The following is a 144,179-nucleotide window of genomic DNA, read 5'->3' as shown; positions in this document are numbered from 1 at the left end:
TTCAATCCCTTGTCAGGGACCTAGATCCTGCATGGCATGCCACAACTAAGAGTTCGCATGCCCCAACTAAGAAAGTCCGCATGCTGCAACTAAAGATCTCGCATGCTGCAGCTAAGACCCTATGCAGCCAAAATAAAAATAAATAAATAATAAATAAATAAATAAAATGGGTATAATTTAAATATCAGTTAGATATATACACACTACTATATATAAAATAGATAATCAACAAGGACCTACTGTATAGCACAGGGAACTCTACTTAATATTCTGTAATAACCTATATGAAAAGAAATCTGAAAAAGAATAGATATATGTATATGTATAACTGAATAACTTTGCTGTACACCTGAAACTAACACAACATTGTAAATCAACTATACTTAAATATAAAATAAAAAAATTTTTTAAAGTAAAGAAAAATGTCAGTTAGATCTTCCCAAGTCTTAAAATATAAACTAATTACACAGCTTAGACAAATCATAAAACTTCCCAAGATTTCTGCCACCAAAGAGTTTACCCTCTCTAACTCTTGTGCTGCATCTTCAGATGCTGTCCTTATTCCTCTCCAAGTCTCTCTCGGTGCAAAGTTCAGACCTTTTAACAATTTCCACAAGAAATCCACTTACTCCAGATGTTTCATGAGCTGGGTAGAATTTTTTAAAGATTTGGAGAGTGGGTCACATGGAAGAATCATATTATATATGGCAGAGCCTTATGCCAACTCCCTGGCTCTTTCCTTTCTACCTTCTTATCTCCCCTCATGACAGCCCCCTCAGAAATAAGAAAATTCCTTCCCTTGTCGTCCAGAAGGAAGCTTCACTTCGGCAGATGTAGCGGAACACGAAGCAGTGAACACGAAGGGAGGAGATGCGTGTGTCCTGATTTCAGGGCCACTGACATCATTTACTCTCTCCGGGCCTCCACTTCCTTGTCCATGAAATAGGGCAAGAATTCCTCGATCACAGGGGCGGCATGAGCACTAAAGATCTCCTATGTCAAAATACTTACCGTGGGCTTCCCTGGTGGCGCAGTGGTTGAGAATCCGCCTTCCAATGCAGGGGACACAGGTTCGAGCCCTGGTCTGGGAAGATCCCACATGCCGCGGAGGAACTAGGCCCGTGAGCCACAACTACTGAGCCTGCGCGTCTGGAGCCTGTGCTCCGCAACAAGAGAGGCCGCGACAGTGAGAGGCCCGCGCACCGCGATGAAGAGTGGCCCCCGCTTGCTGCTACTAGAGAAAGCCCTTGCACAGAAACGAAGACCCAACACAGCCAAAAATAAAATTAATAAATTAAAAAAAAAACACAAAACAAAACTTACCGAGTGCCTCGTACCTGGTGGGTTGCTCGTTATTAAGCCATTGTTTCTGGGCTCCAGTTTTCCCCTCCTCCTCACTCTACTTTCTGATACTGGGGCTGAGCCCCTGCAAATGACACTTTTCCTTTGCCAGCTCTCTCCTTGTTAGGCTCTGCCTATCAGGGATGCCATAGGGAACTTGAGGGTTGGAGGAGGGAGTGGAGACTTTCTCCTTTGTTTGCTTCCGGCTCCTATCAGCGTTGCCCCAGCAACACTCTTCACCCTCCAGCAGCTGCTGCTTCCAGCAGCACAGGTGGTTCTAGTTTGCTGCCCTTCCACACTCTTAGAACCAACCTCAATGTGACCGCTCGGAAAGACAGCATTAGCCACCAGCACCTCCTCCTCAGGAGTCAGAATCCCAGCTCTGAGGGGCCTCTTCTCCGGGCTCCAAGGTCATAGCACCAGTTCCATCGGAGCACACCCTCTCCCTCAAGGGCCGAGTCCCAGCTCTGCAGGCCCCTTCTGCAAACTTCTAAGTTTGTAATCCCAACATCTTCCCTTTGTTCCCTCGTCCTTAGGGGAGGCAGCTGCCTCCTGCAGCTACGACCTTCATGATACCTCAGTTTCCCCTTTTTGCCTGTGTAGTTCTCTTCTATCTGGGAAGCAGTTCTCTTTATATTAAATTCTCTCCACTGAAATAATGGCATGGTTTCTAGCTTCTGACAGGATCCTGTCTGATATGAAAAATATGTAAAAGATACTAGTTTCCTTCCAAAAAATAAAATCTATCTTCTAAATACCAAGTTTTGCCACCAATAAGGAGATTCAAAAGGGCATGCCTATGGCTTTTGAAAACAATTTCCAAAGAAAATTTTCCAAGCTATTTTGGGCTCTGACAGCATTGTTGGAATAATCCTGAGCATTTGGAATAAGGAGTCAAAACATGTTTCTAGGGAAAGAAATGCAGAGTTAGACGTAACTCCCACGGCAGAGCCGATGCACCATCTAGAGAGATGCCACCTGTGTAGACACCAGTGTAGATAAGGACGGGAAAGAGGGGAGGGAGACAGGGAAGAGCCCCATGAAACAGGTACAGGATGTCACCTTTCCAGTAGTGAAACAGGTCTTGAACCAAAGTTGAGATGGGATTTAAAGGAACTTGAAAATGGCAGTTTAGTTAGTGGGGCTTGAAAAATTTGATTTAAGTTAGTGGTGCTTAAAAAGTCTGAGTTGACCATGCCTTAATAAGAAGTTGTACTTTGAAGGTGCTGGCCATGACTTATATGGCAACTGGAATGGAACTGAAAATAGTATTTTGTATGTATTTAATTAGTAAAGACAAATGGAAAGCCATAGCCCTCAGTGTGGGTGACCTTGCTCTCAAACAGGCACCTGCACAGAGTTGGTGCCGTGTATATAAGGCCAGATAATAATAGCTAGAAAGGGTCATAGTGATATGCATCTCCAGTGACCCAGTCATTCCATCACTAAAAATTAATCCTAAGGAAGTAAGTCAAAAGAATTTTAAAAAATCTATTTTGTGAAGATATTCATTGAAGTGTTATATACGAGTGAAAAATAACATCATATAATTAGTAAATAAAAGGAAAATAATTTTAAATGTATTTATATTCACTGGAGGAACTATTAAGTTACAACAATTGTGAAGAACATGTAAAAACACATGAAAGATTCTTGCGGTGTGATAGTAATTGGAATAAAATGAGGATATAAAGTGTAGAGGAGATTATAGAAAAGAGTTCAAGAAAGAAGTTTCAGAAACGTTACCCTTTGTTACCGTAGGGATGAGTATATGGAACACTCCGGGAGTCTTGTACCAGGCGTAATGCCAACAAAAGATGGTTGAGGCAAGTTAGACAGGATGGAGAAGCCATATATGAACCGTTGAATCCACAGTGTGGATTCTGTATAGGCTGGAATAGACCACTTGATCCTAAAATAAAGAACCATCTTAATAATCTTCAGGAACAGTCTGTGTGTTTGACTAAAGACAATTTTGTTACAGACTGCAATCCCTCCCTTCTGTCATAAAGCAGCAGAATTTTAATGTTCCACTGAGGTCTTTCTCTCCTTGGGTCAGCACTGAAGGTGGTTTGGCTCAAGGAGAAGAAGGAAGGAGAGAGAACAAAGAGTGGAATCTGAGCCAGACAGAAAAGGCTTCTGTGGAGGATTGAGTATATCTCAAGTTGGGAAGGAAGTGATAGACCTCGGAGTTCAACAGCTGGTCAGATGGAAAAAGCTGTAACAATTGACCGACCAATTAGTTAAAGAGACAATTGGCTGAAGGTGGTGAGTTAAGCACCAAGTCTGGCCTCTGACCAAAGGGATTTTTCCAGGGCTTGTGTTTGACCTTCCAGGTCAAATCTGGACCTTCTGGGGGGCCTTTGCTTGTTGTAGGAAGGCATGGAGGACTGATTTCCTGTGAGCCTTAGAGACCTCCCAGAGTTCTAAAAGCTATATGGAGTTGGGCTGCCACATAAGGCACAGAAGTATTACTCCAAATAGAAGAGGGGATGAAGTGATGGTTACCAAGTATGGGGAGGACTCCAGTTTTCCTGGTGATATTTGCTATAACTGCAGAAAATCTATGAGGGTCAATTTGTTGATTGAGATTATCTATCAGCCTTTAGAGATGGAGAATAACCAGAGTTGGAAGTTCCCATAGGAATAGGCTGGCTTTGTTGCTTGCTGAGGGATGGAGAAGATGAAGAAACACACCTGAGTGAGGGACCTGCCATCTCATGACAAAACACTCATTTGTCCAGCAAGTATCTTCTGAGCCCCTGTTCTACAGGAGGCCCACGTTCCATTAAGGGAAATAAAAACAGAGACAATTCCAATAGAGGGTAACTGTTTTTTATAATCGAATTATCATGGCTTCAGAAAGAAAAGAATGGTTAAGTTTTTTAGGAGGGATCTGGGGGGAAGATTTCTAGAAGAGATGCCATCTGAGCTAAGTTTATAAATAAAAGTAAACATTTTCAACTTGAACTGTATTGGAGAGAATAAAAGGGAGTTTTGTGTAGCTGGAATGTTTAATATGACAGAGAAGGACAGGAAATGATGTCAGAGATGTGGTCCTGGCCAAGGTCATGATGGGTCTTAAATGCAAACCTAAGGAATTTGACTTTATCTAGATATTGAGAAACACTGAATAGTTTTAAGCACAGTAAAGAGGTGATTAGACTTGCATTTTAGAAAAAGGACTCTGTTGTCTGTTTGGGGGATGGAATAGAGTGGGACAAGTCTAGAGGCAGGGAAAGTAAGCAGGGGATTCTTCTAAGAGTCAAGGCAAAAGATAATAAGCACTTGAATTAAGACAGTGGCCACGTCAAGGGCAACCTTGCCTTTCCCCCTGCCCTTCTTCCCCCTGATACAGATGATGCACACTTTCCTCCCAACTCTAGCAGTCACCCCAGAATCAGACAGCTGTCTGCCTGCTCTAGGCTTGCTGCCAGTGGTCTGGCCCTGGCTCAGAGGATGGATGCCAGCACGTGGAGGGGTCATGTGATGGGACAAAGAAGAGCAGGCTTGGGAGTCAGAGGAGGAATTCAGATACCATTGCCACTCTGTTACAGACTGAATTGTGTTTCCCCTCTTGCCAAATTCATATGTTCAAGCCCTAACCCCCAATGTGACTCTGTTTGGAGCTAGGACCCATAGGGAGGTAATTAAGGTTAAATGAAGTCATAACAGTGGGGCCCTAATCCGATAAGATTGGTGACCTTATAAGAAGAGGAAGAGACACTAGAGATCTTTTCCTCTCCCCATGTGAGCCCTGTGAGGGCTCAGAAAGAAGGTGGCCATCTGCAAGCGAGGAAGAGAGGGCTCACCAGACACCAACACTGCTGGCACCTTACTCTTGGACTTCCAGCCTCCAGAACTGTGAGGAAATAAATTTCTGTTGTTTAAGACATGGTAGAGTGGTAGAATATGCCACCCCAAAATATACTACTTTGGCATAAGGATTATTTTGAGCTGAAGGCAGTCGACAATAAGCAGATACAAGAAAAGAGCTCTGTGTTTCCCCTATTTGCCTAAAAATAGGACATAAATTTCCTCCCTATTCTACCAGGAAGGACAAAAGTGAATCATCAGAGACAACTTTAATCCCTTACCAGCCTAGAGATGGCACCAGAGGAATCTACATAAGCAAACTTCACTAACTAGCCTTTATGTACCATTAGTTCCCTCTGTATTTGCCTTCCCACAATTTCTTGCTCCTAGAGACTCAAGGTTCTTTTCCTTTGTCTTGTGATCTCTCTAAAAATGTATTTTTCCTTTGCTAAAATGGTATGTAAGCCTATATTCTAACCCACCCTTTGAGTTACTGATCTCTGACTGCTCCCATATGTAAATGTGACAAACTTCTGCTTTTCTCTTGTTAATCTGTCTTTTGTCAGCCCAGTTCAAGCAGTCCCCAGGCACAGAACCTAAGAGGGTTGTAGGAAAAAGACTTTTTCCTCACCTATACCACCCAGTCTCTGATGCACTGCTGTGGCAGCCTGAGGTCATACACACCCTTCGCAGCTAAGTCTCTTAAACAAATCATTTAAGCTGACTGAGCCTCAGCTTCCTTATCTCTAAAATGAAAATGGTAAATTGATACTAATCTTAACTTTATAGGACTCGTGAGGGTGAAATGAGTTGTACGATTAGCAAATGAAGTTATTTGAAAGCTCTTTGTAAATTGTGCACTAACATAAAATAATAAATATTCCTTCCATGAGTGCCCTAGATTGATAAAAGATTAAAATATTTTCAATCATAGCACTAATTTAATTATTGTATTGAACCATAATATCTGTCTCCTGGATATATTTAAATGTGTATCATTAGCCAATAATCAAAAGCTAATTGATCACAGATGTGTAAAGGGCTTTCCATTCAAATTCAAGGATGGTAACCAACGCCAATAAAACCATTTGGGGAATTCCTATGGTTTCTTTTAAGAAAGCACAGAATTCCAAATATATGAAGTACTCCAAATACAGCCTATGTAAGAGATTTCTTGAAATGTTTAACACCTGTAGACACATTCTGAAACAGGAGTCTTCAACATTCATTTTGTTTTACTAATATTTTTGTTACATGGAAATTGTCTATTAATAAGCATGGACAGAAAGATAATCACACAGAAAGTATATTTGTAATTTACATAAATATTCCTTTTATCTTAGGGTCTTAAGAGTGTTTTTCAACATTTTTTCATTATTGCCCCTAAGTAGCCTTTTAGACACTTTTTCCCTAATATCCCCAATGAAATTGTAATACCACCAATATTTTGTATATATGTATACTATTTATATGTATGTGCTTTATACGTAAAGCATATAACCAAGCACCCATTTTCACTCCCTTGGGGTGATATTGCCCCTGTCAAGAATGCATGGCCTTAAGATGATTCATACAATAAAACATCTAATTGGTCTTCACAATAAAGCTGGTGGAAAATGCATTCAATGTGAGACATGAACCCATTTCTCAAAGGGCATACCTGGACATAAGAAAGCAAACATGGCTGGAGGGGCCTGGTTTGAAGCCAAGCTGTAGTTACCCCCGGAGCTGCATATGACTAGCCTTAGAGGGAACTGTCTACTGAGAACCTGTTTGCATGAGGAGGCCAGGAGACTTCTGGAAAAGAGCACATGTTTGGTTTAGAGACAGTGAGCCAGTGGGAGAGGTGAACAGAGGCCTGAGCCCAGCATGGGGTCTGCCTTAGCTTGCCCATCATCCCAATGGGCTCATGTTGAATCCTAAAGCAAAGGAGCTGTAACATAAAAGAAATAAAAACTGAAATATCCTACATGCCCTCCCTCCCACCTCCCCCAGTCCCCATGGCATGCTGGGCAGCAAGGCACCTGCATCAGCAGTGCAGGGACTGCGTGCGTACAACTGGTGGGAGGGCTCTCACGGCTGCTGCAGGTGACTTGTAACTATTGTCATCATGCCAGTCTCAGCTCGCTTCTGCTCGTGGCCTGGGAGCCCTGGATCACACCCATATTACAATGGATGTTGATATGCCCGCCCAATAGCATTCAACATCTCAGCATATCATTCAAGGCTCTTCATGAGAGAGGTTGAGCCTCTTTTGGGCTCTGGTGTTGAAGTCAGTTAGACTCAGGTTTGATTAGGCAACTTCCCCAAGAAAAGCAGCAGAACTGAATTCAAATCCACGTCTTCTGATTCGTAGTTCCTTGTTATTCTATGATATCATGTTTTCTGTCTTTGATACTGCAGCAGACTTGAGGGTTGAGGAATAGTAGAGTCAACCTGTTTTAGGAAGACCTTTGAGGGGAGAATGGAGATATTCTGTGCTCATAGGATTGGTGTTAGGGAGTGAAAAGGTGGTAGCAGCGATTGTCCTTCTACATATCTAGAGGGTTGCCATCCTTTCCACAGATGAGGGGCCTGAAGCCTCCTCTGACCTCTACTGATCTGTATTCTCATCCTTCCCAACCCCAGTCCTACACACACACACACACACACACACACACACACACACACACACACACACACAATTCAGGTAAAATCCAAGAAAGAAAACACCTTTGAGCAAACATCAGTCATCAACTAGAATAAAGCTGAACTCACTTCCCAGCACAGGCATTAAGGGACCTGCTTCAATGAAAAGATCAGGCTTGTGATGAACCCAATGGCAGCTCCAAAAAAAACAGCCAACCTATTTTCTTATTTTGGGAACGATGGATAATAACTTTTGAGCTTCCCAAAGAATAAGAAAAACTGAATTTAAAGTAATCTCAATCTACATATTTTGGTAAAATAACTAAGTTCATTTATATTTGCTTTTTGTTGTGATGATCCTTTAACTCATCTTAGATTGTCGCATGCTTTGTCCTTTCCCACGGGTAGCATCCCCACGACCAGAATCTGCCTCCACTTGGTAGCAGCAATTAATTAAAAATTGACTTAAGCTCAGTGGCCAGTGAACTCAGCCTCAGTCCCACCAAGACCAAGGAAAGAAACACACTTAGGATAAGAAGCTTCTGACTGTAAAATAGAAAGCATATTTCTTAACAAATGTCACAAAATAATGACCCAAGGGATAGAGCGCTTGTGCAAAGCTTGTGCTTGGGGACTTTGTAAGAAATGCTGACATCTCTGTAATGCCAGCTTAGGAATCAAAGCCCAGCAGTATTTCCTCCTGGAACAATTATCTACTTTCTATGTATGTTTAGGAGACAATTAAGAAAGAGCAGCAGAAGATACTGTTCCCAGGACCCTCAAAGGGTGAGCTGTGTAAACCGACATTTCAAGGTGGGAGAAATGCCCAGGTCAAGAAAAGGCTTATCTGGAGAGTGTGCCAGATGGGACCCCATCCCCGGTAGGTATGGACTGGTTTAGATATCCCTCTCCAAGAGAGTAGAAGTTTCTGTTTGCCCCCCTGGGCACCAGGATTGTGACTCTACATAGAGATTGTGTTGCTCTCCTAAATGACCCTTTTTATCAGTCATTGATTCAACAAGCGTTTATTGGATGTCTACTCTCTGCCAGGTACTGAGATAATAATGGTCCAGCTAACATAGTTAGTAAGTCCAAGGCCTTGTGCCAACCACCTTACATGCATTACCCAGTTAATCCTCAGGATAATGCTAATTGGTTGCTATTTTCCCTATTTTACAGTTGAAGTCCCTGAAGCCTGGTGAGTCTATGTAATTTGCTCAAGGTCACAGTGATAGTGGCAGAGAGGGGATTCGAACCCACGCACCTGATTGGAGAGCCCATGTCCTTAACCACTTTGCTAGAATGAGAACAACCACTTGGGACTATTAAGGATACAAATTTACTAAGGCATGATTGTTCCCCATTCCCCCTGCTCCTTGCCAGGGAGCTCAGAGTCCCATCAGGAAGAGTCAAGGCAATAATATTTCAATACTGTCAGGTAAGAGCTATTGTAGTATGTATGTAGTATGTATGTTGTTCAAGATACACATGTGACACCAAATGCACAAGTAACAAAAGAAAAAAAACTATCAACTGGACTTCATCAAAAATAAACTTTTGTGCTTCAAAAGACATCATCAAGAAAGTGAAAAGACAATCCATAGAATGGGAAAATTTTTTTGCAAATTATATATCTGTGACATACCTAGAATATGTTGATAACTCTTTATATTAAGAGTTCAAATAACACAATGATAAAAGTGATATATCAAATAAGAAGACAAATAACCCTATCAAAAAGTGTGCAAAGGAACCAAATAGACATTTCTCCAAAGAAGATGTGTAACTGACTGAATAAACACATGAAATGATGCTTACCATCATTAGCCATCAAGGAAATGTAATCAAAACTGCAGTGAGATACACCTTCACACCCACTAGGATGGCTACAACAAAAAAGATAACAAGAGATGGTGAGGATGTAGATAAATCAGAGCCCTCATATACCGCTACTTGGAACGTAAAATGACGCAGCTGCTTTAGAAAAACTGTTTGACAGTTTCTTCAAAGGTTAAACACAGAGTTACCACCTGACCCAATTTTTGGATACACAAAAACTTGTACAGAGCATCTAAACATTCATATTCATATGTTACCATTTAAGTAGCCAAAAGGTGGAAACAATGCAAATGTCCATCAAATATTGGATAAAACATGTTTATCCATAAAATAGAATACTGTTTGGCAATAAAAATAAATGAAGTACTGATATGTGCTACAATATGGATGAAGTTTGATTACACATATTGTATTATCCCATTTATACCCATATCCAGAAGAGGCAAATCCATAAAGACAGAAAGTAGAATAGTGATTGCTAAAGTTAGAGACTGTTGGAGGAAATGGAGAGTGACTGAGAATCAGCACAGCGTTTCCTTTGTGGGCAATAAAAATGTTCTAAAATTAATTGTAGTGATGATTGCACAGCTCTGCAAATATACTAAAAACCATTGAATTACATACTTTAAATGGGTGAGTCGTATGGTATGTGAATTATATCTCAATCAAGCAGTTTTTTTAAAAAGATACACTGGTAACAAACAGAATGAAGCAATCAGCTGGGGTGATTGAAGCAAATGAAGCAAAACGTGCTGGGGTGCCGGGTGCCATGCTGGGTGAGCGGCGATACAGAAGTGAATTGAGGGGGGTGTTTCAAGATGGCAGAGGAGTAAGATGTGGAGATCACCTTTCTCCCCACAAATACATCAAAAATACATCTACACGTGGAACAACTCCTACAGAACACCTACTGAACGCTGGCAGAAGACCTCAGACTTCCCAAAAGGCAAGGAACTCCCCATGTACCTGGGTAGGGCAAAAGGAAAAAGAAAAAACAGACACAAAAGAATAGGGATGGGACCTGCACCTCTGGGAGGGAGCTGTGAAGGAGGAAAACTTTCCACACACTGGGAAGCCTCTTCACTGGTGGAGACGGGGGCGGGGGGTGGCAGCGGGGAAGCTTCAGAGCCACGGAGGAGAGCGCAGCAACAGGGGCACAGAGGGCAATGCAGAGAGATTCCCGCACAGAGGATCGGTGCCGACCAGCACTCACCATCAGCCTGAGAGACTTGTCTGCTCACCCGCCAGGGCAGGCGGGGGCTGGGAGCTGAGGCTTGGGCTTCGGAGGTCAGATCCCAGGGAGAGGACTGGGGTTGGCTGCGTGAACACAGCCTGAAGGGGGCTAGTGCGCCACAGCTAGCCGTGAGGGAGTCCAGGAAAAAGTCTGGACCTGCCTAAGAGGCAAGAGACCATTGTTTCAGGGTGAGCCAGGAGAGGGGATTCAGAGCACTGCCTAAATGAGCTCCAGAGATGGGCACGATCTGCGGCTATCAGCACAGACCCCAGAGACGGGCATGAAACGCTAAGGCTGCTAAGGCAGCCACCAAGAAGCCTATGTGCAAGCACAGGTCACTATCCACACCTCCCCTCCCAGGAGCTGGTGCAGCCTGCCACTGCCGTGATCCAGGGACAACCTCCCCGGGAGAACACATGGTGCACCCCAGACTGTTGCAACGTGATGGTGGCCTCTGCCGCTGCAGGCTCGCCCCGCATTCCATACCCCTCCCTCTCCCAGGCCTGAGTGAACCAGAGACCCCTAATCAGCTGCTACTTTAAACCTGTCCTGTCTGGGCAGGGAACAGATGCCCTCAGGCGACCTACATGTAGAGGCGGGGCCAAATCCAAAGTTGAACCCCAGGAGCTGTGCGAACAAAGAAGAGAAAGGGAAATCTCTCCCAGCAGCCTCAGGAGCAGTGGATTAAATCTCCACAGTCAACTTGATGTACCCTGCATCTCTGGAATACCTGAATAGACAACGAATCATCCCAAAATTGAGGCGGTGGACTTTAGGAGCAACGGTAGGCTTGGTGTTTGCTGTCTGCGACTGACTTGTTTCTGATTTCTATGTTTATCTTAGTATAGTCTTTAGCGCTTGATAACATTGGTGGATTTGTTTATTGGTTTGGTTGCACTCTTCTTTTTTTATTACTTAAAAAAATTTTTTTTTAATAATTATTTTTAAATTTTAATTATTTTATTTTATTACTTATTTATTTTTTCTTTCTTTTTTTCCTCCCTCTTCTTCTGAGTGGTGTGGCTGACAGGGTCTTGGTGCTCCGGCTGGGTGTCAGGCCTGAGCCTCTGAGGTGGGAAAACCAAGTTCAGGACATTGGACCACCAGAGACCTCCCGGCCCCACATAATATCAATTGGTGGGAGCTCTCCCAGAGATCTCCATCTCAATGCTAAGACCCAGCTCCACTCAACGGCCCACAAGCTCCAGGGCTGGACACCCCATGCCAAAAAACTAACAAGACAGGAACACAACCCCACCCATTAGCAGAGAGGCTGCCGAAAATCATACTAAGTTCACAGACACCCCAAAACACACCACCAGACACGATTCTGCTCATCAGAAAGACAAGATCCAGCCCCACCCACCAGTACACAGGCACCAGTCCCCTCCATCAGGAAGCCTACACAAGCCCCTGAATCAACCTTACCCACAGGGGGCAGACACCAAAAACAACAGGAACTATGAACCTGTAGCCCACGAACAGGAGACCCCAAACACAGTAAGTTAAGCAAAATGTGACGACAGAGAGATAAGCAGCAGATGAAGGAGTAAGGTAAAAACCCACCAGACCAAACAAATGAACAGGAATTGGGCATATACCTGAAAAAGAATTCAGAGTAATGATAGTAAAGATGATGCAAAGCCTTGGAAATAGAATGGAGAAAATACAACAAACGTTTAACAAGGACCTCGAAGAACTAAAGAGCAAACAAACAATGATGAACGACACAATAAATGAAATTAAAAATTCTCTAGAAGGAATCAATAGCAGAATAACTGAGGCAGAAGAACAGATAAGTGATCTGGAAGATAAAATAGTGGAAATAACTACTGCAGAACAGAATAAAGAAAAAAGAATGAAAAGAATTGAGGACAGTCTCAGAGACCTCTGGGACAACATTAAACACACCAGCATTCAAATTATAGGAGTCCCAGAAGAATTAGAGAAAAAGAGAGAGTCTGAGAAAATATTTGAAGAGATTATAGTTGAAAACTTCCTTAACATGGGAAAGGAAATAGTCAGTCAACTCCAGGAAGCACAGAGAGTCCCAGGCAGGAAAAACCCAAGGAGAAACACGCCGAGACACATAGTAATCAAATTGGCAAAAATTAATGACAAAGAAAAATTATTAAAAGCAACAAGGGAAAAATGACACATAACATACAAGGGAACCCTCATAAGGTGAACAGCTGATTTCTCAGCAGAAACAGCAAGGCAGAGAGAGTGGCAGGACATATTTAAAGTGATGAAAGGGAAAAACCTACAACCAACATTACTCTACCCAGCAAGGATCTCATTCAGATTTGATGAAGAAATCAAAAGCCTTAAAGACAAGCAAAGGCTAAGAGAATTCAGCACCACCAAACTAGCTCTACAACAAATGCTAAAGGAACTTCTCTAAGTGGGAGACACAAGAGAAGAAAAGGACCTAAAAAAACAAGCGCAAAACAATTAAGAAAATGGTAACAGGAACACACATATCGATAATTACCTTAAATGTGAATGGATTAAATGCTCCAACCAAAAGACACAGGCTGGCTGAATGGATACAAAAGCAAGACCTGTATATATGCTGTCTACAAGAGACCCACTTCAGACCTAGGGACACATACAGACTGAAAGTGAGGAGATGGAAAAAGATATTCCAGGCAAATGGAAATCAAAAGAAAGCTGGAGTAGCAATTCTCATATCAGACAAAATGGACTTTAAAATAAAGACTATTACAAGAGACAAAGAAGGACACTACATAATGATCAAGGGATCAATCCAAGAAGAAGATATAACAATTGTAAATATTTATGCACACAACATAGGAGCACCTCAATACATAAGACAAATACTAACAGCCATAAAAGAGGAAATCAACAGTGACACAATCATAGTAGGGGACTTTAACACCCCGCTTTCACCAGTGGACATACCATCCAAAATGAAAATAAATAGGGAAACACAAGCTTTAAATGACACATTAAACAAGAAGGATTTAATTGATATTTATAGGACATTCCATTCAAAAACAACAGAATACACTTTCTTCTCAAGTGCTCATGGAACATTTTCCAGGGTAGATCATATCTTGGGACACAAATCAAGCCTTAGAAATTAAAGAAAATTGAAATCGTATCAAATATCTTTTCGACCACAATGCTATGAGGCTAGATATCAGTTACAGGAAAAAAACTGTAAAAAATACAAACACATGGAGGCTAAACAATACACCACTAAATAACCAAGAGATCACTGAAGAAATCAAAGAGGAAATCAAAAAATACCTAGAAACAAATGACAATGAAAACCTGATGACCCAAAACCTATGGGATGCAGCAAAAGCAGTTTTAAGAGGGAAGTTTACAGCAATACAATCCTACCTCAAGAAACAAGAAAAATCTCAAATAAACAACCTAACCTTTCACCTAAAGCAATTAGAGAAAGAAGAACAAAAAACCAGCAAAGTTAGCAGAAGGAAAGAAATCATAAAGATCAGATCAGAAATAAATGAAGAACAAATGCAGGAAACAATAGCAAAGATCAATAAAACTAAAAGCTGGTTCTTTGAGAAGATAAACAAAATTGATAAACCACTAGCCAGACTCATCAAGAAAAAAAGGGAGAAGACTCAAATCAACAGAATTAGAAATGAAAAAGGAGAAGTAACAGCTGACACTGCAGAAATACAAAGAATCTTGAGGGATTACTACAAGCAACTATATGCCAATAAAATGGACAACCTGGAAGAAATGGACAAATTCTTAGAAAAGCTCAGCCTTCCAAGACTGAACCAGGAAGAAATAGAAAATATAAACAGACCAATCACAAGCACTGAAATTGAAACTGTGATTAAAAAACTTCCAACAAACAAAAGCCCAGGACCAGATGGCTTCACAGGCGAATTCTATCAAACATTTAGAGAAGAGCTAACACCTATCCTTCTCAAACTCTTCCAAAATATAGCAGATGGAGGAACACTCCCAAACTCATTCTACAAGGCCACCATACCAAAACCAGACAAAGATGTCCCCAAAAAAGAAAACTACAGACCAATATCACTGATGAACATAGATGCAAAAATCCTCAACAAAATACTAGCAAACAGAATCCAACAGCACATTAAAAGGATCATACACCATGATCAAGTGGGGTTTATCCCAGGAATGCAAGGGTTCTTCAATATATGCAAATCAATCAATGCAATACACTATATTAACAAACTGAAAGATAAAAAACATATGATAATCTCAATAGATGCAGAAAAAGCTTTTGACAAAATTCAATACCCATTTATGATAAAACCTCTCCAGAAAGTAGGCATAGAGGGAACTTACCTAAACATAATAAAGGCCATATATGACAAACCCACAGCAAACATCATTCTCAATGGTAAAAAACTGAAACCATTAAAACCATTTAAACCATTTCGTCTAAAATCAGGAACAAGACAAGGATGCCCACTCTCACCACTATTATTCAACATAGTTATAGAAGTTATAGCCACAGCAATCAGAGAAGAAAAAGAAATAAAAGGAATCCAAATCGGAAAAGAAGAAGTAACATTATCACTGTTTGCAGATGACATAATACTATATATAGAGAATCCTAAAGATGCTACCAGAAAACTAATAGAGCTAATCAATGAATTTGGTAAAGTAGCAGGATATAAAATTAATGCACAGAAATTTCTTGCATTCCTATACACTAATGATGAAAAATCTGAAAGAGAAATTAAGGGAACACTCCTATTTACCATTGCAAATAAAAGAATAAAATACCTAGGAATAAACCTACCTAAGGAGACAAAAGACCTGAATGCAGAAAACTACAAGACACTGATGAAAGAAATCAAAGATGACACAAACAGATGGAGAGATATACCATGTTCTTGGATTGGAAGAATCAACATTGTGAAAATGACTATACTACCCAAAGAAATCTACAGATTCAGTGCAATCCCTATCAAACTACCACTGGCATTTTTCACAGAACTAGAACAAAAAATTTCACAATTTGTATGGAAACACGAAAGGCCCCAAATAGCCAAAGCAATCTTGAGAAAGAAAAACAGAGCTGGAGGAATCAGCCGCCCTGACTTCAGACTGTACTACAAAGCTACAGTAATCAAGACAGTATGGTACTGGCACAAAAACAGAAATATAGATCAATGGAACAGGATAGAAAGCCCAGAGATAAACCCACACACATATGCTCACCTTATCTTTATAGAGGAGGCAAGAATATACAATGGAGAAAAGACAGCCTCTTCAATAAGTGGTGCTGGGAAAATTGGACAGCTACATGAAAAAGAATGAAATTAGAACACTCCCTGACACCATACACAAAAATAAACTCAAAATGGATTAAAGGCCTAAATGTAACGCCAGACACTATGAAACTCTTAGAGGAAAACATAGGCAGAACACTGTATGACATAAATCACAGCAAGATCTTTTTTGACCCAGCTCCTAGAGAAATGGAAATAAAAACAAAAATAAACAAATGGGACCTAATGAAACTTAAAAGCTTTTGCACAGCAAAGGAAACCTTAAACAAGACGAAAAGACAACCCTCAGAATGGGAAAAAAAATTTGCAAATGAAGCAACAGACAAAGGATTAATCTCCAAAATATACAAACAGCTCATGTAGCTCAATATCAAAAAAAAAACAACCCAATCAAAAAATGGGCAGAAGACCTAAACAGACATCTCTCCAAAGAAGACATGCAGATGGCCAAGAGGCATATGAAAAGATGCTCAACATCACTAATTATTAGAGAAATGCAAGTCAAAACTACAATGAGGTATCATCTCACATCAGTCAGAATGGCCATCATCAAAAAATCTACAAACAATAAATGTTGGAAAGGGTGTGGAGAAAAGGGAACCCTCTTGCACTCTTGGTGGGAATGTAAATTGATACAACCACTATGGAGAACAGTATGGAGGTTCCTTAAAAAACTAAAAGTAGATCTACCATACAGCCCAGCAATCCCACTACTGGGCATATACCCTGAGAAAACCATAATTCAAAAAGAGTCATGTACCACAATGTTCATTGCAACTCTATTTACAATAGCCAGGACATGGAAGCAACCTAAGTGTCCATCGACAGATGAATGGATAAAGAAGAAGTGGCACATATATACAATGAAATATTACTCAGCCATAAAAAGAAACAAAATTGAGTCATTTGTAGTGAGGTGGATGGACCTAGAGTCTGTCATACAGAGTGAAGTAAGTCAGAAAGAGAAAAACAAATACCGTATGCTAACACATATATATGGAATCTAAAAATAAGGTTCTGAATAACCTAGGGGCAGGACAGGAATAAAGATGCAGATATAGAGAATGGACTTGAGGACACGAGGAGGGGGCAGGGTAAGCTGGGACAAAGTGAGAGAGTGGCATGGACATATATGAACTACCAAATGTAAAATAGATAGCTAGTGGGAAGCAGCTGCATTGCAAGGGGAGATCAGCTCAGTGCTTTGTGACCACCTACAGGGGTGGGATAGGGAGGATGAGAGGCAGATGCAAGAGGGAGGGGATATGGGGATATATGTATACATATAGCTGATTCACTTTGTTATACAGCAGAAACTAGCACACCATTGTAAAGCAATTATACACCAATAAAGATGTTAAAAAAAAATGTTGAAATCCTCACCCCCAAGAATGCAATCATACTTGGAAATAGGGTCATTGTAGATGTAATTAGTTAAGGTAAGGTCATACTGGAGAAGAGCAGACCCCCTAATCCAACATGACTGGCATCCTCATAAAAAGAACGCCACGTGAAGATGAAGGCAGATATTGGGGTACTGTGTCTACAAGCCAAGGAACATCAAAGAAGAGGCATGGGGCTTCCCTGGTGGCGCAGTGGTTGAGAATCTGCCTGCCAATGCAGGGGACATGGGTTCGAGCCCTGGTCTGGGAAGATCCCACATGCCACGGAGCAACTGGCCCCATGAGCCACAATTGCTGAGCCTGCGCGTCTGGAGCCTGTGCTCCGCAACAAGAGAGGCCGCGATAGTGAGAGGCCCACGCACCGCGATGAAGAGTGGCCCCCACTTGCCACAACTAGAGAAAGCCCTCGCACAGAAACGAAGACCCAACACAGCCATAAATAAATAAATAAATAAATAAAATTTTAAAAAAAAATTAAGAAAAAAAAAAAAAAGAAGAGGCATGGAACAGGATTCTTTCTCATACCCTCAGAAGGAACCAACCCTGCCAACACCGTGATCTCAGACTTCTAGCCTCCAGAACTGTGAGAGAATAAATTTCTGTTGTCTTAGCCACCCAGTGTGTGGTATTTTGTTATGGCAACCCTAGAAAACTGATACATCATCCAAGCACAGTTTATGGGAGACGATGCCTTGGCCAATGGGCTTTGCACATCCTGGACCACGAGGCGCAAGCATCATTTAGTCCCTATATGTGTCCCTTAGTTCTGTTTCCAGGCTTACCAAGTTATAGATAATTATGATACTCACCCCCTCCCCATCCCAGGGAAAAGATTTTTCAGTACAAGTATGCCAGCCCATTGCCTCTCAGGGCCTGAGCTCTCCTGAACACTGACAAGGGAGAATCTCTGTCTCAGAGCAGAGAGCCAGACCCAGCTGGCCTCACCTTAGGCTGGTGGTTTCCCAAGTATGCACAGAGTGTGCGAGGCAAGGGATGAACAAGATCTTCCATTGGGGGTGAAGGAAGGATATATTAGACATTATTTAGAATTTCTTTTAAATTAGAAATAAAGTTTAATGGTATTTAATGCCTGATTCGACAAGAAAACCCGTAAATAACTCATGAATAAATATTCATGTGTTGTGGATGTGTGCTTCAAAACAGTTGCAGTGATAGGACTTGGTGGTCACTGCCTTACACATGGCCTTAGATAATATCACTGCCGTTTTTCTGATTCATAAATCATAAAAGACCTTAAGTGTCAGGCCAAGGGATGTGGTTTCTATCCTGTGGGCTGTGAAAGCCCTCGGAAGGTTTTAAGTGGGAAATACACAGTAGCAATTCTGGGGGGAGGTTAACGGCACAATAATTAGTGTGGATTCTGGAACCAGCTGAATAATTTACTAGCTGTAATACTTGCTACCAGTTTAACCTTGGGCAAGTTATTTAGCCTCTTTAAGTCTCTGTTTCCACATCTGTAAAATGAGGATAATAAGAGTAACCACCTCTTTTTTTATATATATAAATTTATTTATTTTATTTATTTATTTTTGGCTGTGTTGGGTCTTTGTTGCTGTGCGTGGGCTTCTCTCCATTGCAGTGCACTGGCTTCTAATTGTGGTGGCTTCTCTTTGCAGAGCACGGGCTCTAGGCGCTCAGGCTTCAGTAGTTGTGGCACACAGGCTCAGTAGCTGTAGCTTGTGGGCTCTAGAGCGCAGGCTCAGTAGTTGTGGTGCACAGGCTTAGTTGCTCTGTGGCATGTGGGATTTTCCCAGACCAGGGATCAAACCCATGTCCCCTGCATTGGCAGGTGGATTCTTAACCACTGCGCCACCAGGGAAGCCCAAGAGCAACCACCTCTTGATGTTGTAGTAAGGACTGCGAGAAAAAGAACATTCAGAGCACCTCCTGCAGGGCAACTGGCACACGGCAGCCATCAATAGTGGTATGATTCTATTTTAGGATATCACTCTCTTACATCTCAATGTAAGATTCAGACCTCAAGTCACTATGTTCTAGAACTAGCTCTTCGAATAGAGGTGGAAGCTGCCTAAAAAGCAATATTTGACGATCCGTCCTGGTTTACTCAGTCCTGGGCATAATGGCTTTGAAGGCCTCTGATACCATGCAAAGGCATACCTGGAAGGTGTAAGCCATTATACGCATCATTTGTGCACAAGATTTAAATCCAGGTCACCACAGGCCAGTGTACCAAGCTGTCATTATTCTAATGTGGTAGGCTCTAAAACTAGTTTCTCCTGAAGTGCTTTATATTTTTTACTTCCAAATCGTTTTACTTGCCAGTTTAACATCACAGTCTTGCGGCTGTACCTGCCCCTACCACGAATCAGCATTAATTGCATTTGGAAATCCAAAAGAAAAATGACAGGTGGTGTTATGTTCTTAGCCACTCGGACTCTAACTGGTTTTAAAATTGCATTCCTCTCCCCCTTGGAAAATCCAAGTCATTTTCTCAGTTTAAGAAAGAGTATTTGCAGGTGCTGGATTTGTTCTTGTAGCTCCAAAACTGAGGGGTCCTCTGGCAGAATACATTCAAGAGCACCATCTCCTGGCCAAAGTTTAAAATGAAAAGAAAATGCAAGAATAAGCAGGTGCCTAAATGGTCTTGTGCCTTTAATCAGCAGCTTAACTACTTAACCATGAGAATGAGCTTCCCCGGGCTAATGAGAGTCGCCCAATTTGCAGAAACTGGGTGTTTATTTTTGTAGCACAATTTTCCAGCTGCCTGCATCCTGTGTCCTTTACAGTGTGTGGCATCTGCTTATGCTGTGTTGTTGGTGTATATAGTTTTGTTTAAAGGCTCCTCCTGGATGCTGAGAGGCAGAGCACAAGTTAGGTCACCCAGGTTTGAAAATTGGATTCAGGGATCCAGAAAACTTCCTGGGTTCAGACTATCAGGACCCAGGAATCAGATTCAAGTCTCTTTATATTTCTTTTTTTTTTTTTAATTAATTATTATTTATTTAGTTTATTTATTTTTGGCTGTGTTGGGTCTTCGTTTCTGTGCGAGAGCTTTCTCTAGTTGCGGCAAGCGGGGGCCACTCTTCATCGCGGTGCACGGGCCTCTCACTGTCGCAGCCTCTCTTGTTGCGGAGCACAGGCTCCAGATGCGCAGGCTCAGTAGTTGTGGCTCACGGGCCCAGTTGCTCCGTGGCATGTGGGATCTTCCCAGACCAGGGCTCGAACCCGTGTCCCCTGCATCAGCAGGCAGACTCTCAACCACTGCGCCACCAGGGAAGCCCCTCTTTATATTTCAATACTAGACCAAAAAAAAAAAAGTGATAAGACAGGTTGAACTTTGATGATACTGTATAAAAGCAAGGAAAATCAATGAGAACTGAAGCAATGTGGTCCAGGCTCAGCACATCTAGAGCTATCTATCATTTTGCTCTTTTAAAAAGTGCAAGTGTTTCTGCAATAACGAGATATATGTGTTCCTGTGGGAGACGACAAAAAGACACTTTCTGCAAATTGCAAACTAAAAATAATAAGACTTATGGGGGAAAGAGGATTGAGGCAGACAGTTTAAAACCTACACGACTTTGCAACTAGAACACTAACAAAAGCAATAAAAATCTTAATTTTAAAATATCAGCAGAGTTTAAAAAGAATGCTCAGCACTTAATAAATAAAACATTTTGCAGAAAACAAAGGACTTTGCCTTAAAAAGAAAAAAAAGAAAGAGAAGGTAATTTGATAGCAGGCAGTGTGGGAGAAGCGTAGTCTTCTGAGTCTCGGAAATAAGGGAACGATGCGCAGGATGGGGGCGCACTGAGCAGGAAGCACTCCTAGACCGAGGTGATGGCTCAGCTAAGGCGACAGGGAGACATGAGGCAGGGAGGATCATGCACCACCCCGCCTCCCTCCTCAGCTTGCTGCCGTCAGCCGTGGTCCTAAACTTTGCCTTCATCTTCTGACAGGCTAGGAGCATCTCCTATGAACCAGCACAACTTCCACGTTTCACTGACACCATGCCACCATTTATCAACTATATTTGAGCTAATTTATGTTACAATCACTCACAAACGCACAAGTGTTAGAGCAAACAGACTGAACGTGGGATGCGTCCCTGGAACACATCTGACAATAACCCCTGCTGAAAGGACGGATCTGTCAGCCCTCCTTCTTCCTCTGGCCTCTCTCCCTACAAACTCAGTGTTGCATTCACAAGTGTCTCACCTCCTGCTAGCGAGGCGCCATCAAGGCTCTGGGCTCCCAGGCTTCAATTATGTCTGAGGCGCTAACAGGTAGTTAACAATACAGTATATATTTGACAAGTTTATTTTGGTTACTAGTGAGGGAACCTAAACTCAAACTATCTGAAGAAAAGGATTACATTTTGGTAACCTAATCAAAAGTTCAGTTGTAGATATGGCTTCAGGCTCAGCTGTAGTCAGGGGCTAAAATTTGGTCCCTGTCTCTCTCACCTGCACTCTCCCCATTTTCCACTTTCCTTGGTGATAGTGTCCTTCTTTTCCAGACCCTCTCCCGCTGATGGCACCTGGATCTTCCAGATTTATAATATTCATAGCTAGCAATGCCAGAGGAAAGAGAGCTTCTCTTTCCCAATAATTTTTGCAAAAATAATAATAGTAACAACAACAACAAACAAACAAACAGAAACGGTCTCATTGGTGCGGCTTGATGCACTACTGCCCAACCTTGCCCTAGTCCAGCAGGGATGATCAGAGGATCAGGTTATGGGCTGACCCTTGGATTCAGGGGTTGAGTCGGCCCCAGCCAAACCACCTGTACTTGGAGAGGGAGCAGTGTTCAAATGAGAGACAGGTCCAGTGCATGGAAAGGAGGAACAGATCAACGCAGATACCCATCACCCACAGTGGTCCAACCCAGGCACCCATCTAGTAGCTTGTGAGGTTTGGGGCATCTGGTTTCTGATGAACATGATATCTTAGACCAACTATTTATCTTGGATTTAAACAAAGGAACAGAAAAAGATGGATCCGGCCTGCTTGAATATTTTGTTTGGCTCAATAGTGCTGTTCTTTTGTTTTTGTGATTGGCTGCCAACATTTAGAACTTGCAAAATTTAGGGCTTCTCTTAAACTGGAGCCACACTGTGCCCATTTTCCCACATGGAGACATAGGCTCCATTGAATAGGGGCTGCCTCTTTATTGAGGCAACCTCTCCTGTTCACAGAAGACCCCACTCCTCCTCCGTCCTCCCCCAGTTCACTTATTTTGTTATCCACCTGGCCCCTGGTGGCATTTGAATTTGCAATCTGCCAAGTGAGTTTAGCTCTGGCCACCCAGCCTCTCCAGTGGCAGTTGAGTTCTCTAGTCAGGAAGGGCTGGGTCAGGTGCCCTCTGTCTTCCTCTGCTGTCCTGTCCTCATAGTGTTTCAAACGTGCCTGAAACTGAGTCATTGGTCAGGTGCTCTATTACTAGGACTTGCTGCCTTACCATTACACCTTCTAAAGTTAATGAGCAGGCAATTTACTGAGATATTTATTCTAGCTTATTTCCCCAGCTGAAGGCAAGTGAAAAGGTAAATTTTCCCTCCCTTATTCCTGGAAGAACAGACAAGCATTTGTGTCCAAAAGATCTAAGTGACCTTTGCCTTGTGGGAGAATAACAGGCTTTTATTTTCAAGGACCTAGTCACCTAGAACCTAGAGCTGGATTGTTCCAGAGAAGAAAGTATCCCAAGGGTTGAAGAGAGAGAAAACTCGCAAACAAGAAGAGAATTACACTCTTTAAGACTCAGGCTAGAGGGAAGAAGCTGGGATCATAAATGACCATGACCTTCACCTCACTTAATATCCCCAGGATGAGCAGGACTCAGTAATATTAGGATTCCTTCTATTGCAAATGACAGAAGACACAGCCAAACAGGCTTAAAGAGGAGAAAAAAGATGAGGTTGGGTAATTTATTTGTTTGTTACTAAAAAGTGCATGGGTAACTAACTTCAGGTGTGGGTTGATCCAGGATCTAAAATATATCACGAGGACTGTTTCTATTCATCTCTCAACATTGTATTTCCCTCTCTCTGTTGACTTCATTGTCAAGATCCATGTAATGTTCCCCCAACTGGCTTCTCAACAGAATATATGTCAATTACTGAGCCAATTACTAAAGCCATGAGACATAGTATTCTAATTGGCCAGTCACATATTTCTTCCCTGAAACTGTGAGAATTGGGTACTATAACTGGAAGAAGTCAGGTATGGATGCTGAGTAGCAAAAAACTACTAGAGGCTCCAAACAGAGATGGTTAAGAACACTGGGCACAAGGAACCAGGGCTTAGGTAGGAATCTTGGCAAAGATCTCTGTGTTTGGGCTTGTTATAACATACACTGAATCTGCTGCTTCTGAATGGATCCAACGAGACATGACCAAGAAGTAGCAAGAGCTGCACCCACCTGCAAAAGCCTTCTTTTGGGAATACCCCATAAGCCCCCAGGGCTCTTGCATAATTGCTGGATAGGAAAGGCGTGCACATAGGCATGCACGTGTGCACACACATGCACACACACAGAGGCACAGACTTCGCTTTTCTCATTAATTCTGGCAGATAAGGGACTAAGCCAAATCTATTTGATTTGGACTGTGATGTTTCTAACACTTAAATAGCCCTAGTGGATTGTTTTCATCATATAAACATTGTCTCCAATCTACTGTCTTTTTCCTGTGGTCTCTGAGCAATTACAACTGTGTTCCACTCCACTCTCCTCTTCTTTCATTGTCTCTAAGTCAACTCTTTCCAGGGCTCTTTCACCACCCAGTGCCACATTTCACTGCCCACACCTGTCTTGTTCTGTTGGCATTAAAGCTGTGTACTCTATGCAGTTCTGGCTTACCTACAAGCTAATCCTAAACTATACAGTCGAAGGAGATACTTACATCCCTTCAAAATGCTTCTTCATTTATGTTAGAAAGAATTGGCCAGAGGACAGACAGCTGTGCATGACAGAACTGTGTATTAAACCACCTGCACCCCTAGCAGGGGCAGCACGGTTTGCAGGCACCAACCTGCATCGAGGAGTAGAAAAGCATGAATGGACTCAGCCTGAGCACAGGTATGTAGAAATACCTGGGGTGAGGGGCTTTGGAACCACCTGGAACTCCTTTGTGAGCAGATGGGACTCACAGCACTCAAGACGTGGGATTCTATGTTAATTCAGTGTATTTTACACTCTCAGGCAGGTGAAGCCAGGGGGGTTTAAAGTTACATAGGTGAGGTTAGCAGTGGCCAGCAAATGTATGGCCTCTGTGATCCTCCAGCCACCCCTTTCCCCCTTTACAATAAAAGCCCCTCTAGCCCAGATTCTGCTGTCTTTGTGTTTCATTAAGAACCCTCATCATTCATTTCACCGTATTGCCATTGTAGTCCAGCTCTTCTACGTTATACTATGTATAAAGTGAACATATGGTCTCTGTTGCCTGGCAACGAGAAAAAGCTGATGTATGAGGCTAAGTGAATAAGCAGAGATGATACTCATTCATTCATTCAACAAATATTTAGCCTAATATGTGCCAGGCATTGTGTTGGTTCCAAACCAAATTGTATATTTACCTTAAAACAAACCTAATAGTAGAACTGGCACATCTAGAAGATGCATTTTTCCTTCTGTATTATGCTTTTTACCTTCTGTATGAGATTTTACTATTGGAAGAACTAGTATTTACCATTAACATTAAAACACACACACACACACACCCCCCAAAACCTTAGCAACTTCTGCCTAAACATCATAACACCCCGCATACCTTCCTGCTTTCAAATGTCATTCACTCTTTTTTTTTTTCAAATGTCATTCACTCTTAAAATCATGGTTGGATAAGCTGTCCCTCCAGTGAGTAATTACTGAGTGTGATCTGGGTCCAGACATATGCTAAAAAAAAGCAGTGTAAAAATAACTCTGTCCCAGGAGAGCTTATACCCCAGTTGGAAGGACGAGACATATACCTAAAATAACAACATTCCCCTAAAAGGGACACTCAGTAGGACTACCTTCCTGGCCCCCTTGTGCAGGGATGAGGCCTTGTGACTAGCTTGGTGTCACTTTCAGGACAAACATTTAATTGTCCTTGCAAGACTCTCAGATTCTCTTTCCCTCTGGCACAATGACCGGTACCACTTGAGTTACGGCAGCTCCATCATTGTGGGTCTCTGAGTGTCTGCCATGAGCAGAGCCCTCTGCCAACCTGTGATGAATACGAATTGGGAATGAGAAATAAACCTGTTTTTGTTTGAAGCCATCATGTGTTGGAGGTTGTTTATTACCACAGCATAACCTGGGTTATTCTGACTGAAACACTAAAGTGACGAAATGGTCAAACTTCTAGAGCACTTTAGAGCACAAGGAAGGACATTAAAGAACTGCAACTAGCAAATGCAGTGATTCTTTTTCAAAGAGTGTTCCGAAACTACAGGCTGCCAAGCTTGGTGTTGACTCTCTACAAGAGTCTGGAAGGAGTAAGTACTGTGAAGAGATTGGTCTGTGAGCACTTAGGAAAAAAGCAGAGACCATAAGGAGGCAATGTGATTTAAAGACAATCACAACCAACTAATTTTCATTTGCTTTGCAGACAGACTTTATATCAGTCTGGGTCTTGGCAGGTAACAGTGTACACATATTAGGATGGTTTAAAAGAGAGTCTTATAAAGGGACTATACACAAAGATGAGCAGGATGTAGGAAAACCACAGGGAATAGTACAGTACCCTGGGCTAGAACAGTGGGGATGTTACCACCCAAGCCTGAAGGAGTGAGAGTTAGAGGGCAAACCTGGAAGCAGAGTGACTGCCTACAGGGCCACACCACTTGGCCAGCTCAAGTAATCTTGAATTAAGGGACCTGGAGAATAAATATCCCAACTCGTCCTTCTCTTTCCCTTCAACTTCTTGCCTCCATTGGCCAACCCCAACTGGAAATCCAACCAGAGGTCAAAGGAGCCATTGATGCAGTCCAGTGAAGTCAGCCTCCTGGGCACAGAACAGGCTGGAGAAGGGTGGAGTGCAGATCTGGAGGGGCAAATAGAAGATATCCAGCTGAGGAATATTAGGGAAATTAAATATACATAACGTATCTGGACTTGAATGAGGTATTTGACAAAGGTTGTTGGGAATTTCTTAAAGAAGCAATATTGGTCACACCCTCTTCTGTGTGCCCACAGCTCTGTGCACGTGTACCCCAGAGTGGATAGTGGTAACTGTAGTTTTATCTTCTCAGCATGCTTCCCCAGCTCACTTCTGGCAATAGCACCCTCATTCCCAAGGAAACTTACCCCCAGTCCTTGTGTTTTGGATGTGGTCAATTACCACATCTTGTCTATGCCTAATCCCCAACTCCAAAGGGTAGACACCTGAGTCAGTCAAACCAGAATCTTAAGAACATGCCGGCTGACACTAGCAAGAAAGATGCTATCTTACCTTCAGGTTACAGTGCTAGAAAGCTGCAAATTTGGAGCAACGGACAGCCATCTTCCATAGCTTGGCAGGCGACATCATTTACAGTAAGAAAGTTTGTGATCATCACACAAAGAGAAGCAGAAAAAAAAAATCTAAGATTAAAAAAAGACATACTATTGTCTGAGTTTCTGGATTAAACTGTTCCTGAGGTAAGTCACCACTAAATTTCTCACTTATATGATCTACTCCATTACCATTTCCACTTTTGCTAGTTTGAGCTGGATTTCTTTTGCTTACATCAGAGATCTCTGATTAATCTGCCTGTATCACAAAGCTTCCAACTTAACCTGTGTTATCAATAGTTATTTATTAAAATACATTTTAACCCAAATAATAAAGGCTAGTATGTGATAATAGCAACTACTACTGTGGAGTGTTCCCTAAATGTTCATGGGGTGAATGATCATCACCAAAGTAAAAAAGCCTTGTCGAAAGACAGGGCAGGACCCAGCTGAGGCTACGTAGTCCTGTGTCCCTCTCTAGGAATCTCAGTTCCTGCTTGCCCTACCTCCCCATATAACGTCTGCCACTGCTGGAGAAGCCACAGAAGGAAAAGAAGGTAATGGTCAGTTTCTTCCCTCTTCCTTGTTCCACTGCCTTCCACTTGTTCAAGCTGCCATGTTGGGCCTTCTTTCAGGTCACATATGGGAAGAGCAGGAGATCTGAGGAAAAGGGCAAGGTCCTCCATAGATAACGTTTTAACACAGGTTTGGGACACTCTGGGTGGGAGGTATCAACATCCTGGCTCCTTCTCCCATGGAGGACTTCTGTGAGTTTCTCAAAAACTCCCTTCAGTGGGGCTCTCTCACTGCACCATCCTCAGCTGTAAGTGACACAAACTCTGGCTGGCTGCTCACACCTGGCCCCTCCATCCCTGCTCCTTTGGTGCATTCCATGCAGCCTTTCTGTCCTGGCATGAGGTCCTCTGGGCTGGCTCCTTCAAGGTGACTAATGTCCCATGGAGAACATGCCCCTTTGCCCTGCCGTAAGCACGGCTCACCTTATTCACTCTGCAGCCCTCTCTCCCTCCTCTGACATCAGGGTCAACCCCAGCCAGGCTCATTCCTTGGCTTCTCCCGGCACTAGTCAGGCATTAGCTTCTGTACTGCATAGAAGCTTCCCTTACTTGGTTCAAATTGGAGAAAGGGAACAGCCCTCCTCTCCTCCATTAGTAAGGGAATGAAATCACACAGAACTCCAACAACTCTTTTCAAAGACATTCTCACTCCCCAGTTCTCTTCCTCCAATCCCCTAGCTCCTCTTACAAATGGTCTAGACATTGATAGTGGTGGGCTAAGACTCACAAGCTGGCTTGCAGACTTCCAGTGAGCAAGGTCTTTCTGGATGGTGAAATTCCTTTCTTCAGAACCACACCACCCAACATGGCAGCTGCTAGCCTTGTATGACTATTGAGCACTTGAAGTATGGTTGGTCCAAAGTGGGATGAACTATGTCACCAAGACACCAGTTTTCAAAGACTTAGTATGAATAAAAGATTGTAAAATATCTCATTAATATTTTTACATTAATTAGATGTCGAAATAATATTTTTGGTGTATTGCATGAATTTACCATCTCATTAAAATTGATTTCACCACTTTGTCCTTTTTTAAAACGTGGCTACTGGAAATTTTTAATTACATATACAGCTCACGTTATATTTCTATTGGATAGCGCTGCTTTAAAATGCATGGGCACATGGCTTTAGGGCCTGGTCCAAACTCTGAGATAGGAAAAGTCCCATTCAAGAGGCTGTTATGTGATGTTTGCAAATCCCTAGACCGCTGCCTGGCACATATTAAGCGCTCAGTAATTAGGACAGAGGAGAGAATGGAGGTGGAAGAAGAGATGTTATTTTTATAGTAGTAGCTGGTGTTGTTAATGATATTAATCTCCCTTTACTTATCTGAAAAATAAGAATAATAATTTAAGCTCTGCCGACTTCCCAAGGTTGCAATGCGCTTTGCGTGAAATAGTGTGTATGAAATAAAAGCTCTTTAAACTGTAAACAGCTGCATAAACAGTGGTTGCCACAGTGATAATAATCATGATGGTTGCTGTAATATCCTGGCTTATGCCAGGAGCGCCTCCGTAACTGGGCCTCAGGAGCCCAGGCTGGGGTTGGGCTGGCCGCGGGCCCAGCCGCTCTTTCCATTGCATCAAAGCGAGCGCTGGGTCGCCGCCAGGTGGCAGTGGAAGCCCAGCTGCGGTCCCGCCGGGTCTCCTGGAGCGCGCCCCGCCCTGCCTGGGAAGACGCGGCGCTACTCCGAGGCACCCAGGGTGAAGCACCTTTTGCATCTCGAGCTTGATGGTGGGCACTGTGAGGACTACAAAAAAAGCTTCTAAGATGTGGTCCAGGCTTCAGGGGCTGCAGGTTAACGAAGGAAATCGACCTCCAAACAACCCGTCCAATAGTGGAGATCCCAGCAGGGTCAGAGGGAAGGACTGACTGTAGCTGTGACTTGGCCTGCAGGGGAATTAGGAGGAGCTTCCAGAGATGTGACATTTGAGCTTGGTTCTCATGAAGGAGGGCTTCTCTAGGTGGAGAAGTGGGGGTGGGAGGGACATTCCAGGCCGAGGCTCAGGCAAGTGCAAAGAGCACCTGGTGCATTTGGAAAAGGGGGAGGGCATTTGGAAATGAATGGTAAAGAGGTGGGTGCTACGGACATTTAGTGAGTGGAGGCCAGTGAAGTCAAATGTCCTGAACCATGCAGGACAGTCCTGTATTATGAAGACATGTCCTGCCTGAAACGGCAGTAGCAGCCCCATTGAGAAACTGAGAGTCTGGGTGGGGAAGGAAAGCTTGACTGTGAGATGTAAGTGAAAAGATAAATTAGGGCCAAATCGTAAACGGCCTCATGGCTAGATGATGGGCTTTGGGCCCTCCTGCAGGTGACACAGAGCCACTGAATTCCTTCTCGTCTGCAGGGAACGGCTCCCACCATTTCTAAAAGCCAGCAGGCATCCCTGCAGGCCTCTGTGGGGAGGTGCTGTGATGGATGTGCTCACACGGTGCCCAGGTATGCTCCCTAGGCTACCCCCCTCCCCCACGGCTCTTGCCCAGATTCCCAGTCGTCCTGTTCCTGGCCCCAGAATGATGCCGTCCTCCCTTTGAAACTCCAGACTAAGTGTGGATACAAACAGGCAATTAAAAAACATTTGCCAAATTGAATTCACTTCCAAGACCTGGTACACCAGTTCAGTGAAAGTAAACCCTTGTTCCATGTTGCTCGTGTATATTTCAGTTGGCTAAAGTGGCACCACTGGATTGTCAGAATATTTGCTCTGAGCCTGTACAAGGGCTTTCATCCCAGGAGGAGGCCAGAGAACTTGCTCTGCCAGCTCTCCTGTAATGATGGTAAGAGCTAGCATTTATTAAGCAAGCTACTCTGAGTCAGGCGTTGTCCCAGTACGTTACATAAAATGGTCACAGTTCATTGTCACAGTGACTCATTTTGCACTCAGGTTAGAAAACTGAGGCTAGGAGAAGTAAATGAGTTGCCTAAGGTGCCCAAGTGGAGAACCAGGCCTTGAACCCAGAGCTTTCTGACTCTAAAGGCCTTTGCCCTTTCCCCTACACTGGCCTGTTCCTCTCAGTCACAAGGGAATGGTGGTTTCTTGAAAGGGAGGAAAGGGCCCAAAGCCAGGTAACCCCCAGGCTGTGAAGACAGGCATGCTCTTTCAGCCGCCTGGCAGGACAGGTCTGCAGAGCACTACAGTGGGTTCCGTGCACGATGGTGCGAGGGCTCCATGCCCACTACTGTCCAGGCCCTCGCTCAGCTCAGAATAGGGCCAGGAGAGCTGCGGAGTGGAAGCAGGAAGGGGAGTAGAGCTTGGGCAGGGTGTTCTCTTCCAGGGCTGCCCAAAGTTGCCTCAGCCAGTTCCTCGCTTTGGGCTGGCGCCTTGGCTGCACAGGGATGTACTGATCTAGCCACCTTTACACAGGGAAGAGGAGCCAGAGCCTGTGGAGGCAGCACCTCATGGAAGCACTCCTCTCTCCCCAGGGCACCATAAAGGCCCACAGCTCACTGTCCCCAGAGCCAATGCACAAGCCAGATCCACCACTGGGTGTTTTTCTTTGCATCCTCCTGGGTGAGGGTCAAGTCTCTCACTGTCAGAGGGCTATTATCCTGCCTGAAAAAACAAGAGAAAATTGCTATTGGGACTGGCCTGGGCAGGGCTGCTATGGCCTCCTTAAATCCCTTGGATTTGGGGCAAGGAATCAATAGAATAGTCTTTTCATCCATCCATCCAACCATCCATCCATTTATCATCTGCTATGTCCAGGCACTGTGCTTAGCCTCAGGGAGTGAAAAAGGAATAAGAATAGTCCAGTCCTTAGATTTTGGGGGTCCAGTATGGGGAGACTGAAAATATAAACTCAATGTTCCCAGTCCTCAGCAGCTTATGAATACAGATGGGGGCTCATGCATTCAAATAACTCACTCAGAGACTTTAATTCCCTACAAAGAGTCCCTGAAATATTTCCTGAAGTTTCCAAGGAGTGTTTGACCTATAATCATGAATCAACCCATCAGTTTAACCAACACTTAACCCCTACCCTATAGGTTGCCCTGGTTCTCTCTTGTCAATGTCCTGTGTCCTCACAGCTGCACAAGGGAGCCTTTCCACACCCAGAAATGACAGTGCCCTTTCCAGGAAAGCCATGGCTACTCCAACAGAGCCGCCACAAGACCATAAAATCTTCTATGCAAAGCAGAGGAAGGTCTTGCTTACTTTGGGTGGACTTGAGCTCCACTCCCAACCCTTTGTCCAGGAGCCCACGTGGAAGTCACGACCTGTGCAACCATACAAGGTAGGGCTGGGTGCCAAGGATGCTCCCCAAACCTCTAGGCCTCAGGGTGCCAGACTGATACTGGTCCATGCTGAGGAGAGAACAGCCTCTCCTTACATTTGCATCGTACTTCGTCACCTGGGGGCCAACTAATGCTGCCAGAGCCCAGAGCTGCACAAGGTTTATGACTCACCTTCACCAGGACTCACGTTTCAAGGGGCTTGGCAGAGAATAAATGCCTCTCTGCACAGCCCCAAATGTTCTCCTATCTCCCATCTTTCTCTCAGTCATCCAATTGTCCAATCTCACACTCAGTACTTCCCCCTAAACTACCCTCATGCATATCAGCTCTTGCCAATAGAATCCAAGGGCTGTCCAGTCCACCAATTCTGACTCCCATTCTAGGCTCACTTAGAACACTCTTTTGCATAAGTAACTACAGTGCAATGGTGACACAAGCTATCATAGGTGCAAGCTCAGAGAAGGGGCATGTAAATCAGATGTGTGTCTTGGAGAAGGAACACCAGAATTGAGTGTTAAATAAGGAGTAGGGAAAGTGAAAGGGGAAATATAAGGAGAACAGATTCCAGACAGGAAGAACAGCATGAACAAAGTTACAGAGGCATCAGCTTGTTGTTGCTGGAGTGTAAAATGCAAGGCATGGAGGGAGAAGGGAAGCTGGAGGAGTCGACAGGAGCCAGATCAGAGATGGTTTTATAGACTTCATTGAGGAGATTGTACTTTAAGGGAGCCATTGAAGGTGTCTAGCAGAGGAGTGAGATGATCAGCTGTGTGCTTTGGGAGATTGTTCTGATTACACACAATGAGTTTCAGGAGCGTCAGAGAGGAGGCGGTGACTCTACTAGGGGGCTATTGGAGTGACTGGAGTAAGAGGAGATAAGGACCAGAGTAGAGCAGTGGTAATGGAGGAGAGGGAGGAAGAGGGGGAGGAGGAGGGAGGGGGGGCGGGGGACTGAGGCAAGTGCACCAGTAGAGGAGCAAGGATGACTCCCAGGTGCTTGGCTTGGGCAACCACATGTACTGAGTGACCAGGACAGATAACACAGGAGACATGACTAAGATAACACAGGAGAAGGGAGAACTGGAAGGTGGGAAGATGACCAGCTCCTTTTTGAAAATGTCTATGTATGTCTATCCTCAAGGGGTGACAGGTGGTCTCTGGAAATGTGGATCTGAAACTCAGGAGAGGTATCTGAGCTGAGGATACAGACTTGGAATCACTAGAGGGGAACTCATGCTTGTGGATGGGTCACTGCCAGGGAGCACTTGAAGGAGAGAAGAGTACCAAAGACAGAGCTTGTGTAAAGAGAAGGGGAAAAAAAGGAAAGCAATGTCAATAAAGGAGACTGGGGACACCCAGGATACATCTGTGTTAGGGAAAGCCAAGGGAGGGGAGAGATCAAGGAGAATGGAGTGGCCAACCGTGCCAACTGGTACAGCAAGGGCAAAGGAGATAAGGACTTGCGGACAAGGATCCGTTGGATGTGACTAGCCTGAGCACAGCCTGCTGAAGTGTGGGTGGCAGGGAGGGAGCCGAGATAGAAAAGCAAGAAAGAACTGCTCTTTCAAGATTGGAAGTGACAGGAGAGAAACAAGAAGGCAGTAGTGTGAAAAGGAGCCAGTGGAGAGTCTCTGCCTCTTGATGGGGTACATCTGAGCAGGTGGCTAGGGAAGAGGAAAGGAAGCAGGGGGAGCGAGAGGTTAGAAAGAATCATGGAGAGGTAAGTGTCCTGGAACAGTCAAGGCAGGAAGGGCACCTGAGGACAGGGGTGGGCCTGGCCTTGACCTGAGACCCAGGGAAGGGCGGCAGCGCTGAGCAGTGAGTCTGTAAGTGGAAGGGTTTATGCCTGAAGGTCTGTGATTTGGGGGAAAGGAGTCTGGACTGATGTGGGAACTTGCAGAGAGTGAAGAGAGCACTAAATGACCACAACAGGAAGTGGGCAAAGCAGCCCACCAGGGATGCTCAGAAGAGTCGTGCTTTGTTTGTATTTTCCCCTGCAGCCTAGGTGCAAGAGAATTTGCCCCAGCAGAAAACAACAGCTTGAGCATTCGTGCTAATCCTTTCTTTTTTCTTTGGCTTTTCTCCAAAAGGCAAGTATCTTGCGAAACCTTCAGCTGTCTTTTTCTTGCCATAGATGCAGCATGTGCCAGGGCTTTGTGCGAAGGCCTAAATTGCCCAGAAATAATATTACTGCTGAAGTTTCTAAAAGGCCTCCCTCAGGCCTTCAGGTCCGCTTCCCTAGGCCCCGGTCAGGCAACGCCTATTGGAATATTGGCTGCAGGGCTCCAGACCTTCCGAAGGCCGTTTTTCCTCACAGCCTGACTGGATCTGCTTGGGTGAGAAGGTGACGTAAGCAGGTATGTTTTGGATATGAGAGCTGTGTCTCTGCAGCAGGCAGAGGATATATTTCCAGGTTGAAGAATACTGTAGGAGAGTTTTGAGCTTGCTTCAAGCTCCCCAAACAGCAGAGGCCTGAGAAACGATGGCTGCAGCCCTAGGTACACCCAGGGCATCTTCCTCCGCCTCCCCTCTGTTGGCTGAAGTCCTCAGCAGAGGGCCATCATCAGCCAAGTGAGGCTGGTGCCCATTTCAGGGCTGGTCTTCCTGTTTCTCATTCACCGTGACTTTCTCTCTTTGAAGTTCAGCCTCCTCCTAGGTCAGCCCTGGGTCAGGGAGAAGGCAGCAGGAGCACGAAGGAGAGGGTAAGGGACCACCAAGTAAGCTCGTCTGAGAAAGAACATTTAGAAACAGGACCCTCAACCCCAGAAGGAAGCTGACCTTCTGCCTCCACTGTCTGAATCTGTGCCCCTCCCAGCTGTCACAGTCACTATTGGTGCCCCTCACCCCACTCCACTCCTACGTCCACCCAGCCTGTTTCCTCCCCCCTCATTTCTGGATTCACTACACTTTCTTCAGTTCCTCAAAGCTCAGCTGCACCCTGTGCCCAGACACCTCAGGGCTCGGGCCCAGCAGGATTGCCACAGAGCCCAGGGCCTATTTCTCCTGTGCCACCCCAGGCACCCCGGCCCCAGGCCTGACCCTTTTATGGCAGCTATTGCCAGCCCAGCCCTGTCATGGCCTCATGGCTGCTACTTTCCCATGTGGGCTGACCTCTCAGTGCCTCCCATTTGCCTTGACACTGGCTTCTGGGCCCAGAAGCAGTGGGACAACTGACTAGCTGAGGCCCTCCTGCTGTGCATCCAATCATCTGCCCGGGTCACACTGAGGGCTGCTGTGCTCTCTGTGATGTCACCCCCACTGACTCTGGGTTCCTTGAGGACAGAGAAGGTGTCATAGCCACAATTACCTTCCCAACACATGTCTAAGAATCTGGCACAGGGAACATTTGTGGGTGGACCCGTGGAAAGACAGACAGATGGGTGGATAAATGGATCAATGCCCGCTGCAGTCCCTGCCATGACTTTACCCCAGTGAGGCTCCATGACAGTCCAGTTCTCACTACTTCCTGGTATTTCAAAGGATGAGTCCAGTTGGCTCCAGAATTTCTATTTAGAAGGAGCTTAGGAGTAGCAATCAGGTTGGGAAGATTGGCAAGGGGATTTGTCTTAAAGTTGCATTTCCATAGCAAGCACTTTTTTTGTGTGGTAGACATGGAGGTTTACCACCACAGTCCCCTTCGAGGGAGGACTTGCTGCTCAGCTGCAGGAAGCATGGTCAGCAGACAGCCTTTGATGTCAGCTCCTACAGGGTCTGCCTCAGCTGAAGAGTTGCCATGTCCAAAATCATGCCCTCACCGGGGCAGCCCCTATCTGGTGACTGAGGGAGGTGGGGTATCTAGGCTTAGCCATTTTGGCTTGATGCAAGACATCTAACAGGCAATGCTGACTCCTGGGCTCCCTGCTGGAGGGCTGAGGCTCTATCAGCCTCCAACACAGTTTGATTTCCACCTCTACCAATTTCACAGGTGTTAATCCCTAACAAACAGCTTGATCCCAGAACCCCAACCCAGAGTCTGTTCCCCAAAACCCAAACTGCCACATTTTTTAAAATTTAAAGATAAATACAAGTATCAATATTTTCTAAACTTCTTGTATTCAAGCTTTTCATACATTTGAGAAAAATCATCCCTACTGAAGAATACTAAGTGGTGGTTCCAGGGTGTTAGTGGAGATGATGGAGAAGCTGAAGGTCCTCCAGTCCTCCCTTTTCACCACACTGACATCTGGTAGAGCTTTCTGGTTTGGAAGCCCTGTGTGTACAGACAAACTCAGCAAGGAGTATGTCAGGGACAGGGAGCTGGGTGCCCCAGGTGGATCTAGGGGGAGAAAGGGAGCTGCAGATTTCTTCCTGGATATCAGCCACCTCCCTAATCAGATGGCCAGAAACAGTAGCAAGATCACCTGCTTCTCTCTCAGGAGGGACTTCCAGAGCCTTGGGGAGCCCAGGATTGAGGGTGGTCTTCCTAGGAGGAGGAAACACAGAGCAGAGTCTGGAGCTGCTCAGGTGCCTGGAAATTGAGAGTCAGGATATCAGAGAGGAGGGAGCTGCACAGGGAAGGAGCTCCTGCAACTGCGTATGAACCCCCTTGGGTCTCTGACCAAATACTAACCTGTAGATGCACAGAGCAAGATACCACAGGTCTGTCAGAAAGGAATTATCCATTGGGGTCGGTATAAGCTAAATGAGGATTCTGAAGGTTGCACAGTGCTGAGATATTGGTGTTCCAACTAGCCAGAATAAAGTGACACCCCAGGCATTCAGTGGAGAGCTCAGAAGGGCCATATCTTAGAAGTAGGTTTGCCTTAGAATAAGGGCTACTCTAGTCCCACCCTAATAAAGCCTAAAACCAAGTCCCAGTTGGATCAAACTGATGTGCCAATACATTAACTACCTAAAAGAACAAAAAAACAACACTCTTTGCGGAAAGAAAACAAATCCAGACTGTCAATAATGTAATATCCACATGGCTCAGCAAGCAATAACAATCATTAGACCTGGAAAGGAGCAAGAAAATGCAACCCATAACCAGGAGTAGCAACAACAAAAACAAAATGGTCCAAAGAAACAGACTCTGAGAGGACACTGGAATTAACAGCCAAGGACTTTAAAACAGCTATTATAAATATATTCAAGATTAAAAAAAAAAAAAAAAACCAGAGGTAAGGCATCTCAGCAGAGAAATGGAAACTACTAAAAAAAAAAAAGAACAGAATGGAAATTCTAGAACTAAAAATTATATTTAAAATGAAATTTTGGGATTTCCCTGGCAGTCCAGTGGTTAAGACTCTGCGCTTCCACTGCAGGGGGCGCAGGTTTGATCCGTGGTCAGGGAACTAAGATTCTACTTGCTGTGCAGCATGGCCAAGAAGAAAAAACAAAAAACAAAGGACAAAACAAAACAAAACAAAAATTTACTGGTTGGGCTTAACAGCAAGTTGGACACTACAAAACAAAAATCAGTATATTTGAAAACAGGTGAAGAGAAACTATCCAAACTGAAACACAGAAAGAAAAAGGATTGAAAAACACAGCCTCAGTGACTTATGAGATACTCTCAAGCAGTCTAATATATGTATATATGGAGCCTCAGAGGGAAAGAAAGATCAGCACAGAAAAGATTTTCAAGAAATAATGGCCAACATTTTCTAAATTTGATAAAAACTGTAAACCCACAGATCCCAGAAGAAGCTCAATAAAACACAAGCAGCATAAACATTAAAAAAAAAACTAAACTAAAAATCCATCATAGTCAAATTGCTAAAAGAAAATAAAACTAAAGCACCCAGAGGAAAAAAGGCACATTACATATGGGGGCCAATGATAAGAATAATCACTGACTGCTCATGAGAAGCAATGGAGATCAAAAGACAACAGAATGGAGACGTTCAAGACGGCAGAAGAGTAACACGTGGAGATCACCTCCTTCCCCACAAATATATCAGAAATACATCTACATGTGGAACAACTCCTACAGAACACCTACTGAATGCTGGCAGAAGACCTCAGACTTCCAAAAAGGCAGGAAGCTCTCCATGTACCTGGGTAGGGCAAAAGAAAAAAGAAAAAACAGAGACAAAAGAATAGGGACAGGACCTGCACCAGTGGGAGGGAGCTGTGAAGCAGGAAAAGTTTCCACACACTAGAAAGCCCCTTCACTGGTGGAGACGGGGGCGGGGGGGGGGTGGTGAGGGGGAAGCTTTGGAGCCACGGAGGAGAGTGCAGCAACAGGGCTGCAGAGGGCAAAGTGGAGAGATTGCCGCACAGAGGATCAGTGCCAACCAGCACTCACCAGCCCGAGAGGCTTGTCTGCTCACCCACAGGGGCTGGGAGCTGAGGCTCTGGCTTCGGAGGTCAGATCCCAGGGAGAGGACTGGGGTTGGCTGCGTTAACACAGCCTGAAGGGGGCTAGTGCACCACAGCTAGCCGGGAGGGAGTCCAGGAAAAAGTTTGGACCTGCCTAAGAGGCCAGAGACCATTGTTTCGGGGTGTGCAAGGAGAGGGGATTCAGAGCACCACCTAAGCAAGCTCCAGAGATGGGCGCGAGTCTCGGCTATCAGCGCGGACCCCAGAGACCGGCATGAAACGCTAAGGCTGCTGCTGCAGCCACCAAGAAGCCTGTGTGCAAGCACAGGTCACTATCCACACCTCCTTTCCTGGGAGCCTGTGCAGCCCGCCACTGCCAGGGTCCTGTGATCCAGGGACAACTTCCCCAGGAGAACACACGGCGCACCTCAGGCTGTTGCAATGTCACGCAGGCCTCTGCCACCACAGGCTCACCCCTCATTCCGTGCCCCTCCCTCCCCCTGGCCTGAGTGAACCAGAGCCCCCTAATCAGCTGCTACTTTAACCCCATCCTGTCTGAGCAAAGAAGAGACGCCCTCAGGTGACCTACATGCAGAGGCAGGGCTAAATCCAAAGCTGAACCCCAGGAGCTGTGCGAACAAAGAAGAGAAAAGGAAATCTCTCCCAGCAGCCTCAGGAGCAGCGGATTAAATCTCCACAATGAACTTGATGTACCCTGCATCTGTGGAATACCTGAATAGACAACGAATCATCCCAAACTTAGGCGGTGGACTCTGGGAGCAACGATATATATATATATTTTTTCCTTTTTCTCTTTTTGTGAGTGTGTATGTGTATGCTTCTTTGTGTGATTTTGTCTGTATAGCTTTGCTTTTACCATTTGTCCTAGGGTTCTGTCTGTCCGTTTTTTGTTTTTGTTTTTGTATTTTGTTGTTGTTGTTTTTAGTATAGTTTTTACTGCTTGTTAACACTGGTGAATTTGTTTTTTGGTTTGGTTGCTCTCTTCTTTCTTTTCTTTTTCTATTACTTTTTAACTTTTAATAATTATTTTTTATTTTAACAACTTTATTTTTTCTTTCTTTCTTTCTTTTTTTCTCTCTTTTATTCTGAGCCATGTGGATGACAGGGTCTTGGTGCTCCGGCCAGGTGTCAGGCCTGTGCCTCTGAGGTGGGAGAGCCGAGTTCAGGACATTGGTCCACCAGAGACCTCCCAGCTCCATGTAATATCAAACGGTGAAAATCTCCCAGAGATATCCCTCTCAACGCCAAGACCCAGCTCCACTCAACGACCAGCAAGCTACAGTGCTGGACACCCTATGCCAAACAACTAGCAAGACAGGAACACTACCCCACCCACTAGCAGAAAAGCAGCCTAAAATCATACTAAGGTCACAGACACCCCAAAACACACCACTGGACACAGACCTGCCCACCAGAAAGACACGATGCAGCCTCATCCACCAGAACACAGGCACTAGTCCCCTCCACCACGAAGCCTACCCAACCCACTGAACCAACCTTAGCCATTGGTGGCAGACACCAAAAAAAATAGGAACTACGAACCTGCAGCCTGTGAAAAGGATACCCCAAACACAGTAAGTTACACAAAATGAGAAGACAGAGAAACACACAGCAGATGAAGGAGCAAGGTAAAAACGAACCAGACCAAACAAATGAAGAGGAAATAGGCAGTCTACCTGAAAAAGAATTCAGAGTAATGAGAGTAAAGATTATGCAAAATCTTGGAAATAGAATGGAGAAAATACAAGAAACGTTTATCAAGGACCTAGAAGAACTAAAGAGAAAAAAAACAATGATGAACGACACAATAAATGAAATTAAAAATTCTCTAGAGGGAATCAATAGCAGAATAACTGAGGCAGAAGAACGGATAAGTGACCTGGAAGATAAAATAGTGGATATAACTACTGCAGAGCAGAATAAAGAAAAAAGAATGAAAAGAATTGAGGACAGTCTCAGAGACTACTGGTACAAGATTAAACGCACCAACATTCGATTTATAGGAGTCCCAGAAGAAGAGAAAAAGAAAGTGACTGAGAAAATATTTGAAGAGATTATAGTTGAAAACTTCCCTAATATGGAAAAGGAAATAGTCAATCAAGTCCAGGAAGCGCAGAGAGTCCCATACAGGATAAAACCAAGGAGAAACATGCCAAGACACATATTAATTAAACTATCAAAAATTAAATACAAAGAAAAAATATTAAAAGCAGCAAGGGAAAAACAACAAATAACATACAAGGGAATCCCCATAAGGTTAACAGCTGATCTTTCAGCAGAAACTCTGCAAACCAGAAGGGAGTGGCAGGACATATTTAGAGCAATGAAAGGGGAAAACCTACAATCAAGATTACTCTACCCAGCAAGGATATCATTCAGATTCGAGGGAGAAATTAAAATTTTACAGACAAGCAAAAGCTAAGAGAATTCAGCACCACCAAACCAGCTTTACAACAAATGGTAAAGCAACTTCTCTAGGCAGGAAACACAAGAGAAGGAAAAGACCTACAATAGCAAACCCAAAACAATTAAGAAAATGGTAATAGAAACATACATATCGATAATTACCTTAAATGTAAATGGATTAAATGCTCTAACCAAAAGACATAGACTGGCTTAATGGATACAAAAACAAGACCCGTATACATGCTGTCTACAAGAGACCCACTTCAGACCTAGGGACACATACAGACCGAAAGTGAGGGGATGGAAAAAGATATTCCATGGAAATGGAAATCAAAAGAGAGCTGGAGTAGCAATTCTCATATCAGCCAAAATAGACTTTAAAATAAAGACTATTACAAGAGACAAAGAAGGACACTACATAATGACCCAGGGATCAATCCAAGAAGAAGGTATAACAATTGTATATATTTATGCACCCAACATAGGAGCACCTCAATACATAAGGCAAATGCTAAGAGCCATAAAAGGGGAAATCAACAGTAACACAATCATAGTAGGGGACTTTAACACCTCACTTTCACGAATGGACAGATTATCCAGAATGAAAATAAATAAGGAAACACAAGCTTTAAATGATACATTAAACAAGATGGACTTAACTGATATTTATAGGACATTCCATCCAAAAACAACAGAATATACTTTCTTCTCAAGTGCTCATGGATCATTCTCCAGGATAGATCATATCTTGGGTCACAAATCAAGCCTTGGTAAATTTAAGAAAATTGAAATCGTATCAAGTATCTTTTCCGACCACAACGCTATGAGACTAGATATCGATTACAGGAAAAAAATCTGTAAAAAATACAAACACATGGAGGCTAAACTATACACTACTAAATAACCAAGAGATCACTGAAGAAATCAAAGAGGAAATCAACAAATACCGAGAAACAAATGACAATGAAAACACGACGACCCAAAACTTATGGGATGCAGCAAAAGCAGTTCTAAGAGGGAAGTTTATAGCAATACAATCCTACCTCAAGAAACAAGAAAAATCTCAAATAAACAACCTAACTTTTCACCTAAAGCAATTAGAGAAAGAAGAACAAAAAACCCCCAAATTTAGCAGACGAAAAGAAATCATAAAGATCAGATCAGAAATAAATGAAATGAAGGAAACAACAGCAAAGATCAATAAAACTAAAAGCTGGTTCTTTGAGAAGATAAACAAAATTGATAAACCATTAGCCAGATTCATCAAGAAAAAAAGGGAGAAGACTCAAATCAACAGAATTAGAAATGAAAAAGGAGAAGTAACAACTGACACTGCAGAAATACAAACGATCATGAGAGATTACTACAAGCAACTCTATGCCAATAAAATGAACAACCTGGAAGAAATGGACAAATTCTTAGAAAACCACAACCTTCTGAGACTGAACCAGGAAGAAACAGAAAATATAAACAGACGAATCACAAGCACTGAAACTGAAACTGTGATTAAAAATCTTCCAACAAACAAAAGCCCAGGACCAGATGGCTTCACAGGTGAAGTCACCAAACATTTAGAGAAGAGCTAACACCTATCCTTGTCAAACTCTTCCAAAATATAGCAGAGGGAGTAACACTCCCAAACTCATTCTACAAGGCCACCATCACCCTGATTCCAAAACCAGACAAAGATGTCACAAAGAAAGAAAACTACAGGCCAATATCACTGATGAACATAGATGTAAAAATCCTCAACAAAATACTAGCAAACAGAATCCAACAGCACATTAAAAGGATCATACACCATGATCAATGGGGGTTTATCCCAGGAATGCAAGGATTCTTCAACATACACAAATCAGTCAATGTGATACACCATATTAACAAATTGAAGAAGAAAAACAATATGATCATCTCAATAGATGCAGAAAAAGCTTTCAACAAAATTCAACACCAATTTGATAAAAACCCACCAGAAAGTAGGCATAGAGGGAACTTATCTCAACATAATACAGGCCATATATGACAAACCCACAGCCAACATCGTCCTCAATGGTGAAAAACTGAAACCATTTCCACTAAGATCAGGAACAAGACAAGGTTGCCCACTCTCACCACTATTATTCAACATAGTTGTGGAAGTTTTAGCCACAGCAATCAAAGAAGAAAAAGAAATAAAAGGAATCCAAATTGGAAAAGAAGAAGTAAAGCTGTCACTGTTTGCAGATGACATGATACTATACATAGAGAATCCTAAAGATGCTACCAGAAAACTACTAGAGCTAATCAATGAATCTGGTAAAGTAGCAGGATACAAAATTAATGCACAGAAATCTCTTGCATTCCTATACACTAATGATGAAAAATATGAATGAGAAATTAAGGAAACACTCCCATTTACCACTGCAACAAAAAGAATAAAATACCTAGGAATAAACATACCTAAGGAGACAAAAGACCTGTATGCAGAAAACTATAAGACACTGATGAAAGAAATTAAAGATGATACAAATAGATGGAGAGATATACTATGTTCTTGGATTGGAAGAATCAACATTGTGAAAATGCCTATACTACCCAAAGCAATCTACAGATTCAATGCAATCCCTATCAAACTACCACTGGCATTTTTCACAGAACTAGAACAAAAAATTTCACAATGTGTATGGAAACACAAAAGACCCTGAATAGCCAAAGCAATCCTGAGAAAGAAAAATGGAGCAGGAGGAATCTGGCTCCCTGACTTCAGACTATACTACAAAGCTACAGTAATCAAGACAGTCTGGTACTGGCACAAAAACAGAAATATAGACCAATGGAACAGGACAGAAAGCCCAGAGATAAACCCACGCACATATGGTCACATTATTTTTGATAAAGGAAGCAAGAATATACAATGGAGAAAAGACAGCCTCTTCAATCAGTGGTGCTGGGAAAACTGGACAGCTACATGTAAAGGAATGAAATTAAAACACTCCCTAACACCATACAGGAAAATAAACTCCAAATGGATTAAAGACCTAAATGTAAGGCCAGACACTATAAAACTCTTAGAGGAAAACATAGGCAGAACACCTCTATGACATAAATCACAGCAAGATCCTTGTTGACCCATCTCCTAGAGAAAGGGAAATAAAAATAAACAAATGGGACCTAATGAAACTTAAAAGCTTTTGCACAGCAAAGGAAACCATACAGAAGACGAAAAGACAATCCTCAGAATGGCAGAAAATATTTGCAAATGAAGCAACGGACAAAGGATTAATCTCCAAAATTTACAAGCAGCTCAAGCAGCTCAATATCAAAAAAACAAACAGCCCAATCCAAAAATGGGCAGAAGACCTAAATAGACATTTCCCCAAAGAATATATACAGATTGCCAACAAACACATGAAAGAATGCTCAACATCATTAATCATTGAAGAAATGCAAATCAAAACTGCAATGAGGTTAATACCTCACAGCAGTCAGAATGGCCATGATCAAACAATCTACAAAAAATAAATGCTGGAGAAAGTGTGGAGAAAAGGGAACCCTCTTGCACTCTTGGTGGGAATGTAAATTGATACAGCCACTATGAAGAACAGTATGTAGTTTCCTTAAAAAACTAAAAATAGAACTACCATACCATCCAGCAATCCCACTACTGGGCATATACCCTGAGAAAACCACAATTCTAAAAGAGTCATGTACCAAAATGTTCATTGCAGCTCTATTTACAATAGCCAGGACATGGAAGCGACCTAAGTGCCCATCGACAGATGAATGGATAAAGAAGAAGTGGCACATATATACAATGGAATATTACTCAGCCATAAAAAAAAATGAAATGGAGGTATTTGTAATGAGGTGGATGGAGTTAGAGTCTGTTGTACAGAGTGAAGTAAGTCAGAAAGAGAAAAACAAATACTGTAAGCTAACACATATATATAGAATCTAAAAAAAAAAAAAATGGTTACGAAGAACCTAGGGGCAGGACAGGAATCAAGACGCAGACCTACTAGAGAATGGACTTGAGGACACGGGGAGGGGGCAGGGTAAGCTGGGACAAAGTGAGAGAGTGTCATGGACATATATATACTACCAAATGTAAAATAGATAGCTAGTGGGAAGCAGCCGCATAGCACAGGGAGATCAGCTCGGTGCTTTGTGACCACCTAGAGGGGTGGGATAGGCAGGGTGGGAGGGAGACACAAGAGGGAGGAGATATGGGGATGTATGTATATGTATAGCTGATTCACTGTGTTATAAAGCAGAAACTAACACACCACTGTAAAGCAATTATACTCCAATAAAGATGTTTAAAAAAAAAAAAGACAACAGAATGATATATTTAAAGTGCTAAAGAAAAAAATTGTCAACCTAGAATTCTTTTTCCAGAGAAAATATCCTATAAAATGAAGATGAAATATAGACATTTCCAGACAAAGGCAGAAGAATTCATCACCAGCAGACCTACACACACAAGGTATGTTAATGCTTTCAGGCCAAAGGGAAATGGCACCAGATGGAAATATGATCTACATGAAGAAATGAAGAACTCCAGAAATGTTAAATACTTTTTCTTAAAAGTACTTTAGAAAATACAAAGTCTTGTTTTCATTACAAGAAAAACAGCTGACTGTTTAAAGCAAAAGTATTAACAATTTATTACAGTTTATAACATTTGGAAAAGTAAAAAAAAAAAAAGAAATAGAAAAATGTTTGGTAACAGTATCATGAAGAATGGGAAGGGGGTAATTGGAAATATACTGTTGTTAACGTTCTTATATGTTAAGTGGTGTAACATTAATTCCAAGTAGACTGTGATAAGTAGAGATATTGGCAAGCCAAACTCAGTAGTGTATACAAAAGACACTATACCAAAACTAAATTGGGTTTAACCCTAGAAAAGTCAGGTTGTTTTATAATTTAAAGTGGAATAATTCCCTCTATGCAAATTAAAGGAGAAAAAAATAATCATAATGTTTTTCCTATTCTAGAATTGTCCTTTTCCATCCTGACAAGCTAACTGTGCAACTTTCAACCAGGCCACATAGAGATGCTTAAGTTTGACAAAAGATGGCAGATATATTGCACACATGCCATGTTTCTGTCTTCTGCACCCATGGCAGACATCACTAAATGATCATGCCTCGCATTCTCTTCTGCTGAGCCTCTCTTGGGTCTCAAATTTTTTCTCGATACAGATATTAGTTATCAACTGACTGGCAATAATGCCTAAGATAAAGTCCGTTTATGATCTCTGGTTTGGACCAGAAGAATGAAATGTGGAATGGAGTTTTATCAGAACTCTGGGATCACTAAGGATGATAGGTTAGAAGACTAATCTTATTATTATGAATAATAACTGTAATGATTATGATGACAGTAATAATGAATCAATGCTATCAACTGCCTATCTCCAGATTTCTTATATAAGAAAAATTAGTAGCAATCTGGTTTTGGATATTTGCCATTGAAAGCATTCTTGATACAGACTTGATGCCTAAATTGAAACGTGAAAGATGGGTGAGAGCAGACAAAATTTTGCAGGTAGAGGCACGTCGTGATCAAGACAAGACAGAGATTAGAACTTTGGTAGAAGAGCAAGTGGTTGAGGCATGAGGAACAGGAAAAAATGTAGGAGATGAGAACGTTCAGATCGTAATGAGCTTTAGAAATCTGTGTTATGAAGTACAAACTTTATCCTGGGTACAGTGTCCAAATGGGAAGTCACTTAGGGGTTTTAAGTATGGAAACCAACATGACAGAACTGTGATTTAGAAAGATCATTCAGTTGTTGAAGGGAGCATGCTTTGGAGAGGAACCAGACTAGAGGCATGGAAATCAGTTAGGAAAATGTCATCATGATCCAGGTAAGAGAGATGTTGGTCTCTGGACCACAGCGGTAGCAATGAAAATGGAAGGAAGTTAACATATCCCCAATGTTAAGGGAATAGAATGGCAAAGATCTGGTGACTAATGCAAAATTTAGTATAAAGAGAGGGAAGAGCAAAGAATGATTCCCATTTTTAGTTTACCTGGGTGGATGATGGGGTCCATCTGATGGGACAGAGGAGGAGAGTTTGGGGGACAGGGAGAAAAATATAAGAGATAATTTCCATTTTTGGACAAACTTGAACAGTCTCTTCCAGAGCTGAGTTCATCTTAAGGAACGGATGAAGGGCTCTTTATTGAGGTACTACAACTGTGACTCCACCGTCTGACAAACAACAGAACAATGTGTGTGTGTGTGTCTGCGCACGCGCACGCCTTTTTGGGAATGGGATGTATAGATAGGCGAAGACAGACTAGGTAGAAAGAGTGGGGGTTTTTTTGTTTTTTGTTTTCAGGCAAAGAATTTGCCTTCTAGATGTTGGTGGGCGGACCAAATTTGCGAATTAGCAATCGGTTCCACAGTGATATAATACATATGGAAGAGCAAGGATGATTCCCATGTAATGATGGTGTGCCCATATCAGGGACTGACAAAGAAGTAGTAGCCAACTTGAAAAAGTGAGAAAGGCAGTGAACATTTTTTCAGGACCAGTCAGTAGGCTTTATTCCACCACATTTGGGGTCCTGAACTGTGTTAGTGGAAGGTACCAGCATTGCTAAGATGTAGATGAGGAACTGTATCCAAACCGGACAGGAAACAGATGGCACACTGAGAAAAGTAACAGAGGTCAAGGAAGGGACTACAGAAGTATGAGCAGGGTTAAGGCAACAACGAGGAATGGTGAAGCACAGGGACTAGCAACAGTGGGGAGCTGCAGGCCAGGGGAGGAGACGATGGCTGGAACTCTGAGAAATGTGGAGCTGTAGGAGGGAGGCCACCCTGCAGCAGCAATGGCATTTGGTAGAGGAATGCAACCACTGCCAAACCAGAGCTCAGAGGGAATGGCTGAGGGGCAAACAGCCCTGTCCTTTCTCTCCTCTTCTCCTCTACTCCTGTCAGTGCCTCTCACGGGCTGAATCCAACTGGAAGCCAGAAGGCAAGGGAACCCAAATGTGTCATCCACAGAGGTCAGCTTGATGTGGCAAAGAGCAGCGTGGAGAAGACAGTGGGTCTGCAGGGGCAAAGAAGAACATTCAGCAGAGGAACTTCCTTCTTGAGGGAAAAGGGTGGGGGTGGGGGGCCTCTAAAGTGAGGACTGTGAATCAGAATTAGAAACTTAAATGAAATAACCAGCAAGTTCTAACCAAGGAAAAAAGGTAAAAAGTAACTAGACTTATCTTGGGAAAAAAAAAATTGAAGCCCAGGGTGGGGTGGGGGGAAGAGGGGAATCTGACAACTGGATGTGGAAACACTATACATTCTCCTTTGAAAATGAGAAAGAGTGAGAAAGCTGTACAGAATGCCTGGCGAAGCAGAGAACCAAATCTAGAGCTAAGAATCTGTGATTTAACAGTATACAAATACACGTACCCTGCAATTTCTAGTTGGAAGTGAAAACTTCCGGAAGATTTTTGATTCTGAGGAAGAAGCCTTGTTCAAAAAGGAAGATTTTAAATGTGTATGTGTGAGGGTGGGATGATTTCCAGAATTTGCTTCTGGATAGTTCAAGGCTTTTCCTAATTACAGGCCTCCTATCAGGACTGAGGACTACAGAGCTAATGGAATGCGAAATGCTCCAGCAGCCAAGTTATATAAACAATTAGAAAAAATTGACAGTTTGCAGTTCAAGTTTGTTTTATCTCTTTTAAATAAAAGCAAGAGGAGGGAAACTCCCCAAAGAATTCTTGGAACACAAATGAGGCCCAGGTCATGTGCTATAATCTCTCTACCTCAGCAAGAAGACAAACTATTGGGTTGACTCCAGATCATTAGGGCAGATAAAGAGGGCCAGTTGTCTCAACATGTGGCTAATAGGAAGTCTGTGGGAATGGATGATTTGGGAACTGGCTACCTTTAAAGAATTCTTCTGCCCGCGGGTGAAGTGACTAAGTGGGACTTCTGTTCCCATATGAGGAAACTTTGAAGGATCATTTTATCCAGTGGGCAAGTCCTGTTCATTGCAGAAAAGCCACAGTGGAGAACGGTGCTCAATTAAAGTGATAATAACATTAACACTGTAAGGTCTAAAGAGAACTGATTTCTTATACTTTTATTCAAAATGTTCAAAATTCGTATTCCTTAATGATTAAAAAAAGTGGTATCAGGGACTTTCCTGACGGTCCAGTGGTTGAGACTTCACCTTCCAATGCAGGGGGTGCGGGTTTGATCCCTGGTTGGGGACTAGGATCCCACAGGCCTCGGGGCCAAGAAACCAAAAACATAAAAGCAAGGGCAATATTGTGACAAATTCAATAAAGACTTTAAAAAATGAGGACTTCCCTGGTGGCACTGTGGTTAAGAATCCGCCTGCCAAAGAAGGGGACACAGGTTTGATCCCTGGTCGGGGAAGATCCCACATGCCACGGGGCAACTAAGCCCATGTGCCACAACTACTGAGCCTGCGCTCTAGAGCCCATGAGCCACAACTTCTGAGCCCACGTGCCACAACTACTGAGCCCGCACGCCTAGAGCCTGTGCTCCGCAACAAGAGAAGCCACTGCAATGAGAAGCCCGCACACAACGAAAAGTAGCCCCCGCTCGCCGCAACTAGAGAAAGCCCGCGCACAGCAACGAAGACCCAACACAGCCAAAAATAAATAAATAAATAAATTTATATTTTTTAAAACAGACTTTAAAAAATGGCCCACATTAAAAAAATCTTTTAAAAATAGTGATATCAGAAATGGGGAAATCATAGTATAAAATTGGAGAATATAAATTGCGTTGCATTAGTATAACTAATTCCATAATTATTCCATAGTTTTATTCCTTAGGCATTTTTGGTGATTTTGAAGAAACAGTTACTGAACACTTACTATGTAACACACACTTTATATTCATTATATCATTTAATCCTTACAACCACGTTCCTGGGCAGGTATTTTACAAAAGTGGAAACTGAGTCTGAGAGGTTAAATGACTCATTCATAGTCACACAGCTGATAAGTGGCAGTTGATTCATGCCTAGTCTTACAGCAAAACTAATGCTTTTTCTACTATACAATTCTGCTTCTCTGTCCTTACGGAAGTTTTGTTGTAATAGTTTTTTTTTAAATTTTAGAAGTGACTATGTACTTGTGCTCCAGTTACCATGGAACAGTATGTTAGAAAAGTAGACATGGAGTATTCATTTACAAGAACAATTAGAATATCTGTGAGAATCCCTTTCGACACTAATCTTTAACTGCTTAGTTATTTTTATTATTATTATTATTAACATGGCTGTGCCACGTGGCTTGCGGGATCTTACTTCCCTGACCAGGGATTGAACCCAGGCCACGGTAGTGAAAGCACTGAGTCTTAACCACTGGACCGCCAGGGAATTCCGCTTAGTTATTTTTTAAAACAGCAAATCCTTCATGTGTGCAGACCTTATAGGAATTAAGCCTCCTAGAAGGAATATTAGTCCAATTCCCTGCAAGAAGAATGTCAGTAATCCTGGAAGACTCACTGCAGCTGGAAAGGGAGTTTTCAGATGGGAAATGCGGAAGACAAGAGCAGAGACAGAACTGTCAAGAACTATGTGACAAAAGGCAGAGTAGCAATGGGACCAGAGTGGGTAAACAAGCAGTAGTGACTCTCAAACAGATGAGGCTAGGTTTTACTACATTACCTGGGCTTTGTGAAGAAGTTCCAGAGCTGGAGTTTTAAAATGCCTCAAAGTCAACGTTTTCCCCTTGCATTTTTTCTGTGTTAAGAAAAAAAAGGTTTCTTTTCAGACAAAAGGGATTCCTCCTAGGATGCCCAACCTAGGGGATGGTTCTGTATGTCTTTTTGAGATTATGCTAATAAGTGTGCCTAGTGCCAAGGAGGATCTCGGGATACTCCAGGATCCCAGTACTGACATTTCTTGAAGAATTTGTCCTTATGCTCTGTGATGACCTAGAATTTTATGGTCTGTTAAGCAGAGTATTGATGTATATGGATACAATATGCTTGCAGGTAAAGTGCATCTGACAATTCGAGAAGTAGGAGGGTGCTCGTAACACGGTATAAGTTTGAACAATACTGAAATTATACAATGAGGAAATTGAGGGTTGAAGTGATGTCAGAGCAGGGCGGGCATTTCATATAGTGTACTGATCATTACCTCTTGTGTCAAAGGGAAAAAATTCAAAAATTGGCCTAGGCCTGCAAGATCATTCTGGTATACTGGGGAAGAAGGCAGATGATATAGCCAGGTCAAAAATGTGCCATCAGGCCATTCTACTGTGCTGCCAGATGTTACATGCACAGTCGACCCTTCCAGTGGCTTTCGCACCACTGAGCTAAGCAGATTCATAAAGCTTATCCAGAGATTTTCTAATCTAAAGCACACACGACTAGGAATCATCACACACCAGGAATCAAGTTGCCCTTCAATCTAGACAACTAGATTTCTTTGGATAAGTGTCTTCATAAAGAAAAACTCTAGAAGTAGTACAGACAGCAGAACTAGTACTTTATGATCTACTAAGAATTCAGAAGATTGTATTTAGCATGACTTTACATTAGTGGCTAGCAAAGAGCCAATCAATGCTTATCGAATAAAAGACTTAGTAAAGTTTGCCAATTGTGGAGTTCCTAACTTGGAGCATTTGCATTGTCTTTTGTTAGCATCTCTAGGTGAGGGAAAAAAATGAAATTATTGGTGTCAACTTTTATACTCCTTTTGGCAAATTCTTCTTGATTGTAAAATTTTGTATTATACAGGAAAAGGAAGCTTAACAATTCTGGGGCTGATAGAAGGAAGGACAAACTTCATATTATCAATTAAGCTGAGACATTTATTGAGTAACTTCTATGTGCCAGGTTCCTTAAAGAAACAGGCCCTGCCCTATGGGAGAGCTCACAAGCGTATGAAGGAAACAAAGTAAACAGGTATTTTCAATCTCATGGGGTTAGATCCTGTTTTCATATAGCTTAAGGCAAACCCCCTAATCATTTCAGATTTTCTCAAGTAAAAATTCTAAAATTAGCAATACTTTCAACTGCTTGCATGCTTTGGTAATTATGCGAGGTTCCCATGACACAGGCTCTAGAACCCAGTTTTAAGGACAGAAACACCTTCTCAATCTACGAAGAGTTGAGCACTCTCTGTGACAGCTGACTCTCCATAAACTCACAATTAATTGATATATAATATGAGCATTATAATGGGAATCACAATGGGAAAGTAAGCTAGTTGGAGGACTGTGGTAACTTGGCTGCACAGAAAGGACATACACTCATGGTTAGTACCAGATAAAGACTGAGTAAGAAACTAGTAAGCACAGAAATGAATATACTTACCGAGTTTACCAAAAACATAATAAAGACCTGGACAATTTCAAAGGCTATCATAGCATAGTAGGTTGTTGTTCTCTAACCATGAGACAAAAATGCCATCTCAAGATCTGGAGTTAAAAACCCAGAATGAATGGACTTTTTTTTTTTTTTTAAGTCTTTTGTTATTTTTTCCAGATTCCACACACCCTCATTTGTTACTGTAAAATAAAAACTTTTGCTTTAGTTTACAAAAAACTCAGGCTCATTGCAGAAAACGTAGAAAATATAAGGGTCAAAAAGCTAGACCACCCATAATTATCACATAAGGCTAACTTCTTGAACATTTTGGCATTATTCCTGTGAGGCCAGACCATTTCCTATGTATTACTATGTGTTTTGTGTCATGTTTTATATATTGATTTTTAGTTTCAAGTGGGACTTTCCAGACCTTGTTCCAGGTCCTAGGAATGCACTCTACTTGGATCTTGCTGGTATCTCACGAAGACTGACTACTCAGACCAGCAGTTCTCCAACTTCAGCGTGCATAACAATCACTTGGAGGCCGTGTCAGAACAGGCTGCTGGGCCCCACCCAGTTTCTGATTCAGTAAGTCTGGGTGGGATCTGAAACTTGCATTTCTATTGAGTTCCCAGGTGATGCAAATGCTGATGCTGCTGGTCTGGGATCATACTTTGAGAATCACAGAAAACTGAAAAACAGAGAGACCAGCTGTTTAAACACTGGTGTGGCTTGTATTCTCAAAAATACTTAGTGTCACTATTTAAGTAGAATTTTTTCTCTTAAGTTGATTTCATTCAGGAAATAAGTGTAATAGGTCAGTTCACTGAAGTCCAAAATCTATTCATATTTAATAGAAATTGGTGTGCTTTGGCTAGGAGGACATTCTGAGTGTTTTTGACCACAGCCATTCCACATTCCATAGTGAATTCTGAGCATATAAAGGCCCTCAGTTGGCCCCCAATTGCCTCCCCAGCCTCATCTTCCCTTAGTCATCCTCCCCTTTGGCACCAAAATATTTCCTCATGGCTCCCCACACTTCCCTCTACACATGCCCTTCTCTGTACCTGAAACGCTTCCCTTTCCCACCATTCTTCCAATCAGACTTAAAACCACAATTCAAATACTGTATGTCTGTATGAGCTCTTCCCTGAAACACTAAGCAGTAATCACTCCTTTGTGCTTTTAGTATTTTGTTCTTTTCTTTATATGTTATATTAAAACTATGTTTACTTACCTATGTTAAGTCATACAACCCTAAAGGGTAGGTAGTGTGTCATACTCCGATCTGAACCACTGACAAGTTTAGAGTGTGTTGAGTGATACAGACAGATAAACAGATAATTGCAATATATAAAACACAGTGCCTAACCCAACAGCATATAAGAGAACCTCCCTAAATGGTCCAGAAGCACGTGTTCCTATAGTGAAAGACAGTATAGTGTGATGGACAAGTGTAGCAGGCTTTTGAGCTGGACTTACCTGAGTTCAAACCTTGGCTCTGCCACTAGCAGTGTAACATGGATAAATTACTAATGTTACACACCTTAGTTACCACACCTATAAAACATGGGTAACAGAGGTGCCCTTCTCAAAGGGTTGCTGTAAGGCACAAATGGGTTAATACATGTAAAATGCTTAGAGTAGTGCCTGGCACATAGTGAGTGCTCAACAAGTGTTCACTAATGTTATTTCTACAGTGTAAAAGGTGCGAGCTGGTTTTCCTCTCAACAACCAGAAATCAACAACCCAGTTCGGAAAAATGACAAACCTGTGAAAGATGTAACATAAAGCAGAGAAGTAGGTATTATATGTCAAAAAATTAAGTACTGATGAAATAAATATATATTCTCCTGGGATGACTATTTTAAATAAAATCCATTCATCTGTATGTTTAGGTTCAGGTGTGTTTGTTAAAAAATAAAACAAAAAAAGCAGCTCTAATAATAGGTAGAGTCATATGAGATTATCTTTGTAGTTCAAAGACCATCAAGTATTAGCATTTTTACGTGTTTCAACCTAACACTTTCTAGTTAAACTTTGCTCTCAAAAACTGAAGATAAGCTTTCCACAGATATATGTGAGAGAGAAAGAAAGAGAGAAAGAGAAAGAGAATTAGGTTTTCTGTATAACAGCAGAAAATAAAGGAATTCTGCCTCCAAAGCATCTTTGGAGGACACCTAATTCAACCCCATAAAAAAACAAAGTCAAATGTCTAGGAGAGAATCTCAAAGTAAATATTTTGAAGAGAATAATGAGGTATGCTTATATATTTTAATGAATTCAGAAAAATCTTCACTGCCTCTCCTCATCTTTTTTTAAAATTTCTTGGCCGCACCACGCAGCATGTGGGATCTTAGTTCCCTGACCAGGGATCGAACCCACACCCCCTGCATCCCTGCATTGGAAGTGCGGAGTCTTAACCACTGGACTGCCAAGGAAGTCCCTTCCTCTCTTCATCTTGTATAAAAGTATAGGTATTGTTATGTGATCTGTGACAAAGGAAGGGAGGGAGGGAGGGAGGGAGGGAAAGAAAGGGAGAAAGAAAACGACAATTATAGCCTTATTTGCCCACCATAAAGATATTAAACTCATATTTATCACTTTACATTTTTCTATATAAATGTATTTTTATAGCAATCAACTTGCAAAGGAGCACGTCAAACTTAATGTTACTCAAATTTTTCTTTAATAAAGAAAAATCAAAGGAATAATTTAACAAATATGCTCAAATGACAAATGATTTGTTTAGGAATCTTAACGGTAGCAGAGATGTACGCTAAGAGAGTACCATCATAAAAAAAAAGGCATTCATTCATTCTATGACTTGAAAATGTCTCAAGATAAAAATACTAATTCAGTAAGAAAATATTTCATATTTCTTTTATCACAGAGACTGTAAATTTAATTAACTCATTTCTATATCAAGTTATGCAGTATACCTTCCTTTCTCTAGCTTCTCATGCAAAAGATTAGGGAGTTTTTCTCAAAATAGAGCAAGTCAGTGCTAATATTTTCAAGTCACAGCTTGGAGTCAGCCTAGAAGAGCTTGGCTAGGAAGGACATTTATATTCACCTGTACCCCAGCCTGATATCAGCTCTCTCCTTTTTTAGTTACCCTCTATTACTAATGAATGATTCCTTATACTTACTCAATAGACAAATTACAACAAATGTATTTATAAATTAATATAATATCATTCAAGGTGGAGGAGAGGAGCTGGAGCCTAATGACACCCTGGCACTGTTTTTAGAAAAACCACCTCATTCCAGCTAATAAATAAAAATAATACTTTAACAAAAAGTATTCATCCTGCCTATATGCTTCCCCTAAAATGCTGTGTAAGAGACTTAGAATTCAATAAAATTAGGATATAAAAAGTAATGAGTACACCTTTAAAAAGGTAAGAAGTATAAATGAGAACTGTTTCCTGTAATCCTAACCACATTACCTCATGAGTAATTTTCAGGACAATTATTGTAAAAATACAATAAATACTATAATGGAAATATAGGGATTCATTTATTACTTTTTGGTTTACAAACAAAGGCACCCAATAATGCTTCTATTTATTTCTTATAAAAGACTATCGATTTACATTTAAAACAAAAAGCAAAAAACCCTGAAACAGTTCCTACAGACAAGCACAAAAAAGGGAGAGAAGATTTTTCCTCCCTGCTTCCAAGCTTTATTACGCAGATTCAGAAAATATTTATTTTATACCATCCTTAAGTCAAAGAATGTATTGCCATGCTTCTCTGTGTTGAGTTTTTGAACATATTAACGTTGCCAAGTCAAGTTTAAATATAGTTATAATGACTTCACGACTGACAAATGCATATGCCAGAATTATAAGAATCAAGGGTGAATAGGGGGAAAAAACCCAATGTTTAAAAAACAGCTTTATCAAATGAGTTAAATGAAATATTAGATTTATTTAACAGGCTATCCTGTTAAAATCTGAGTTTGTGTGTAAAACACAATCAGAAAGAAGTAAAAACCATGTCTAGCAAATGACATAAATACAAATGATTTCCAAAATCTTTGTTTGAGTTAAGCTTAAAGTCAAGTTGGTGAGGATTAACAACCTATATACTTTTTAAACTAATTTTAGAACTTTTAAGTTCCAAAATGACATATTAATTTATTCATTAGCTTTCTTTTGACAAAAGAATTCTAAACACACAAAATTAATGCAGTGGCCTCAGCACCCTCCCAGTTATCATTTCTTTAAGTTAGATTACAGGAACAATGACAGAGTTCAGAGACATACACCCTCCATGTACTTCACACGCCTGCTGAAGTTGTACCTGATTCTTTTGCAAGACACAAAGACAATTCATCTGGTTCTAAGTATATTCAGCAGATGTGTAAAAATCATACAAAGGTTAGCATGTTTTCAACACATTATGGAAATATATTTGGAGAGATGGAGTACTCAATGTATAGGACATCTATAGTTAACTTTGTGGGCCACTTCAAATCAAAGGCATCATCATTTATTCCATTTTTTAGACACTGCCATGGTCTCTCACACCTTACACAAGGTATGGTCCTAGACCAGAGACTTTAGTATCATTGCAAAGAATACATATGTATTTATATTTATATACATATTTCTTTTAAAATAATGTTTTAAAAGGTTTACTACAGAAAATCTGGCTTCAACATGGAAGCATTTTCCTTTTCAAGATTATACACCTGCATGGAAGAAGGTGGTTTCCTTTACATTTAGTTTTTTCACAATAACAAAATAAACTTCTTATACATTGCATTTAAATTGATGAAGAAAATTAAGATGTAAAGTTCTATGTAACTTTTTGTATTGTGAACTGACTTCATTAAACATATTCAAGATACATTGTTAATGATTTAAATATAGTACAACTTGATCAGCTAAATTAGAACATGTTATGCTGATATGTTAAAGCAAATGTGTTATAACAGTAAGGAGAGTTACCTACTATTAAGATTTAAAGGGAATTATAATGTATCATTAAAATATACATCGATTTTCTTGCTATTACTTGTTTCTATAATGAATTCCTTTCTAAAAGCTAAAACCACATGCAGAAAAAAATAAATGATATTTTTAAACTCATTCAACAGTTTGCTACTTTATGTGGTATGTAAATAAAGTTCTTTAATTTTATACACATTATTTTATGTATTATTTAGTTTTTCTGGAAGAAATTCAGCTCTCAAGGTCAAAAATTAGTATGTGTTTACACACATATGAAAACATTTTCTTAATGCTATGACTACCTGCAAATACATTCCTCCATAGTAATGTACTTTTAGTTTTCATTGGAAAGACAGTATAAGCCTTTTAAAGTCCTATTAATAAAATTTAAAAAGGGCAGAGAGCACAAGTATGGTGAATTCCTCCCTGCACCCACACCTGCTTGTCGAAGTCTCAAGTAATCATCCAGCTTCAAAATATGAACAAAATGTCACAGAACTGATTTTCATTTGGTCATAATGTGGTCAAGAAAAATGTATTCCTATTCTTTTTGATACTAACAGTCTTACTGAATTTTCATTTTCCTTCTAAAAACACATAGCATATGTTGACATGGATTCTCAAACTCATTTAGATCCAGTAGGGCCTCTATAATAATATATAGCCTTCTGATTATGAAAGCAACTGACTGCTTATAGAAAAATGATATGCATCAGACCTCTAATCAGAGAAAGAAAAATAAGAACGTGTCTCTCATGTCTGAGACCATTCAATAACTTACAGGATGAGGTGAAAATAGTTTGGCTGTAATTTTAACAAAACTAAAACCCACTTGAACTGATGAAAAAAATCAAACACTAAAGAATCAAATATCTACCACTTAGCTAGTATTCCTGTCCAAATAAATGCTTTCCACTGCACTAAATATTATAATTAGAAAATCACTGTATGTTAAGGCATATTTTAATTAATATGTTCCAGAATTGCACAGTTATACTGGTCAGTGTTCCTATTTCCCCACTCCTACCCTCACCCAACCCCTTTTCCCCAGGGATCAAAATGTTAAGTCATGGTTTTGGTGGCTATTATAGATTTGAGTTGGCATACCACAGTGTGTTCACTAGGTTTTTATGAGCATACGTTAAAATGTTACATAAAATGTACCATAATTTACTCCACACTCTGAGTTAAGATGGTTTAATGTCTTGACAAAAGGTGAAATGACTTAAGTACATTTTACATTTTGTGCATTTAGACCACCATATGCACAGATGTTCTAATGCTAAATTCTTGTCTTCAGTATCTCATAGTGCTGGATGCTCGGAAGTAAGACAGAAACTTGTAACACAGACTAACCACAAAGTACCAGATGTTTCTTGCCATTTGTGATCTTGCGATAAAAATGCGCCAAATCAGGATCACGAGGATAGTATTGAAACCATAACGTATGTTCCTCAACCTGAAAAGCAAATCAAGAAATGTACTGGATACTATTTTCTAGAATAGAATATTGTTGGATAGCAGATAATTCATGCTCAGTTTTAATCTAATCAAAGTTCAAATCCATACTAAGCTGCAACTTATTTAAAAACTAACTAGAAGGGACTTCCCTGGTGGTACAGTGGTTAAGAATCCACCTGCCAATGCAGGGGACATGGGTTCAAGCCCTGGTCCGGGAAGATCCCACATGCCGCAGAGCAACTAAGCCCATGCGCCACAACTACTGAGCCTGCGCTCTATAGACCCCGTGAGCCACAACTACTGAGCCTGTGTGCCACAACTACTGAAGCCCGTGTGCCTAGAGCCAGTGCTCCGCAGCAAGAGAAGCCACTGCAATGAGAAGCCTGCGCACCGCAATGAAGAGTAGCCCCCACTCTCCACAACTAGAGAAAGCCCGCTCGCAGCAACTAAGAACCAACGCAGCCAAAAGTAAATAAATAAATCTATTTAAAAAAAAAAAAAAAAAACTAACCAGAAGTCCTTAAATTAGAAAGTTAGCAAACATCAAACAAACCTGACTGTGCACATTCTGGACAAGAGTCCATCAAACAATGCATTACCTCTATTAACAATGAATAACACAAAGTTTTTTTATAACAGTACATTTGGGATGCAAATTTATTTAACAAGTATTATTTAGCATCCTTCCACATGCCCTATACTGTGCTAGTCAGCAAGTACATTAGTAGGTAAAACAGACATATCCCTTGTACTTCAGAGCTTCCTATCTAATCTAAAAAGGTAGATAGATTCATCATATACATCATCCTACAGACAAAATAAACATTTTTTGGACATCTTTAGCTGCTTACAAGTTGTCAGACAAGTGAATTTACTCCTTCAGTCCCAGGATCAAAAGCCAACTGGACAAGTCCTCATTCATGAATGAAACATGGCACTTGCTCTATATAGGAAGACCCTCCCATTCTCAAAGAGCAACATGCTCATTATCTTGCTCATGTTTCAAAACATTTTTGATGTTTTTTAATGGTGTTAGAAAGGAATATAAATCCTTTACATATGCAATACTGTTACATAAATTCCATTAACTTCAACAGGCAGTGAAAGATATAGGACTACAGTTGATCCTTGAACAACATGGGGGTTAGGGCATCGACCCTCCAACAATCCAAGTATAACTTCACAGTCAGCCCTTCTTACCCGTGTTTCTGCATCAGTGAATTGAACCAACTTCACATTGTGTAGTAATATAGTATGTATTTATAGAAAAAATCTACATGTATCAATAAATGGACCCACGCAGTTCAAACCCATGTTGTTCAAGGGTTAACCGTACAACACACGAACAATGGGTGTAGACAAAAGAGCTTTGAATTAGGAGTCAAAGATCAGTATTCTAGTTTGACCTGCCACTTAATACAATATGACCTTGCCAAACACAACTTTCCTAAGTCTCCATTTCCTCATCTATACAACTAGCTGCCCTATAAATTCTCAAAGAGTTGAAAGCACAAGAATAATAATAATGTGAAACTTTTGAAAACTGTTATAAAACTTGTATTAAAAAATTACTATGAATAAAAGAGATAACTTTTAAAACTAACTGCATCTCTGAATAATGGATTAATAGTGATTTTTCCTTTTCTATTTTCTGAGGTTTTTTTTTAACAATTAGTATGTATTACTTTTACAAGAGACTAAGGGAATAATTACAACTATTTTATAAACAAGGAAAAAAGTTCTATAGTGAATAATGTATTATTATACCTCTTTTCCTCTTCTAAAGAGGTATTTAAATAGGGTAAAAGAAACGTTACATTACCTCCAGTTTAAAATATATTTTTATTTTCTCCTAATATCTTTACTTTTTCACTAGCAATAAGGGAAGATAAAAGTGATATTTAAAACTAAATTCCACCTGACTTTATTACTAATGGACAGTATAAGCTGATGAAAACAGTAAGGTTCAACAATCATAGGCTAAATTAATACTACCATAGTTACAGCCCAAAGGCAACCACTTTTCTTAAATATTGATACAATATATTATTAGCAGTGTCTCAATTTATCAGCTTAGAAAAAACTGTAATATTTCATAAGGAAGACAAGATGAAATCAAACCCATATAAAACGTACTTGTTCAGATGTTTTCTAGCTGCAGGGAGGCCAGACATTTCTTCATTCAATACGTATTTCTTAGTTCCCATACAGTAGTTCTCTATATATTCTGCCCAATGTAACTGTCGTACATCAATATTAAAAGTCTACATAAACAAAAAAATTATTGGTTACTTTCTCAGATAATTTTTTTCACAACCAGTCAAAAATTCACACTTTTTCTAAAGGCTAATTCCACATGACATGATTACAAAACATTTACTGTATTAGTTTTTTAAATGTTACTGCTATTCACAAAAAAGTTCTTATTCCTATTTCATATCGTCCATTAAACAAAGACACATTTGAGAAGATAATCTGAAAACTCATGTCAGCTTTTAAAGAGTACATGAAGAAAGAAGCCTGCACCATTAAAAATAAATAAATAAACCGACAAAATCCCATTGTCCAAATAGACCTAAGTATTCCTTTTATACATGTATCAATACACCTATTTCCAGTTTCCTTCTGTCTATACTATCTCTTCTTTTTGAACATCCTGCATACCACACAGATTAATTTTCCTAGAGAAACAGCATTGACATCAAGAGATAGAATATGTTACAAAAGCTGGCTTAGGAGTTTAGACAACTATAAGTAGGCCATCTGATGAAAAGGGTAGATAAATCTGGAAAAGAAAGCCTTACAAAAATGCTATTTCATGACAAAATAAGAGGGCTATACACTACTCAGTGCTCCTCCACACACAATCAGGTAATTTTTTTGGTGTAACAGATTATTCACAATTTAATTTACCATCATTTCTGAAAATAGCAAGTTCTAGACCAAAAATAAAAAAGCTACCATAAATAAATCACTAAAGTACCAGTGCACTGAAATGGAGACTTGACTTAAGATATGAGATATTATGAGAAGGTCATACATATGTGCAACTGGATTCCCATAGGAAGAGTGAAAAAGCATAGAATAGAAGCAGTATCTGAAAAGACAATGGCTGGAAATTTTCCAAAAATGGTGAGACACCAAGCCAAAGACTCAAAACACACATATACCACATATACACACATATATCTATGCATATCAGAGTAAAACTGCTGAAAGTCAAGGAAAAAATTTTTTTAAAAACCAGAGAAGGCACTGTGGATTACCTCCAAAGAAACATTAGTCTGACCAACTGACTTCTGAAAAGGAGCAATGGAAGCCGAAAGACTATGCGAAGATGTCTTCCAAGTGCTCAAAGAAAGCTGCTAACATAGAATTCTATACCAGTATAAATATCTTTGAAAAATAAAAATATTCCCAGAAGAATAAAAACTGATACAAGCTGACATCAACAGAAGACACACACTAGAAGAAGTATACTAATGGGTACTCTTTAGGCAGAATGAAAATGCTTCCAGATTGAAGTCTGGAATCATTAGAGGAGGATGGAGGAAGAAATAAGAGCAGTAAAAGGACAATTATGCCAGTAAATCTATATGAATACTAACTGACTAGACTACAATAGGAATGATTGTAAGGCACATAACATAAATATAGAATTAAAAAACATAACAACATAGCAGATAGGTGTTACCCTTTGCATTATCCAAGAAAAGGTAGAAGTATCAATATTATATTAGACCTTGCTAAATTAAGAAAGGATAGTAAAGCAGCCGCAAATTAGACTGGCTTTTCAACACCAAGAAAATAAGACAAATATAAAAAGAAAGTTGTCTTTAATGTGTTGAAATCATGTAACATAATCACAAACTGAGAATTCACTACCAACATACCTACTACACAATCATATTCTTGTATTCTGGATATATTTCAAGCAGAAAAAAAATGACCCTAAAGAGAAGATCTGATAGCAAAGACACTAATAAATATATAGTTAAATCTAAGTAAAACTGAACAAAATAATCATTTCTAATTATGAGGTTTAAGTAGAGAACTAAAGTAACATATAACCATATAAGTTAATGAGGATGGTAATCAGAGCTGAAACATTTTATGGTCCTAAATATCATTAAGGAAGAGGCTATAGAAATTACTCAATTTAGACTTTGTTAAGTATGCATGTTCAAATATCTAAGGTAACCTTAAAAAGAGAATACAGAGTTTTAGTTTCAAATTAACAAAGAGCAAAATGTGGAATGGCAAAAAGTAAAAGAGTATACAAAAACAATTTCTGAGAGGTTTTCCTTAAAACTTAAAGAAAACAGAGTGTTTGGGGGGAAAATGCATAAAGAAGTCAAAATTCTCTTTGAATCTGACATTAAAGAGAAAAAGAGAATCAACATGTCAATCATGCTTTGAAAATATCTCTGCTACTCTCATACTTACATTATAAATTCTAGGATAAAGCAACTTTATCACCACCAATTATGACTGAAGCTTTAATGGGAGACTATAAATAGATCAACTTTCTTATTGTATAATAGTTGGGGAAAATACTCAATTATTTCTCGGGTTGCTAATTAGCATACTCTAATTAGTATGCTACTTGTTTTCTAATATAAAACAGAAAATACTTGCCTTTTTATCTTCCGGGTTTAGTTGATTCATTAACATATTGACATTGTCAGTATTCCAAACCCAAGAATTACTTGTGAAATATTCAAGAAACACCATAGCTTTGTGAAGACGAGTTATTGTCTTCATCATCCTGTATTATAAGAAAAATTGAGATTCATAATTTGCATAGATAGGGAAAAATCTCATCACCACCCAGGGTACCAGTTTCTATTTTGAGACATTAACAATAAAATTGTAACACGTAATTCAATAAGTGTACCAAACCACCAGGAAATAAGAATATTTCTGCATCTTAGAAGAACATTTTATAAATCCAAAATGAATTTAATACAGCAGCAGTAAGTTTAAGCAGCAGTAATTGAATTTAAGCAGCAGTAAATGGAATTTAATACTGCCTAAAGAGAGTTCTGCTGATATATGAAATTAATTTTCAAAGGAAATACAATACTTCAAGGTCAAATTTTCTACACACAATACTAAGCAAATAAATGGATTCAATTAGTATTCCTTTCCTTTTTGTTCCTTAAGCCACATTTTAGTTCAGCTGCATTTTACTAAGATTATCTGTGAATTCATAACATACTGTTCCATTATAATCTCAACTCTTCAGCATCATGGAAGCAAAGTATACAGAAATATTCATTTGCCATTTAGTCAACTCTCTCTATATATTTTAAATAACTTTCTCTTGAACACTAACGGGTACCGTGATTGTCTGGACGTGCCATGAAATCAATGACTCATGTTGACAGCTTTCTGAAATAGATATTCAAGAGATTCACTCACCTTCCCAAGTCCCCAATATCCATCCTTATGGAAATAAGGGAGTTCGATATTTTTTTGTTTCTTTTTAGAAGGGTGAAGGGCTTTAATCTCTAAATTTGTCATTTTATATATCATGGCTCACTATAAGTCATTGATATCATAACATTAACCAGAAAAGCAACATCTATACAATAATAATTACCTATGCTAAGTAGAGAAACGGAAGAAAGAACTTTTTGAAACAAAACACACACCAAAAATTCCTAACCTCTGGTAAACAGAAAAATTACGTGTGAAGTAATGCTTAAAAAGAATTCTATTTATAGTCCCACAGTAAGGATTAGCATTATATGCAGTTTAGAAGTCCCAAAATTAGGGGCTTCAGAAATGGGGGAAATAGGAGAAAATTAGAACATTAGAAATGGGGGGGAAATCAAAACAGTAACATTAGCTAAGAAATTCTGATGACATATTCAATACATTTAGAAAGAAACCCTAAATCCAGAATACTGAAAGAAAATGAGGCAATATGGACTATGTTAAGAAAAACTGTACTTCATGCAAGGAAGCAATTCCAAAATAAAACCTCCATTAAGCACAAAAAGAATTATTTAGCATCAAAGGCTAAATTTGGACAGGAATAGTTCAAATAGATAGAAAGCACTTGAAGGGAAAAAAAACAAGACATGCTGCTTTTAGAAAAGAGATTAGGCAATTTTTTTCTAAAACACAACATAAAGATTTAACGGATTTGTAATTAATACCCACTATCACAGCCAGTATAGTACACTTGAATCACACATATACACACATTTGGTTAATGTGATTTTCCAACACACATCTTACTAAAAAGTTTTTCTTCCTAACTCCTTTTTCACTGACAATTCTCACCTAGTCTTATTTTCAGATTCATTCAAGTGACAGAATTACCCTAAAACCAATCACTGATTCAGCCATAATTACAATAAAAAATTGGAGGGGGAGAAGGAAATTTGAAAGGTCATATATGTGTGAAGTTCACAGAATACTTATCAAGCAATAAAACTCTGGATTGAATACTGTGGGGGATAAAAAGAAACTTAAAACTTTGCACCATCAATCTTTGGTTAAACATGCTGTAAGAGCAGATGCCTGGGACTACACTGCCATGTATGTTCTGAGTATTTATTCTTTATTACAGCAACCTGTAAAAACTAATCACAATCTTTTAGAGGAGGGCAAGATCTTAATGGTCATCTAGTCCAGGGTTGCTCAACCTCCGCACTATAGACATTTTAGGGCAGATAATGCTTTGTGGTAGGGGCTGTCCCGTGCACTGTAAGATGCTCGGCAGCATCCCTGGTCTCTACCCACTAGAGGCTAGTAGCACCCATCCCCCAGTTGTGATAACGAAAAACATCTCCAAAAATTGTCCGATGTCCCTTGAGGGAGGCAAAATTGTCCTCTACTGAGAATCACAAAGATAAAAAATATCAGATTCAGAGAAGTTAAGCTGGAGAAAGTTAAGCTAAATAATCAAAAAAAACAAGACAATGGAAACATTTTTTTTAAATACCATTTTTTTAAAATATTTTATTTTATTTATTTATTTATGGCTGTGTTGGGTCTTCGTTTCTGTGCGAGGGCTTTCTCTAGCTGTGGCAAGTGGGGGCCACTCTTCATCGCGGTGCGTGGGCCTCTCACTATCGCGGCCTCTCTTGTTGCGGAGCACAGGCTCCAGACGCGCAGACTCAGTAATTGTGGCTCATGGGCCTATTTGCTCCGCGGCATGTGGGATCTTCCCAGACCAGGGCTCGAACCCGTGTCCCCTGCATTGGCAGGCAGATTCTCAACCACTGCGCCACCAGGGAAGCCCTTAAATACCATTTTAAGAGTGATGAAATATCTACTACATTTCAAGAGCTAGAGTAAATAATTTATACTGCTTCTACATGTGATAATATCATGCATCCTAGTCCCCAGTGACTATTAACCAGGAATCCATATGATGTATATACTTTTTAAATTATGTCAAGATATACAGTAAGTCAGATTTTTGTCTAGCTGGTACTCAGAATAATGTAAATGAGTAAACTGGACACCACGAATGACATGACTGACATTAGTTTAATGCAGAAGCAGGCATTATATTAAGGCCCCAATATAAGGTATAGAGGCCAGTACCTTGCTCAGTAAATATCTGAACAAATTAAATAATATAAATTACATATTTATATTTGTAAATATGTAATTTATATTATATATAAATATAATCTATTTATATTTAACATTTATAATATTGCCTAAATAAAAAACCTTTATGTCTCTTGTTGCTTTTACAGTATAGGTTCCCAAAGCATTCCTGCTTTGATACTTAGGAAGCCTTGTACAGGACAAACCTCAGGTAAGAAGATTCTTTATTTGATGTTTCCTATTTGTAGCAAATTTTAATTTCCAAAGGTGGCTCCAAATATTATCTCCCATCTTACATGTTCACCTTAATTATCGCCCCATTAAGAGGTGAAGGTAACTTATACAAAAAGAATGAGGTGGAAGTGACACTGTGTGACTTCCATGGGGAGCTAAGAAAAAGTGATGTAGCTTTCTGCCTTGCTCACTGGAATACTCACCCTTGAAGCCTTCAGAGGTCATGTATGCTGTCCAACTCTCCCTGAGGCTGCCAGGCTGTGAGGAAGCCCAAATTAGTCCATGTGTAGAGACCACATTGAGAGGCTCTGAGACTATACGAAGAGAGAAAGATGCCTGGCCACCCAGCTGCTCTGTACCCTTTCTCTCCTTTACCACTCCTACAGTGTACCTGCTCCAGCCCCTATGACTGCAACCACTTGAAAGATCCTGAGAAAAAACCACCCCAACAAAGGTTTCTAGAATTTCTGACCCACAGAAATCATGAGCAATAAATGAAATCATTACTGTTTTAAGATACTAAGTTTGATGTCAATTAGATCTCAATTTTTTAAGAAAAGAAAGATACTAAATTTGAAAGATTTGCTATGCAGCACAAATAATGGGAACTGAAAGATTTGTTATGCAGTACAAATAATGGGAACAGATATCAGTACTGGGAGTGAGGGACTGCTATAATAAAAATCTAAAACATGCAGTACTGACTTTAGGATTAGGGGGCAGACAGAAACTGGAAGGCCCTTGAAACCACTGGTAAAACCTGGAAGGACCAAGAATGTTAGTGGAAAAAATAAAAGGGCTCTAAGGAAACTGTTGGTGAGAGTTTCAAGGTAAGTGAGGAAAATAATGTTGGAAGTTAAAAGAACAAAACTGTCACCCGTGGTCACACGGAAAATAGAAAATGTATCTAATAAACTCGATGATCTAACTAAGATTTCCTCAAAGAGGACAAAGATGATCTTAAAAAATGAACTATCTGTTTGGGTGCAATTTGGAAGGAATGTAAAATTCCAGCCAGGAATTCTTTAAGAAACATCTTCTGGGGATAGATCAAATCCAGAATGTAAACATAAGATTCTTTGTTAGGACCTCAGAAAGATTTAAGGTAGTATACTTCATAGAACCTTTCAGACAAACAAAAGTTTCACTCTAGATGTTAAAGACATGTCTTACATAAGCACTATTGTTTAAGAGGCAGGATGTAAGAGTCTAAGGATCTAAGATCCAAGGGTGCTATCCCACAGCAACCTCATAAGGAACCCAAGATAGAGAAAGGTATGTCTCAAAAAGATATGTGGACTTTCGTCTAACGGAGTGGATTGTTTTTAAATAGATACATGGGAAACCCACACAGTTTTAAAAGGAATCCTATGAGTTTACACTTAAAAGGACAGAGACAGTACCAAATGAAAAGAGGCCTATGGATCAAGGGCCAGCAAACCAGAGCTTAGGGGCCAAATCCACCTGTTTTGTAAATAAAGTCTGATTGGAACACAGTCACGCTTATTCATTTACATATTGCCTAAGGCTGAAGAATTGAGTAGTTACAAGGTGGAAGCTACATTTAACAGCAGAGTTAAGTAGTTACAACAGAATCCATATGGCTCACAAAGACTAAAATATTTACTATATGGCCCTTTACAGAAAGTTTGCCAATCCCTGCCCTGAAGATTCCCAACTTTTTACAGGCAGGAAGTAGTGTACAAAGGCTATTTAGTTGCAAACACAGGCCATTTTTTATGGGAAAAGAAGGATGACTCAGAGGGGAGAGCCAAAAGCCTCAGAAAACCACCAGAGAGTGGGAATGAGCCCTAACTAAGAAACCATCAAATGGGACCCTGCTGGAATGCAGAACTGTTATGGACCAGTGATTGCTGCGTGCCTCTCTTTTTCTCTCTTTCGAATAAGACTGTCTAAAGTATTTCCTATGCTTGTCTCACTATTATATGTTGGGTGGATGGGCAGCAGGTAACCTGTCACTTTAGTTCACAGGTTTTCAGATTAATACTTGAGGAACTATACCTGAAAAAACACTCCTAAAGAGCTTCATCCACAATTTACCAGATTTCGCTGACCACACTGGCTTCAAGCTGATGTCAGAGACGTTTTGGGGGGAAAAGGCAAGAGTATTTTCCATGCGGGAGGAATATGAATTGTTTGCATCAGAAGCCTGACTATAGCAGACTGCACTTTCCAAAAATGGCTGCAACAATACCTTTCATCTCACCCGTTCATTTACAAGATGATCTTGACTATTCTCTATATCCCTTCTTCTTCAATCTTGGAGGATCTGTGACTCGCCTGTGACTAAAAGAATGAGGTGGAAGTAGTGCTGCATGATTTCCTCAGGTAGGTCAGAAAATGCACATAGCTTCCACCTTGCCTGCTGAAGCACTTTTCCTTGAAGCCTTCAGTTGCCACGTACGTAGTCCAATTCCCCTAAGGTTACCACTGGTCCTTGCAAAAAGACTCTATGAAGAGATCCTGACACAATATGAAGAGACAGTGATACCAGCTGTTCCACTGCACGCCCCCCTTTCAGCTCCATCTGACCACAATCACATGAAAGACCTCTAAGACAAAGTTGCCCAGTGGATTCCTTCCTGAATTCCAGATCCTGAAAGAAATAAAATGACTACTGCTGTTTTAAGCCACTAAGTTTGAGATGATTTGTTATGTAGCAACATCTACTATAAATTATTTAATAATTGGCTCTTCATTCATTTTTTAAGTTTACTAAGCCCCACTTTCTGTGTAAGGCACTGTGATGTATTTAACTTATTTTACTTTTTTGACCTAGTTTTGATCGTTCTGCTCTAATTTGCAACAACTTTATTAATATCAAGACGGCATCACTGCCATCACTCACAAATTTACATCTGCTTTTTAGCCACGAAAGAATGTTGCCAATGACAAATACTGCACTTTGTAGATCATTCTAGGAAGACTTGAAGATAGTTTTAATATATTTTGGATCTTCTTTCCACTGAGTATTTCTTTACCTATTCTAAAGTTGTTCAACACCTCTCTTGTATTTCAATATTTAACATACAGGGTTAGAAACATAATGGACAACTGAATCCACAGAAAATTCCCTACATGTAACTCAGATCCTGATACACTATAACTGGAAGATACCTCACTTTTATTTTTTTAAGTTGATGGAAGTTCTGGAATCAGCATCTTCTTTACACATAAATACTCAAATCCTGAACTCTCTAATCAAAGGCTCCACTATAATGCCAATGTAGTTAAAAAAATAAATATTTTTATAGTACATTTCACTATAATTGTGGTAAAGACAGTAGGATTACTTATTTAAGTTTGTGGGGTTTCAATAAAAAAGAAAAGAAAGAAAGGCCATAACAACTATAATAGAAAGTTTTCCATTTGTTAACTTTTGTTTTAAATTCTCAACCTGAAAAATTAGTCAGAAACGGTAATTACCATATTATAAGCTGAATAGGAAGCTTAGATAGCTCAAGCAGTTAATTTTCTAGAAGCATCCTAGGTTTTTTCATATAAAACTGCACAATCCACTTAAAGCAAAACATTTAACCCTTAATCCCCTATAAAACTCACCTCCAAGTTTTTAACGGGGAGAGAAGGGCTCAATTTCAGCTTATAATAACAATGACAACCTTGACGCTGGACATTTCCTATATTATGGGATTCTGGAGGATCAATGGCCCAATAAGATGAGATCCACAGTTAGTCTCCCCACATATCCTTAATTTCTAAGAAATGTCCTAGCATCCTGACTGTGATTGTGATTAATCAGGTTAGTAATTCTAAAGGTAAAGCTCATGCTAGCGACTTTTTGTCTCTCCAGCAAGCTTCCACCACCTTACCAATACATAGTGTATTTACTGCTATTCTTCTTACCACGGTTTCTGACCTGTCAACCTGAGTGCAAGATCGAGCAATAATGCAGGTACTGTATGTCTGACACCCTTCCAATAATGAAGCAATAAGTTGTTGGAATACAACTTAATATTGGGGCGCCTGAATACTTGGTTTAAAGGATTCATCTTGAAGGAATGATTTAGATAATATCCTGTAGGAAAAATAAGCGTCAAAGCATGTTGAATGTTATTTGTTATTCAGAAAAAATACCTGAAGTTAGACCTAGAATTCAGCACATGACAATAATTTATCATCCAAACTTTAGAACAGAGTGAATTATAACACCACCTTTGCTTTTCTGACAAATTCTTAAATTCAAGAGTCTTCTCATTCACAAAAGGCCATTAAGCCTTATCATAAGCATAAACAAATACAGAGTTAATATGCATTTTAGAGTAAGCATGGGTTGCTTAACAGTCAGAGGAACAGATAAGACAGAGCTAGTCACCATTACCTTGGGCTTCTTCCAGTCATCCTGAGGTAGATATCATACAGGAATGCTGGGGCCTTATGGCTTACAGCAATCCAGTAATGATATAAAAGGTGATTGGAGGTTAGATTTACATTGGGCCGTCTGAAGGCCTGTTCGAGAGGATTCCTCTTGAAAGTGGAAATTACATGGTATTCTGAGGAAGAAAAGTTGTGTAACAGCTTTGATAATAACCATGTAATGAAGTTTTGAAAAAAAAAAAAGAAAAACACATGTTTTTACAAAGCAAAATATTTTACCAAAGATGTAAGAGTTTGCTCATTTAAAAAACAAACTTTTCTATTTTCTATAGTAGCTAAGAGAATATGGGTATTAGACTGCTGAACTCAAATGGTTTTAGAACTGCCACTATTTATGAATTTTTATTAGATGAATGAATTTTTGCTAAAATTCACTCTTAAAAATCCTTTTAATGTTTTATCTATATCAGTTTACAATGTCACTTTCTATATTTCATCTCTCACGATAGCTTCTTTCTTTCTGTTCCTCTTTCCAGATTCTTATTACTGTACTTACTTAAAAAAGAAAAGGGAAATCATCATCCTTTGCTTGTGAATAAGTTGCTCAAATTAACATATATCAACAAGCTTAAAACAACCCCAAATTAAGTTCTGTTGTAATTTATTTAGGTTATGCAATATCAAAATAATCTATTATCATGTATGTTAATACTTCAATGGAAATGTATACTGGAATATTCACTAAAAGAAAGCTCAACTTGATTTTTGCTAAACTTCATAACACAATGAAAGACTACAAAAAACCTAACTCATTAAAGTGTTTTAAAATTCTTAAAAGAATACAAATAATTATCATAAAATTAAAAGCACCCTAGATTTTTTTTTCTTATATGCTCTAATAGTCAATCTTTCAATTGAAATAAAAATGCCATAAAAAACCCTAGGATGAAAGACAAAGATTTACTTTAAAATCAAATTGCTCCACAAGGGTAACAAAAATTGTTCAATTAGAGGTAAAATAAGACCTAGTACTAAATCAACACTGTAAATACATTTTACTTTAAATTTGAAAACATAAACCAACAACTTAAAAATGATTCAATTTAAGTAGGCCTTTAAGTTATACTATTCCTATTCTAAAACAAGTAACATAGCATACACACTACCTGCTATGAATCTGTGAATTTAAACAGATTAATAAATGTAATAGAAAATATTCTGGCAACATGTATTCTACTTGCCAATTCCTTCAGTTATTACTCTTAGGATAACTAGCTATCTCCTACAACATACCAACTCTTGTAGTTGGAAGTGATACTGCCTGTGAACAGGGAACATCAGGATTGAGAGTACCCACGAGGGAGGAAAAAAGCATTATTTCCATACCACGAGTATTTATCGGCGTTGCTGCAGATGGCAGCAGAGAAACAGTAAGGGTCAGACGAGGGTGGGATGAGGAGGGAATATACAGCAGGATATTTTAAAATTTATGAAACATTATTAAGGACCAAAAGGCAGTACTAGTAGATGTTCTAACATGGCAATTAAAATAAGGATAAATTGGTAACTGGTGGCTCTAATGCCTCATGGGTTATTCTAACGTAAAAACTCAGTGAACATTTTAAGTTCTTTAAAATTTATTCTAACATTCAAAAACACAGGTAAAATCATACCAACTTCACCCCAGTGGAAAGGATTAGTGCTGCCTGTTGTACAATTATACACCATGATGTTTCTTGGTCTGCAAAGACAAAGATCAAAGCAATGAAACATAAAAAGAGGCTAAACTTAACCAATCTAAATCTTACATGATACTTAAGTAGGAAGAAATGAGGATGATGGGTGCCTTTTCTACAGTGAATATTTAAAATATTATCTTTAAAGGATTAATTTTTGTGTCTGAACGACTATTTATACTACCCTTTTTCCCTATCCTACCAAAAAATTATTTATAAGAAATAATATAGACTTCATATTTTCTTCTTTGTATTAGCAGGAGTGTCTGTTTTTCATGCGAGGAAAAAGAACAACAAACAACCTCAGCTCTTCCTATCTCCTTCCCATTTTCAGAGGCTCTAGCTGAAAAAAATTATGAATTGAGTTCCCTTTCACCAGAAACAATATATTCATATAATCATATCCCTCCTTTTTAAGATATAAAATACTGACTTCAAAAATAAGGGCAGTTTATTATTTAGAAAAAAAGTTATTGAGAAGCTTAGGTGTTTAGGTTTAGGTGTTACCTGTAAATGCTACTACTCCCTTTTAAAAGGAGGCCCATGAGTTGATTAAAGTGCTCTAGTGTGCATGTTTGATATATGTAAGCCATTCTCTGTGAATTTTAGCTCTTTATATATGCCAAGTTTATACCAAGTTCTAGTTTGGATTAAAAAAAAAAATCATGTTTTGTGTTTTTTTTTTTTAAGTTTCTAATGACCTTGTCCATCCTGTGGGTAGTACACAAGAATTTATGTTAATTCTTAATAAATGCTGATGGAACCACTTCATCGCCTACTTAAACCAACTCTTGCAGTTGAAAGTGATAATGCCTATATAATATTGGTATGGGTTAATAAAACTGATAAATATCAGTTATGAGGGATTATTTAACATTAGTTTTCCCATCTCAGTTACTATATATTTAACAAGCGACATTGTCATCTCATATACCTATTAACTCCGGAATACCAGGCTGCCGCAAGACTCATGTTGACAACTACATCTACAGGAACAAGATCTGCAAGGGCATTGTTGGAGGCACGCATTGTTCGAAGAATTCCTTTCCCTGCCTTTGTTGAAATTAAAAACAACACCTTAAGAAATATAAGCCAAAGCACATATACACAATATACAGATACACAGAAAACAGAAAAAAGTACAGAATAGTCAATAAAACAAAAGGCTTACTTACCGCAATAAAGAGACCACTTGGTCCATTAAAGTTATCAATCCATCCCTAATACCAAAAATTAAAAAAAGGGAGGGAGCTTAGAAATATTATGAAACTAGAGATTTATCATTTGAAATCTACAACTCCACATATATACTTGGTAGTTTTCTTCTAAAAACTAAAAAACAGACTAGATTCAGGCCAGAATATTTCTCCCCATCTTAAATAGAAGCAGTCTTCCTCTGAGATTGCAAATGACTAAGTAAAATCGTTTTCAAAGGGCTACCTACTCTTCCATTAACTCTCTGCAAAGAGAATTTTTAAGTTTATATCTGTCAAATATTTTAGCTAAATGGTGACTGTTTAAATTTGATTTTGTGCTATTTACTAAGGCAGTAGCCTGAGATTGAGGGAAATGGTAAATCCTCCTCAAAATTACTGAATAAAACAGAAGAAAACAGAATAATGCCAAAGCAACAGAAGAGATACTATCATTTACTACCATTACAGAGACCTAAGTTTTTCCTAAATCAATTTATCTCTTATGTTTTCTCTTATTTCAGGGATTCACAAATACCGTAATGCCTTGCTTTTCTACAGCAGATCACAGAAATCTCTTATCTTCCTTAGCTTGTAATCTATACAGGGAGGAGTCAACCTCTTGGAAGGCCTGCCTCTTTTTGGTACTAAAAAGCAAATGAAATAAAATAAGATCTGAATATTCTCATCTCTATTTCCTTCACCTCTGCAAGGGAAACTAATCTGCAAATAATTTTAAAAGCCAACAAATGTTGACGTGTCAGAGTCCAATCCCTCATCAATCATGAAGAAAACTCATGGTCTCCTTTGACTCCAGACAACACCATAGCCTTCGATTTAATTTTCAATTAACATTTTAAAAACTGATCTGCATATCTATACATACAGTATTACATTAGAAATAAAAGTACCAATAAGAGTGTCTCTTTCTACAAACGGAAACAACTTTGCCATAGTAAGCCATGTTCAGTAAACAAAACTGCTCATAAAAAATTGCCAACTCTTTTTGTACAGAATTATGCCTTAAAATTCCCAATTCCAATTATTTACAAAGATTTCTAACAACTTACTGGAAAAGGTTCTTTCCAACTGGCACCAACAATTGATGGCCTTACAATCGCCACATTTAGCTTTGCTCCTTCTTGTTGTACAACATATTCTGCCAATGCTTTTGTGTATATGTATGTATTAGGTCTGTCTCCTATCAATTTTGGTGTGATATCATTTACTAGGCCATCATCCATCCACCTGGTAAACAAAGAAATTGCATGCAAAAATATTTTCGGATGTTTTACTATAAAATGAAAAACCACTTTGCATATTTCAAACATATCTGTTGCTCTGACTCAAGTGATTTGACAACAACTTTTACTAAAAAAATGGAAATTAGCTTTACTTTCATTAAATATCAACCAGAACTCCATATCTCTTATATCCAGTTTCTATATCCACAAAGGTCTGAAAAACAAGAGTTCTTTCATAAATCATATGGTAGGTAGCAAAAGTGAATCAGAACTGATTTATGGTCTTTTTTTTTTTTTTTTTAAATCATTTAGTTGTAAGTATTCATATACTTCATATGTGTTTGATGAGGGGTGCTACCCCGAATCCAGTTGAAGTTATTTCATATTACACAATACATAGATTATATTTCCTTTCTAAAGTCTAAATAAATTCCAAAATACATCTGGCCCCAAGGGTTTCAGATTAGGAATTATAGATTTGTATATAATCACCATAACAGCATAACATGTAAATTATATACATTTTAAATGAACATACATTTACAATCAACATAAAATGTCTAGTAATCTAAATATTTAAGGTGAAGCACTAAAACTTGTTATGCTCTCACTAGCAACACTAACAAATACTGGGGTAAATGATAAAAATAAATTCAACCACGCTATAAAAATTCAATTAGCAACCTACTATGAAGTCACAAAATTCTTCCAATTCTCTCAGTGTCTCTGAAGAAAAGTTCTACTATGATAATCTGTAAGAGGAGGGTGATACGCTAGGTGATCTCTATAGTCTTTTCCAGTCTAAATTTCTAATTCCAATACATTATGTACTTGTTTTCAGATAGTTTTTCTTCCTGTCTATAATACAACGCATACTTGTATGCATACTAAGTATTCTATCAGTGCACAAATGATACCCATACCAACTGATAAGGATGCATAAAATGGAGACTATCAAGATAAACTTTCTTCTGTATGTGGAAGTACTTTTTGCGTGTAGAAGGAAAAAAACACTAACAAAATTGAAGGGAGGTTGCTACTCAACTTAGGAAAAATTCCATAGTGGAGATGAACTTTGAAAAATGGAAGAGAGAGTTGCTATATTAAAAAAAAAACAAAACTGGCTAAACCGAGGAAAGACTTTAGAGTCAGTAAGCCTCATCACTGGAGTGAGTTTACAGAGCCAATCTATGAGTTATCCTAAAATTATCTGTTGGCCAGTTGGTCAGATTTCTTTGTAAGCAAAGAAAGGAAATAATAGAACTAGAAGGTTATAGGCTCTTTCTCAGCAACTTCGATGTCTGGATATACAAACTGCTAATAAGAGAAAAAGTACAAAGATTTATTAACTTCCACACCCAGCTTTTCCCAGAGATATTAAACACTTCTGCCTACTGACCTGAGGAAAATGAGGTAGATATTTGGGACCATCTAAGAAACGAATTAGAAAACAGAAACCAGGGAATTACCATAAGAATGTCTCAGTAAGCTCCCATACTTATTAGTTTTCTTACAAATCTGTCCACTTCCTCATATTTCCAGGAAAGCCTTAAAGAAATGGACTTATGTGTTTATTTTAGAAGAAAACTTGGAGAAGGAGCTATCAACATTCTGTAGCACCCTTGGGAAGAAAAGAATTCGACTGAGAAAACAGGGGATGGTAACTGAAGAGCTGAACGTGAATAGGATTCCTTGGAAGAAAAGAGACCTAAGAGCAAACAGAATAAAGGAGGAAAAAGCTCACAGGAATATTATATGAGGATTAACAAATATGTGAAGATATGGATACTGGAATTTTCTATAATTATCGTCTATAAAAGAAAAGACCCTTTATTTATTCTTGCTCTGATCCTGTTTGTTTGTTTCACTCGATGAGAAAGTACAGGCTGAAGCAAATGAAATCTTGGCCATGCTTATTTGTATCCATCAAATGCAAACATTTCTCAAGTAATCATTGATGACAGGATCCTAGTCCTCAGAAAGATGATAAACAACAACACTAGGAGTATCAATTAAAGGACCATGACTCCTCCGATTCCCTAATAATTCAAGGCCCCTCTGTAGATATACAGTTGACACTTGAAAAACATGGGGTCGGGGCGTTGACCCCTGCGCAGTCAAAAATCCACATATAACTCTACAGTCAGCCCTCTGTATCATGGTTCTGCATCAAAAGATTCAACCAACTGCAGATTGTGTAGTGCTAGAGTACTTATTTATTGAAAAAAATCTGCGTATAAGTGAACCCACATAGTTCAAACCCATGTTGTTCAAGGGTCAACTGTACTCTATTGGGCAAAATAAAAGGATAATCTTTTAATAAACTAGAACTTGCTATTGAATAGGCAGTCATTAGTCTCCACGGATATCAGGCACTTCTTAGCAGCTAAGATTGATTCCTTGGAAAATGGAGACTCTAATACCATGGATGAGTTGTTCAGAGGCTTTCCTCCAACCATCACACCTGGTCAAAACTGAAAGCTCTACACTGACTTTACACATTGACTTTACGGAGAGTCATTTAGGTACAAATCTATACAATAAAAAGAACATAGTAGATACATAATAATTCGTTGAATAAGGAAGAGATAAATGTATACATAAGTGTGGGTGGAGATTTAGAGAGAAAGAGAGAGAAACTGAAACAGACCAAGAGATACATGTAAATAGATAAACTTGGATCCAAAGTTTGGGGTCAAAGCTAATGTATATAAATTTCAAACAAACGTACTCTAAAGAATCAATCAGCTTCTTGGGATCCACAGGGGGTGGATAGACTACTTCATCAATATGCTTTCGATTGCAGTAGGCATATGCCGTTGATACATGCATGAACACTTCCAGATTCTTCATCTGTTGTGCAAGTAGAATAAGCTGTCGTGTAGCAATCACATTTAACTGAACAGCATCTCTGTAAAAGAAAAAGTGACAATAAAAAATTGGGAAGCTGTGTCATTTTTTCACCTGTTAAAAAAATCTTATTTCCATTTTAGAGCATCAGAGACAGAAAGGGACAAAGAGTTTTTTGTTTCTTTACAACTGATCCCTTAGCTCAGATTTTGTGTGTTATTTCAACATGAAGTACAACCATTCTACCAGTTGTGTTTACAATTCTTCTGATTATAAAATAAACTTCATATTAGGATTGTAAAAATAAAAGCACAAATTAAAATTCTTAAATTACCCAGAAATAGACACAGATAATTTCAGTCTTTGGCTTTTATGCATACATTTTTGAAGTCATTTTAGACTTCTTTTGCCTCTTGATTTTTGAAAGCATACTGATTTATGAAATGGCTATACCACCAGGAGAAGTAAGAATCATTAAGTAATTTTAAAATGCTATGGTAGAGTCATCAATAAGGGTAAAACAGTCAAAGAAAACTCAAAAACATTAAATTATATTAATATATAATCAAGTAAAAGTATGTTTACTTCTCTCTTTGTAGCAATTAACCCAAACACCTTTTTAAGACTACCTTACAAAATTCAAAGGGGTGTTATAATACATTTGTTACGAGAGGCAAATGCAAGACCCCAAGATGATCTATATATTCCCTTCTTGAAATTTATTTGAGGTAAATAATTTCACAAATGCAAAAGTATATATGCAGAAAAATAATCGATGAAGCATCATCTAGTAATAGCAAAAGCCTAGAGAGCCCAAATATTCACTATGAAATGGTTTAATAAAGTAGGTATCTTATCACAACGAAAGAATACAGCCATTAAAATAACTGACAACTATAAAAACATGGAAAATCTGTGTGAATAATATTTTTTAAATATGTAGAATATGAAGTGAAACAGGATTAAAAACAAGACTCTGGAATAAGACCTGGGTTCAAATCCTGGTTTAGCCTGCCTATCAGCTAGGATTAGGTGACCTTGTAAAGTCATTCAAGCACTCAGGCCTCAATTTCTTCATCTGTAAAGGAGAATATGTAATGGAGACTAACTACTAAGATTTGTATAAAGTTAAATTAAACAAAATAGCTTGCAAGTATTCATCAGTATTATTCTTAACATAGTCCCAAAATAAGCATTCAATAAATATTACTTAAGGGGTGGATCGTTTTTGCTTTCTATTATACTTTTGTTTATAACTTACTTGAGGGGAAAAAAAGTTGAAATACCTAAAACCAGTAATACTGTGAAAAAACTGGCAAAGTAATACACTGTTGGTGACACTATAAACTGATACAACTGATCTGAAGGAGACTAGGACAAAGTACCAGGAATTATAGAAATGACAGAGTTATTAATCTAGTTAACCCACTGAAATTAACTGAGAGGAAAAACTTGTTCTAACCGTAATTTTTCAAACAGAAAGAAATTAAGATTCCCTAAATTTGTTTTTTGGGTTTTTTGGTTGTGTTTTTGCTTTTGTTTTTTAATTGAAGTATACTTGATTTACAACGTTGTGTTAGCTTCTGGTGTACAGCAAACTGATTCAGTTATACATATATATTCTTCTTCATATTCTTTTCCATTATGGTTTATTACAGGATATTAAATATAGTTCCCGGTGTATACATTAGGACCTTGTTGTTTATCCATTCTATCTATAATAGTTTGCATCTTCTAGTCCCTAACTCCCAATCCAACCCTCCCCCCCCCTACCCCTTGGCAACCACAAGTCTGTTCTCTATGTCTGTGAGTCAGTTTGTTTTGTAGATAAGTTCATTTGTGTCATATTTTAGATTCTGCATATAAGTGATATCATATGGTATTTGTCTTTCTCTTTCTGACTTACTTCATGTAATATGATAATCTCTAGGTCCATCCATGTAGTTGCAAATGGCGTTATTTCATTCTTTTTCATGGTTGAGTAATATTTCAGTGTGTGTGTGTGTACACACACACACACCCCCCACATCTTCTCTAGCCATTCATCTGCTGATGGACATTTAGGTTGTTTCCATGTCTTGGCTATCGTAAACAGTGCTGCTATGAACACAGGGTTGCATATATCTTTTTGAATTATAGTTTTGTCCAGATATATGTGCCCAGGAGTGGGATTGCTGGACCATATGGCAACTCTATTTTTAGTTTTTTGAGGAACCTGCATACTGTTCTCCATAGAAATTGGCTGCACCAATTTACATTCCCACCAACAGTATAGGAGGGTTCCCTTTTCTCCACACCCTCAGAAAAATTCCCTATATTTGCTATACTAAGTGAACATGACATAAATTACAGTATAGTAACATGATGTAATATCATCACATCATGAAAATTATAACTATGAAAAAGTTAGAAATATGTAAATTGTTTCAATAAGTAAAACTACAAATTCTATGTTTACATTTTATGGAAAACAACATATTTTCAAAGAAAGACCACAAGAAAATTTTTTTAAAAAATAAAAATAGTTTTGAGTACTTTCCGAATTTCTTACATTTTCAGTATTTAAGAAGGAAAAAATCCAACTGTTCTTTTAAAAGGTCAGGATATGTCACAGATAGAATCTGGTCTACTTGACTGTAAAGTAGTTCTTTGATGCGTATCACATTTGCAAAACAGTGGGAATGGGAGGGTACTGTTTTGGAAAAGGTATACAGAGGATATCCTGTTACAGGTTTCTGAGGACAGAACAACAAGTTCTGGGTCACTAGGAATAAGAAATAGTTCATGAGAGGAAAAACTCTTGGGACTTATTTTTTCTTTTAATTTAATATTATCTGAGAACCTATGAAAACATACTGAAAGGAAAAAAAAATTTTTTAATGGACTAATTGGGTTGGGGTCTTAAAAACATGACTGTATCTTTTTCCTTCCTTATCTCAACTGAGGGAGGAAAATCTGTTCAAATAGATATCCAGCAAAAAAGACGTTTCACAGAAAGGATACTGTCCACTAGACTATAAGGCAATGTGCCATTTTCTTTTGCATTTGCAAAACAATAGTGGTAGGGAGAGTGATGTTTTGGGAGCAGAACACAAAGGATATTTTGTTACAGGTTCCTGAGGATGGTGACAGAATTTCTGGGTCACTGAAAATAAGGAATAACTTGAGAGAGGAAGCACTCCTGAGCTTTGCCTACTCACCTCTTCCCATCCATCCGCACCTGACAGCGCAAACCTGAAAGCATTTTGTGCCCATGTAAATAACTCTTAGGATCTCTGCCAGGCTAGTATCCTCACTCTGTTTCACTACCATCCAATTTGTACACCTTGAACTTTAGGCTGAGACCCTGACATGTTAGATCTGAAAGCATTTAGTAGTACCAAACGAAAATAAAGTTCTCACTATGTTTTGGTTATGGGGATTCAATGCATCTTATATAACACTGGCTTTTGGGGGGGAGAGCAAAAATGAACAAATCTTTGTAATTATGGCCCATCACTAATGTAGACATAGAAACCACTTTAATATAGGAAAAAACTCAACTTGAACTGCCAATAAATTTTCTTATTCACCTGTCTTCTACTGACATATTGGGTTGTTCAAAATCTATGCTGATAACACTTACAAGACCTTAAACCAGAGATCATGCTTTGCTTGACAGACACCTGTGAGCTTATTTAAAATGCAGATTGCTGGACCTCATCTTCAGACACTTTTTAATGTGTCTTAAATCACATCTTATATAAGTTCCCCAGGCCATTCTGATCTCTCCCTCATCACTCCCTTCCCCACCTCTGAGAAAATACTACCTACATGAGATCTCATCACTATATTGCTGCTGATTTTATTTTAACTTAACGAAGATATAGAAACAGATGTCTATTAAGGGGACAATTTATCAATCAGGGTAGGGGACCCAGTCATTTGTAATTTAAATCACACCCTAGGCTCTTATTAAAAATGAGGATTCCTGGGTATTATCTCAAAACTAGAGGGTCTGAATTTGGCAAATACAGTCCAAGATTATGCATTTTTAACACATTTTCCAGTAATCCTTAAGATTCATAATACATTCTAAAGTTTGAGAATCCATGCCCTCAGGCTCAACAGTTTTCTTGATCTTTTCTAAATCATCGATCTTTACTTCCACTCCTTTCTGAACACCTACTCTCATGTTCATACCCTGGGCCCTCTCACCCAAAATTGCTCTCTCTCTAAAATCTCATACTATGAATTTTCCCCAGACCACACTATCTGTCCTCCCATTTCTGCCCTTAAGCCTGTTTTCTGTCCTCATCATGGTCTCTAGTCTCCTGACACTTCTTTACTCTCAAGTCCAATGGCCCTGTTCTACCTTCACTTTCCTTACTAAGAGATACCATACCTATGGTCAATTATTTAAGTAACTCCCTTTATTATCCTCAATATCACCCTCTCCTCATCTTTTGTCAGTATTTCTTTATAATTCCTAATCTTGATATCCATTTTTTCCCACTTCAAGATTTATAGACCACCATATCTGAAAATAAATGAGCTCTGCCACCTCTCAAGTCTCACAACACTTTAATGTATGCTCTTCAGTAACTCTACATTTTCTATCCTATTTTATGGTTATTTAAGTATATTCCATCTCCTCTAATAGACAATATGGACTTTGCAAATAGGATCTGTGTACAATTTATTTTGATTTCCCCCAAAATACAGAGTATAATGTTGGGAGTAAAATCTGGATTTTCTTGTCCTGGCAGTAAAGGCTCTGAACCATTTTTTATTTGTGGGCTAACTTAAAAACTGGTTATAAAGAATAATTGTTCTGTAAGTAGTTATTATATGTCAACCTACAGTATTTTAGAATGTTGTAGTATCACCACTTAGACATCACTATCCATTAAAATTGCTCCACAGAAGACAGTAATTTCAATTAGTGACTAGGATTAGGTCAGTAAACATGCATGCCCTGACAAGGAGGAGAAGAACAACAAATTTTCTTGTTCACCTGTCTACCTCCTTCCACTATGGTTTCTCTAGTGAAAGAAGAAAGAATAATAATAAAAAGATTTCCCTTTTGTTAATCGTAACCTTGCTTACCCTGAGGGGAAGAGAAAGAGGAGAGAACATTCCCCAAAAGTATTACACTTTGGTCCTCCTCGTAAGGTTACTTGGATGAGTTTCACCCTAATGAATGTTGCCTGTCTGCAAAACAATTTCCCCTTTAAAAGCATCTGATTTTCCCTTTGAGGACTATACCATAATTATCAAGTATCTATATACCTTTTTCCTTGAAAACAGTTTCATAAGGCTATGTGAACTCTTTCTTTTGGTTATGAAAGAAATGAAAGCTAGAACTACAGGGAAAAATACCAGTTAGATGGACTATTTCATATTAAAAACCTACCTGTAATCACACTATCCAAATATAATAACTGGCTGATATTAAAAGATATGTATATAAATACACATCTATGTACACACATATTTTATGAAAATGAGATTATACTATAGTTCTAATAAGATTCTTTTGTCACTTTTGAATCCTGAACACATAACTGCTGCATAAAAAGAACTAAAATGTAAATAAATTATTACCACCAGATAATAAAGGATAAAGTCAAGATTAGAACTAAGGTATGTAATTCCAAAGCTCACGCCCTCTCCATTATACAGTGCTGCCTCAGCTTCCTCAAGTATAAAATGGATTTGACCATTATACTACATTGGGTAACATTAAGCATGGAATGAAATAATGAGCGAGAAAACACCCTGAAACTATAAAGCATTGTTAGAGGAATCTAAGGGACTATTATAGTATCCTCACCTGCAATATAGGCAGAACTCACTGTAATGCTTTGGCACTGAACTGTCATGTTATACAATGTCGATTAAGGTTTATACTTCTATACATAGACAATATGGGGGATAATCTCAAAACCCTTTACAATCAGAATTGAACTTAAAAAACATTTTAAGAAGCCCTTCAAGCAATTATGAAACCTAAAGAAGTGTGCACCATTTTAATTGCTATAAGACCATACAATTAGATTAACATTATAAAACTGTATATAACATCAAAAAATGCTCTGAATTAAGCACCATTATTTGAAATGCGTATTTGTTAGATTTTTAAAAACATAGTGACCATTTAAAATGTTATTTTTTTCTTGAAATAGGGCATCTTGAAGGAAGTCCAAACCGTTTTTAAAGTAAACCTATATCCAATGTACCCTGCCCTTAACACTGATACCAAAGTTTTAAAACAAAAACAAAGTATGACTTCAATGTATAAGCCATTTCATCTTACTCTGCAAAACCTGAGCCTAACTTTTTAAAATTTTCAGATGAATATGTGTGAAGTAGACAAAGCTGCTGGGGTATACACTTCTGAAAGAATGGAGGGCAGAGGAAATAAACACTATTAGTTGTTAAGACTAATACTCCTACCCAAGGTAAACTTCTCTTTCTTCTACTCCACACTTCCCATCTCTTGCCTCCTCCCTGCCCCATATATAAATTCATGGCAACTTCTTCTAATAAACATATACTAGCTATCCGATGTTTTTAAACTGTTGAGAAAGAAAATTCTTTTAATGCTCTGTAGGACACGGAATGCTACAATTAACAGAGAGCAAACATTTTCAAAACACTTTCAAATGACTTGACTAAAAAGTAGAATTCAAATTAGATCTTTTAACTATGCCGCAGTTCAAATATCATATAAGTACCTTTACTTACCTCAAATTTTCATTAAACCTTACTGTAGCTGCACAGTGGAATATAATATTGGTAGACTCTATGATGATCTCTTTATCTTCTTCACCAAGAGCCAGTTTAGGTTGGGTGAGTTCACTGTTGACTGCTATAATTTTCTCCCTAAAATCTGGATTTTCATCTCTCAATCTGTCAAAAAGCTATCAAAGGGGAAAAACATTTTAGGGCAGTATTTTTCAATTTTCTAAAACCCATCATCACCACCTTTTCCTCCCCCAAGGATCACTATTTATTAAATTTCAACCACGTGAATCCTAAGGTTGCTTAAATTGCTATCATTCTGTATGAAAAACACTCTATGGGGTCCACATTATTATCCCCATTTTATAGATGAGGAATCTGAGACACAGAGAGGTTAAGTAACTTGCCAAAGGACACAGGGCTGGTAGCTTGCAGAATTAAATTTTAACTGTCCATGCTTTTGTTGATTAGATTATATTATCGCTCAGAATAGACATAAGCAGTACAGATATCAGAACAATGTTTAAAATGATCATTCAGGGACTTCCTGGTGGCACAGTGGTTAAGAATCCGCCTGCCAATGCAGGGCACACGGGTTCGATCCCTGGTCTGGGAAGATCCCACATGCCGCGGAGCAACTAAGCCTGTGCATCACAACCACTGAGCCTGTACTCTAGAGTCCGCGAGCCACAACTACTGAGCCCACGCACCACAACTATTGAAGCCTGCGCACCTAGAGCCCATGCTCCGCAACAAGAGAAGCCACCGCAATGAGAAGTCCGTGCACCTCAATGAAGAGTAGCCCCCGCTCTCCACAACTAGAGAAAGCCTGCATGCAGCAACAAAGACCCAACTCAGACAAAAATAAATAAATTACATTTTAAAATAAATAAATAAAAATAAAATGATCATTCAGATTTCTAAAATCCAAACCTTAATTTATCACTTCATTTCATTTTGGTTTTAGTCTCTTTTAGTAGATTAAAATACCATTAATCATACTCTACCTAAAATCTTAGAAAAATTTTAAAGGGAAAAACAAAGTATGTTAAAGGAAAAAAAATTGGTAAGCAAATGTGAATATGAAGCTGGATAAACTTGAGATATACATATAGGATTCTAACTTGAAAATAGAAAATTCAATATTCCTTAAGTATACTCAAAGGAATAAATTTAACTAGAGAATCAGATCCCAAAATGGTTACAGTATAAGGTACATTCAATTGTGAGTCAAATTTAATTTTTTATCCCAGATTTTATAGAGGAACACTGATGTCACCTCCAGATCACTGTTCTATTACACCCTGACTCTCCACTCCATTGAAAGTCCATATTTGTAGTTTAAGCAGAGATTCTGAAATCTGGGGGAAAAAGTCTATAAAACATATATGGTACTCACTTTCACCTTCCCAGGTGACTTTTAGTAAGTAACAGTCTTCCCCTCCACCACTGCTAGCTAGTGACTTCAATATTATTGTTTTCTTATGTTAATTAATAAAATATTTACTAAGCATTTCAGATGAACTAAGTACCTTCTAGACACTGAGAAAACAAGAATTATGACCTTTGCCTCAAGCTATTTAGAGTCTAATAGGAAAAATTAGACAAGTAAACAGACAGTTAAAATATAATGTTATAAGTAATAAAATAGGGATAATATAAGTGTTATGAGACTGTACAGGAGCAACATCTAACCCTGCTAGTTGGGAAGGACCTGAGATTATAAAGTAGAAGAATAGTGTTGCAGGTAGAGAAAGTAGCATGTATAACCACCTAGAAGTAATAGAGCACTAATGTTTGGGAAATATAAAAAACTCAGTAAGACTTGGCCAATGACTGGACGAGGGATAAGGAATATAAACTCCACGTGGACAGGGACTAGGGTCTATTTTGCTCAGAACAAAGGCCCCAGATAACAGAGTGCCTGGCAAGACAGTGACATGATAAACATCTGTTAAGTGAATAAATTCATTAGGTGGAACACACTGGGAGAGAAAGAAGTGCAGCTATGGAGATACGAGTTCAGTTTTGTGAACGTTGAGTGTAAAGTGTCAATGAGAACACCCCAGAAGACTGGTCTAGTAGAGATAACTGGCTCTGTGGGTCCTGAGTTCAGGGAAGAAAGAGCCAGACTACTGATATAGATTTTATTAACCACACAGGTAGCCCTGGGAGAATATCACCCAGGTAGCAGCAGTGATGAGCTCCCAAGGTCCAGACTATATGAAGCTTTTTCCAAATCTAATTTAAAATACAACCTTTCACCTCACATAAAACAGAAGGTGCTGAGTAATTACCTAACTGGACCTAGTAGGAAGAGATCAAGGCCAAGGACAGAATTCTGAAGAATATTTAAGGGGTTAGCAGAGAAAAGGAGCCTGAAAATGACCAGAAAAGTACTTTTAACACACTGAATTCAGACTTTTTCATTCTCCCAGATTGCCAATGACCTTTAATTCCCCTTCATATCAGATATCTCCACCACTACCATCAATACGTGATCACGCTGTTTTACAAGTTACATCTTAAATGTGATGCTCTTCCCTTCTTTAGCTACCATCTCTTTATTCAATACCATCTTTTCCAAAGTTTTTAACCCACTGGTACCCCAATTAGTTCCGACTTTACTAAGTCCACTAATGCCCTCTTTAATGTATTTTATTCCCTTTCCAGAATTTATTTCATGGTCAACTATTTTCACTCCTTGCCAGCAATGAGGTTTACCTTCCCAGAGACATTCCTGTAAATCAGTGGTTCTCAAGTTGGGGCAATTTTAGCCCCCAGGGAACATTTGGTGATGTCTGAAGACATTTTCCTTTGTCAAAACTGGGATGGTGAGGAGAGGGAGCTGCTGGCATTTAGTGGGTAGAGGCCAGGAATGCTGACCACCCTACAATGCATAGGACAGCTCCCCATAACAAAGACTTATCTGGCCCAAAATGTGAATAGTGCTGAAGTTGAGAAATTCTGCTATAAGACAATGTCCCACTACAGTATATGCTCTATGCCTATGCTCTTTTATTCCTGTTTCAAAATCACAGAAGGCTCTACCTAAAAGTTTCTTAACAACTTTAAGTGTACATATTCACTGCTACTTGATATAAAAAGAACTCATTTTATTGATTCACCAGAAATGCTATATACATAAGTGGGAATGAATGGCCCTAGGAGTAAGTGGTGGGATGTGCCGGGGGGAATTAAAAGCATAAGATAAAATGACAAAATTTTAGAGTATTTTAGTCAAGTATTTTTTAGACAAATACTTGGGGACAAGGCATTTTTATATTGAAAATAATGGCCATATGTTTAGACTAAACTATAAAAGTTCAATGAAATTTCAGGCTTTCAGTAAAAGATAATCATTTTCTTTACAAATCAGACTTACTGGTGCAGAAAAATTTTAGAAGCATTACCTTGGAGACCCCAGAGAAGATGCCCAACTCTTTCACACTTAACTTAGGTCCTCAATTCCAACCAAGACATCAGCTTCAATAATTGCTCCTATCCAATCTCTCTTAACACCTCTACACTCTCTCTTCCTTCCCTCCTCCCTCTTAAAAACTCTCTAGACTGTAGGCTCCATTAAGGCAGGGACTCTTATTTATTCCTGAATTCAACCCCTTACATGAAGTCAAGTGCCCAGCACTGAGTAGGCACAATAAATGTTTTCTTAAAAATAAAAAATGAATAAGAATAAATAACCTCTCACTAGGGGGAGGGAGGGTGTTGGGAAAGGAATTACAATATACCAATTACAAGTGGTTCATGATAAAATGCCAAGATGAGTAAACAAAGGGCAGAGATGGCAGCAAAACACACATGGAGGCATTATTACTTAAAATAGGCCTTGTGGTCTTATAGCCCCCTTGATGACTCCCTTCTCACAGGTTTTAAGGGAAGCAAAGAGTTCCAAAAGGATCTGGCAAAAAATCAGAAAGAGGAAAAAGAAGAGACACTAACGTACACTATCTGAATAGTTAAGAAGTTTAGGGATAACTTCTAAATTTTGTAGAAAGGATTTTACATCCTACAGTTAAATAAAAATAAAAGCAACATGTTAAGTATCTGCTGCATGATGTCAAAGAAAAGCTACTGTGACATGACAATTAGTTCTAATCCAAAGAACTATCACAAAGGTATACGAAGTTCATTCAAAGTAAAAAGTCTGGTTAGTTGCTATGTAAGGATTTGCTAATTTTTTTGTTTTTTCCAACAGGACTATAAGAATTTAGATAGACAAATGAGCATCATTCTCTTCCAAAAAAAAAAAAAATAATGCTATCACTGACATTTCTTTGGAGGTATATGCCTATAGAGTCAGAGCCCTTGCAAAACTGAGCTCACAGCTTTCTAATCACTTTTGTTTCTGACTCCAATTTCATTCTCTGAATCTTTACTGCCAAGCTTGGGTTCAAATTAATTTTGGATGTCTGCAAAAGTCAATTCTCTCCTTAAAGCATGAACATTTGCCCCTATTCAGTATATCCATTAGAATGTGTCTGTAGGCTGTCCCCACATGGTCTAAGCAACACTGTACACTCTTAATCAGCACCAGTTCTCAAAGTGTGGAAGATCCTAGGAGTCCCTGAGACTCCTACTTAGGGAGTGCACAAAGTCAAAACTACTTTCATAATAAAAGTAAAACATTATTTGCATTTTTCACTTTCATTCTCTCACAAGTATGGAGAGGAATTTTCCAAAGCTACATGTGTAATGACATCATCACTCTCGATGGCTAATGGAATGTGTGCTTGTATGTATATTCTTTTACTTTAAAAATTTCTCAATTTTAAATGGGACCTAATGAAACTTAAAAGCTTTTGCACAGCAAAGGAAACCATAAACAAGACAAAAAGACAACCCTCAGAATGGGAGAAAATATTTGCAAATGAAGCAACTGACAAAGGATTAATCTCCAATATTTACAAACAGCTCATGCAACTCAATATCAAAAAAGGAAACAACCCAATCCAAAAATGGGCAGAAGACCTAAATAGACATTTCTCCAAAGAAGATACACAGATTGCCAACAAACACATGAAAGGATGCTCAACATCACTAATCATTAGAGAAATGCAAATCAAAACTACAATGAGGTATCACCTCACACCAGTCAGAATGGCCATCATCAAACAATCTACAAACAATAAATGCTGGAGAGGGTGTGGAGAAAAGGGAAGTCTCTTGCACTGTTGGTGGGAATGTAAATTGATACAGCCACTATGGAGAACAGTATGGAGGTTCCTTAAAAAACTAAAAATAGAACTACCATACGGCCCAGCAATCCCACTACTGGACATATACCCTGAGAAAACCATAATTCAAAAATGGTCATGCACCACAATGTTCATTGCAGTTCTATTTACAATAGCCAGGACATGGAAGCAACCTAAGTGTCCATTGACAGATGAATGGATAAAGAATTGGCACATATATACAATGGAATATTACTCAGCCATAAAAAGAAACAAAATTGAGTTATTTGTAGTGAGGTGGATGGACCTAGAGACTGTCATACAGAGTGAAGTAAGTCAGAAAGAGAAAAATAAATACTGTAAACTAACATATATATATGGAATCTAAAAAAAAAAAATAGTTCTGAAGAACCTAGGGGCAGGACAGGAATAAAGACGCAGACGTAGAGAATGGACTTGAGGACACAGGGAGGGGGAAGGGTAAGCTGGGACGAAGTGAGACAGTGGCATGGACTTATATATACTAACAAATGTAAAACAGATAACTAGTGGGAAGCAGCCCATAGCACAGGGAGATGAGCTCGGTGCTTTGTGACCACCTAGAGGGGTGGGATAGGGAGGGTGGGAGGGAGACGCAAGAGGGAGGAGATACGGGGATATATGTATATGTATAGCTGATTCACTTTGTTATAAAGCATTAACTAGCACACCATTGTAAAGCAATTATACTCCAATAAAGATGTTAAAAAAAAGAAAAAAAAAGAAAAGAGGAAACTAGAAGAGGAATACAGCATAAAGCTTACTTTGATAAATCTATACACAGAAAAAGATGGGTGAAGAGTTGAACTGGGGAAGCATAGATCATAACTACAGTGTGAATACCTGACTGGAAAATTGTTCTTGTTAACTCTCAGCACTCGATGAATGATCTAGCAATCCAGTATAAAATAAATCAATATTAATATTAATATTGCACTACAATTATCATAAGTACTAAATCACTATCATTGCTATTACTGCTTCTATCATGTTTTGAGTTTTTACTATGGCCCAGGCTTTGTGTAAAATGTTTTAAATAGCAGTATCTTATTTGAATCAATCATTCAACATGTATTTAACACGTGGTCTGTGTAAGGTATTGTTAAAGTCTCAAAACTTTATAAAGAGGTGTTACGGACTGAAAAAAAAAAAATTCTCAATTTTAATCTCTACTACGATAAACATCAGTAAGATACTTGAAATAAAACCTCACAAAAACAAAATCTCTTTGAAGTCCTCAATAATTTTTAAGAGTGTAAAGGGGTCCAGAGATCAAAAGTTTGAGAATCACTGCCTTAAATAAACAGAATCTTTCAACCTATTTGGATGATATGAAAAAATATAGCCATAAGGTAATAATATCAGTCTGCAATACACTGCAGTCAATATACATTATCAAATAATTTGCTCAAGAGTTTTAAAAGTCACTTGGAAAAAAGCTATAAATTATATCACGTTTTTTAAAAAGTCCTTATACTAGGCTACCAAATAGTTTTAATTTTAAAATGATATTGAATACAGTTTAGTCGATCTTCCCAGTTCTCAGGAAGAACTGAAAATGACCTTTGTACGTACCACACTTTAAGATGGCAAATTCTTCAAGCACAGTTATTATGTAGCTAGATTTTACGGTAGTAAATACTGAAATATTAACTCACATCTTTTTTTCATTGTCTCTAAAGAATTTAGAAACAATAATGAAAATTACTACAACTTGTCTTTTTTTTTTTTTTTTTTTTTTGGCCATGCCACATGGCACCCGGGATCTTAGTTCCCCGACTAGGGATCGAACCCATGCCCCCTCCAGTGGAAGCAAAGAGTCGTAACCAATGGATCACCAGGGAAGTCCCTTGTCTTTTTTTTTAATTGAGATAACTAACACTGGTTTATAACATCATACAAGTTCCACGATTAGGACATCATATTTTGACTCCTATATACACTACTGCGTGCTCACCAACAAAAGTTTAGTTTCCATCTGTCACCATACAGTTGACCCCCTTTACCCATTTCACCCTACCCCCAACCCCTTCCTCTCTGGTAATCACTACTCTGTTCTCTGTTTTCATGTTTAACCCACATCTTACTCTTAAAAATAAGTACGTAGAAAGTTCATGTGATAATTCCTTAATCTAAGAGTTTAAAAATACTAGCTACATTTTTCTCATGTGTAAGTATAAATATTTGTTTGAAGCCCTCTTCCTCAAGTCAAACAAGCAAAAATTTAAAAGAATAATTAACAATTTTAACTGTATTTTAAAAGGCAGAAACCTCACTTGGGGAGAGGAAGAGTGTTAGTAGGAATACTCCAGCACTTAGTATTTACTTTACATGCCTTATACAGAGTCCAGTAAAGCAGACACCACAGCTTGCTCTGACACTCTTCCAACCTGCCAAGCAGTTCTCAGAGCCTCTGCCCGTGCTGTTCCCTCTACCTTTAACACTCTTCCTCCACGTACCACATGGATTCTTCCTCACTTCATCATTCAGGTCTGTGACCAAACGTCACCTCAGAGAGAACTTTTTCTGACCATCGTATCTAAAGCAGCACCTCCATCACTTTCAATCCCCCTTTTCTGCTTTACTTTTGAACAGCATGTGCCACTATTCAACATGTTATATAGTTGTTAACTTGTCTCCCTAACTAGAATGTAAATTCCAAATGCTGGGATTTTGTTTTCTTCACTGCCGTATCTCTAGTAACCTGAACAGCTTCTAGTATATAGCAGGACTCACATCTTTGTGGAAGGGAGGGAAAATGGGAAGAACACAAGTGCATGAGAGTTTGGGGCAATGGGAAGAACGTTACTAGAGTATAACTATCCTTGTGAGCTATACTGTCACTGAGTAGCCCTCAAAGAAGTAGATTTGTTTTAAAAAGTAATTCAGAGAAAAGAAGTTTTTCTAGTTGAAGTAAAGATTATTTAAAGTCTTCATATGGGGACAAACTCAATAAACAGTGGGACAAAGGTAAATATTATTTTTATTCTTTAATGCCCTATTAATAGTTTCAAACAATTTATTTTTAAAAGGAAAAACAAATATTAATTTACACCTCACTGTTAAAACCCTGTGGGTCTAGGATTACCTCTTAATGGGGAGGAGGGGGAATACAAACAAGAAAAACATGGATGCTTCACAAAAGAGAGAAGTTTATCTTTCTGAACCAAAATTATATTTGAATGGAAATCATTCTCAAACAACGTAACATCTTAGTAAAGAAAACATTCTAAATATAGTTTAACCTTTTCTTAATTTATCCTTAGTCACTGTAGTGAATATTGGTGATTGTATTTTATTATAACGCTGTAATGTTAAGAAAATTAAAAGTTTTATTTAAACCCTCCCACACTTCTGTACAGGTCTTATTGGGTATCTTCTCTTTTTCTCTTAATTGTTTTTCTGTTATCATACTTTATCACTCCTAGGAGGTAAGCTTCCCACTACTGCCCTAACCCATAAACTGACTCTTATTCCTTCTGATGTTAACCTCTGTTATTCGCTGCCCTTCACACACTTCTCTTTTGCTTTTGTCATCTTCTCTTTTAATTTCTGTAAACTTGGACACCAAGTTTTTTGCCATTGGCTTCAGGAAATTAAGCTATTTTTACTCAGTGTGTACCAGCTACAACATTTACAACTAGTAAGGTATCCAACTCTCAAGATTACTTTTCCCATTTTATCACAAAGCGTTCCATCCTCTTTGTCTTACTTTCTTATCTATTGGGGAAGTAATGCTATAAAGTAGAAAGGGATTTGTTATCAAGTCATCTGCATTATATCTGACATCTATTAGCTACACAACTTCAGACAAAATAACCACCTCTGAGATTCACTGTCTATATTTGTAAAATGGGACATATCAACATCTGTCCCTACCAGAGCATGAGCTCTGGGTTCAACCGTCAGAGTTCACAGACATTGGCTCTAACACTAACTATATGACCTTGTAGAATGGGAATAAGACCAGTACTTACCTTGAAGAGTTCCTGTGATAATTAAATACATATGAGGTGCTTTGCACACAGTGCCTGGCACAACTTAAGCACTCAATAAATGTCAGCCACTATTAACTATGGATTTCTACTGAAAGATCAAAACAGGCTGGAATACAAATCATGTCTAATAAATTATTTATTAACTCTAGAGAATTGTTAATCTATAATTAATCAACATATCTTTTGATACTTTTCAGCAATTCTTTCACTGCTCAGAGTAACTCAGAGGTTTCTAGTTTTGGTCTTTTTTGTTTTTTTATATGTAAGTCACAGCTGCCCTAGAAGGTTAAAAGGTACCAGATACCTACCTAATAACTAAAAAATTACGTAGCTACTATACCAAACTTACTAACAATGAATGTCAGATAAATTCTAAAGCTTGTGACTATGAAATAATTTTACTCCAGCTCATTTCCATTTTTTCTTAGCCATATTTTACTAAAGGTTCAAATGTACGACATACTCTTGTATTCTATATAACCCCTCTATCATCATGTTCTTATTTGTCAAATGAGAATATGTGACTTTGCTACTTCCTAATACTTTTGTGGGGAGCAATTAGTGCTTACAAATCTTTAACTGTTATCAAAGCACTGTGTCTCACAGCATAGTAGGAGTTAAAAACTAACTCATTATTATTATTCCGAAACTATTTAAACACCTAGTAATTACAAATAACCTGCCTCAAATATTCTAAAAACACATTAAACCTTTACCATAAAGGTAATTTAGAACTTGTTATATAATTTTGTTCATCATAGAAGAAAGCTTTTTTCTCCTACTGATCACAAGTCATATTCAGTTTACTGCCATTCTTATAGGATTTTTTTTTACCAATTTTTTTCAGGATACTTAAGAAATATACTCTGTTGATGATTACAATAATTACATGCACAAACACACACTTTTTTCTCTCTTCCAAATGATCATTTTCCATACTTACCTTGCCACTAATGACTTCTTCTACTCGCTCCTGGGGTGTCTGTCCAGCTTTCTGCCTCACCAAAACATACACTGAATTCACCTTAGGACAAGACCTCAGCAACTTTTCCAGAAGTACCTTCCCTAGGAAACCAGTAGCTCCAGTGAGGAGGACATTCTTGCCTTCATAGTATTCTGGGATTGAAACCATTCTGATCCTAAGGAAAATATGACAAATAAGCATCACTTCAAAGATTTATGTTCATTGTTACATACTGAAAATCTCTTGGTATTCAAATAAGTATTTTAAAGGACAGGCAAAAATCAAAGTTCAACGTTAACACAAAAGGGGACATTAACGTTTGGCTCATTGTAGTATGGTGGAAAGTACAATGAACTGCAACACTGGCTTCTAATCCCTGTTTTCACCTGGACCACCTCGGACAAGTCACTCACCTTCTCTGGGCCTGGGTTTCTTTAGTACAGTTTGTACCAAGTGACCTCTAAAAATTCCTTCAGCAATAAGAATCCAAATCTCCACTTAAACCTCAGTTAAACCCCAAACATGAATAAGTGGTGTTTCTCTGTCTCCAAAAGTATTTATAACACCAAATTCAGGTCAGCAGCAAGACTCAATTGCCTAGCTTGTATAACAGGGTGAGGTGTCATATTCACCTATCATCACCAGTTGAAACAAGAGGTAACACCAAGTCCTTTCTTTTACACGTCTGTAGTGACAATGTATTCAAAAGGTACTTAAATCTCCCTTTTAAAAAAGTCATAGTAAGAAATATATAGACTGACTTATCCTCCCTACCCAAATTCCACTGAAACAGCAGAAAAGAGAGTATACTAATAGAATGAACACACAAAAGAACCATGATGAGTGGAAAAAAACAAGATGCAGAAGGACTCATGCAGTATGTCACTATTCAAGGCTCAAACACATTCAAAATGATGCTATTTATTGTTCAGAAATGCATACACATGATAATATTAATAAATGCATTAGAGAGAGTATAATACAATCAGAGAAGAGAATAAGAAGCTTCAATTGTATTTATGTTTTATTTAAGCTAAGAAGTAGATACCTGTATTTTATATCTAAATTTTTCACAATTATAAAAAATTAAATTCATAACAATCTGAAAACCCATTAACAAGCAGAAAGAAAAGAAGGAAGGAAGGTAGGAAGGAAGGCAAGAAAAAAGAATTTCCACAAGAAATAGATGAGACTAAATTGATAGAGAAGCCATAGCATAAGAAATAACAACCTAATAAGCAAAACAAACATAGGAAAGGACCGTAAGAAGGCAAGAGCTGTCCCAACCCCCTAAATAGAAAACACCAAGTTCAGGATCAAGAAGCTGAATAAAAGCTTAGGGAAATTAAGGTAACTAAAGGTTGCTCACAGAACAGCAGAGCCACTCCTGACAGTCTTACTTCCTGTATAAACTTTGGCTCCCAGGCTTAGTAATCCAGATCTGCTGAGAACATCCAGCATGGGTGCTAGGGACAAAAGCGAAGTAGGGCTGAGTTTGAGGTTGCTCTGTACATCCACAAGTGGAGGTGGGGCACTGGGAGAAAGGAAACAAAAACAACCAAAAGAAAAAACATCTTCAGAGCACTCGTGCCCCAGAAATAAATTTTAGGTCCTCAGATTATCTGGCTGCTGCTGGCCCTTAAAACAAACTCATATAGAGCTCTCAGTAATTCCACTTGGAGAAACGCTCTCTTGGAAAATCAGGCTTCAGAAAACTGAGAGGAAGGCAGTATCAGCTACCAAAACCAATCATACTAGTCCTTCATAAATATGGATAACTAAGGATCATCAGATATTTAAGAAATATCTACAAAATTAAGGACTAAAATGAAAAGCAACAGAACCAACCACGAAGAAAACTAAGGTAATGAAAAATTTACAGGAAATTTAAATTCTAATAAATACTCTCCAGGTCATTCAAAAGAATATTGCATCCATCGAGTAAACTACTACGAAAAAGGAACAGAGAATAAGAAACCATTGGAGACGGACCTCTGCCCACCACAGCAAGAGCCAGCTCTACCCACCACCAGTCCCTCCTATCAGGAAACTGGCACAAGCCTCTTAGATAGTCTCATCCACCAGAGGGCAGACAGCAGAAGCAAGAACTACAATCCTGCAGCATGTGGAACAAAAACCATATTCACAGAAAAATAGACAAGATGAAAAGGCAGAGGGCTATGTACCAGATGAAGGAACAAGATAAAACCCCAGAAAAACAACTAAATGAAGTGGAGATAGGCAACCTTCCAGAAAAAGAATTCAGAATAATGATAATGAAGATGATCCAGGATCTCTCAAAAAGAATGGAGGCAAAGATCGAGAAGATGCAAGAAATGTTTAACAAAGACCTAGAAGAATTAAAGAACAAACAAACAGAGATGAACAACACAATAATTGAAATGAAAAATACACTAGAAGGAATCAATAGCAGCATAACTGAGGCAGAAGAACAGATAAGTGACCTGGAAGACAGAATGGTGGAATTCACTGCTGCGGAACAGAATAAAGAAAAAAGAATGAAAAGAAATGAAGACAGCCTAAGAGACCTCTGGGACATTAAACACAACAATATTCGCATTATAGGGGCCCCAGAAGGAGAAGAGAGAGAGAAAGGACCTGAGAAAATATTTGAAGAGATTATAGGCAAAAACTTCCCTAATATGGGAAAGGAAATAGCCACCAATGTCCAGGAAGCACAGAGAGTCCCATACAGGATAAACCCAAGGAGAAACACACTGAGATACATAGTAATCAAAGTGGCAAAAATTAAACACAAAGAAAAATTATTCAAAGCAGCAAGGGAAAAACGACAAATAACATACAAGGGAACTCCCATAAGGTTAACAGCTGATTTCTCAGCAGAAACTCTACAAGCCAGAAGGGAGTCGCATGACATACTTAAAGTGATGAAAGGGAAGAACCTACAACTAAGATTACTCTACCTGGCAAGGATCTCATTCAGATTCGATGGAGAAATCAAAAGCTTTACAGACAAGCAAAAGCTAAGAGAATTCAGCACCACCAAACCAGCTCTACAACAAATGCTAAAGGAACTTCTCTAAGTGGGAAACACAAGAGAAGAAAATGACCTACAAAAACAAACCCAAAACAATTAAGAAAATGGTCATAGGAACATACATATCGATAATTACCTTAAACGTGAACGGATTATATGCTCCAACCAAAAGACACAGACTGGCTGAATGGATACAAAAACAAGACCCATATATATGCTGTCTACAAGAGACCGACTTCAGACCTAGGAACACATACAGACTGAAAGTGAGGGGATGGAAAAAAGATATTCCATGCAAATGGAAATCAAAAGAAAGCTGGAGTGGCAAAACTCATATCAGATAAAATAGACTTTAAAATAAAGAACGTTACAAGAGAAGAGGAAGGGCACTACATAATGATCAAGGCATCAATCCAAGAAGATATAACAATTGTAAATATATATGCACCCAACATAGGAGCACCTCAATACATAAGGCAACTGTTAACAGCTCTAAAAGAGGAAATCGACAGTAACACAATAATAGTGGGGGACTTTAACAACTCACTTACATCAACGGACAGATCATCCAAACAGAAAATTAATAAGGGAACACAAGCTTTAAATGACACAACAGACCAGACAGAATTAACTGATAACTATAGAACATTCCATCCAAAACCAGCAGATTACACTTTCTTCTCAAGTGCACATGGAACATTCTCCAGGATAGATCACATCTGGGGTCACAAATCAAGCCTCAGTAAATTTAGAAAATTCAAATCATATCAAGCATCTTTTGTGACCACACGCTATGGGATTAGAAAGCAATTACAGGGGAAAAAAAGTAAAGAACACAAACACATGGATTGATTTGCATATATTGAAGAATCCTTGCATCCCTGGGATAAATCCCACTTCATCATGGTGTATGATCCTTTTAATGTGTTGTTGCATTCTGTTTGCTAGTATTTTGTTGAGGACTTTTGCATCTATATTCATCAGTGATATTGGTCTATAATTTTCTTTTTTGTAGTATCTTTGTCTGGTTTTGGTATCAGGGTGATGGTGCCCTCATAGAATGAGTTTGGGCATGTTCCTTCCTCTGCAATTTTCTGGAAGAGTTTGAGAAGGATGGGTGTTAGCTCTTCTCTAAATGTTTGATAGAATTCACCTGTGAAGCCATCTGGTCCTGGACTTTGGTTTGTTGGAAGACTTTTAATCACAGTTTCAATTTCAGTGCTTGTGATTGGTCTGTTTATATTTTGACAAAACAATATGTTACAAAATAACCAAGAGATCACTGAAGAAATCAAAGAGGAAATCAAAAAATACCTAGAGACAAAAGACAATGAAAACACGATTCAAAACCTATGGGATGCAGCAGAAGCAGTTCTAAGAGGGAAGTTTATAGCAATACAAACCTACCTCAAGAAACAAGAAAAAGCTCAAATAAACAATCTAACCTTATGCCTAAAGGAACTAGAGAAAGAAGAACAAACAAAACCCAAAGTTAGCAGAAGGAAAGAAATTATAAAGATTGGAGAAGAAATAAATGAAATAGAAACAAAGAAGATAATAGCAAAGATCAACAAAACTAAAAGCTGGTTCTTTGAGAAGATAAACAAAATTGATAAACCATTAGCCAGACTCATCAAGAAAAAGGAGGAGAGAACTCAAATCAATAAAATTAGAAATGAAAAAGGATAAGTTACAACAGACAGTGCAGAAGTACAAAAGCATCCTAAGATACTACTACAAGCAACTCTATGCCAATAAAATGGACAACCTGGAAGAAATGGACAAATTCTTAGAAAGGTATAACCTTCCAAGACTGAACCAGGAAGAAATAGCAAATATGAACGGACCAATCACAAGCACTGAAATTGAAACTGTGATTAAAAATCTTCCAACAAACAAAAGTCTAGGACCAGATGGCTTCACAGGTGAATTCTACCAAATATTTAGAGAAGAGCTACCACCCATCCTTCTCAAACTCTTCCAAAAAATTGCAGAGGAAGGAACACTCCCAAACTCATTCTATGAGGTCACCATCACCCTGATACCAAAACCAGACAAAGATACTACAAAAAAAGAAAATTACAGACCAATATCACTGATGAATATAGATGCAAAAATCCTCAACAAAATATTAGCAAACAGAATGCAACAAAACATTAAAAGGATCATACACCATGATGAAGTGGGATTTATCCCAGGGATGCAAGGATTCTTCAATATATGCAAATCAATCAATGTCATACACCATATTAACAAACTGAGGAATAAATACCATATGATCATCTCAACAGATGCAGAAAAAGCTTTTGACAAAATTCAGCACCTATTTATGATAAAAACTCTCCAGAAAGTAGGCATAGAGGGAACCTACCTCAACATAATACAGGCTATATACGACAAACCCACAGCAAACATCATTCTCAATGGTGAAAAACTGAAAGCATTTCCTCTAAGATCAGGAACAAGACAAGGATGTCCACTCTCACCACTATTATTCAACATAGTCTTGGAAGTCCTAACCACGGCAATCAGAGAAGAAAAAGAAATAAAAGGAATACAAATTGGAAAAGAAGAAGTAAAACTGTCACTGTTTGCAGATGACATGATACTATACATACAGAATCCTAAAGATGCCACCAGAAAACTACTAGAGCTAATCAATGAATTTGGTCAAGTTGCAGGATACAAAATTAATGCATAGAAATCTCTTGCAATCCTATACACTAATGATGGAAAATCTGAAAGAGAAATTAAGGAAACACTCCCATTCACCACTGCAACAAAAAGAATAAAATACCTTGGAATAAACCTACCTAGGGAGACAGAAGACCTGGATGCAGAAAACAATATGAGACTGATGAAAGAAATTAATGATACAAACAGATGGAGAGATATACCATGTTCTTGGATTGGAAGAATCAATATTGTGAAAATGACTATACTACCCAAAGCAATCTACAGATTCAATGCATTCCCTATCAAATTACCAATGGCATTTTTTACACAACTGGAACAAAAAATCTTAAAATTTGTATGGTGACACAAAAGACCCCGAATAGCCAAAGCAATCTTGAGAGAAAAAAAAGGAGCTGGAGGAATCAGACTCCCTGACTTCAGACTATACTACAAAGCTACAGTAATCAAGACAATATGGTACTGGCACAAAAAAAGAAATAATCAATGGAACAGGATAGAAACCCAGAGATAAACCCACGCACCTATGGTCAATTAATCTATGACAAAGGAGGCAAGGATATACAATGGAGAAAAGACAGTCTCTTCAATAAGAGGTGCTGGGAAAACTGGACAGCTACATGTAAAAGAATGAAATTAGAACACTCCCTAACACCATACACAAAAATAAACTCAAAATGGATTAGAGACCTAAATGTAAGGCCAGAAACTATAAAACTCTTAGAGGAAAACATAGGAAGAACACTCTTTGACATAAATCACAGCAAGATCTTTTTTGATCCACATCCTAGAGTAATGGAAATAAAAACAAAAATAAACAAATGGGACCTAATGAAACTTCAAAGCTTTTGCACAGCAAAGGAAACCATAAACAAGACAAAAAGACAACCCTCAGAATGGGAGAAAATATTTGCAAACGAATCAACGGACGATATATATAAACAGCTCATGAAGCTCACTATTAAAAAAAACAAACAACCCAATCCAAAAATGGGCAGAAGACCTAAATAGACATTTCTCCAAAGAAGACATACAGATGGCCAAGAAGCACATGAAAAGCAGCTCTACATCACTAATTATTAGAGAAATGCAAATCAAAACTACAATGAGGTATCACCTCACACCAGTTAGAATGGGCATCATCAGAAAATCTACAAACAACAAATGCTGGAGAGGGTGTGGAGAAAAGGGAACCCTCTTGCACTGTTGGTGGGGATGTAAATTGATACAGCCACTATGGAGAACAGTATGAAGGTTCCTTAAAAAACTAAAAATAGAATTACCATATGACCCAGCAATACCACTACTGGGCATATACTCAGAGAAAACCATAATTCAAAAAGACACAGGCACATCAATGTTCATTGCAGCACTATTTACTATAGCCAGGTCATGGAAGCAACCTAAATGCCCATCGACAGATGAATAGATAAAGAAGACGTGGTACATATATACAATGGAATATTACTCAGCCATAAAAAGGAAAGAAATTGGGTCATCTGTAGAGACATGGATGAACCTAGAGACTGTCATACAGAGTGAAGTAAGTCAGGAAAAGAAAAACAAATATCGTATATTAACGCATATATGTGGAACCTAGAAAAATGGTACAGATGAACCGGTTTGCAGGGCAGAAATTGAGACACAGATGTAGAGAACAAACATATGGACACCAAGGGGGGAAAGCGGTGGAGGGGTGGGGGTGGTGTGATGAATTGGGAGATTGGGATTGACATATATACACTAATATGTATAAAATGGATAACTAATAAGAACCTGCTGTATAAAAAAATAAATAAAATTAAAAAATTAAAAAAAAAGAAAGCATTGGAAATCAGAAATGCTAATGTACGTAGAAAATTCAATCAATACATAAGTAAACTATTAGAAATACCAAGTGAATTTAAGAACTAGATACAAGGTTTATACAGAAAAAAAAAACAAATGTATTTCTATACACCACCAACACACAAGAAATAAAGTTAAAAAAAAAACTATACCACTTATAATACCATCCAAAACACAAAAAAATTATGGAAAATATCAAGTATCAATTGATGAGGATGCAGAGAAACTGGAACTCATGCACATCGCTGATGGGAATGAAAAGTGATTCAGCTGCTGTGGGAAAGTTTGGCAGTTCCTCAAAAAGTTAAACAAAAAATTATCGTATGACCCTGAAATTCTGCTCCTAGGTATACACCCCAAAAGACCTGCAGATAGGTACTCAAAAAGTACACGTACACGCTTGTTTATAGCAGCAGTGTTTACAACAGTGAAATAGTACAAACAGCCCAAAAGTCCATCAACAAATGAATGGATCAACAAATCATGGTATATATAGTGGAATATTATTCAGTCATAATAAGGAATGAAGTACTGACACGTACTACAATGGGGGATGAACCTCAAAAACATACTAAGTTTAAAAAATCAGATATAGAAGATCACATACTATAGGATTTCATTTATATGAAATATCCAGAATAGATAAATCCATAGAGACAATGCAGACTGGTGGTTGGCAGGAGCTGAAGAGTGGAGAGAGTGGGCAGTGGAGGAAAACTGCTTCAGGACCTTTACTTTGGAGTGAAGGAATTCTGGAACTAGACAGAGGTGGCAGCTGCACAACAGTGTGAATGTAGCAAATGTCATTGAATTTTTCACTTTAAAGTGATTAATTTTATATTATGTGAACTTCACCTCAACGAATTTTTTTTTTTTTTTTTTGGCTGAGTTGGGTCTTCGTTGCGGTGCGCGGGCTTCTCATTGCGGTGGCTTCTCTTGTTGCGGAGCACAGGCTCTAGGCACATGGGTTTCAGTAGCTGTGGCTCACGGATTCTAGAGCACAGGCTCAGTAGTTGTGGCGCACAGGCTTAGTTGCTCCATGGCATGTGGCATCTTCCCAGGCCAGGGCTCGAACCCGTGTCCCCTGCATTGGCAGGCGGATTCTTAACCACTGCACCACCAGGGGAGCCCCTGAATTATTTTTTTTGAGAACACCAAAAATTAGAAATAAATGTAAAAGATACTAATGGAAAACTACAAAACATTGAGAGAAATCAAACAATACTTAAATAAATGGAGAGATGTACTACATTCCTTAGATTCAATACAATCCCAATCAAAATTTAAGCTGTTTTTGTTTATGTATGGAAACTAAGACTCTAAAATGTTACAGAAATGCAAACGGCCAAGAGTAGCCAAGACAAGCACTAAGAACAACAAAGCTGGAGAACTTATATTACCATGTATCAAGATGTATTATAAAGCTACAGAAATGTGGTGTTGGGACAAGAAGAGAAGAGTACAATCAATTGGATATCCATATAGCAAAAAATGAATCTTGACTTCTATACCACACCACACACAAAAATGAATTCCAGACAGACTATACACCCAAACGTGAAAGGTAAAATAGTTATGATTCTAAGGATGACACAGAACATCTCCATGATCATGGGGTAGGCAAACATTTATTAAATAGGACACAAGAAGTGCTACTAACCAAAAAGGAAAAATATTGATAAACTGGAAGACACTAAAACTGAGTTCATCCCACAACACTATTAACAGAGAGAAAAGGCAAAGCAGGTAAAAGATATTTGCAGTAGTACGTACAAATGACAACTGATTACTACCCAGAATATATGAAGAACTACAAATCAATAAGGAGAAGTGAAAAAAACAATACAAAAATGGCAAAGGCTTGAACAGAAAGGAAGCATAAAGGAGAGTATCCAAATGGCATTATAAAAAAATATCCAAATGGCCAATTAGCACATAAAAAAGGGCTGAGGACTTCCCTGGTGGCGTAGTGGTTAAGAATCCACCTGCCAATGCAGGGGACACGGGTTCGATTCCTGGTCTGGGAAGATCCCACATGCCACGGAGCAACTATGCCTGTGTGCCACAAGTACTGAGCCCGCGAACCTAGAGCCTGTGATCCATAACAAGAGAAGCCACCGCAATGAGAAGCCTGCGCATGCAATGAAGAGCAGCCCCCGCTCCCCGCAACTGGAGAAAGCCTGCGCACAGCAACGAAGACCCAATACAACCAAAAATAAATAAATAAAAATACAATTTAAAAAAAAAAAAAAGGGCTGAACTTAATTAGTTATCAAACCTCAATGTGATACCTGGTACACTGTCCCCAGAATGGCTAAAATGAAAAAGACAGACAACACATAGTATTGGTAAAGTTGCAGAGAGAGAAAAATGGAACTCTCATCTACTGCTGGAGGAAGTGCAGATTGTTCTAACACTTAGTAAAAGTGGTACTACCTAATAAAGCTAAACAATCACATATCATATGATGTAGCAGTTCCATTCCTGATTATATACCCAACAGAAATGAGTACATCTGTTTACCAAAAGACTCATAAACAATGTTTATATGTTTGTAGCAGCACTACTCCTACTGACCCAAAATTTTAAAAACCCAATGTCTGTCAATAGTATATTACATAAATTATAGTATATTCATACAATGGAATATTAAAAAACAATGAGAATGAAGGAATTATCCTATACACCACATGGATGGGGCTCACAAAAAGAACACTGAGCCAAAGAGGCCACACACAAAAGGTGTATACTGTATGATAACATGCATATAAAGTTCAAAAACAGGCAAAAATCATCTACAGTTAAAAGTCAGAACAATGGTTATATTCCAGGGGAGGAAGAGGTAGTGACCAAAAAGGGTGTGAGGGAGGCTTCTGGGATACTGGTTATGTTCTATTTCTTGATCTGAGTGGCTCATTTTTTAAAACTCGTCAAGTTGTACACAGGATTTATGGACTTTCTGAAGGTATGTTACATATCAATAAAAAGTTTATTGTAAAAAATAAAAGTAAATATTGGGTGACCATATATGTCCTGGTTTTCCTGGAATAAGCCTGGTTTTACACATTATTCCAGCTTAACTTTGATTAGAGCCCCCTCTTCTCAAAAGTGTTCCAGTTTTCACAGTATGGTTACTCTACTTATAACCTGCTTCAGGTCTAATAAGACTATTTCAAGACTTTGTTGACCCCCAAACCTAATTAAAACTATAGAGCTTAAAGTTAAAATGTTGTTATAGGGGAGAAATGAAGAATAATTCTGCATCAATACACCTAACAAATCTGGTAAGTATTAATGACAATTACATACTAAATATATATTAAACACAGTGTCCTGGACACATGACCTAGAACAAGTTATTTAATTCTCTGAGCTTCATTTTCTTCATATGTAAAAATCTATTCAAGAAATATTTATTAAGCACCTACCAGATACAAGGAACCAGAAAGTTTTCCATAGGTGTACACATGCATTTAAGACAGAAAAAGATACTAAGCAGTTTGCCCATTAAGAATTGAGGATTTATAGCCTGAATATGTGATTGGCTCAACCCTAAAAAAACACAACTACGTACTTTCTTCCTCACCTACCAGGACACCCTCCCTATAAAAATCTGTTAACACCAAACAACAGAAAATTTTTACCGAACTTAATACTCTCTCCTTAACAGTATAAAGATTATTTGCTAAGAGAGTTGTAGAATGAAACTACTTCTTACCAGTTTCAGGTAACTAGCTTAAAGCTAATTGCATGTGATTTTATCCTTAAGGTTCTCTTCATGGAAGAAAGAACAGATTCCCACAGCTCCCCAACTTTATCACAACGCAACCAAAAACTTTACAAGCACCAAGTATTTTTAAACTCTGTCTCCAAGTATTCTTGATTCCCCCACCCACCAATATACTTTACCCTATTAACTTACTGGCAAAGCAAGTACAATTGAGCACTCCTTTTAAGGAAAGTCTAGACTTATCACATCTTCCACATAGTCCTGCTAGTATGGCCAAAAGCTACAGGAAAAGCAGAAGCCAGGAAAGAAATGCTGCCAATCCTTCCAGAGCATGCTGTTTAGATTCCTACTGTGTGATTCTACTTACATAGGAAAATATCTAAAGCTCCTATCAACTGTTAAAAAGTAGCTGCAGCACTGCAATAATGAGAAAAGCAGCAATATTATTCCATGTGCCAGGGCAGAGAAGCTGTGAAACATGATTCATATTTATTTTCACTGTTCTTGAGATGCCTTAGGATACACCACCTAGCAGTGGCAGCTGGGTATTTTCTTCAAAAAGTACCTTATCCTATGGTTCAAAAGTTAAAGAGGCAGAAATCTTTCAGAAGACCAGCAAAATGGTGGGTACCAAATATCACAATTACTTTTGAGGCTTTCTTGCTAAAGTGGGTTTTCCTAGTGGGTTTTATATTATGCACATAAACTTACATTAAGAGAACATATTACAAAGCTACCTTCACTTACTAGTGGCTGAGGTCCAGGCTCTGTCACTTTGAAGCCATGAGATCCTAAGATAAAACTACTACTCTTAACCTGTTTCCTTATCTATAAAAGGAGAACATGCAGGTTCATGGGCAAAAAGAGCCTGGAATGGATGCAAATGGAGAAACCACAGATAATTCTAAGATAGCACTCACTCAATCAATATAAACTGCACCCTTGTAACATAATTGTAGTCTCTTAATAGATGTCCTAAAATTAATGGAAAGCCAGTCATGTTGTCTCACTACTTTCAGAAACCTAGTTAAGATAAATAATTAGAGACAAGTTCCTTCTCTCATTTTCAACTTTTTAAAAAAGTTCTTTATACTGTGTATAAAGTGGATGACTGGTGAGAGTCTGCTGGGTGGTACGGGGAGCACTACTCGGTGTTCCGTGGTGACCTAGATGGGAGGAAAATCCAAAAAAAAGCGGACATGTGTAAAAAACTAAAAATATAAACTTAAATTTTTAAAAAAGAGTTCTTTAAATAGACAAAGCAATCAAAGTGAGAGATTGGGGTATTACAGTAACATGAAAACCACAAAAATCTGCCAAAAAAAAGCAGCTCTTTAGGGCCAAGAAATGGGAATTCCTTTGCCTATATTAGCGTTAAAAACAACTCAAATTAATTAAGACTTTTAATATACTGTCAAGGAGTTGTTGCAGAAACTTGCTAAGCAGAAAGACAAATGTGAACAAGTACATGGAGATTAGGATACGGTGAGAGGAACGAGGTGGGTCCATGGGCTTGAAGCAAAGTTTTACAGAAGACTCATCAGTGATGAGAAAAATAAATAATAAAAGGAAGACAGGAAAAGGAGAGATTAAGCACAAAAAACTGTATCTCTCATGCTTTCCGATACAATTTCCTACAAGTCTTCTTAATAATTTTTCTTGCCTAAGGTCACTCAGCACCTATATATAGACAGAGGCAAATTTAAACCAGTATCTTCTAACTAAATTCCACATTTATAGAGAGTATAAAAAGTTTCCACTTGTCCTACAGTGAGGTAAAGGCATCAACTCATAGGTAAGGAGTGAGTGCACAGCACTGGAAGAGAAGTTCAGGAAAGTGAAGAGGCTGGAATAGATGGTCTTCCTTTCCATTTCTAAAGTTGTATGATTCACTATAAGAGGAAATGGACAGTATCTTTACTACAGGGTCTCCTTGGCATGTAACAGACAAGAATCTGCTCCACAGAAGATTTTAGCATATGAAATAAAGCAAATTCGGGCTGAAAAATCCTTAAAACTCCACACCATTTCACAGTAAAAGTTGATGGGCCAATTCAGCAACAGTTTAGAAATGAGACTATTAACTGGTTCAAGTAGACTCTTAAACAATTAAAGCTCAAAAGCAATTAGACTTGACCAGTATTCCCCTGAAGGCCATTTCCAGAGGCACCCAACAAAGAGAATGAGAAAGGAAAAGGTCTGTTGTCAAACTTAGAACTCGACTCACAAGACCACCGAAGCAGACTTAACTATTGCCACTATCAGTTTGAATAAAAAGACATCATTCTCAGGTTAAGAAATAAACACTTATCGAAGGTTAGTTGATTCATTTCCAACTCTACTCTACCCGACCCACTGAAAGACCTTTCCTAAACAGAACTATTTATTGGAAGACTAGAAACAAAAAACTCAGGGCAGTAGAGGTAATAAGATAAGGTAAAGAGAAGAAGCTCTGAGAGCTTCTTAAGGTCTTGCTTAAGATTAATACCAAAATTCAAACATGTTTCTATAAATATCTATACCAATATATGCAAATATCTATACCAATATATATACTATGTATCACACTTAACTACCTTTGAAAAACAGTGAGTTCTGTGTAAAGGAGTATGGGATCAGAATTTGCACCCCAAAGCTTATCATTAATAGCACATGGGTTACTTTGAGCTGAAGGAACTGAGATTCAACAGATGCAGAAAGAATTCTTCTCAGAGCTTCCCTCATCTGATTAAAAGCAGAAACTTCCAAGAAATGAGAGCTGCCATAATGAGGACTCTCTGGGTGAGTTTTACGGCCAGGAAGAAGATGGAATGTTAGCAACCAATACCTTCTATTAGTTTTCCCACATATTTACCTTCCCACAATTTATTGCCCCTAGAAGCCCAAACTCCTTTTCCTTTGTCTAGTCACTTCTCCATAATTTATAACCCTTTGTTAATATGGTATATAAGCTCTCAAGTCTAACCATCTTTTTTTGGGTTTTCACTTTTCTGTGAAGCCTTTATGCACATTTTTAAAATATACATATGCCTTTTCTATTAATGTCTTTTGTCAGTTTAATTTGCAGGCATCAGTCCTAGAACATAAAAGGATGGAAGAAAAGTCTTCCTCCCTTACGTAAGCTATTAAGAAATTAAGTCTCTAGTGAAGCCATTTTCAGTACTCTTGAATCTGGCCCTGTTATAAACTGCTTCCTGATAAATAAGGTAGGCCCCCTTTGTGGAAACAAGCCTTTCAGATAACCCAATGCCATGATGTAGTGGGGACCTTTGGGCTCTGAGTCTAGCAGGGCTGGGCTGGAATCCAGGCTCATCCATTTATCTTGGGGGTGAGCTTACCTGTCTGTTTGTTTCTGGAGTTTCCTCATCTCTAAAACATACAGACAGCATATACACCACCACCCCTTCACTTCATAGCATTTGTGTAAGGATTAAGGCTGGGCACATAATTACATTTCCTTATTCATCTTCCCCCTACTTCATTGGCAGTGATTTCTCTGTGGTCCCTCAGCAGTCAGTCTGATCTGTAATATTTCAGTCTAAAAAACTTTAATTATCTTTTTTTATGGAAATGATCATTTACTTATGAGTGTAATTTTTAGACTAGGAAAAAATTTTTATTACCAAAGTAAAACTAATAGCTACTTTATCTCTGGACTATATACTGTTACAGTCACATGTACATATACCCTTTTTTTAATTCTGGGAAGGAAATTAATGATTTTAGGAGAAGTAGGTTTAAACCAAACCTCTGAGGACTAAAAAAGGAAAGAGGTGGTTCAACTTATACTGATATGAAACACAGCATTCATGATTAATTTTAAAAGCCAAGATGTAATACTCTGTATGATATACCACCTTTTATGGAAAAGGAATGAAAAAATGAATGCATATGTTTATAAATACACAGATTTTTCTGGCAAAAAAGCCGAAAAACTGGTAATAATGGTTTCCTCTGGGAGGGAGAACTGGATAACTAGGGAAGAGAAATGACGGGCATTTGCTTTTCACTGTATATCCTTTGGCACAATTTAAAATTATGTACGAAGTGCATGTGTTATGTTTTTTTTTTTTTTAATTTATTTAGTCATTCCTGGCTGGGCTGGGTCCTCGTCTCTGTGCGAGGGCCCTCTCCAGTCGCGGCAAGCGGGGGCCACCCTTCATCGCGGTGCGCGGGCCTCTCACCATCGCGGCCTCCCCCGTCGCGGAGCACAGGCTCCAGACGAGCAGGCTCAGCAACTGTGGCTCACGGGCCCAGCCGCTCCGCGGCATGTGGGATCCTCCCAGACCAGGGCTCGAACCCACGTCCCCCGCATCGGCAGGCAGACTCTCAACCACTGCGCCACCAGGGAAGCCCCGTGTTATGTATTTTTAACTACTGGTGCAGAAAGAAACATACAGGTAGAGCCAGTAAATAGAAAAATCAGAAGGTACCAAAAAAATATTTGAAAGTGTATATTTTCCCATCAATTAGCCAGTCTATACTATCTTTTGTCCTCTAACAATTTACAAACTTACTTTCATCTATGAGAAAAAAAGTATGAAAAATCTTTTCTAAAGTGAAAAATAAAAGACGAGCATTGTGTTAAGAAAAAAAGTGTAATATCTTTCTTCTGCTAATCTTTATTACTTGAGTTATTATTTCATTTCTTTATTAGATGGCAAACCTACTAGATTAAAAACCAGATGATGTTTTAACTATGAAACTGTTGTTTAACAAGACTTTAGCAGGCTGGATTTCCTAAATGGAATGTGAGAAATTCTTCCCCCGTCTGGATAATGTTGATCTTTGGATCAGATACCACTCTCTCCCATCTCCTGAGAGGACCCCTACGTTCACCACGTTCACCAAGGAGTCAAGTACACAGAATTACCAAACACAGTTCTGCAGTGAAGTTCTGCAGTGAGACTGGCTGTACCTATATGTTTCTTTCTGCACCAGTATTTATTGAACATACAGTAAAAACTGACAAAAGGTAATTGTAAGAACTCTTAGTTCCATGTTTTAGCTGCTATAAATTTATTTAGGGAAACTAAGCACTGAATATGAAAATCTCTAGACAATGTCTAAACATTCATTCCAGCTTCCTATAAATTTCCACCTACAGCTACACCTTAAAGCAGGATCTACTTAGTTGTCTTCCTCTTAAAAAGTGGCTCCTCTGTGCCTCTAGCATGTAAACAAACCCAAAGTAAATAACCTACCAATGGAGACAGTGGGGAGAGCAAAGAGACAAAGAATAAGCTATTTCATCTATCTTTTTATTGGGAGTCACTGATTGACTCCCAATCAGGGGCAATTCTGTGTTTAACACAGACACAGCCAATGCTGTTTTGTCTCATAATCCTACTACACCTCTAAGCTGGAGGACCACTTGGCAGGAGTACTGGAGGAAATTCAAGCAGCAGTAGATAGAATGCTAAATGGTCTTTTAATATCCCTTAGATTCCATGGCTGAAAAAGTTAAAAAAAAAAAAAAAAAAAGAATTTCAAATATCCTTAAAAGAGGGGGAATTAATTCCAAAATATTCTAAACCAAGAGTTGGCAAAGGTTTCTGTAAAGGGTCAAGTAGTAAATATTTTCAGCTTGTGGGCCATACAATCTTAGTAGCAACTACTCCATTCTGCCATTTGGGGCACAAAATCAGCCATGAACAGTAAGTAAACAAATGGGCATGGCTCTGTTTCAATAAAACTTTATTCACAAAGACAGGAAAACAGTTTGCAGGTCACAGTTTGCCAACCCCTGCTCTAAATAAAGATTCTGAATATTCCACATTCAGAAAAATGAACTACTGGGGCTTCCCTGGTGGTGCAGTGGTTGAGAATCTGCCTGCCAATGCAGGGGACACGGGTTCGAGCCCTGGTCTGGGAAGATCCCACATGCCGTGGAGCGACTAGGCCCGTGAGCCACAACTACTGAGCCCGCGCGTCTGGAGCCTGTGCTCCGCAACAAGAGGCCGCGATAGTGAGGCCCGCGCACCACGATGAAGGGTGGCCCCCACTTGCCGCAACTGGAGAGAGCCCTCGCACAGAAACAAAGACCCAACACAGCCATAAATAAATAAATAAATAAATAGATAGATAAATAAATAAAAAGAAAAATGAACTACTAAGAAAGGCATCAATGAGAAACCAGCACAGTCTAAATATCCATTGCCTATGATTTCACTATTACTAGAGTTACTATGCATATCACTCTAAAATGGACAGTAAATAACTGTTTGATATAATATTTTCAAAAAAAATAATAATAATAAATGAATGACAGGCTTCAGAAGCACAGATATGCCAGAGACTAAACACAACACAAAGACATGACCTATTGCCTTTTTCAAGGTGTACTTAAAAATCTGTATTTTTAAAAGGAAAGCCCATTAAGATAAGATGTTCAGGGGTGAAGCTTGGGCGATATTATTTTGGAGAAAAGGCTACAAGTGAAGAAGAGCACAGAATATAATCCTGTCGCAGACTCAGAAACCCTAGACCGCTACCATGTTCAAAAAAATCTTGATATAATAATCAAAAAATAACACATAATTTAAAGAGGTAAAGAGTTAACCCAACACTGTTGCAAGATACAAAGCTTTGTTTAGATACTGTGTACAGGTCTAAAACTACACAGATTATTCTTTTTTACATAAAAGTCTAACATTACTTATAATTTTATGTAGCCAAAGGTTATACATGGCTAAGGGAACGGGAATGGAAGCAGAAAAGAGACTAAGCACATGGTAAATATCACAGAATTATGAAAATTCCCCAAAAAGCTGCACTGAGCTACAATGATCATGAGGGGATTCCATATACATACTTTGCTTCCTCATTATTTTTCCTTTTCGTTTGCTTTTCCACTAAAAGGGAAATAGAAATTAGGCATCTGTAACTGATGGGAATTAATAACTCTCTAATCCAGAAGTTCATGAACAGGCTTGGGGGCTGGCGGGGAAATCCAAGAACATGTTAAAGTTTCATGCAAAATATTGTTTTGAGTGTGTTTATGTGTGTGTGTACAAGTGTGCACTCCTGTGCATATATCTGTACATTTTTTCTAGGGGAAAAATCCACTGCTCTTATCAGATTCTCAAAAGGGTCAATGAGCGTAAACAGTAAAAAACTACTATCAAATTTTATGTGTGTATGCTAGAGAGAAAGGGGACCTAAACTGCAGAGAATAGAGCTTCATGGTCACTGATTAAAAACCCCATTCACATCTAATCTGGAGTAAAAATGTGTAAATGGTTAAAACATAATTATATCAATCTCCCTTGAAGCCTGTTATGGATTGAACTGTGTTCCGCCTAAAAAGATATGTTGAAATCCTAATCCCTAGGACTTCAGAGTGTGACCTTATTTGGAAACGGGGTTGTCAAAGGTGTAATTAGTTAAGGGAAATGATATAACACTGGAGCAGAATGGGTCTCTAATCCAACATCACTGGTGTCCTTATAAGAGGAGAGGCATGTAAAGACACAGAGATACACAGGGAGAACTCCACCTGACAACAAAAGCAGAGACTGGAATTACACAGCTACAAGCCAAGGAATATCAAAATTGCTAAGAAAAAACTAGGAAGAGGCAAGGAAGAATTCCCTTACAGGTTTCGGACAGAGCATGGATTTTGGACGTCTAACCTCCAGAACTGTGAGACAATAAATATCTGTTGTTTTAAGCCACCCAGTTTGTAGTACTTTGTTACAGCAGCCCTAGGAAACTAATAGAAGGCCAAATATCATAGTAACTAAAATTAAGGTACAGAGCAAAAGGCCTTCTAAAGATGATCATATGCTCTCATGACATAATAAACATATCACGGACACTTTCCAACAAACATGACAATTTCAATTACCAAAATACATTCTACTGAATAGTTAAGGATGGAATGGCTTTTCCAAATGGGCACAGGAAAGAAAGATAGAAAAAAGTTTTATATATCAAAGGTAAAGACCAAAATAAAGTTAATGTTCAGAGCCCAGAACAAACCATTGGGGTATACCACTGACTGTACATCTGTACACTGACAAATCTCAGTATATAGTAGCAGATTCAGGGAAAGTAGTGTTCTGATTATCTATTGCTATGTAACAAAATTACTCTAAAACAACATCTTAAAACAACAATAATCATTTTTATTCTCTCTCATAGTTTCTGAGAGTTAGGAATTTGAGAAGGGCTCGAATAAGCAGTTTTAGCTGAACAGTTCTAGCTCCTATCTTAGAGCCTCTTCACGTGGTCTGTCCACATGAGGCAGTCTGGGCTTCCTTATAGCATGGCAATCTCAGGCTATACTGCTGAAAAGCTGTTGAAGACTTCAGGACCAGTATTTTGGTGAGCTGGATAGAAGCTCACCTTTTCTGACCTCACCTTATTGCTCACAAGTGATTCACAGGAACACCCAAATTCAAGGGAAGGGAACATAAACTCCACCTCAGGATGAGAGAATGGTCAAGGTCACAAGAACATGTGAGAAGGGACACATTGTTACAACTACTTTTAGAAAATACAATCTGCCACAAAGAATATGGTAAAGTAACTGCTCATTACTCTTGAGAGGGTCAACCATTTGAAACTGTCCCATAGGTTAAAAGAAACTGATGACTAAAAGAAATTCTTGAGCTTGTCTTACAGAACAGCAGCTAAGGGAACAGCTTATTAAAAACCCCCCTGCTTGTAATATGCTTTCACTGATCAAGCTCATCTTAATTATTTCTTTTGGCTCCTTAGCCACCCCCTATAGATAACACCTCTGTCGTATGGGTCCCTACAGTATTGGGGGCGTATGCTGTTTTCCAGAAACTTGGAGTCAGCTCTTATCCAGTTCAAGCTGGCTAAGATTTTTGGTTGGGACCACTGACCCTAAAACTGGGCCTGCAGAGGTGTCCAATAAATGACCTTTTGACATCAGAGGACTCAAAACTCCATCCTCAGATCATGCTAAGTGCCTCCATTTTTGGACATGTATCTCAAGAAGAAGCATGTAACTCAGATATGCCTGCAAAGAACACCAATTACCTCACCTTTTCCCTACCTCCAATCACCTTTCCCCATGCCTAATACCACCCTGCTTCTTTATCCCATAAATATTTCAAACCCCTTGCCTTCAGGGAGGCAGATCTGAGATCTGCTCTCCTGTCTCCTATCTCCTCACTTGGCTGTCTCCTGAATAAACACTTTCTCTGCTGCAAACCTCGGTGTCTCAGCGTTTGGCATGCTGCACATCAGGCAAACAAACCTGGTTCAGTAACACATTTGATCCATGTTCAAGTTACCCAAAATACCTTAAAAAAAATATGGCCCCATGGGCCTCATACTTTTAAGTACAGATGATCCTTGAACAACACAGGTTTAAACTACATGGGTGCACTTATGCACAGATTTTTTTCAACAAATGCATATTACAGCATTATACAACCTGCAGTTGGTTGAACCTGAGGAGGCAGAATCACAGATACAGAGAGCCAACTGCAAAATTACACACAGATTTTTTTGACTTCTCGGAAGACTGGCACCCATAACCTTCACTGCTGCTCCAGGGTCAACTGATTTTGCCTACCAAATAATCTCATTCACTGAATAAAAATTTCACTTTCCCATAGTCACTTAATTGTGAACTTCTAACCAGTAGATTTTTACTTGGAGTTGACATACTTGTAGCCAAAAACAAGCCAACTCATTTTAGTTAGACTATTAAGAGGCCTCATATCATAGGTAAGCATATATTTTCTTTTAAAATTTTTGATAGACTCTCATCTGGAGGCTTATCGGGAACCACTGGTCTAGCGTCTTTTTACTATATTTTAATAACTCTAGAATCTTTATTTAGTGTTTTGATTAAGACTCAATGTAAAAGAAAACCTCTGCAAGTGAGCTGTAAACAACAAAAAAAGGACTAAAAAATGCAAACTCAAAATGTACAAGTTGGTAAGAATAGTGGGTTCCTTTTTCTTTTCAAAAATTAAGGCTTACAAAGCATTTTTCAACAAACAAAAGAATAACTCTAGCATCTTGGTTTTCAATAAAAGATGCTAGTGTCCAACCCTGTTGTAAGCACCCATTGAAGTGAATATAATGGCCACTCTGTTTGCCTACACAGACACTGATATGCCAATATTTAACTCTCTATATCCAATCTTCCCCAATGTCTGCGACACATCTTGGTAAGGAATCTCAGTAGGTTCATTAGTTCTTAGGGCACTACACAACTATTTTGTATACCGATGTTGCTCTGTAAGCATGGCACTTTGGCAAGTTAAAATGCCTCTAAAACCTCATTATTCTGGAAAATATTACACGTTAAGAAAAATCAGACTCAGAATTCCTTTGAGTGATGTAAAACTCAAACACAAAAACATCCTTAAAGGTCAAGTTCTAGGGCTTCCCTGGTGGCGCAGCGGTTGAAAATCTGCTGGCCAATGCAGGGGACACGGGTTCGAGCCCTGGTCTGGGAAGATCCCACATGCTGCGGAGCAACTGGGCCCGTGAGCCACAACTGCTGAGCCTGCACGTCTGGAGCCTGTGCTCCGCAACAAGAGAGGCCGCGACAGTGAGAGGCCTGCGCACCGCAATGAAGAGTGGCCCCCACTTGCCGCAACTAGAGAAAGCCCTCACACAGAAACAAAGACCCAACACAGCCAAAACTAAATAAATAAATTAAAAAAAAAAAAGTCAAGTTCTACTTCATCAGAGAAGAAATGTCAATTCTACAGCATTAAAATTATCTACTAACAAGAAAACTTAAATTTTTTAGCAATACCCATTTTCCTTTGTTTCTGTCCTCAAGGCCTGTACCAGTAGGGTAATTTCTCTACTGTAAAGCCTACAGAAGAAGGGCTGTGCTCTTGTTAACACAGTTTGGTAATAAACAGTTCCACTGCTTGCAAAAACATGTATCCAATTCCATTCTGGGAGAAAACAATCTTAAAAGAGTAACATCCAAAAGTCATACATGATTTTCTTTAGATCAACTATTGTGCTACAGACTCCTTACCTTAATAAAAATGTTTTCATGTTAAATATTGTAATTTTTATCTTAACACTTTGACTCAAAAAAGTGAAATACAATATACAAAGGCATACTAGTATTTTAAGTGTATTAGCAAAGATAAGGCTTCTTAAACTTCTCCAACACAACACAGAAATCAAAATATCCCATTTTGCTTAAAAACTCATTAAAGTTGTGCATCTGATTCCATAATATACCTAAGAATTAATATAAAAATATTTCACTCTTTTCCTCTCTGGCTGCTTGAAGATCAGCAACCATCATAAATGACACAGTAGCTCTCCAGACCAGGAAGTTCATGACCAACCAACTACTTTAGCAGAAACAAATGGTCATCGACATCCTTCACCCTGGGAAGGCAAAAGTAGCTAAGAGAGATATTCAGGAAAAACTAGCCAAAATGTACAAGACCACACCAGATGTCATCTTTGGATTTGGATTCAGAATCCATTTTGGCGGTGGCAAGACAACTGGCTTTGGCAGGATTTACGATTCCTTGGACTACAGAAAGAAAAATGAACCCTAACATAGATGTGCAAGACATGGCCTGCATAAGAAAAAGACTTCAGGAAAACAGCAAAAGGAACGAAGAACAGAATGAAGAAAGTCAAGAGGACTGCAAAGGCCAACGTTGGTGCTGGGAAAAAGTGAGCTGGAGATTGGACAACAGAAGGAGTAAAGACTCTGCAGTGACTGTATCTGTGGTGACTGTGCAGATTTTTCATGAGACGATTAATAAACTAAGAACTTTTATGTGAAAATATATACACATTTCAAATTACTCAGAAGAACTGATTTTAACATGAAAATGTTCCATGTATACCCTGAACATTACATGTAGACGTACACATACAAGTTTACCCAAAAAATTGACTCAGGCAGATTACTAATCATGTCTCTTGTGTGGTCTGATTTAAAACTACCAAAGCCTATTCATGAAGATTAGTAACTTTAAGAACAAGTTGTTAGAGTCAGGTATTTCACTGGTTACAGAAGTAGACTTTGTTTAAAAGCTGTTTATACTCAGTCTGATTATTATAGCAAATAACCTGCAACTCTTAACTACGGAAAAGTGCTTTGAAGCTCCTGCTGCATGCTGTATTTCCTCTCCGTTTCTCTTGTGTCACTTTCTTATGAAGCCTTCTGAATCTGTTCCCAAGGCTGAAACCTAAAAACAGGCTCTAGTCCGCCAAGGCAGCATTTTCCAAATTGTGGTAAATGGGGCTGGGAAGCTGTACACTTTATCCCCAACCAGGAGAGCTATAAAGTGCATTAGCGTATCAAAGACCTACAAAATGTACTGAGGTAAAGAAACTCCTAGACCTCTTTTTTTTTAATTTTTGAATTTTATTTTATTTATTATTTTTATACAGCAGGTTCTTATTAGTCATCCATTTTATACACATCAGTGTATACATGTCAATCCCAATCGCCCAATTCATCACACCACCACCCCCACCCCCCACCACTTTCCCCCCTTGGTGTCCATACGTTTGTTCTCTACATCTGTGTCTCAATTTCTGCCCTGCAAACCGGTTCATCTGACCTCTTTTTAAGGCTGGTCTTTCACCAATTTCCCAACACCGCTAGGGAAACAATGCTCCTGAAAAGCTCATTATTACCACATCAGCCTTCTAAGGTAATGACTATACAAACACGGACCAAACCTCCCATGGTCTACAAATGATTTAGAAAGCACGACCTTCCATTGATCCACAAGGCTACTTATGAATAAACTATAAAGCCAGGTATTAAGAGTTGCAAATATGAGTGTGTTATTAGAATGTACCGAAAACTTCAGTTTGTATACAATTAATAACTCTGCATGCTGCAACTCACAATGCTGCAAAGCTTCTACCAAATATGCACACTCAAAACCTGGAATTCTGTAATTTTCAAAAGGAACAATCAATCACTGTCAGTGAAACTGGTCATGGTTTTCAATTATCATTATTCTTACTTCTAATTAAGTTGCGCTTCATTATTAACATTTTAGTTGTTTTACTAAACCAGCAGAATGTGTTATATAATTCCATCACTAGAATTTGAGACCTACAGTTTTCTAACTAGTCTAGACTTGAAGATAAGTATATTTTTTGCGATTCAAATAGGAACCATCCATTTCCCTAACTGCTGAAGAAAGTCCCTCTCCCCACCAAAATGCTTATACCTTGACAATTTAGTTATTATTCCACTAGAAAGTGGGAATTATTGAGCTAAAGAATGACCCAGCTAAAGGGCCGGGATTAAAAGAGCTGGAGGGTCACTGTTCTAAAGGTCTTTACCCCAGCTACAGGGGCAGGTCTTCTCTCTGGTCACCAGGTCCACACCAACCAAATGTGGCATGAGGACTTGGAATCAGAGCCCTTCGTGGAAGTAATTCAAACTTCTCTGAACTTGAATGTCAATGATCCCTCCAGTCTCTAGTTTCTAGTAGGAAGCTTCCAGGAATCTCTTTAAACAACTGAATCCCACAACAAAGTCTCTTCTCAAAAATCTTCCTGGTCTAGCTTTAAAACCTTGCCAGGTTCTTATGTGCAGCTTGCAACAAACAAAATGCTGTCAAGCACAGAAAGGTATAGAAAACAGGAGGGAAGTGTTTGATGACTTTGTGGATTCTTAGAATCTTTTTCCAGCTCTGAAACTGACTTAACGCATCTAAGAAGCCCAGGGAATTCTTAGTCAATTTATCAATTGAGAATCAAAGTCACAATGCTAAAAACTCTAAGTATCAAGATATTTCCTTCTCCAGAAACTGAGATCCAGAACGAAAAGACAGCCAAGATAAATAAGAGCAACAGACTACACTGCTGAGACTGCCACTAACCACCTGACCTTGGGCAAGTCAATTAACTGCTCTGATCATTCATAAAATTCACTGAAGGGGAGGCTAAATCACTGATGGATAAATCCTCTTCTAGCTCTCAAAGTCTTATGTATTACTGTGTATTAGAATAAGTTATTTCCTAGTAATACATTAGATACTCAGAAAATTATTAACTCCAATGGGTCACAAGGTTATCATTTTAAAGCCATACACCTAATATTCACTGATCTTCAAACAACCTATGCTCTGCTCTGCAGAGTCAAATGTCCCATTTAGCAGCTAACTGATCTGTTCCTATCTCCTAAGGATTCTGCTTATGCTAATAACCATTATTATTATATTTTAGGTACAATCCACAAATTTTTAAAACCCCATACTTCTCACCTCACACCAGTCAGAATGGCCATCATCAAAAAAAAATCTACAAACAATAAATGCTGAAGAGGGTGTGGAGAAAAGGGAACCCTCTTGCACTCTTGGTGGGAATGTAAACTGATACAGCCACTATGAAGAACAGTATGGAGGTTCATTAAAAAACTAAAAACAGAACTACCATATGACCTAGCAATCCCACTCCTGGGCATATACCCTGAGAAAACCATAATTCAAAAAGAGTCATGTACCACAATGTTCACTGCGGCACTATTTACAATAGCCAGGACATGGAAGCAACCTAAGTGTCCATCGACAGATGAATGGATAAAGAAGATGTGGCACATATATACAATGGAATATTACTCAGCCATAAAGAGAAACGAAACTGAGTTATTTGTAGTGAGGTGGATGGACCTAGAGTCTGTCATACAGAATGAAGTAAGTCAAAAAGAGAAAAACAAATACCGTATGCTAACACATATATATGGAATCTTAAAAAAAAAAAAAAAATGGTTCTGATGAACCCAGGGGCAGGACAGGAATAAAGACGCAGATGTAGATAATGGACTTGAGGACACAGTGAGGGGGAAGGGTAAGCTGGGACAAAGTGAGAGAGTAGCACTGACATATATACACTACCAAATGTAAAATAGATAGCTAGTGGGAAGCAGGTGCATCGCAAGGGGAGATCAGCTCAGTGCTTTGTGACCACCTACAGGGGTGGGATAGGGAGGGTGGGAGGCAGACGCAAGAGGGAGGGGATATGGGGATATATGTATACATATAGCTGATTCATTTTGTTATACAGCAGAAACTAACACACCATTGTAAAGCAATTATACTCCAATAAAGATGTTAAAAAAAAAAAACCCATACTTCTAAGAAATATATTTAGGACCATCCTTCAAAGTAGATGGACGATAAACACTTATGATCTCAGGACTCTACTGAGAATCAATCCTCTGTCAGACCAATACATGTTTCTAAGCCTCTGTGTATCATATCTAGGAGTTGTTTTAACACAAATGTGAACCTCAAAATACTTTTAACAGATCCTTTCCTCCACAGATCTTAACTATTTAAGGTCAAGAGAGATCAAAGAAGTTTTTTGCTTTACCTCTGAAAAAGTGGTATTTATGTATTTATTCATTCTTAAGTCATATTCTACTTCATCTTAATTCAGGATGGATAGCAGCCATTATATAAAGTTCCATACACTTATTCCAAAATCTTTGGAAAAATCATTCCTACATATTCAAACTGGCTACAGCTTGTTTTCCTCCAAGAATCCAATTAAGAATCGGTCTTTTAAAAAATTAGGCATTTGCATAATGAATTTTATAATTTCACTCAATAACGAAAAACACTTGTTTGACTCAAAATTCCTGCAATGACCATTGCTAAGAATGCAGGTGTCGAAGGATCACTGATAGTTGAGAAAATTCTGCAAAGTTCTTCAGAAGTTGGTTATGATGCTATGCTTGGAGATTTTGTGAATATGGTGGAAAAAGGAATCACTGATCCAACTAAGGTTGTAAGAAGTGCATTACTGGATGCTGCTGGAGTGGCCTCTCTGTTAACTACAGCAGAAGGTGTAGTCACAGAAATTCCTAAAGAAGAGAAGGATCCTGGAATGGGCGGGATGGGTGGAATGGGAGGTGGTATGGGAGGTGGCATGTCCTAATTCCTAGAATAGTGCTTTACCATCATTAATGAGCTGTGAGAGGAAGCTCAAGGCAGCGTTCCTCACCAATAACTTTGAGAGGTCAGTTGAAGGAGATGACTGAAGAAAAGGCTGGCTGATGTTTAAGAAAATCACTATAACCATCAGTTACTGGTTTCAGTTGACAACACAGAATGGTTTACTGCTGTCATTGTCCGTGCCTACAGACAATATATTTTGTAGTTTTGAATAAAGACATTTGTACATTCCTGGTAAATGAGTATAAGAGCCATGTACCAATGTACTGCTTTCAACTTAAAACACTGAGGCATTTTGACTACTATTCTGTTAAAATCAGGATTTTAGTGATTGCCATCAACAGATGAGAAGTTAAGGAGCAGCCTTTTTGTGGAGAGTAAGAATAACTGTGTACAGAGTAGAGCAATATCCAATTATGTGACAATCTTTGTGTAATAAAAATTGTTTAAAGTTAAACAAAAAAACACTTGTTTGTAAAAGGTGAAGAGCACAAAGTAATAAATATAAGTTGGATTTTAGCAGTATGCTATCTGCCTATACATTAAAGAATGGATTATTAAACCAGAATCTATAAACCTTCAAAGATATCTGAATGGGTTTTGAAAGTCTTATTACTAGCCTCCTGAAATTATTCGAAAAACTAAGTGTATATGTATATTTTTTCTGAGGAGGAGAGACAGCACAAAGCTTTGAGATGCTCAAAGAAGTTTATGACCTTTGACTAAGACTCTGCATTACGGGATATATTTTAAGATTTTAATTCTCAGTTAATAGTTCAAAGTTTTTAAGTCAATACTCCAAAATAATAAGATATAGTGATAAGAATTCCTTACATTCAAGAAGGATTTCTCATGTGACTGCCATGCCAACATTTTTGGCAAAAATTCCACAAAGGACAAGAATGATCTAGACTAGATTTCTCAAAGTAATCTTAAAACTGTCAAACGGTTAAAACTTAAACACACACACACATACATACACACACTCCACCAATGTCATTTCCCTTTTAGAATCTCTAATACTGACATATGATCTTACGTTGCTACATTCTGTTTTATATATGTATATTCAGTCTCTCCAACTACTTATCCCTGTCCTACAGTAGATTATTATATCTAATTTCTCTTGCTCAGAACAGTATAATATACAAGTCTCAAATATATTTATATGAAGAAATTTCCACTTCACTTAGATTAGCATGTCTATTGTTGCACTTACCATGCTGTATGGTAAAAACGGGTAAAAATGTCTAGGGACTTGCTTCAAAATTAAAAAGGGGGAGGGGAGTGGGTGGAGATACAGATGAAACAAGATTGACCACAAGTTGAAAAATGTTAAAGCTAGTGATATGCATATTACTGTATTTTTATGTTTGTAATTTTCCGTAATACAAAGTTTAAAGACATCTGCCTCGCCTATTAGAACAGAGAGCTTCTTAAAGACGGGTCCAGGAGCTTTCCTCTTTGTACATCTGCCCAGTAGAGAGCAGATACTTACTTTGCTGAACATATTTCATTCTTTATGTGAAAGGCAGCAGTACTATCCTTCAATGAAACTTCAACAACTCTTTGATGGTATTTTATTTAAACAATTCTTTTATTAACCAGATAAAACATATTCATTCATTCATTCATTCACTACTTACTGGTTACCTACTTTTCTCAGATATCCTGTCTTGACAAATGGAGGATATAAAAAGTAATTCATACTCTCTAATAAATTAAGAATCTGACAATACCCTCAAGGATCCATGGAAAAAAGGGCAGGGAGGGAAGACAGGGAGATGAAGAGAAAGAAAAAAAAGTAAAAAGCAACAAATACAGTATTTTAAGAAAGGTCTCTAAGGCATCCACATTTTTAATTAGAAAGAAGGCATACAGTTTCTTTAAGCTAGACAGGTCTAAAAGTTCCCCTCCCCACTCTATTCTACAGATGAGGAAACTAAAGCTCAGAGAGGGGAAGTGACTTGCCTCAAGTTACACATCAAGTTGCTAACAAAACTAAAATTAAAATTCAGATCTGCTCATTCACAGTGCAATGTGAATTTTCTACATAAAAAATTTTCTCCTACACCATAATATTCACTACCTAAAGAGAATGACTACTTTATTATTAATATACACTTCAATTCTGTATTCTACCATACTTAAAAAAAAGCAATACGCTAAGTAAAGGGAGGAGGCTGGGAAGAAAATGCAAACAAACTGCTAAGACAGATATACATGAATACTATATGCACATACCACACTTCCTTAATTCTGAGACACATTTGACTTTAAGACATAGTATCCATTTTGTAAACATTTTTTTAAAAATATAGACACTGTAAAATCTTCATTTCAAAAAATATTAAAATGTGAAAACACACAACTCTAAAGCAATAAAATATAACGCACCCTATAAGACACAAAAATCACTATCATTTAAGACCCCGTGTCACAGGCACAAACACACAGAGCAAGAGTCCCATCTTCTAAAGTAACGAATAGTTACTAAATACCTAAGGCTACGTGGCATTTTTTTCAGTTGTATGTATTAATAAACAAGTCCTTCTTGCCATACATCTCATATGCATGAGCTCTGGAGTCAGAGAAAGCAAATTTGAATCTCCAGCTCTGCCACTTAGCTCTCTGGCCTTTGGAAAGTTACTAATTTCTCTGAATCTCATTCTCTTCATAAAATAAGATATCCACCTTAGAGAACTGCCTGAGAATTAAATGTAATAATTTATTTAAGGAACACAGTACAGTGCCTAGATGAAATATTAAGTTTCCTTCCACAATTCCCATGGACCAAATGAAATTAAAACTAAAAACTACGTCCCATTCTTGACTTATAAGATTGGAATAAATCTGTACTAGCCCTAGGGCAAACACTACTAATTTGCTTTGGAATAATTATTTGATAAGAAAAGCTTATTTTCTTGAAATTTATCTCTTTTCTTCTTCAAATTGGGAACTGAAAACAATGACGAATTTTAAGTGTTTAAGTTAAATTTGTTATATGTAAACTCAGCACTTTCATGTTGCCTTACTGAACTGAGACTCTAAGCCCAATACAAACCCACTGAAGAGAGGAACTATAAACCTACGTGTGGGAGGAGAGAAGGGTATAACGCCAAAAAGACACAGTTAAAATGACTCAATGTACGACTGGTTTAGTTTTTTTAACCTTAAATTCATTTATTAAACAATGTTCAGAAAAGCCAAGACCATATCTCCATGATTCACAGTGCTTTAGTAACCTGATCCCTCAGATTAAGCAAATGTAGTTTCAGGTTGTTTCCAACAATAACAAGTCATTGCCAAGATGGGATTGTGCCTAGCAAAGTGGCTCATATGCAGTAGACACTGAAATAAGACCATCTTCTCTCCTACCCCAAACATAGTACAGACTAGACCACCCACATATTCCCTCTCTATTAGTTAATTTTAGTTGAATGATTTTTCCCCACTAATGATAAAAATAACAGTGCTTTTTTTTAAACTTGGAAAAATACAAAAAGTACCAGCATTTTTAAACTACCCATGATTTTACCAGCCAATAACTAAAATATTACAAAGGGACATACCAACATCTTTCCTATGAATTTGACCATAATTGTGATCATACCAAACTTTAAATCTGTATAGAGCACTTGCCACTAAACACAATTAACTACCAGCCTGTATGTTAGTATCTTCATTTTGGCTTTCTTGAGACCAAATTCACACTATGTTTTTCGTTACTTAACTCAATGGTTTCTTCTCAATCTCTGTTCTTCTGAGTCTCTCAGCTACATATTTTGCTGCTGATCACTTCCTCTTTCTTAAAACTCTATACTAAGTTTCCCTAAACAGTATATTCCTCAGTGTCTACAAAAGTCTCTCCAGTTAATCTTTTTCTATTTCTTCACTGGTTCTCTTCTGTTAACTCCTGACAATCTCTAAAACATGGCTCAGGCCTGACCTTGAATTTGCTTGTCAACCTTGAATCCCTAGCACTTAATAACACAATGCCTGGCATGAAGCAGATGCTCAATTCACGTCTACTTACTGACTTTGCCAACCCTGACCTGCCACTTACTAGTTGTGTTACCTTGGTTAAATTAAATCTCTCTGAACCTCAGTTCTCTCACCTATAAAGTAGGGATAATCAAAGGAAGATGATGCTTGGAAAGCTCAAAACAGTTTCTGGCACAAAGTAGCACCCAATAAATTTTGCTATTATTATCAACATAATCTAGTACAGGAATCAAAAATATTTACTATTATATACAGTTGAACATCAAATCTACCTCTCAACAACCCAATTTACTTTCACCATATTCCTCTTATCATAACTATCAAAAAACATTTTTGTACTCTTCACTACTTATCTCCAATCCATCATCAACTATTCTAATTTTTCTCTCCTAGCCACCATACAAAACCATCATTTATCAACTAAGCTATAACAACAAACTTAGTTGATTTCTACACCTTTACATCTTCATTCATGGGCTTCCCTGGTGGTGCAGTGGTTAAGAATCCACCTGCCAATGCAGGGGACACGGGTTCAAAACCTGGTCTGGGAAGATCCCACATGCTGCGGAGCAACTAAGCCCGTGTGCCACAACTACTGAGCCTGCGCTCTAGAGCCCGCATGCCACAACTGCTGAAGCCTGCACACCTACAGCCGGTGCTCCACAACAAGAGAAGCCACCGCAATGAGAAGCCCGAGCATCACAAAGAAGAGTAACCCCAGCGCACCACAACTAGAGAAAGTCTGCGCGCAGCAACGAAGACCCAACTCAGCCAAAAATAAATAAATAAAATAAATAAATTTATTTTAAAAAAATCTTCATTCAAATCTTTAATCTTCCTTAAAAACCACTTTTAATTTGTCACTCTTGTCCACAGTTGCTTATAACATGTCCATACTACTGGAATGCCATCCTCTTATCTTGCAATAACCCATGTCCCAACTCCTAGTTCAAAAGATGGCTCAACACTCACCTCTTCCAGGAAACTTTCCCTGATTAACTCCACACCACTCAGATTACTTCTCTGCTCCAAGTCGCCTCAGCACCTCAGCACTTAGGTACTCTGTTATACTAAGAGTAAAATGTGATCAGTGAATAGCATTACCAAGAAATTACTTCCACAAAACTATTTCTACATCCTAAAGAATGGTCCATTACCTATAATGCTTTGTTGATTTGGTTAATAAGGAAACATCCTATATGACAAATGCCCTCTTTGGGTTTTGTCCTTAACGCTGTACTATTTCATGTTGGTAAAGAAGCACTTAACTCTTCACAATCCTTTTGTCCTATCCTCAGGCAGAAATTATACCTCAGTTGTATCACCTCCTCCTGTTTAAATCCAATGAAAATGTAGTAATGGACCATTTTCTTTTCTACTATCTTTTCTCTGCCCCCAACCTCTGCCCATACCCCACAAATAAAACTTCCAAAGCTTTAAACAGAAAGGTAGTAGCAGTGACACCATGTTTTTCTTTCCTCTAAGTGAAAAGAACTTTGAACCTATTTAGCTATAAAACTCTTCCCAAGGCTGAAAAATTTCCCAACAAGCATGATGCATAATCAAATTCTACATCAAAATGCTTGATTCTTATAGAGTAACAGAATTGTACTTATGTTCACTCTTACTTGTGTTACTGTAAGAGATCTTGCATCATTTTTATGCTATATTACACATGACTGTTGAGAAACTCCCCTGTATTGCAGTTTTCAGAAAGTATCCTCTGATGTTGTCTTTAAACAAACACATTCTACTTTTTTTTGATATAAGAATTAAGCGATTCCTCACTGCCATCCAATCAAAAGCAAACAATATTTGTGCCATGGCTTGTGAGAAGATGAGTTCGTGCGCTGCTGAGGCAAAACAATGAGATGAACTGTCACACGGGTGGGAGAAGGGTTGGGGAGGAAGGAGGAGGGTCGGGGAGGGAGGACAATCAACCTCAGCAGTGAGAGTTAACAAGTCTGAGAGTCTGGCCATCGATGAGTAGTGAATGAACCTATGGACGTGGCTGACTGACTCCTACCTGACAAAACCGACAGTTATTCTTGCTGACTTACTCATAAAAGATCCACACCCTTCAGTTACCATACATAAACCTACCTCGTTTGCTCCTTGTATACTTTCTCCTAACTGGCCACCTAACGCCTTATAGTCAAACAGCCTCCATCTACACCTCACCTAAAACCTTTGCCTCTCGGTCACCTTCCGGCTTTAGTAAGTGCCTCTTACTCCAGATTCACGTGTCCCAAGCCTGTCCTCCCTTCACTCCCAGCTGATTTCCCCCCAGTCTCAATCAATGCCTACTTCCAAGAGGCCAACCACACGCCCCGGCTCCGCACCTTCTCCCCGGGCACCCTTTTCTGAGCATCACCCTATTCCCATCACTTTCTTCGTCCCCAGACCCAGAATCCTTCCATCACAGGCCTCCTCTCACTGCCACCCTCAGGCGCACAAACCTGCTCCTCCGTTAACTACCCCGCCCCACCTTCGCCACCTCTACGCGGTCTCTCCGCCCCAGGCGGCGCCCCCAGGCTCCGCGTCTGCAAACCAGGCCCCTCCCTATGGCACCGCTCTCAGTCCCGGCTCTCCAGAGGGCGGTGGCCCCGCCAAGCCTCGCATAGACCATCCGGGCAGAAGCGGGTGCCCCCCGCTCTACGCAGCGGTGGGCGGGGGCGGGGCAGCGGGTGTAGCCCCCGCCTCGGCCAGGCCTGCCTCCCCGGCTCCCAGAGCCGCGGCCCCGGCCAGGCGAGGAGGGACCCACAGCCCGCCTCTCCCGCCCGGCGTCCCCGCCTCTCACCTAGACGCAGAGGCTCGGGCCTCGCTTTCCTCCCGGCAGTCCAGCGAGGGCTCTGTCGGCGTCGCCGTCGCGCTCCCTTCACTCGCTCCTCCACCGCCCGCGACCGGCCGCTGAAGAGCGGACGAGTGGTGGCACGCCCATTGGCTGCGGCCCGCGCTCGCGTCAGCCGACCCCGACCCGGACCTCGGAATGTGACTGGCTGACGCGGCGCCTCTTTTCCACGTCTTGTCCTGATTGGCTCTCTCGCGCCCCCTTACTAGGAGGACCGCTCACCCTCCTCCTGGCTTCGGCCTCCCACCCCCTCAACCCCGTTTCTATCCGGGCGGGAGGAGGACGGGAGCGGGCGCGGGTGGGACGCGAACGGCCAATGGGAGGGCGGAGAGAGGGCCGGGAGGTGGGCTCTGCGCCCGGCCAGCTCGCGGGGAAAGTTCATCCAATGGGCGCGCACCCCACATCCCGAGCTCACGAGCGCCCCCGCCGACAGCTCGTGTTCCAGCGGGTCGCCTCCAGGGCCACGCCCGGGCTGCCCGTCGTTTAGGAGCGACGCCCACTGGAAAGGTGGGGAGGATGCGGCGAGGCAGCCGCGGGTGACCGCTGGCAGCCATTGTGGTGTGCTCCCCCACTGTCTTCGTGAGGCCCGACGCGCCTCTTGGCGGGGCTGGTTTGGGTCGGTGAGAGCGGAGCCGTGGCTCTGTGGTCCCCTGGCGCCTACGCGGGGTGCCCTATAGAGAGGGAGCCGAGCGTGCGTCTCGTCCAGCCCCGCAGGACTGTGGGTCAAATATTTCCACTTAACACTGCTTCCAGAGTAATTTCATACAAAATTTATCCATGGTGAGAGAAATTAGAATAATGGTTATCTCGCGGGGGAGGAGGGGAAATGGAAAGGGCACAAGGGAACCTCACGGAAGCTCGGAGCGTTCTGTCTCTTGATCTGGGTGGTAGTTACCGAGGTGGTGTCTGCCTGGGTACAACTTCACCGAGTCGTACACTTAAGATTAGTTCACTCAACGCACTTTATGTATAATATCTCAATTTTTTAAATGATAAAAGGATTGTGAGAAAACTCTAATATTACCATAACCTTAGGCTCCAGGGGCACCCACGGTATAAACAATCCCACTAGGATTTAGCTAGCTAGCATTCAAAAACTAGAAACCAGAGGAAGAAAAAAAGGACTGTGAGAATTTAAAGTGAGTGAAAGCTCCTGGCACGGTGAATAACATTCACAGGTTGGTGCTTTAAGGATGAGCTAAGATGGTTCAGAATGATTTTTCTCTGAGGATTTAGAGCTTGTTTCAGTGCCTGACACTGTTACTAGAACTAAAGCACCCGTGGTGCTGCACCCAATTGGAAACTACAAAAGTTTACGGAGCTGCGTACTTTACTTTCTTTTGAAGACCGTGGCTTCTGCCTTGGAGGAGCTCGCAGTCCAGTACCAAGTGCAGTCACCCTCTGTATCTGTGGGGAATTGGTTCCAGGACACACTCTCCCCACCCCACCCCACCCCCACAAATACCAAAATCCACAGATATTCATGTTCCTTATGTAAGATGGTGAAGAATCTTTGTTTCTGAACTTGGCATATAAAGTTAGGTAAGATAGTATTTTCCACAGAGCACAGGAAATAATAAGGACACAGACATAAACAGATAATTCCACTATAATGCAGGATGAGGGAATACATATAAACAGGATCTTACCCAGCCTAGGGAATTTAGGGGCATCTTCTTAGAAGATGCAAAATTAAGTTAACCACTGCTAACATAACCACTGTGCACATCCTCCCACATTCTTTAAATCATCTCTAGGTAACTTATAATACCTAATACAATGTAAATGCTATGTAAGTAGTTGTAAATACAATGTAAATGCTGGGTAAATAGTTGCTGACAAATAGCAAATTCAACCTTTTGCTTTTTGGAACTTTTCTAGAATTTTTTTTCTGAATATTTTCAATCCACAGTTATTTGAATTCACAGATGTGGAACCTACGGTTACTGAGGCTACCGGTACAGTCATTCCTGACGGAGGGCACAGAACACAAAACTAATACAGCTGCCTACCCTCAGGGATGAGTCATTTCCCTAGGCTAGGCAAGATGTGTGTGTGTCTAAAACCCAGTCCATTAGCAAAATTCTGAAATATCCAGGGTCAGATGAAACACTTCTTAGCTATAGGTGAGTAATATTCTTCCCAAAATAGCCGTAAGAACTATGGGCCAAATGCTAGCCTGTGGAAGGGCATCAGCAACAAAACAAGTTAAAGATTACAGGATTCGTGTTTATTAATTCAGCCATTAAGTTGTTCATTTCAGATAAATACCTTTGTTTAAAGTACTTGTCCCTGAACTAGGCACATAAAGTTAGGTAAGACAGTATTTCCCACAGAGCATAGGGTGTAACAGGGAGACAGACCTAAACAGATAATTCCAGTATAATGCAGGATGAGAGAATATATATAAAAAGGATCTAACCCAGCCTAGGGAATTTAGGGGCATCTTAGAAGACACAGAGCTAAGTTAACCACTGCTAAGGTTTATCACCATACCATAAGCAATTAGGCACTATTTCTGGAGAGTACTTTCATTACAAATTTTTAAATTTTTGTGCAAAGCTTGATTTTTTAAAAATAGTTATATGTAAATATAACAATATAATAGCTATATATAAATATATAAATTAATACTTAGTTCTGAGAAAAACGTGAAGAAATTAAGTAATTGCTTAATGAATACATTATGACTTTCAAAAATAACTTTAGGGTTGCAGGCTTAAAGGCATTCATTTGATTCAAGTCGATGTGTATGTAACATGTCCCTCCAGCAGAGACCCCCCACAGATGGGCAGCATGCATTCTGGAAGAGGACTTAAAATTAAAACAACGGTTTACTATCCAAGATGGTACAGTCTCATGGGCATGTTGTGTGGCTCATGTCCCTTGTAGTGCACCACCATTTTTAAGTGAATTCCAAGTCATATATCTATAAAAAGTGACTAATAGTCTTCACAAAAGGTAATGAAGGATTTTGCCCAGAGTCTAACACTTAAAATATAGTAATACCAAAAAAAAGTAATAATTCATTCAAATGCTTTTCCCATCTCTTTTCAACAAGAGCCCTGAAAATTGGGCTGCCATATATTGGAATCTACTACATTGTAATTTTATTCACATATGGAACACCTGTATATACTTTTGATTCTTGCTACAGAAACACAGTTCTGTAAATGAAGGTAAATTATACCAAGCCAAAAATGTATTACTATAGTTTACAGCCTAAGGATACCATATATTACTGAGAAAATAAATAGGAATAGACACCAAAAACACATATGTTACTCATAAACTAGTTATAGCTATTTATGCATTCCCTCAGACTTCCATAACTTCTTTAAAAACAGAAGTCAAGTAAGGTCAAGCATTAATTTTTTTATGCAAACAGTACCTCTTCCTGCTCTGAGGAAATACTTTTCTCATGGCATGTATCATTTTCTAACTCATATGATATATTGTTCTGTCAGTGTCTCATTAAACATAGTTCTGTTGGGGTTCTTCACTCCATCTTTACAACAACCCTATGCAAATGTTCATCTATTCATCTGAATTTTGTAGAAGAGAAAATTGAGGTTCAATGAGACAAGTAATTTGCCCAAAGTCACACAGCTGTTAGGTGGCCGAAGTGGGATTGAAATCTAGGTCTATTTGATGGCAAATTCCATAATCTTTTTACTATGCCACATTTGCCTCCTCCAAAACAAGATCTGGTCACTTTGCCTTCTCATACATCTTTGTGTTCCCCACAATGAGTAGCACAGAATCTTACGTATGTCTCTCATGGAACTCATGGTGTTAATTAATTATTTTCACCATGCTTTATCTTTACAGATTTCATGACAAAGGAGAGCGTGAACTATTTAAAAGAAACTACTTCTTTTGACAAAACTAAAGGGAACACAACTTCGTAGTTGCAGTGAAGAACCCATTACAGCTATCTAGAGTGCATGCTCACTTTCGTAGCATAGACTGAGCACAGCATAGAAAGGGTTTCAGGCAGCTTTTCTCAAGAGAGCCAAATTTCTAGTGAGCACAGTTACTCTCTGCAGTTCATTTGGTGATCTCTACCTTGCCCTGTATTCAATTATGACGTCCAGAATTGGTCTGCTTTAAACATATTTTTAAAGCTTGTTATTAAAAAGCAAACAAAAAAATTCTACCAGGTTTCTAACATTTCTGCTAATACATCAATTGTCAGTCTGAATGAGTACACACGGGTTTCTGTGGCTTCACTTCCTCATCTCTAAAAGGAGGGTGAAATTTAATGCCCAGTATCTGTTCTGAGTGTTTTAGAGATCTGTGAAATAAGTTTGGTTTTCACGTGGAGGCGAATCATCTGACCCTCAGTTATTCAACAGCTTTAATCTACGTGGAACAAAAACGGAGCTGCTATGTTCTTGGCTCTTCTAAAATATTCCTTGTGTCCTGACCACTGACTTTCTGGTTCTTGAAGAGTGGCAGAATATGCCACCCCAAAATATGCCACTTTAGCATAAGGATTATTTTGAGCTAAAGTCACTTAAGAAACAGCAGATGCAAGAAGAGCCTTCTAAGCTCCCATTTTCTTCCTGAAAACAGGAGATAAAAGCTCCCATGTGAAGGATGCTCTTCTTATTCCAGAAGAAAAGAAACTTTCTTCAGTGGCAAATCAAAGCCGAGTATCCTGTATACATAGACTTTGTTAAAATAATTTGTATCTTCCTTTAGCCTCCCCATATAATTTACTTTTTCACAATTGCCTTTATTTGTTCAACCTAGTATAAAAGTCTGTAGATTTTGCCATTTCTTTGAATCTTCATTTAACATAAATGTGTATACAATTCTACTGTTAATCTGTTTTATGCCAATTTAATTCTCAGGCCCAGCCAAAAAACCTTAAGAAGATAGAGGTAAAATTTTGCCTCCCCTACGGTTTCTGGTTGTGAGGTTGGGATTTCAATGGTTGGGACACTGAGAGATCCTGGGACAGCTGACAAAAAGCCAGCAGAAGGTAAGAATTCTTACACATCAATCCCTTAGATCTCTGCCTGCATGGCCCAACCAAAGCAAGAATAATGAAAGTCTCTCCTCATCTTTTTCCCTTTCTAAATGTAGCTTGGCAGGAGAAAAAGTTTGTAAAAATTAGTTCTTTGAGTTGTGACCTTTGTATTTGGTTCTGGGTACCCATTGGTTATAATCCACAGCCTCCTAGTCTTTGTTTCTTTGTCTCTGTCTTTAGTGGTGTTTGTCATAAGGAGGAAAATCATAAAATGAGCTGCTCCATTCATCTTGTTTCACATCTTCACAGCTTGGCTTTGTGACCAGGTAAAATATTCTCTCCGGTCTCCAGCAGCTGGACTGTACAGTACAAGTATTGGCTTGAGTCAGGTAACCAGCCAAACAGGCTGGAAATCAAGACACAAAATGACAAGCAGCATTCTCGTTGTCCAACCTTGCCACCTCTCAGAGAAGTGTGTCCTAAGCAAGATTCCAGTTTGTCTTGAGAGATTCCAGTCCCTAAGGAGCCTTTGTTGTCTTACCTTTGTTGTCTTCATAGTGCCAGGGAGCCCTTATCCTAATGTCACCCACCCGATGCCACAAATTAGCTGGTCTATAGCTGGAGACATTTCAAGTTCCTGTAGGAAACAAGAGACACCAGTTTCACAAACACTATTCTTACTGCCTGTGACAGTAAAGCTCTTTGCATTCTTAGGCTAACTCTGGGAGTGAACTTTCTGGATCTTGGGAGGGCTGCATCTTTTGTACTCTCTTTGGGGATGCCTCTCATGTCTGTGGCTAAGCCATAAAATGCTTATTGGTTTTGAGTCATAATTAAAATAGGTATGCTCTTGAATACTTGGACTTTTAGATCTAAAAGGAGTTTTTAGAGAGCTCTCACCCTATACAATTATCCTATTGTTACCTATGGGAAGGTCAAATTGCAAGGAAAAAATAAATAAGACAAAGATAACTCTTGTATAAGTTAGTAAATTTTGTGTTTCTATATTTATACCTAACTCACGGCTAAGGTTTAAAATGAAAACTGTAAGATCTCTTTTGTATATGTCTCTATATGTCTATGTATATATGTAATATTTTTCTACCTCTGGATGATATTGCCAAAATTACTCTGTGAAGGAGTTCTATTTAATTGGTTTAAAAAAATAAATGCTTATATAAAGTATTCCTAAAACTCTCAGAAATATAGAAACTAACCCAAATGTTTCTTAGGTTCACAGGATCTGGGATAAAAGCTTGTTTAAGTCATGTCTTCAGAGTTGTCAACATTAAATGTAATGAAGACATAGCACTTATTCTATTTGGGTTTACTAGTCAAATGAATTTATGTTATCTCTACTAGATGTTTAAGATTGTAAAATTTTAAACTCAATTTAAAATCAGGATGTATAGTAAAAATAAATTGCTTGATGTATGTCAAACACAGCAGTACATTAAAAAAGTTAGAGAAAGTCATGTTTTAACTTCTAGGTTCTTTGCTTCTGTGATTTTTTGTGTGTGTGATGTTTATTTATTTATTTATTTGGCTGTGCCGGGTCTTAGTTGTGGCACGAGGGATCTTCGTTGCAGCACGTGGGATCTTCGTTGCAGCATGAGGGCTCTTTTAGTTGCAGCATGTGGGATCTAGTTCCCTGACCAGAGATCGAACCTGGCCCCCCTGCATTGGGAGTGTGGAGTCTTAACCACTGAACCACCAGGGAAGTCCCGCTTCTGTGTTTTTTTTTTTTTTTAATATTTTATTTTATTTTATTTATTTTTGGCTGTGTTGGGTCTTCGTTGCTGCACACGGGCTTTCTCTAGTTGCGGCGAGTGGGGGCTACTCTTTGTTGCAGAGCACGGGCTCTAGGCCCACAGGCTTCAGTAGTTGTAGCACGCAGGCTCAATAGTTGTGGCACATTGCCTTAGTTGCTCCGTGGCATGTGGGATCTTCCTGTACCAGGGCTCGAACCCGTGTCCCCTGCACTGGCAGGCGGATTCTTAACCACTGCACCACCAGGAAAGTCTCCCAGACACTCCCCTAGTTTTGAACATAATGTGCTTAAACATTTTTTGTTGATTAGGTCGTATTTGCCATATGGTAAAACATTCATAAGCTACGAAGGGATATACAGTGAAAAGAAAATTGTCTTCCCATATCTGTTCTCCAACCACTCAGTACCCCTCCCTGTCAAGCAAGATTAGCAATTTCTTGTATACTCTTCCATAAATAGTCTATGTATGTGCAAGCATACCATAAGCAGATAATACAGACTACATACAGTCTTTTTTCATTCAAAACTGTTTAAGATTATTCTCTATCAGACCACATAGTGCTACCAAGTTATTTTTTCCTTATTCTTTTTAATGAACGCATGCAACTTTTTGTATGACTGTACTGTAATTTATTAAGCCCTCCTCTATTAGCGAACATTTAGGATGTCTCCAATCTTTGGCCATTATATAATATACTGCAGTGAATATCTTTGTACATATGGAACACGTGTAAATACATTATAGAATTAGTTCCTAGAATTGGAATTCCTGAGTTAAAAGATTTTTTTCAGTGTTAAAACTTAAAAATATTGGGACTTCCCTGGTGGTGCAGTGGTCAAGACTCCAAGCTCGCAGTGCAGGGGACCCAGGTTTGATCCCTGGTCAGGGAACTAGATCCCACACGCATGCCGTAACTAAGAGTTCACATGCCACAACTAAGGAACAGGCGAGCCATGACTAAGGAGCCCGCCTGCTGCAACCAAGACCTGGTGCAACCAAAAAAAACAAAACAAAAGCAAAACAAACAAACAAAAAATAACCTTAAAAATATTTAACACCATTACACAGTTCAAAATTCATAAGATTCAAAGGGTATATGTGAAAAGTTTAACTTTCATTTCTGTCCTCAGCCTTTTAGTTCTATTCCCTGAGTCAACCAGTGTTATCAGTTTCATATCTATTCTTTTTTTTTTAACATCTTTATTGGAGTATAATTGCTTTACAGTGGTGTGTTAGTTTCTGCTTTATAAAAAAGTGAATCAGCTATACACATACATATATCCCCATATCTCCTCCCTCTTGCGTCTCTCTTCCACCCTCGCTATCCCATCCCTCTAGGTTGTCACAAAGCACCGAGCTGATCTCCCTGTGCTATGCGGCTGCTTCCCACTAGCTATTTATTTTACATTTGGTAGTATTTCTGTGATTTTTAAAAAATATTTGCCTGATTTATCTACAAGAAAAATAATTTAAGATTATCCTGGCTTTGTTTCATTAACAACATTAACATAACAAAGTGTTACATCTACTTAAAAATAGTTTCCAAAATCTTTTTTGAAACTTGAGGCCTTAAAGTTATGTTAAATTATGGCTATTCATTGAATATCTAGATCATTTCTAAGTGAGATAATACACTAAAACATTAATTGCTAAACATAAGTTTATCTACTTTTGGCTTCTTAATTTTTACAAAGAGAAAAAAGATATTTGGTGGTCTGTTAACTACACATATTTTTGCCACATTAAAAAATTGTACATATGTCTCTAAAAATTATAAATTTTTATAATAATGTACAGGTATATCTCATTTTATTACACTTCACAGATATTGCATTGTGTGTGGGAGGGGTGTTTTTTTATTTTTGACCACCGCACAGCATGCAGGATCCTAGTTCCCCGACCAGGGATTGAACCCCTGCCCCCTGCAGTGGAAGCACAGAGTCTTAACCCCTGGACCACCAGGGAAGTCCCAATATTGTGTTTTTTACAAACTGAAGGTTTGTGGCAACCCCACATTGAACAAGTCTATCAGCACCACTTTTCTTTTCCTTTTTTTTTTCTTTTTTGACATTCCCAGCTATAGCAAATTTTAATCAATATATCAGTCTTTTTCATAATACTTTGTTATCAGCGCCACTTTTCCAACAGGATTTGCTTACTTAGTGTTTCTTTGTCACATTTTGGTAATTCTCACAATATTTCAAGCCCTCCACCAGTAAAAAGGTTATGACTTGCTGAAGACTCAGGTGATGGTTAGCATTTTTTAGCAATAAAGTATTCTTAATTAAGGCATGTCCATTGTTTTAGACATAATGCTATTGCACACTTAACAGTCTACAGTATAGTGTAAACATAACTTTTATATGCATTGTGAACTCAAAAAATTTGTGGACTTGCTTTATTGTGTTATTTACTTTATTGTATTGGTCTGAAACTGAACCTACAATATCATTGAGGTATGCCTGTATTCATAAATTTGCAAATCTACTAAGAATGCTAATATATGACAGTTTACAATTGCCTGCCTACAATTTATAATCAATATATAAAAATAAAACTACTAAAAACAATAACAGCAAAGGAAAACAACTTTGTAAGCGAAGTATAGGTGGAGAATGAGGTGTATTCTTATTATGAAGAGCATATAAGGAATGTAGGGTGTGTTTCTGTTAAAAAATTTAAAAAGTAATTTTTGTCCTAAAGTAAAATGATTAAATGTTCCAGATTGAGAAAGAGAAAAGGAATAGGACAAAATCAAAATGGAAATAGAAAATTACAGAAGGTTTGTAGAACAGAAATTTTTTGTTGCAAGGTCAAAGCTGGCTAAAATTAAATGCATTTACTTATAAGACTTCTTTAAATAAGCGCAATAATGTACTGATACAAAACTAGAGTTTAATTTTCTCTCTGTTAACATGACAAAGTTTATTAGATTGTCTGCTTTTTTTTAATTTTTAATTTTTTTGTACAGTTTTTAAAGGTTATGCTCCATTTGGTCTGCTTTTAATAAGAGATTATAAAAGGTTTTTTTCTTTACCTTTCATATGATCTGTCAAGGAAACAAAGATTTTGTGTCTTATCAAAATAATTTCCTATGCTTCGCATTGTCTTTATCAGGTCTTTGATTACTTACAAAAACTGAGTCTTCAGTATTAAAGAAGCTGAGCAGTTTTTATTTTACAATTATGTAATTTTTTTATTTACCTTTAAAATCTTTCAGTTGTCAACCTTAATTAGATGGGTAACTAAGTGTCTGTTTTTCTGTGACCTGTGATACTTACTTAATCAAGTGTTTTAAACCTTTTGACAATTTTGCTAAACTTCCCCAAATCAAATTCAAAATGAAGACTTTTTGACCTTGGACTAACTTTGGGATTTTCCAGATGGCCCCTGGAAGATCTCAAAAGATTTGTTTTCTCTCCTTTAAAAAAGAGAGAGAGAGAGAGAGATTAAACTAATTAGCTTATTTGATGTATTAAATTACATAGAAAACATTGTCAAATTGCTGATTAACTTTGTTTAGGTTATATTTGTATGGGCATATGTTACTAATATTTCAAAAATTTTACAAAGTTCCTAGAAATTTGTCAGTGCCCTTATTATCTGTATAAGCAATCATAAACCCAATTATTATTTTGAAACATTGCATGTCACAGAAATAACCAACTGTCCCTTATAATTGTATCATTTCTTTAAATAGTGAACTCTCACCAGATCTTTAACCATGGCTATTTTGAAGTCTTTTGTCATTCACAGACAGTTATTGTTTCACTCTTGATTCTTCTTGGAAAGCTTTACAATCATCTACGAGGGAAAATGCTTCATCTTCAAGGAGATTCATGAAAAGGACCCTGAGAAATACTCTAGAATATAGGTTTCTGATAACTCTAAGATCATACCACTAAACTGGATAACTATTTCTAGAATTCTAATGGAAAAACTGTTTGATTCATAAAACTGCTAACTCAAGATCAAGCAAACAAAAAGTAATTACATGGGACTGAATGAACCAATGAGGATAATTATAACTTTATAACTTGTTTAAAGCATTGTTGGTTTTCCAGATTTAAGAAGACCCCATTTCTCTTTTTCTTAAGCCGTCTATTAACTTACAGCAATTATACCTTTGTAAACAAAAACTAAAACATTGATCTTTTTCCTCTCTTCGTATCCCCTGAGAATTTGGAAATTCTTAAGAAATATTCTTATTCATGGGAATACAGTTATTTACACAGATTCAATAAGAATTTCTTCTCTTTATAACACAACACAATTGGAAACATTGGTTATATTATCAAGACTTTGATTGTAATGTCATATTTGACAGTGATGTACATATACTCAATTAACTAGACAGATTTAAGAAACTAAAGTTGACTTTATGAAGTCAGTGCTTATAAAGTCCCTTGAAATACCACCCTGATGCCTTGCTTACAGGGTTCCCAGCCCTACAGCTGAGTAAGGAAGGTCACTTCCTGGCAGACCCAAGAACCTTCAGATATATTGGGTACCTCAGGAAGAGAGGAATTCACCCAAATGTATGGGTGCTGTAGGCAGAGTCTGTTGGTGAATTCTTGACATGGCTTCTTATCCTTGAAAGACTTTTAAAGGTTCAATCTAAGATTCCTTATTAAAAGTTCTAACAAAGCAGACTTATAAAGAACCTATATGATAAATCATTCTTGCTGCACTTATGTAAATAATCATGCCAAGTTTAACAAGACTAAACGTACTTTACAAAAAAAGTCTTACTGTAATTATATTTAGTAAAAATGGGGTTGACTCGAGAGAGAAAATTATGTTTCAGTGAAAAACTATAACACACTCTTGTGATTACTAGATTCTAGCTGTGTTCACTGTCTTTGAGGTTTTGTTATCTACTTATAAACTGGTCTGGATCCTGAATTCTTTTAACTTCCTAAAATATATGGCTACAACTCTCCAAGTTATCATTTCCAATTTTTCTCCCACTCTTCTGACTTGAAATCACTAAGAACTAAAACTGCCCTTTTCCCCAAGCCCTACAAGCTAAAGCTAGATGACTTGATATAAACTTCAGAAAAATCACCACAATAAAACATATATAAACAACCTTCATGCCTGCTGCTGTGTGGGCCACTCAGAAAATTCACCAGAATACCCAATGCCATAACCAGAGACATTCAAACTTCAAACCAGGAAATTTGTCAAATGACAAACTGCTATCCTCATTCCACCATCTAAAGATGCTTCTAAGCTTAAATCTAGAAATCTTCTTACCTGCTGTCCTCTGGACTCAGAAACTAGATTTCTAACTATTAATATTTGTTTTTCTTTTGTTTCCATTAAAAAATACCCCTCACTAAATGCCTGATTGTTCACATCATATAGAGATCTAACTTAGATGAGCTACTGCTCTCACCTGCACCACTGCCTCCTGAACTAAGACACAACTGTTCAAATAAACTGACCTATTCTCAAGACTAATTCGAGGAGAAACAGAATAATCTGCCAGCTCAGATTCTGCACTATGAATCTTTGGGGTGAAGTTTCAGAGGGGAGGAATAAACAGTGGCAGAATATACCACCCCAAAATATGCTACTGTGACATAGGGATTATTTTGAACTAAAGGCACTTGAAAGAATAGCAGATGCCAAAACGGCCTTCTAATCTCCCCATTTCTTCCTGAAAACAGGAGATAAAATCTCCCATGTGAAAGATACCCTTCCTATACCAGGAGAAAGAAACTTTCTTCAGTGGGGAATCAAAGCTGAGAGAATCCTGTATAAACAGAACTGTTAATTCTTATCTTCCTTTAACCTCCCCATATAATTTAGTTACTTTCCCACAATTTCCTCTCTTTGTTCAACCTAATGTAAAAGCCTGTAGGTTTTGCCATTTCTCTGCATCTTCATTTTCTTATCAGAGCCCCGTGTCATGTAAAACATGTGAATTTGTATACATTTCTCCTGTCTTATGTCAGTTTAATTCTCAGGCCCAGCTGAAAACCCCTAAGAAGGTAGAGGTAAAATTTTGCCTTCCCTACATTCTCAAGTGTCTCCTCCAGACCCTGTTTATTGCTAACAGTGTTCTGGTGTTACCTGACTCACAGGTATTGGGAGGAAGAGGAACAGTATTTGTAACATTTCTTTAAATACCATCTGCTGTCTTTTTTCCAAGTGTCACTGTGGAAAGAAGTAACCATCTTGCTGGTCAGTTTCTTCCCACAACTGATTTGATGGTCATTTGCCCTTCTTTTGTGGGTGGCATTGTCATTGTTTGGAGCTCACTTTGGAGGCAGTAGTAACTCAGTAGGACCCTGAGACCTGGAGATTATTCTTTTTTTCTTTTTCTTTCTTTTTCAGGGATTTACTCTCTTTGCATATGAGTCAGAACCGAGCTGCTGCAGATGCCCAGAAGTGGGAATCACTAGTTCAGCATCTGTATTAGAACATCACAGCGTGTCCAAGATGTAAGCCACAGACTGACTCCCCTATGTCCTGCTCTCTGGGTGGTGCTTTTTGAGAACTGTGCCTGAAGTCTCCGAGACCAGTATCAGCTCACCCTTGAGCTTCTAGGGAAAGGCCTCTTCCCAGAAACAGTTGAAACAAAGCACCTGAACTGGGAGAACCTCAGACAGCAAACCAAACCTATGTGTAAAACAAAACTCAGTGTATACACAGGTATGACTCTTAAGGAAATAAAACTTATGTTTAACTCAGTTCCTAATCACTTATTCTCCAGAGGAGAGAACAGTGCACAGATTAGGTTCTCCATAAAAAAGCCATTTAACCACTCTGTTATGATATTTATTAGAGCAGCCAATTGTAGGTTTTTTCTAATAAATTAGTCAGTGGTTGGCTTGAGAAGAATAGAGCAGTGATTAAGAGTCCTGACTCTGGCACTGAACACCTGGGTGTAGAATCCAAGCACTACCACTTACTATGTGTGTGACCCTGGGCAAGTTACTTACCCTCTATGCCTCAGTTCCCTGGGGGTAAAATGGAAATGACAGTAATAGCACTTACCTCATAGGGGTGCTATCAAGCTGAATGAGTTAATATTTTTAAGCTTTTTATCACAGTTTCCGGCACATGGTAAGCCCTATCTAAAGGCTTACCTTCACGATTGTTAAATCCTAAGGGGGGGAAAAAGATAGATATTATTTCCGAACCCCACAACAGGTAGGTATTATTGTCTCCATTTTACAGGGAAGAAGTGGAAGACTGGGAAATTTAATTTCATTGCCTAAGAACACATAACTGAGTAGTGGAGCTGGGAATTCTAACCAGGTGTGCCTAATTCCAAAGCCTGTGCCCTTCCACTGTGCAACATTGTCTCCTAAAATTTATCTGATCATTCATTGTTTTCATGACTCCACTCTAAATGCTCTGCATTTATTTATATCCACACTATTTCAGAACTGGTCTAAGACTTACTTGGCCCATCCCCTCTGTCTTTCACAAGTAGGAAAACTGAGTTCTTAACAAACAAGTGGCTTTCCCAAGACTAATTACTTAATGACTGTTAAGTAGCCATGAATACCAACTAAGTATTTGCTGGTAGGGAAAGGAATGAAGTTATGTATATTGCTTACCACAGTGCCTTTCACATGCAATCAGCACTAGCTATTTTTATCATTGTTCATTTATTCATTAATTCATTTAGCAAGCATTTGTTAGGTATTTCTGACAAGTCGAACACCTGGGAATACAAAAATTAACAAGATATGATTCCTTTTGAACGTCACACTAGTCTTTCAGTACAGGAGCCATTAACCACATGTGGCTATTGAGCACCTGAAATGTGGCCAGTCTGGAGTGGAATATGTTATAAGTATAAAAAACACACAGAATTTTGAAGACTTAGTACCAAAAAATAAAATACCTCATTAATAAATGTTACATTTGTTACATGTTGAAATGATAGTATTTGGGATGTATCAGGTTAAATTAAACTATTTAAATTCTTTTCATCTGTTTCTCTTTACACTTTTTAATGTGGCTACTAGAAAAATTACATTATATTATATTATATAATATATTTATTATATTATATTGTATTATATTTCTATTGGACAGCATTGGTCAAGATAGCAAAAAAGATGAACACAATAGAATGTAAGTCCAATGAGAAGAGTCACTAGAACGTCTGTGGGAGCACAGAGGAGAAACTGCCCAAGAGTCAAGAAAGTCTTCACAGAGGAGGTAATACTTGACTTGAATTCCGAAGGATAAGTAAGAATATTGTCAGGTGAGTATTTTCCAGGCAGAAGATGAGCATGTAGAATGTCACATAAACATGAGAGACTAACCCACACATTTTCAGTTTGGGGATGGAAGAATGAGAAAGGAAGAGAGGAGATTTAGATGGCCATAACTTGGGCAATGGTAGTGGGAATCCATAAGACAGGGCCACAAAAGATATCTCAGAAGTAGAACTGACGGGACCTGGTAATTCATGTCAGGGAAGCAACAAAAAGAGAGGGATCAAGAGAGATGCCCAGTTGTATTTGTACATGGCTATGTAGTGACATCTCCTTCTGTTCATTCACAAAATATTTATTGAAGGCTTACTTATGTGCCAAGTAGTAGGTAGTAGTGCTTAATGGGCTCCTGGGACAATGTCTTAACGTTATGTGATTATAGGGATCAGAAAAGAAAGTATTAAATCCACATTTAATTACTGGCCCACTAACGAAACTTTTATTTCTGTGGAATAATCTTATTTTCAGGGACATTAAATGGTCAAAGGTCTTGTGCTAAGGTGAGAGTGGCAGTTCCTTCTCTAATGAGATAGAGCAGGAATCTGATCCCTGAGGGGACAGATCAATCCACAGACTGGCAGGTATGAAGTCTGATAATATAAAGTTTAAGAAAGGACGTGAAGAAACAGGAACTCTTTCATAAACTGCTTGCAGATTAGTACGTTGCATTTAGAAAAGCAATTTGGCAGTTTGCAGTAAAACTGGAAATGTACATTTCATAGAATTTGGCCATTGGATTTCTGTATCCCTGAGCACTTTTCTCTAAAGCAAGGCTCTAGCACCCCAGGC

At 38.8% G+C, this 144,179-nt stretch overlaps 1 protein-coding gene and 1 pseudogene across 4 annotated transcripts; one reads left to right on the top strand and one right to left on the bottom strand.

Annotated features, from left to right (window-relative positions):
* Positions 1–55,311: 55,311 nt before the first annotated feature.
* Positions 55,312–128,500, bottom strand: FAR1 (fatty acyl-CoA reductase 1). 3 transcript variants are annotated; one of them, XM_082476031.1, is made up of 13 exons: positions 128,344–128,500; positions 126,516–126,613; positions 94,322–94,517; positions 84,150–84,325; positions 77,302–77,481; positions 74,397–74,574; positions 73,309–73,353; positions 73,068–73,186; positions 72,071–72,138; positions 70,402–70,573; positions 62,871–63,000; positions 60,369–60,496; positions 55,312–58,230 (listed from the first exon to the last, which is right to left on the bottom strand). In XM_082476031.1, the coding sequence occupies exons 3-13, from the start codon at positions 94,508–94,510 to the stop codon at positions 58,068–58,070; spliced, it is 1,548 nt and encodes a 515-aa protein (XP_082332157.1). In that variant the 5' UTR covers positions 94,511–94,517; positions 126,516–126,613; positions 128,344–128,500; the 3' UTR covers positions 55,312–58,067. The 3 variants fall into 3 exon arrangements, with proteins under 3 accessions (XP_082332157.1, XP_082332158.1, XP_082332159.1); XM_082476032.1 differs by lacking the exon at positions 128,344–128,500 and adding an exon at positions 127,172–127,191; XM_082476033.1 differs by lacking the exon at positions 126,516–126,613 and having other exon boundaries at positions 128,344–128,499.
* LOC309667511 (small ribosomal subunit protein eS24 pseudogene) lies at positions 109,997–121,777 on the top strand (annotated as a pseudogene). Its single transcript, XR_014268524.1, has 2 exons — positions 109,997–116,015; positions 116,320–121,777. The product of XR_014268524.1 is annotated as a small ribosomal subunit protein eS24 pseudogene (transcript).
* Positions 128,501–144,179: the final 15,679 nt, after the last annotated feature.

The sequence above is a fragment of the Balaenoptera physalus genome, assembly GCF_965194825.1.
Source record: "Balaenoptera physalus genome assembly, chromosome: 10".
NCBI classification, from domain to species: domain Eukaryota; kingdom Metazoa; phylum Chordata; class Mammalia; order Artiodactyla; family Balaenopteridae; genus Balaenoptera; species Balaenoptera physalus.
The sequence above is the reverse complement of the archived record's forward strand: the minus strand, read 5'-3'. Positions and strand labels throughout refer to the sequence as shown.

Coding starts and splice junctions, on each gene's coding strand:
- FAR1 (XM_082476031.1), bottom strand. CDS start 94,510: ATGGTTTCAATCCCAGAATACTATGAAGGCAAGAATGTCCTCCTCACT. Junction 77,482..84,149: donor AGGTTTAATGAAAATTTGAG/GTAAGTAAAGGT, acceptor TTTCTTTTACAG/AGATGCTGTTCAGTTAAATG. Junction 63,001..70,401: donor ATGACTGGAAGAAGCCCAAG/GTAATGGTGACT, acceptor CTTATAATACAG/GATGATGAAGACAATAACTC.